The 144179-nt window shown below is 40.3% G+C and overlaps 4 protein-coding genes across 11 annotated transcripts; 2 read left to right on the top strand and 2 right to left on the bottom strand.

Moving 5' to 3' along the window:
• The first annotated feature begins 27397 nt into the window (after positions 1-27397).
• Positions 27398-34058, top strand: BET1 (Bet1 golgi vesicular membrane trafficking protein). Its single transcript, XM_030497620.1, has 4 exons — positions 27398-27597; positions 29386-29501; positions 32129-32185; positions 32782-34058. The coding sequence occupies exons 1-4, from the start codon at positions 27579-27581 to the stop codon at positions 32935-32937; spliced, it is 348 nt and encodes a 115-aa protein (XP_030353480.1). The 5' UTR covers positions 27398-27578; the 3' UTR covers positions 32938-34058.
• A 1794-nt stretch (positions 34059-35852) lies between these two features.
• On the bottom strand, positions 35853-120366 carry LOC115607319 (probable acyl-CoA dehydrogenase 6). The gene is given in 10 exon segments (XM_030484517.1): positions 35853-36683; positions 43001-43114; positions 43116-43146; positions 43307-43471; positions 49398-49571; positions 53909-54076; positions 60007-60113; positions 67088-67217; positions 106830-106947; positions 120280-120366. Coding segments are annotated over 10 exon segments (1185 nt in total). The 3' UTR covers positions 35853-36592.
• Positions 120367-120508: 142 nt separating this feature from the next.
• On the bottom strand, positions 120509-128058 carry LOC115610614 (guanine nucleotide-binding protein G(I)/G(S)/G(O) subunit gamma-11). Of its 6 annotated transcripts, none has more exons than XM_030492417.1 (3): positions 127925-128058; positions 123963-124066; positions 120509-120950 (listed from the first exon to the last, which is right to left on the bottom strand). In XM_030492417.1, the coding sequence occupies exons 2-3, from the start codon at positions 124056-124058 to the stop codon at positions 120825-120827; spliced, it is 222 nt and encodes a 73-aa protein (XP_030348277.1). In that variant the 5' UTR covers positions 124059-124066; positions 127925-128058; the 3' UTR covers positions 120509-120824. The 6 variants fall into 6 exon arrangements, with proteins under 6 accessions (XP_030348277.1, XP_030348295.1, XP_030348286.1 ...); XM_030492435.1 differs by having other exon boundaries at positions 127878-128053; XM_030492426.1 differs by lacking the exon at positions 127925-128058 and adding an exon at positions 124542-124773.
• TFPI2 (tissue factor pathway inhibitor 2) lies at positions 127407-137766 on the top strand. 3 transcript variants are annotated; one of them, XM_030492370.1, is made up of 6 exons: positions 127407-127885; positions 127988-128167; positions 128565-128741; positions 129981-130154; positions 134940-135073; positions 137447-137766. In XM_030492370.1, the coding sequence occupies exons 1-5, from the start codon at positions 127804-127806 to the stop codon at positions 135053-135055; spliced, it is 729 nt and encodes a 242-aa protein (XP_030348230.1). In that variant the 5' UTR covers positions 127407-127803; the 3' UTR covers positions 135056-135073; positions 137447-137766. The 3 variants fall into 3 exon arrangements, with proteins under 3 accessions (XP_030348230.1, XP_030348222.1, XP_030348237.1); XM_030492362.1 differs by having other exon boundaries at positions 127454-127885; positions 128562-128741; XM_030492377.1 differs by lacking the exons at positions 134940-135073; positions 137447-137766 and adding an exon at positions 132489-133555 and having other exon boundaries at positions 127468-127885; positions 128562-128741.
• Positions 137767-144179: the final 6413 nt, after the last annotated feature.

Below are 144179 nucleotides of genomic sequence, written 5' to 3'. Positions count from 1 at the left end.
CCTAAATAGCCCAGAAATTGGTCACTAGGACTGATTCAAGTCACCAAGATCCTTCAGATACAGAATGAGATCTGGACCTCCTACATGCCTATGAATCCCAAGATGCTGGATGTTAGAGCAAGTAGTTTTTCAATCAAGCCTGTTAGAGGCTAGGCAGCGATTTCTGTAAAGGGTAAAAAAATGTAATTTAATGATTACTAAACTCATTTTGAAACATGAAGAGATGCCTAATTAGATTGTAGCTGGCAATTATATTTGTAGGCATTACATAATTAATCACTCGATGTAGCTGTTCTTTCAGATAAATACTCCTAAAAACATTCCTGAGAACATACAGATATAACTGCTCAAGTTCAACATAAACAATATGCACACTACCATGAGGTTTCTCTGGATAGCTACGATTATAGACATTGTAAGTCATTCTTTATTCTGAGGCAGTTCACTCTGCTGGATGTACTACGAAGCACCTGGGAAGATGAAACATTTCAACAGAACCAGGTGTATGGGCCTCTATTACCTTTCTCTGCAGATGTCTGCTGGAAGGAAGCAGTTCCTGCAGTGGGAGCAGCTGTCCCCTACTTGGAGAAGCACATCTTGAAACGCTCTCACAGATCAAAGAAGCCAGCCTCCAACATTTCTTTGTACTAATTAGTTTCCCTCCACATTGTTTTCTTAGAACAATGCAGTGGGAGGAAGAGGCCAGAGCAATTTCATACAGCTAGGGTCCTATTTTACACTTCATTGCATTGCAACACGGCTTGATGTACTGGCACCAAGCCATGGTCAATATTCAAATTAAAGCGGCTTTCTCTGCAAGACAGAAGAATCTCTTTTATGCAGACTCATTTCCTTCAGTTTAACTTGTACAGAAACATTGCAACTCAGGATGGATGTGGAAACATTAATACTCCAGTATAAATTCTGAATAGAAGATCTTGCATACGTGTTTTCTAACGCTGTCTTACTAGAAGTTACGCTGAACCATGGCAAGTGTTCTGGGAACATCAGTACGTGACCAGAAGGCACACTGGGTTCAGAGCTTTCTTAGATAGCCTACAAATACTGCATTTAACAAAGACTTCCAAAAATAACACATCAAGAAAGGTGCTAATATCACTAAGACAAGAGAGAAGCGAGGGGGGAGAGAAAGACTTCTATAAAGGCAAAAACCCAAGGTAAGACTACTGAAGAGTCTCAGGAGAGAATCTACCTGCCTTGTTTGTGTCTAAAGTTAGACCCTTTATTACTTTGTAATGGTTCAAGGTGAGATGCAGTTTTCAAACTAAAGCAGACTTTCCCCTAAGGATGGAAGAGTCCGTTACTCATTACTGTACAACTACATAAGAAGTCAGTTAATTCCACTCTTTGAATGAAGTTTATGGATTTAGCCCATTATGAATGAAGAGGTTTAAAGGTGTGGAAATTAGCCCCTACTGCTCACTATTAAATGCTCCTTTACTGAACAGCAGTCACGACCATACCTGCCCACTCACCACTTTTCTCCTGCTTTGTATGTGTTATTACATATTTGAAGGCTTGTTACTTAACTCTAACATTTGAACCTACATGTGTTGAAAAACATTAGAATGAACATTCTTGAAGCGCTGTTTGGTTTTTTTTCCTCTGAGAAAACTGCAGTACAGATCAACTTTTGATCTGTTTCATGACTAACAGCCTGCATTTTATTGTGTGCAAGAGAGACACTGCATGGACCAGTATTTTGCAGAGCAACTAGGCAGTCCGCATGTAATATAATGCTAGAGCAAGATCTCTTCAAGCAAAATATACACTGAAGTTCTCACTGCCCAGATACATACATAGGCTGGAGAAGGGTATTTAATAAAGCACTAATACAGTGTAGACACAGACCTTGAAGGATAATGCTGTTCTTAGTGGAGACAGTAGGTCCTTAAGGAGAGCCCTGACTCAGTGCTTTGTAGGACGTGCACCTCTGATTCTTCCTTTTCTGTCTTCTCTAGTTCCTAGCAAAACTGGAAATTAGCCTCTTCAAAAAACTGCTACAGAAAATATTGAAAATGGGAACTTCATTATCTAGTTCATGAAATGCTGTTGAAAATGTAATCCTGCAATAGGCAACTTGAATCAAATGGCCAAAAGCTGCACGGGGCACTTAGCACCCAATGATCTGAATTAACCCTCTCCCATGAGCTGACAGATGACAGAAAAAGGCCCTAGGCAGAGAACAAATATGTTCCTATACTAAAAAGCACTTATGCATGCAAAATCCATGATTTGGTAGATAAGAACAAGATATTACCATATATAATTATCACTTGCATGGTGAAGTGCCTATTTGTTTAGGCAGTCATCACATGCATGGAAATAATTTGCTTACATGCAGCTGAAATTCTGTAATTTCTGCTCTTATTTGTGGAGCATTTCAGTTATTTATTTGCTTAAATTTCTGTGAGGATTCTTTAAATAAACATTCATTATTTCACAAGAAGTGGAAGATTAAAATACCAATTTTCTTTTGAATGATGATTTCCCTTAAGACACTGAATTTTCTTTTTTTGGCTTATAATTTCTAACATGCCTTAGTTGGTATGTGTCAGAAAGCATCAAACAAGATCACAAAAATCCACTATCCTGACACCTGCAGTGCATAACTGAAGAGCTGAATGAGCAAGACTTTATTATTAACAGTCAAGAAACAACTTTTCCAGGATGTGACTGAAACACTATATGGGATCTTGGGCTACAGCTGTCTATTTAATGTGTTCCATGGAGTTTACAAATTCGATAGAGCTTCAGTATAAAAAAAAACCCACTTTGGTTAGTCTTGAAAGTTGGCATCTCACCTATTTCACTGTTTCACAATGCAGCTAGGAAGAAAGCAGCTGTTCAAAATCAAGAAAAAGTTGAACCAGTAAAGCAAAGTGGGACTTAGCCACTAGCAGACTGACACTGGCTATCCTTCTAGTTCCTGAAGAGGACAAAGCTCCCACCCACAAGAGAACCCACTGCATTTCTGTAAGGCCCATAGCAAATTCTGCTCTTGGTTTCATGACGATGTGAACTGGTGTGTATTTATGTCAATATCAGCTACAGGAAAAGACTGCTCTTTTTAAATGGCCTCTCCTAGCCTCACTTACCTTGCTAACATCCACATAAAGCAACTGTCAAATTAGAAAGAAACACCATAATGACTTTCATGGGCCGTGAACACATGCGGTTACAGAATTTGGTGAACAAAATGAGCACTGCTTTTGTACACATAAGTCTGCAGTATAAATCCTCTTTATGAGCTATTTCTTTTGCTGCATGACTGCACTGATCTTCCCTATTGCTCATGCCCTTTTCCTCTTTTTATTGATTTACTAGACTTGGAGATTTTTTTAAACGTTTCTTGAAGAATCAAGTTTTGTGACTACCAAGACCTCTTCAAGTCCCATACTTTGCAACTACAGTAAAATGCATTTACATATAGTTAATGTTTACTGGGGAAAAAAAAAAAGTAATTTCACTATAAAATGGTGCTTGGTGACTCAAAATTAATGATTCTGTACACTTTTGCTGGGTCTGGCTTGTCAAGATGCTGAGCACCTTATGCCTTTGGTGCTTTGGTGCTTTGCATTAAAAAAAAAGCAAACCACAAAACCAGCCCAGGTGTTTGTACTCTAAATAGACACCAACAGGTTTGTCAGCCAGCAAAGAATCTCAAGGGTGCTTTAACTTGACATTATTGGATTTTCCTCAATTGGCAATAAAGTTGAAGACTTTCTGGCATCTGAAATAAAGACTTGGGCAATTGTTTTGAAAGCTCATTAAAAGAGACAGCCACAAACAACTGTTTCCCAGAGACACTCAAATTGCTTATCTAGTACAGTATGGAGGAAACTATTAACCTCAGTAGCTTTTTTCCACTGCTGACCACAGTGTGATCAGGAACTCTGCAAATAATCAGTTTTAACTGCCTTTCAAAAATACATTTTGACATTTGAACTACTCCATTGCTTGAATGTCTCTCTCTTTTTACCTCACAGATGTCAGCATCAACCTAGAGTGATCTCTGGAAAAGTGCAGTTCAAATGAAACAGCTGCTGAGAGCTCAATCAACCCAATGCTTCTGGTCGAGGATTACATGTATTACAGAATAGTAAGCACAATGAAAAGTTTTTCCTTCATGTAGGATTTTGAGCAAGGCACCTTCAGAAAGCTAGAAACCCAGATGATGACTTACAGCTATCTATGCTTCAGAATAGAAGGGTAGGAAAAAACAGATTACACCAGAACTCGTACGGATAACCAAGCAAAATGTTATTTGCCCAGGTAGAGGGTTATCTCCACTAGAGGTAATAAATAGTAGGTAAGTATAAACCAATGAAGCTCTGCTCTCACATGAGCCTGTGGGAAGTCTTGAATTTGGTTTTGTAGTTTGTTTTTTGATCTTACATTTGATCTTACATCAACTTACATTCAGAAAAACACACTACCTTTGAAGCCTGAAAAACATGCCTCCTGGCAGCAAACCGTCATTTCCCCATTCTTTTGAGCTGGTACTGTGTCTGAAAGAAGCCCTCCTGCCTGTTGCTGAGCAATTATTCCTGGCCCAGCACAAGTTTTCAGTGTGAGACACTTTTAAGCAGGTTTGTTAAAAGACAATAGATAAAATCAAAAGGAAGATGGCTTAGAGGCATTTGCCTGCCAGGTTCATTGCACAGCCAACTTGAAGGAATGTATTACCATTAAGGAAGCAATAACAGGCTGAGAGATGGCATCACTGCTTCGAAACAGTGCGGAGGAGGAAGCAGTAATGATGGCTTAACAGTCATGAAGCTATGCTGTGAAAGTAATTTCATTTTCAATTGAAAGTAAAGGTAACCTGGACAAATATGGAAAAGGATGGATCTTTAAGAGAGACAAAGATGTGCTTTAGACACTGTATGCCAAATCCAAACATGATTAGACTGGAAATAATGCATGACTAGCAGTGCCAAAAATACACTGAAATGACTCACAGATGTGAGGATTCTCCATTACTTACAGATTGAATACAAATGGGTTCACTTCTAGAAGATGGGCTCTAGTTAAAAAAAGAAAGAAGTCACAGACTTAAGACGTATATATTCCTGAAGCATGTTCCACAAATAACACCAGCCCAGGTCACCAAACCAGTCCCTGGCAGGGGGGCCAAGTTAGAGCTTCACTTCTGAAGAGACATCAGAGCTTACCTTGAAAGGGCCATGCCTACACAGTTCATGCTGCAATTGCGTGTAGCTTCCAAAGCTTCACAGCAAAAAAGCCTTCTTTCTTACCCTTGAAGATAAAGACATTCCTCTTCAGTTTGATCCCAGTGCAAGGAAAACATTTCTTTATACTGAGCAGTTTGTATCTGCATCAATATAGCATTGAAATTGATATCTACATATGTTATTATCTATCTGATACTGGCTGGACTGAATTGTAAGTTACAGATATAGCTGTCTTAATTGTAAAATCTTCATGGTGAGACTTTTCAATTTTTGCCAGAACACTAAATATTATGTAAATCAGTATCTTTTGCAGTTGGAAGTCTGAAATTATAATTTTCAGTTCATGCTTGCTGAGAAGAAATTACAACAGAAGAAACAGCAAAATCTTTTGCATTTACACTTGAGATAAGTACTAACAAAGACTGACTATGGAGATGTAGAAAATTGCTTCCTTTGTATGAGCACAGTAGGTTAGTACATACCATTTTTCAGTCAAATAAAAACATTCCAGTTACCAGCTCTGCGAGGCCACGGTCAGGCCATATTGTCCAATACTGATTCACAAACCAGCTTTGTACCTACAAAAAAATTATAGTGAGGATGCTAAAACACAGTTAATTTTCAGCGAAGTACATAAGTCAGCTGATCTAAATGCATGCTGATTTCAAGTAGCATGATTTGAATGCTAGAATCTGTATACCTCCTCTTGATTTAAAAATAGCATCTCTGTGTTTTGTTATAATCTCTATAGCAAAAAAAGGCACATCATCCCTCACATGTGGAATATGCTCTGAAATCTGAAAAGAAAAATAATCTCAATTTATTCCTAATTTAAAGTATTTTTATAGTGGAAAATGTATCCGTCAAGCTGATGGATACATTTGCAGAAAGTATTTGTTTCCGGTAAGCCAACAAAAACATTGAAGAAAAGGTTTTGAGGCCATCAAACATATCATTTTTGACATTTCCAAACCCACAAATTCAGCTCTTCTCTGTTTCAAACAGTTCTTTGTTTATAAGTCAGACTATAATTACAATTTACTTAGAAACAAGGCAGAAAGGTCAAGCATTGCATAAGATAACAGTTTTTTGATCACAACTCATTTTTTTTCCTGCCTCTCAGTTCTGGAAAGCCTTATGGATCTCTGCCCCCTAAATGAGAAAAGGGATAAAAAAAACACCCCTCTTGAATGACAAATTCTGTTCTGCTTCCTTAAATGTCACTGTGGGAATGATTGCCCTACATTGGGCTGTACTCCAGGCCAGGCTAGATGGAGTTTTCAGCAACCTGGTCTAGTGGAAGGTGTCCCTGCCCATGGCAGGGGGGCTGGAACTAGATGATCTTTAAGGTCCTTTGCAACCCAAACCATTCTGTGATTCTGTGATTCAAAGACAGTTTAAGAACTGTATTCTGCCCAGAGCAGTGGGTCTGCTCCCCCAATCCATTCCCTTCTCCACTCAGGCTCCCAGTCAATACAAGCTTCTATCACAACCACTGGACTTCCCCTAGCCTTAAGCTACCTTTGATTTGGTTCCTTTTGCCTTGTCAAATTAGCCAACATATTAAAATTGCTCTCTATGCCTTTTCTAGCCCACAGTGTAAGCACAGAGTAGGTGTTGAAGGAGAAGATGATAGAGGTCAGTAAAAAACCTGCAGCTTACCAAATCAAAGTATCAGTCTGTCTTGAGTAATGATAGAGGAAATCACTTTCCCCCTGAGTTCTTCCCAGAATAATTCATCAGCTTCTTGCTCTGCTAATGGGTTTAGAGCTGAGCCAGCCATGGTCCCACTGCTAATCTTGAGGATTACTCATAGGTTTTAAGATCAGAAACAGAAGCTTCTCATGTATCATGTATCACTAACTTTTCCTTAACACATAAAGCAATTAACAATCACCTAATTAGGCCCCAAACCACAGTGGATTCATAGCTATTGCTGATCAGAGCAAATGAATCCAGATCTCTTCAAGGGTAATTCATTGCTTACTGAAAACATGCCTGCAGTAACACATGCCTCTGTGCACTTGAAATTTCATGGGTGTATATTTCTAAGCGATTTTATTTTTTATTAATACTTAGTCAAGGATATTAAAGGAGGATTCTCAGATAATTGATAAAAACCCCAACACAACAAACCAAAACAAACCAGAGGAAGACTTTGGGAAAAGCCAGGTAACAGAATATCCTGTGTTAAGCATTATTAGCAAGCTTTCAGTTGAACTGCTCACACTATATTCAGTATTCACCATTACTATTTTTACTAAAAGCTTAAGATATGAAGACACACACAATTAATATCTACCAGTTTAATTAAAAAGACAGCACATGATACTCAAGGAATCCAGGAAAAAATGGGTCTGTATTAAGGGTCCTTTTTCTCCTCTAATCACAGATAAATCAATTTATTTGATAAAAGATGGGACCTAGTGCTTCTGGATTTGATTCTATTTTTCCCTGTGACATTTTAAATGGGCCTGAACAAATAATTTGAACATTATGTGCCTTAGCTTACTGTATCCATAGAACACATACTAGATACTGCCAGTAATAGTCCACCAACGCACTACTTGGACATACACTGTAGACATTAATCATTAAGCCACATCATACAGAGCCACAAACCAACCCTTTGGTTCAAGCTATAACAGAACTTCATGAGCACTAAAAATACGGGTCCAGATTTTGCACAATTTTTGTTTACCATGATCTCTAGAGCCAAACTTGACAACAGCTAGTATTCAGCTGAATTTAGTTCAAACTGCGAGTTATAAATTTTGTCAAGAACTCATTGTCCTATATTGCGTTCTGCTAGGACAGAGGGAAGCAGTACTCTCAGGGGTTGGGGAGGGGAAAAAGGAAAAAAAAAGAGATAAAAAAAAGGCTGTGTACGGCTTTACCCTCATTCCTGAAAACCCCCACCTACAACCAGCTGCATCAGTCCTAGACACTAGGAAATGGTCTGGAGACTAACCACTTAGCTTTGCACATATTCCTGTTGCAAAAGAAATGCAATCATAGCACAGTCACTAGATAATCACAACGTAGCTACCTATGATGCATCACTGTTCAGAGCTGTTGAGGAAGTCAAACAGAAGTCTGGCAACACAGAAAACTTAGTACTTCCAGCATCACGCAAAATTGCTTCTTCTCAGTGCTTCCTCAAGCCTTGCACCTTTCCCCTGCAGAGCTACTGTTCTAAGCAAATGAAGAACCCTGTGGCTCTTTACATCTACTTAATTTACTTGCTGCTAGCTCATAATGACTTGCTAACAGCCCCACCTTGGAAGTGATTAGCACATTGATTAGAAAGTAAATAAGCTCAGTAATCATAATACTCCAAAGGAAAGCTCAGGCTATTTTATACATTCATAAATCATACATACAGTCAAAAATCTCAAACTCCCAAAGCCAGAACGTATTTTGATGTTTTCTCATTTGAACTACATGAAAAAACATTTTTTTCTTTAAAGACAAAAATAAGCTTTTATTCCTACCTGGCATTTCTACAACATTTTTGATCTACTGGAGGATGTTTCTATAATGGTATCATCCATTTAGAGTCAGTCATCTGACAGAAAACAAAAGCACTATCTCAGAAAGGTTTTCCAGTACCTTTTCTTCTCTGTTACTGAAACTTAAAGACATCTGTTCTGAAAATGAAGATTACCTCTATAGTAACCTAAACAGCAGACATATAGCTACTGTAAATAGCCATGAAGAATGATGTTTAGTACTTATTTTCCCCTATTTTTTCTTCACAAATCTCATACTTTCAGAACTTCTCTTACCCAGAGATACAAACATTTATCAGAGTAAAAACCCATCTGAGTCAGACTTGACTTAAAATTTATTATCTGCCAACAAATTTTTGGAGAGTGTTCAAGATTATAATATAGAAAGCTGTCAAATCTGAAATAAATTATTGGTTAGAAGAAAGTGGAAAGAACTGGAAAAAGGGCAGATTCAGCCAAATTAGTGAAACATTACTCTCCTTCAGTGTCTGACAGAAATACGTATTAATTTTGTGAAGTATAGTATTTCTGACTTTGTGAGAAGATATATAGTCCTTGATTCTACTTAGAATTTTTTTGCTTTTTCTCATTAAAACTTTGGAGTAGCATTATGTATACACTTCATAACATCTATTTAAATAAAAAAAAAGAGCTCTCAAGCCCTTAGACATTCAAGACAGGAAGCTCAATTTTTTTATCGCAGTGACTTATTGGTATATAGTCCAAACTGGAATGAGGTCTGTATATGACGGAACTTCTACATCCAGGGGACTTCTTCAGTGTGGCTAAGATTTCACCCTTCTAGCAACTCAGTTATTCATCGCTGAAATCTGCTAGCTCCAGAACGATTGCTCCAGATGTTTTATTCAGCTTATTGAAAGTCAGAATACCAACAATGATGCCTGCAGTCCACGAGCAAAAACTTTGTACTTATTAGCAAGAATTGCTTAGAACAAAATGGGAGGAAGGAACCTTTTTGCAAGCTCATATATTAGCTAAAATTTTCAAACCACTGAAGAAGCAATGATATTTGAGTAAGGAAATCAGAGTTACTGGTAAACATCTACAGAAATCACTCCAAGGCAAAACATGCACAAAGGAGGGAAAAAAACCCAGTAATTGAACTAGATTTGCTATAAAAGGTATGAGTGCCAATATGAGATTAAATATTCCACACAACAATCAGCAGAACTTGCCAGTTCAGAGTACTGGCTGCCAGTCACCAGCATGATTAGGAAAGCCAAGTATGAAACATTAAAAAGAAAAAAAAATTCTTTTGTGGAACAACAGAATCAAGAGACAACCAAACTGAGCTCACTCTGCTGCTTCACCGCAGGAAGGAAGAACCAAATTCACTATTCAGTGTCTGTTCCATCTTTCATGAGCCAGGATTTTGCAGGCCTTAGCATGTATCAGTCATCAAAGCACAGACACACATGCTATCTCGCATACAGCTCCTGCATACAAATCTTACAGACCGTAACTGGACGTGCATTTTCCCTCCATGTTTTTCACGGCCATTGACCAATGGGGAATAAATTATGGTAAGGCACATGAAGTTCAGTTGCATGAAGCTTGAAAAACTATCAGAGTATTGATGCTGGTCATAGCGGTCCTGATTTGTCCAAAGTGGATTTGGACAGAAGGATCCAGAACTGCAAAGCCAGGCCAGTGAAATTTATACTAGACATATTATCCCAGCCACATTTTTCTCTACTTTTATTTGACAACAGTTCTCACTTGCTGGACTTTATTAAAATCAAAACCAAACCCACTTATTTATAAGAAAGAAGCACTACTGCATTGGTCTACAGCCTTTGTGCACAGTCCATGTGGGGCTGTGTATCTGCATGCACCACAAGTCTTATGTATCTGATCTCTAAATTGAAAGATGCTGAGCTGGTCAGCCTTGTCCAAGCAGAAATGCTTCTCGATATGTGTAGGATGACTTAAAGAGTCTTGAGGACTGAGGCACTTATGAATTTAGGTGCATGATTTATGAGACAGCAGCTGTGGAGAGGTTCCTAGGATTGCAGTTTGGGATTTGAACACTAAATGTTGCCTAAAGCCCTTTTTCAGAGATACACATAGGGTTTTTAATTTAAAATGCCCCTAATTAAATTTTAAGTTTTTTATCTTCTACCCACAAAGCAGAGATAGCAGTGTTTCCTGCATAATGCAATGGTTCTGTAAACTACAGGAGAGAGATTTGCAGCCTGGGTCTTCAGCAGAAACAAGTAATAAATGAGTTATGATTCCTGAATCTACTGTACAGACACTGAATGGACATTTAAAAGCCAGACGATGGAAATGAACATAGAAAACCAAGATTTAACTGACTCTAATAACACATCTATTCACATCTCTTATACGTATAACAGTAAGATATTAAATATTAACAGAGAAAATGACATCTTTGGTTTTTGATCAAGTAGCAGTAAAAAACCTTTATTCAGCATAGATGGCAAGATTAAATTTTTCTTTCCTTTGTCTAGACTACTTCTTCCACTAGGTTTCTAATTATTTCTGTCTGTACATTTTCAGCGCTCTCTAATACTTTTATAGTTCCACATCCTTTCAATTGTCCAGTTTGGATTTGTCTCCATTGGCAAATGTATCTTCACTGAGGTGCTCATTTTCATAAACACAATTACTATTGCCTTGTTCTTACGGGATACTGCCCTCAAAGAGATTTTTCTCTCAAATAGTTTTTTGTTCATTCTCTTTTTTTAGTTTTTTGTTAATTCTCTCTCAATCACTTATAGAACTACAGCACAGAATATTAGTAATAGAATCTAATTAATACTTTTGCAACTACCAGTTTGGGGTTTATTCCCCTGTCTTTAAATACAACTGCAAAACTAAATTATATTGGTTAGTTTGTTGTGAGTGACCTGACAATAGCCTCAGAAATTCTTTCAAACTGCTGGACATAAAGCCATGCATATGCTGGCTTGCATACTGCTGAATGTATAGGGCTCAGGTGTGGAAATACAAGTAGCCCTATTATTTTGTGCACAGAAATTGCTCGCAGAGCCTCAGTTACCATAGAGGAAGTCGCCCTCCCACTGCTGATGGTGGATCCACTATTGTTATCTTCTGCCTTCTGTGAGTCATACTGCAGCACTCGGCTATCAATTTCTCACTGTGTGTGATAGTACAAGGGAACACAGCATTGTACTTGTGCAAATTCAAAGACTTGCATACTCACAACTTACTGAGAATGTAGCCCTTCCTGAATGTGATTAGGTGGTCAGTGCTAACACGACCACTCCACCTCATCCCTCAATCTTTGGTCTAGGGTAGTGCATCAGTTCTGCCAGTTTATTTAATAGGAGGCACACAGAAATATCTGATTGTTAGTTTTCATCATGTTTTTTGCTCCAAACACTTCCACTGGCCACACGGATCTTTATAGTTAGCAAGTGGCAATTAAACAATTGCTTATGTGAGGTATTAAAAGACACATCCCTGCCAGGATACTATACACACTGTATAAAAGGTCTAAATCTGTCAACTGAAAGAAATATGTGCTATATAACAAATGAATAGCTAACAGTCTGATTTTCCCTATAAATGTGCCATTATTCAACAATAATCCCAACTGATACAGTTTAATAAAAGCATAAAACAGAGTTAACTATATATGATAGAATTGTATACTAAGGGTTATTTATCTATTCACTTAAAATAAATCCTCTGCCGTAAGATCAGTGTTATGTCCTGATGCAATAAGAAATGGCTGCTAAATAAGTTTTTCATTTGCTGATTTGTCTAACGCAATAGATGTGTGCAAGCTTTTTATTTGTCATCGTATCGACTAATATATATATACTCAGTACAAGCTGCTTGGTATCTCAGATTAAGCTTTTGTAAAAGACAGGGAAAACATCCAGAAGAAACCAGGTGATAAATGGAGTGACTGAAATTAAGCAGTGAATGCTGTCAGCAAACTGTTGTGTGTTTGATAAAGAGGCTGAACTGGAAATATGATTTGAAAACTCATAAAACCCTATAACTGCTCATGAAATCAGCAGATTTCTCCCAGCGACACAAATGAAACACAGTAGGAAGCAAATATTAAACTTAAGGCGTAACTGGACTGTTCCCGTGTTTTGAGAACACAAATCTCAACCCAGACTCTCAGGTAATCCCTCCGTCTAGCGAGTGGTGTAATCATTGCCTATTTCACAGCTCCAAAGTAGTCAAAATTGTCTTGGGGGCTTTCTCAAAAACACTAAGCCTGCTTCAGAATATTTTTAAGAAACAATGAGAGACACGAGGTAAGTGTGGATCCTGCCATATGAGGAAAGGCTGAGAGAACTGGGTTTGTTCAGCCTTGTCAGCCTTGAGGAAGGAAGGCTCAAGGGAGCCCTTATCACCATGTTCCAATATTTAAAGGGTGGCTATGAAGAAGACTGAGATTCTCTTTTCACAAGGACTCACACGGAAAAGATGAGGAGTAATGGGCACAAGTAACTCCTGGGGAGATTTGGTTGGATACTAGAGGAAAATGTTTCATAGTGAGAACAATCAGCTATTGGAATAATCTCCCCAGGGAAGTGGTGGATTCCCCAACACTGGACACTTTTAAGGTTCAGCTGGACAGAGTGCTGGGCCATCTTGTCTAAGTCATGGTTTGCCAAGATAGGTTGGACCAGATGATCCTTGAGGTCTCTTCCAAGCTGGTATTCTATGATTCTGTGATTAACAATCTTCATCCTTGGAGGTACTCAAAAGCCATCTGGACATTGTCCTGAGCAGCCTGCTGGTGGTCTCAGCTTGAGCAGGGTGCTGGACCAGTTGACTTCCACAGGTCTTTTTCCAACCTCAATCATCCTGTGATTCTATGAGTAATTTTATAAGGAACTTAAAGAGTTGAAGCTGAATGGATGCATTTTTCAGCAGCTCTAAAAAATAGTCTATTTTTTGCAGATTCAGAAAGGCAAGCACAAAAGGAATTAAATGGTCATTGCACTGAAGCTATACTAGCTATTTCATTAAGGCCCTAACTTCTATTTAAACTGTAAAGCAAAGTCATCTGATTCCGACTTTCAAGTCTCAACTCACCTAACTCATACTGTTAAGTTGTATTACTGAATGTCCTTTCCACTAATGGTTGTCTAGTTTAGATGGGTATAGCTTCAGTTTCCAATCTGCTATTTGCCACATCTGCTAAAGGCCTACCAATATCTAAAATCTTTTCCCAGAAAGTAAAAGTAGACCACTGTCTGAAACACAGCTGGCACATCCCTTATTACAGTGGACTGATTTCACTGTAGTGGAAATCAGTGGTTGTTTCTGGTCTTTAGCAATGTAGAACAATACAGCCATTGCTATAAAGCATGAAATAGATAAAAATTACTTTTCTGTTATTTCAGTTCTGCTTAAGATCATGGCTGGCATACCAACTGGACTTTTTACCTTTTATGTAATTAACTTTGAGTCTTAGACCACTCAGTAAGGCTTTCTGATTTTATGGTATCAGTAGAAAATAAAATATGACGATCTCATCTTCAGAAATGTAACAAATGGTTTTGTATATTAAAACAAAAATCAGAAATACGTCAGTATAATGTGGAGACTGAAATTATTCAGGCTCTTAGAACTGAAAGTCAATAGTTCACAAATGGCCTGATTTCCAGGGGAAGAAAAATTTATTCTGGGCAGGAAGAGTACGTTTAAACAGAAACTGAGATCTTGTTTGAACAATATCTGATAAAGCTAGATTCCAAAGGATAAAACAAAAAAAAAAAAGGACCATTCTTTCTCCTCTGTTTCTTAAATGCCATCTCCCCGCATAGCTGTACACCACCTACCATGTTAGCGCTTTGCCTCCACTCATTAATCCACTCAGAATAGTACACTCATTTTAAGCAGCACAGCCTCTCACATGGGCTACCTGTGTATGGTACATGGTACCTGAGAGGACATGGGACTTGGTAAGCACCATCAGAAACACTACCTTTAATTATGGAATTATATGGAATACTCTGGATATGGAAAACATCTATCTCAGAAGCTTCTAGTGATTACTATAATTGTGTTATACTCTGTCACACCCAGAAGTATAAATATTATCCACTGTCTTATTGTCAGTCTTCTACTTTAGCTGCTTTGCTGGTCCCTCCTACTGTTTTATCCTTGCTGTTTATTTTTTAAACTGAGAGACAAGGCAACAAGATGAAGATTAAAGAAAATAAAATCCCCACGCTTATCACTGTATATGTGTTCCTATTACAGACTATAAGTAGCAACTCTGCTTCACACAGTTTTTAGAAGTCAAGGTTCACATCACAGAGTGGAACATATCATACTATATCAATCACCTCTACAAGCCTTAATCTACAAACCTACCCACAGTAGATTAACTGGAAAGTCAATTTCTTCTGTGAAGCTGTCAGTCTTTATTTTTCTTTACCGGTAAGTAGTTGTGCTTTAGTTGCACAGATTAGCTTTCAAGTCCCTTCACCTGGAGAATTTTTAATCAATTCTTCATATAGATTTTTGATGCTTAGGGAAATATTAACCTTGCAAATAAATTGTAGTACTTGGTGCAATATCTCAGTTTCTCTGCGAGCTTTCCAGATTGAAGATAAAGAACGCATCAACATGACATATTCGTAACAGTGAACTGGCAATTTTATTAAAATGCAAAGAATAAAGTTAGACAAGACACATACGTGTACAAATAATAACAACTTCTTAAGTGTCACTGGCCTCATGTTTTTTGGGGGATGCCACTGTAATTGCCAACTTCTAAAATACCATAGTTTGCTATTTTCATTTATCTTGAAAGAAACTATAATACATTTCACAAAATGTTATCAGCATTTTTGAATCAATAATTTAAAAGAACTAGGGCAGGGTCGCTGGTTTTTTTACAGAAGAAAAATATGGCTATTAGACTTGGGGAAGGTGTATTTTTTAATCTATCTGATTACACTTGTACAAGCTAACATCTAACACCTGAATCTGTTTCACATCAGACAGCCTTCCTGTCCTCTTTCAGCTATTCATTCTGATTTCAGGATTTAAATTCTGCCTTCTTTAAGGTCAATACTGACACTGCCCTTAATATCTCTTGGGTCGGACACTCCACCAAAGTTGTAGAACTCAGTCAAAATAAAGACTCTCCAAGGAGCAGAAACTGCAGGTTTTGCAGGTTTTACAGAGTTCAACCTACGATATATGAGACATTAATAACCAATGACTAAAGCAAATTCAGAGCAGGAGCTCATGATGAGTCTTTAATATAATGGATAAAATACCAAATATTAGCAAATATTTGGGACTTGTGAAGGAAGGAAAAAGATTAATTTTTTTTTGTCAGGCTGCCAGCTCTCAAATAATTCAAATTGAATGGTTTCAAGGATTCTTACATTTCTTTCCAAGCCTTTTTAAGAGCCAACTACCAGTAAGGAGTGTGAAATATTAATGTCTTAATTTTAAATCTATTTCGATTTGTAGTAGGGTTTTTCTGGGTGGTCAGATTATATTTTAAATTATGCTTCTTTTTACATGAGAGGAAATGCTCTGAAAAAGAGAAAATACTTTTACAAGGGAATGGGGTGAGTGGTAGAGATGTCCTCCACCTATCCTAGTCCTTCTGGAAATGTTAGCTAGGTCTCCTTTTCCCTGTCTGGTGGAACTCAGCTGATTCTCCAAGTGATGCTTTTCCATTCGGGTGGAATCCAATCATGTCTCCCAACACCACTGAATTCATTCCATCATTTCTTATACCTCTCTTCGGGCATACTGTGGTTCAGGTTAATTTGCATAAACCATTTTCATTTTCAGGACACATTTATAAAGTCATTTACATAGCTGACAACTGCATTTCAGTGAAAGATTCATAGCGTGGCTTCTGGTCTCCTGCTAATTGAGGTTAGAAAGGCATTACTGATGTAAAAATAATAATGATATCCTGCAACTCAGTACAAACCTACTACTAATTCAGCTCCGGAAAGAAAACAATCTTGTCATATTCATTAAATGTCATTTAAAATCCTCATTAGTATTCCATGAAAGAAAATCTTAACCACCAGTGTGTTATGGTCTCCCAGTAAGAGTTTCAATTATTTTGCTGATCATTCACAGTATATGTAAACAATTTTATTCTACTTTAAGTTTATATTCTCCAGAGTCTTAGGAAAAATAAGCTCTTACAAGATTGAAGATGAACAGTTGGACTATTTTTTAAATCTTGGCTATCAAAGTTCACATGGGTTATTGCTGAAAACCAGTTTTATACAATACAGTTCATTGAGTAACCTCAAAGTTAAGCTGTAACAACTCCTCTAATTAACCTCTTAGCTAATAGGTAGCAAAAGTGAGCCACAAAAGATCATATTCTCATTTTCAGGTGCCTATGATATCCATACCCTTTATGTCCAGCAAGGATTCAATGTCTTTTGAGAATTCTGCAAGGTAGGGACAGCTGAATATATAAGCTCCCTTAGGACATCTCCTGCACAACATAACCTCCTTGCTTTTCTAATTGTACTGACCATACAAAAGGCTTTAAGTCATTTCTGCCTCCCCATGTATTTTCTTCCAGCCTAAGGAGGTCTCTCTCCCTTTTTTTTCTCCTCATTTCCCCAGTAGAGGACTCTCCCCAGCTATTGGGAAGATATCTGTCTCCCAGTCAGACTGCATTCAGTCCCTTGAATCCACTAGAACACAAGCACTAGCTAATTGCTATTGGATTTGAGAAGGCTTATCCCCTTAAAGATATTAAAATCCTGAAAATACCTAACCATTAAAAAAAACTTCAAACCCTAACAACATGCTGATGGAGGGAAAACTGTCATGAAAGTTCTTAAGCTTTTTAGGCAATAGAAAAATACCAGAGGAGAAAGATTTCATTAGCTTAATTGCTCACTTTAAAGCTGGGAGTTGGCTACATCCCAAGCAGCTCTCAAGGTCCCTCCCTTACCCCTTCATTTCCCCTCTGCTCCTGGTTTCTCTCGAGACCAGCATCAAGGCTGTCTAATTTGGCTAACAGGGCGGGTGGTGGGTGCGCTCACTGCGGTCACCCTTACAATGAATCAGTTAAAGGGTAATAGGTATTGAGTATTTCTTGATAATTCTTCAAATTTATTTTTGCTCCATAAATTGTGATACCTAGAATAGATTCTCATTACCAGAAGTGTAAGTGCATACACAGAACTTGTATTTAGTCTACACTAAATCATGACCTTGAACAGTTTCACATGACAGCTCTTTATATATAACTGTTTGGTGATGTGGGTGAACATGATTCAACAAACTTGTCTGCACATTCTGTACTTTTAAATAAAACTGGAAGATCCAGTGCAGCACCATCAAATCATATAGTTTCATTTACCAAGATGTACATTCTTTCTTACAAAAAGGTTTTCTACTTTATTCTAAAAACTTACATATATTAATATATTTTATATATTGTATTAATATAGTTTTATTAAGTTTGTGCTCCTATTTATTTTTCATTTAAATGGCTTCTTCATTGTTAAAATGTGTTAGAAAATGTAGTACAATAATATAATAGATACTAAGGAGTCATAAGGCTTATAAGGTACTGGGAGAGATGTCATGCCTTAGTATATAACTTACAAGATGGACAATTATCATCTGCCTCTATTGTAATGCAAAAAATGATCATTCCTCTCCCACTGACTCTGAGGGAGGAATCATGTCTTCCTATACAATCTACATGATGAATCAGTTAATTTGATTCTACCCTAATGCAAATAATGGACATTTTTCTTCCATTGACTTTGAATAATACTTTTCTTTCCCAAGACATATTTCAAGGTGTTAGAGCATATTAGTAAAAATGATTAAATAAGCCTCTTAACATCCTTGCCTGTTCTAGAAACAGAGGAACAGAGATGGTAAAGATTTGGCTTCATCCCAAAATTTATTGTGCAAGTTTAGAATCCAATTATCTTTACTCTCTATCCTGCATATCACTTTCTAGCCACACTTTCTGAGCCAGCACCTACACTGCATGCTGCAGGAGATATGAGGAAATACTGCCCTTTCTCCAGGCAGTAGCATGTGAGCCTACACTGAATCTCACCTCTCAAGCACCACCATGCTAGGAGGCAGAAATCTAGAATTAGAGCTAGATCTGCTCTCCTGGCAGGTCACCAAGACTTTTCTCTGGCATTTGGCCCAGGATCTTTTGTGTTTCCTATGATTCATAAAGTTCATGAATCAGATCTGAGAGTGGTAGACCCAGTGTCATGTGCACAAGCATGTTGAACTTGCACACACACGGCACATGAAGGATACATTAGACTTACATCAGATCAACTGCACAGCAGCAGTGGCTCCAGTGCCCCACCAGTCTGAGCTTTGGCACAGGACAAGCTGATCTGTGTGTGCTGAGCAAATGCCAGGCACAAGAGCCAGGTGTCTCAGACCTACCTTGTTTGCTGCTTGGTTTTGCTGTCGTTCCCAGACTGCTTTCTATTATTAATTTCTTAAGAAGTGTAATGTCTGGAAAAAGCCTGAAGCAATATGCAGTCAGTCACTTGTAGTTGGTTGTGATTTGTAATCTCATTTAAAGAAAAATTATCTTTATAAATGAAGATTCATGAATATGCAATTCAGATATGCTGTCTGTGTTTTTCTTTTACATCAGTGGGGTATATGGACACTTAGCATTGCTGTGGTAAACAAACATCTGCATTTTAACTTTATGAGTTTCCAACTAAAGTATAAATAATTACAATGTTCATGTAGCATATGGATTAAACTCAGGAGCATCACTTTGAATAGAGTGTGCTTGTGTATGGTGTCCTCTCCATCCTTCCTGAACCCTTCTGGGCAAAGTTACTCTCTAGAAATCATCAACCTGACCCTTTCCCCGTATTCAGAATCTCAGGAAAAAGATCTGGATAAGAGGGTCCAGCTGAATAACTGGATTTCCTGGATTAAAGGGTTCAAAAATACCAATCCATCTTTACTTAGTTATGTAGAATCAAAGATGGCAATTATTCAGGAAGATAGTGTCATGTGAGCAGCACGGATATAAAATGCTGTTTTCTAGAATTTAATAAGATACATTAACTCGAAACTGCTAGTGTTGCATAGCAGTTTCATTTTATGTGATCTTAATTTGCAGATTTTTTTAAAAATACCTTTTGCAGTTAATGTATTGGCTTATATTGTGGTGGACTTGGCAGTGCTAAGGTAACAGTTGGACTTGATTATCTTAAAGGTCTTTTTCAATCTAAACAATTCTATGATTCTATGAATAAGGCCTTAGAAAAGCATAAAAGGGAAGGAAAAGGTGTTAGATAAGATAGCTGCTTAATTTGTCACAAGTCAGACAGTGGGGTATAGAGTTCCAGCAGGCCAAGGCCAGCATTCAGAAATAAAAGAGCAGTCTGGCAGACTTTGAGCTGTAAGCCAGGACTCAATCCACAACAAAGCACTGGCTGGTGGATCACAAGACATCCATAACAGGATGCAGGCTTGGTGGACTGGAACCAGGTTAAATGGGATACAAACTTTTTTATCCCGTAGGCACTTCTCCATACCTTTGCCTTTAATTCCAACTCATGTATCATGTCCTTTTTGACCATACAAGTGACAATGACTTTTCATGTTATTTTCAAGCAAAGATTACTTCTGTTGGTGAATGGGCTATGAGAGATGAAATCTTTCTTCATGGTATAGCATTAAATATAAACCTAAGTTTGCTTTTATATACATTTACAGAAAACCATGAAAAGAATCTATGACTTTTAATTCTCAAATATAATGACCCTTTCCACATTATAATTACTTTAGTCTTTGATTCCATGCCATAAAAATTGATGAAATCTTGTTACTTCATTAAATGCTATATAAGGCGCTCAGAGTTTCAGTAAGTTAGAAGAGCTCTTTCTTAGAAGTGCATTGATGAATCTTTATGGAGAACAATGTTACACTTTCTTCCCAGTTGCTACACTGCATCTGGCAAATAATATGAATAGATAAATTAAATATATGTGACATAATATAGTGCTATGCAGAAACACAAGTAAACTCTGAATGAGCCACCACAGTACAGGAAGCTGTATCTTCCTGTTTAGCACCATGCTGCATCCAGTGCAGACAATTAGCCGTGCTGCTGCAGTCCATGTAACAGCCTAAGAAAATGATCTTCATAAAAGTGCTTTGAATGGGTAATTTATTTGTAATGGTCTTTCCGGAAATCAAGGGACTTGCAAGAGCTTTTGCGGATTTATGTTCAGGCATTAGCTTCTCTAATTAGTCATCAAACAAATTGTTTTGTGCATGATTTGTTGACCTATGAGAAAACTAAAGAGAATTAAAGTACATGATGTTTTAATTTTTTTCTTTTTTTTTTTTTTTTAAGTAACTCTCAAGTGGCCAAGCACAAAACTAACAAAAAAGTTAGCTCCAGCATCCAGGAATCTTGATGCACATTCTCAGTTGCACCTTGCTGGACAAGGAAACAAGGGTGATGTCTACCCCATTTGTCTTGAAGAATGTGCTGAAGGAAAATGCTCTGCCTAGACACAGGTCTTCAAAATAGCTGTCCCCTCACTGAAATTCAGTGCTTAAAGTTGCTGTTCTTATTGAATTCTCTATTTTGACTGGTGAAAACCTCTCCCACATGTCTGAAAGGTCAAAATAAACAGAACACAAAACATCAAATAACTATTTAATAGCATCTTACGAAGCATTGGAACTGTATGCTCCATTCATCCCATACATTTGTTTTACCAAAATGAAAAATTACTTTGACTTCCACCTTTTATTTTAACTGTATTAGTCCTCCTCTTTAGACATTACAGTTATTAATGCTCAGGCTGCTGCAATGGTTCTGAATTCTTATCACTCATTCAGCTGATATTATTACCCAGTCAAAGCTAACATCAGAAATGGTACCTTAATGTCAGAGAAAAAAATCATGACTGGAATTATTCATAGATTACACATCATACACTACTTGAAAGACAATCAGCAGAGCTGGTTTTTAATAAAAATGTATAGCTTAATCAAGTCAATATAAAATTTTTCATGCTTCAGTAAATTTTCATTCTAGCCCTACATAATGAAATTTAGAAGGGAGACCAGCAGTTGTGTCCATAGCTTTTCTTCTCTATTTTGATGTAATTTAACAGCACTAACAAGAAATCTATAAAAATATATCCGACGTTTCTGGGTGCGTTCCCTGCAGAATCAAACAAGAGGTGGAGCAGATCATGATACTAAGAAGCAACTAAAGGAAAGAATAAGCAGAATCACAGTATTCGGCAATAACAATTAAGTAAATAATAATGATATTTAAATTATATTATCCACGAGCTAATACAAAGCTCAATACTTCCCAAACATACCAAAGTGTGGAGAAAGATGCCTTCACTGTTAACAGTGAACACTGTTAACAAATTTTAAAAAGTGTTGTAAAGATGAAAAAGACACTATACTTTCTTATTAGATACTTTCTGCTGATGCAACCAACCATCTACCAATCTCCTTCCCTCAACTTGCCCTTTGCTGCTAACATGTGTCTGACCAACCAAGCTTCCCAAGGCTTCCCTTAGAATTTACTGACTGGAAAAACTGAAATGATACTGAATCAGAAACATAATGTGTAATGCATTACAGCTACAACTTTCTATAAATATACACTGTAAAATTTGGTTTAAGCATATTTACTGAGTTCTAAAATGTTATGAGTTTACATGATTTTTCAGCATGTAATCGTATACACATGCAAAGCTATAAGAAAGAAATCCTTGTAAGTACAAAGTGTCAATGATGCTTTGAACATACATATGGAAAGACCTTGGATGACTAGGCGTGGATGAGTACAAATGCATATGTTCAGGGAAGCTCCCCTGATTCCCAGCAACGCAGTCCTATCAAAGATAGCAGGAGTTCCCAGAATCTTGTCCAAGCATCTTCTTGGTTGTCTTCTAAATATTTTGGCAGATACTTGGTAAGGGTTTTATTAAAATAAGATCATCATAAAAAATGAACGTAGTTTGAATGCACAATGAGACGAGATGACACTAAACCTTATCCCAGAAAGAAGTTGCCATCTATGATGGAAGTGCATTAAGACCAGAAACAGCCATAGTTCCCTTTGACAGTATTTAATAAAGTTTTGAATCATTGTGATGGGTGAAACTGAGAGGTTTGACAGTACTTGCAGTGATTTACATTTGTTCTCATCACTAAAGAACTTGAAAAATGACTGCACACACTATTCCACTTGTGACTTGCATGATTAATTCTTTGCTTGACAGTCTAGGCAGCATCAAGCAGCAGTGGTGATCAGACCCCTTCAGCCACTTAAACCCTTACGGAAGGTGCGGTTTTACATGGCATCTTCTGTTTTTCATGACAGCACTATTTGGAGAATAGAACCAGGAAGAACAAGCCTGATGACACCCTAAGCCCAGTGTTAGTTTTGTCAGCTTTCAGAATATGGGAGGAAACACCTGAGTAATCTGAGTTTGTTGGAACAGAAGCATTTTGAGAGCTCTTATTTGCTAAATAGCATTAGACTAAACCAGGATAGTAAGTGACAAGGATATTGATGAAAGATGCTGACATTACTCCTTTTTGAAGACACCAAATCCTAATTAAAACTATTCTGTGATCCTGCTCTGCATTTGTGTGGTTGTTGTGTTAGTTTTATTTAGAAATGTCTCATCAGCTGTTACTTGATTGCACAACAGATCAAGATATAACTAGATTTATTTTTTTTTTTAATAATTGAAGCTTACTAGTTAACAAACCAGTGATTGTAATATTTGATATCAACATAATACCATGCAGTATCAGCTTTTCAACTCTTTCATGAGGCTGTGACTGGTTAGGCTGTTTTCACAGCCTACAGTTGTTGAAAGTTAATCATGACAACTGTGAAAACCTGTTTATCAAACATGTAAGAACACTGACATTCTGATTATTTATTTAATAATTCAATGATAACCATGTCATTATTATTATCATGTTAATAAGAATCCTGGGCTTTCAGTTGTGTATTGGAAGTTTGATTATACAGGATCTTTTCAGATAGCTTCCCTGTTTTGTTTTGTTTTCTTTTTTATTGCTTTTGTGATAGAGTCATGGAATAATATACTAATAAAACATATGGAATGTTTGCTACATAAATGTATTCATGAATGAAAATGAAAAATGGTAGCAGTGGTAGAACAGTTGATAAGACTCTGGAACACCCCTTTTATATTTATTTTTTATTAAGAAGAAGTATTGTTCATTAATATTTTTGGGAAAGGAGACTGACAGGCTCATTGCCTAAGCAAGGTGTCTGACAGTGACACACCTGTGTAGGCTACTGTTAGAAGACTATAAGAACACAGTCAAGACAGATAAGCTCGCAGACTGCATGCATCTTTATTTTTTCTTTTCTCCCCATATGTTGCCACCGATAAACAGAACGTTGATGAGTCAGTCATGTTCAAACCACTTGCTGACTACTCATTCATGCTTCCTGGCAGGAAGAACTGTTAAGGAAGAGCTGCAGCCACACCTGCTAACCACACACATCTGGTTCCCAAAGCCGGGAGTCGAGGGCATGGTCTCCATGGGGGACACCTACCAGGGAACGGGCCACAAAGCCAACAGGAGTACAGTTCATCATGGGCACAGAAAAATGGTATTTATTTTGCAGACTCATTCTGTGGAATCATTAATATGAACAGAACTGATCAATGGAAAGATAACATAAACACAGCGAATATTAATGATACCCAGCTAACCTCTATGTCCAGCCTCTGTTGCGAGATGGAATCATGATTTTCATTACTGTAACGTCAGGAGACATATCTAATTAACTTTTTCTACAAGGCACTTTCAGTGTATGAGGAAAACATAAATTCAGTATGATAAAAATGGATTCAAAACATTAATCATGTCAGTATCATTTCCACACTTTGCTATAAGAAACTGTGAAGAATTAAATGTGCTATTTATAAATTGCATATACACTCAATATGCTATTTCAAAACGTAAGTAGATTGTAGAGATAAACACTATGAGTTGTGAACACCTTATGTGAGGCTAACTGGGATTTTATTTTACAGAAAATTTAAGTAAAAACGAAAAATGAGCCCCTTAACAATGAATTACAACTACAGACCTAGTGGGGAGATGTACTTTTTTTACCTAATTATGTATAAATACACATTTATTGAAAAATGTAAGAGTAGTCATGGGGGGTGAAGAAAGGTGACATAGAATATGCAGATACTGTAAAGAAAAATCTTTTCATATAGCAATACCACCAAATATAATCATTTTTTTGGATCATGGAAGAAAAAAATGTAAATAAAACTATACATAGAATCATAGAATCATAGAATCATAGAATCGTAAGGGTTGGAAAGGACCTTAAGATCATCTAGTTCCAACCCCCCTGCCATGGGCAGGGACACCTTGCCCTAAACCATGTGGCTCAAGGCTCTGTCCAACCTGGCCTTGAACACCGCCAGGGATGGAGCATCCACAACCTCCCTGGGCAACCCATTCCAGTGCTTCACCACCCTCACTGTAAAGAACTTGTTCCTTATATCTAATCTAAACTTCCTCTGTTTAAGTTTGAACCCATTACCCCTTGTCCTACCACTACAGTCCCTAAGGAAGAGTCCCTCCCCAGCATCCTTGTAGACCCCCTTCAGATACTGGAAGGCTGCTATGAGGTCACCACGCAGCCTTCTCTTCTCCAGGCTGAACAGCCCCAACTTTCTCAGCCTGTCTCCATATGGGAGGTGCTCCAGCCCTCTTATCATCCTCGTGGCCCTCCTCTGGACTCGCTCCAACAGCTCCAATGAAAGAATCAGACTAGCAGTTTTCCTACTGCCCCCGGAGCCTCAGTTTTACTCTCTGGTTATTTAGTTACTGCACAGACTATCACAATAACCCTCCTTCAAAAATTATGTTTGGTGAGGATATTGCTCGTAATAGAGCCCTAGTTCAAATCTGAAGCATTCATGAAGAAGGTTTTCTGAGAATCTGTTCATTTCCTGTAAATTTTAGAACATCTAAATTTTGTTGGTTTAAGCATGTAGTCCTTTAAGAGACCTCTTTGTCCTGGCAAGGTAAGAAATGGGCCCATCTGTGAACTTCAGATGGTCCTAGCACAAACAGCATCTTTAACCTGGTGATAGTACTTTTCCTTTCTCTGAAACAACTGGTGTATTTCCCTGCACTGATGTAAATCAAGTCTCAAGTCATCAGTGGTGGCAGTTTGCAAACTTCTGTGAGAATTGTTGAGTTCCTGACAAAATCCCTTGGACACTGTGCAGTTTGGGTGACAGTTCTGCAGTTCATTTCTTCTCCGTAGCCTTTTCTCCTGTTTTGTACAAGCAACTGATGCCTCAGTTGAAATTCTGGATAAACTGCAAAAAGATACATGGGGCATCTTACAGAAATTATAGAGGATGTCAGCAGGAGGGCATTGGCATTCTTATTGACAAACAGTTATTTCAGTCTTCCTTCTACAACTTTACCTACCTAGCTGAAGATGCCTGTTATGCTGCAAACTCATTGATGTAGGAGCTTTGGTCTGCATTTATATAGCTCATACTCTGTAAGTGGGTCTTGGTCCAGCACTGGGTGTTTTATTTTCTACCAGAACACGAACACCAACACAATTAATGATATGGCAGCATGTTGTAATTGGAAAAGCTAATGCAGCTTCTTTAGTCCAATCGATGACACACCTGAAATAGCAAACTGAATGGACTCCATGATGTTGTTTGTTTTATGCTGGAGTACTGATAAATCATTCTGGCATTGTCCTGGGAGATAAATTCAATCCACTGGCATACAGAGTGAGTCACGTCTTTAATAAAAGAGAGTAAAACCCATTTCTGATAAAGACTGAAGGAGAAATTATCTTCGCAAATGAAATTTAAATAATTCAGAGAACAGAATGAAATTGCAGGCTTCCAATTCAAGATGCTGTATGTTGCACTGGTATGCCTGTGACTTATAAACAAAAAGTGATGGAAAAAAAAAAAGAGAGAAAAGGTGGTAAAGCGCCACCGAATTTTAATTTCTTGACTGCCTATTACAAGACAACCACTGAGAACCTTCCTTTTTCACACAGTAAAACAGTAACATACTGATGGCCTCCTCAAAAGAAGGCTGGTATTATTTGTGCCTTTCAGGATCAATTCTTACAATCCTAATGCAAGCTGAAGTAGGTAAGGTATTGAGTAAATTCACGACTGCTTGCATTTAATAGAATTTGCTCTTCTGAAGCTGCAGAGAAGTGACTGTGCGGGGAAGAAGCTCCTCTGCAGCACCCGCTCCAGACGGCGGCCAGGCTCCCCACGATGCCACCCTGCCACCTTCTTCTGCCCCAAAATCACTTCCTCACACTCCAATCCCTGAAATGTGCACTTTTACTAAACCACACCATTTTCAGGACTTGTGTAGCACATGGACAGAGCCGAATGGGCTGTTACACTGAGCCCTGAGACATGCCATGCTGGATCAATGCCCTGCGGTGCTATACGAAGGCTCCCACAGACACCGTGCTGGAGCACGGCGCGGGGTAAGCGTGCCCGTCGGGGCTGTTGGGTGGTCCCACCCCCGCCGGGCCGGGCCGGGCCCAGCCTGCCCACAGCGCGCCCTGAGGACTACAGCACCCATCAGCCCCCGCGCGGGTTGCCCTCTACCCAGCGGCCCGCGCGGCGCGGCGCTGTCGTGGCGCTCGCCGGGTGAATGAGCCGGGCGGCCGAGCCGGAGCCGGGCCGCGGCTGCTCCGCCGAGCCTCGCTTCCCTTCGCCGCTGCGGGCGCGGGAGTCGCGCCTGTCCTCGCCTTCCTCCTCCTCCCTCGGCAGCTCGGGCCGCAGCCATGAGGCGCGCAGGGCTGGGTAAGCGCGGCAGCCCTCGGCTGCGGGGCCTGCAGCCGCCCGCCGGGCCGGGCCGGGCCGGGCTGCACCGGACCGCGACCCCTGCCCGGCCTGGCGGGGCAGCGGCTGCCTGGCGCACCCTCGCCTGGTGCCGGAAGGGTAAACGGAGAGGAGGTGGAAAGCTGGCCGGGTGGGCCGGACAGCCCGTGCTCTCGTTGGGCTGCGCCGTGCCGAGGGGAGCCGAGGCCGGCAGGGCCTGACCCCGTTCCCTGGTAGGGTCCTCGGGAGGGGGGGGGGTGTGTGTGTCTGAGTGACAGGGTTTGTGGCGATGGCTGTAGGCTTGCAGCGGAGCTTGGGGTACTTTGGGTGGGAAAAGCAGCCACCCCTGGCTGTGTCTCTTCTTTCTAGCTCAGCTGGATTAATGGAGCAGCCCGGGGGTGTTTAGTTGTGTTCATGAGTGGTTCTAGTGCAGTGTTTGAGCCGTGTTTCCCTGGATGGACAGATTTGTCACTCTTCAGTCAAGTCCCTTCCAAGTTCTGATTTTTGTTGGGTTTTTCATTTTTTTTATTTTAGTACTTATGTATGTTTTCCTGGTGTGTCTGGGGGGAAAACTCTCCAGCTGTTGTCAATTTATTACAAATATAGTTTGGTGTAAATGCAGAAATCTCTGCAGAGTTCCTGCTGAGTGTTTTGAGAAGCACAGGCCTCGTTTTCCAACCAGCAGTCACGCTGATGACTATACAGAAACTTTGAACTCCCATGTAGGTGCTGTGACCTCACTGTAAAGCTTAGGTAGTGTTTATGCCTCAGAAGTTTATGACTGAGTTCTGGTCCTTCTTCCTAGAAAGTGAGCATTTGGGGGGGGGGGGGGTGATAAATGCCATATGGCTAAACCAGATGTGTCTGTAATACCACCCTCGATTTACTTCTACACTTTCGATTTGTGTTGTATAATAGCATTTTCCCAAGATTGCTTTATCTTGTTCGTAAAGCTCGTAATGGTTCTTTTCTATTTTGCCCATCTGTCTTGCTCTTTCTTCTTTGGTTTCAGATCTTAGATTTTTGCCTAGACTGGACATGGCTTTAATTGTCCTGTGTCCAGCTGCTTTCTGTAGGAGATCGTTAGCAATGTTTGGAGGAAGCCAATGTGTGGAGCTGAGGAGCTTTCATTCCCTTCTGTCCCAAGTACTCTGCCAAGTCAGTTGTCTGTGTAACAGTCCTGAAGCCCTGTCACCCAAAAAACAAAGGCAGGAGTGGGAATAGAACTGCAGAGTGGTGATAGAAACGGCAGTGTTCTGCTTAGTGGCCTGGCTTCTGGTCTGAGGTCTTGTTTGTAGAGAAACACATGTAAGGATCAGAGTATGCTCTCTCCTTTAAAAGCATGTGATATTTCTTTTATATGTGTGATCAAGTGGTATTTGTCTTTGTTAGAGAATGATCTCAAATTTCCTATTTTCAGTTAGGTTTTACTGCTCCGTGTAGTGGCTTTAATGCTTCCTTTGCATCTCCATGTAATGCTTAGGTTGATTTCTATAGAAGTCATCTGAAAACACTATCAGGGGAAAAATTTGATAGCATTAAATCACATCCATTCTTTAGTTTTCCTTCTTTGGTTTGCATATTGAAAGATAACTTACACATTTGGAAAAAGGTTGATTCTCTGTGTCAGGAACATGTAGTGTCTCTTCCCAACTGCCAAGGGTGACATTAAGGAAATGCATTTTTAAATGGAAAGAGTGCTTTCCCACATGTGAAGAGCACTCCAGTGGTGTTTTCTGTCTGTAACTACTGACTATTGTGTGTTTATAGGTGATGGAGCACCAGGTGGTAACTATGGCTATACCAATAGTGGATACAGTGTTTATGAAGAAGAAAATGAAAGGTTAACAGAAAGTCTGCGTACAAAAGTCAGTGCCATTAAATCAGTAAGTATTTAATTATAGTGGTATCATCATATCTATTGAATTAAATTCTATGGATCAATGAAGCGGTAGACTTAGTTTAAAAACAGAAATTTAATGATGTGGTGGGTTGACCCTGGCTGGACACCAGGCGCCCACCACAGCCTCCCTATCACTGCCCTCCTCAGCTGGTCAGGGGAGAGAAAATACAATGAAAGGCTTATGGGTTGAGATATGGGCAGGGAGACATCACTCACCAGTTACCATCAGGGGCAAAACAGGCTCGACTTGGGGAAATAAATTTTATTTATTGCCATTTAAATCAGAGTAGGGTAATGGGAAATAAAACCAAACCTTGAAACACCTTTCCCACACCCCTCCCTTCTTCCCAAGCTTCACTTCACTCCTGATTTTCTCTACCTTCTCCCCTTCAGCAGTGCAGAGAGATGGGGAATGGGGGTTGTGATCAGTTCATCATGTGATGTTTCTGCTGCTCCTTCCTCCTCAGAGGAGGACTCTTCACACTCTTACCCCACTCCAGCGTGGGGTCCCTCCCACAGCAGACAGTCCTCCACGAACTGCTCCAACATGACTCCTTCCCATAGGCTGCAGTTCTTCATGAACTGCTCCAGCGTGGGTCCCTTCCACAGGGTGCAGTCCTTCAGGAACAGACTGCTCCAGCGCGGGTCCCTTCCATGGGTGCAGCCCTTCAGGAACAGACTGCTCCAGCGTGGGTCCCTTCCATGGGTGCATCCTTCAGGAACAGACTGCTCCAGTGTGGGTCCCTTCCATGGGTGCAGCCCTTCAGGAACAGACTGCTCCAGTGTGGGTCCCTTCCATGGGTGCATCCTTCAGGAACAGACTGCTCAAGTGTGGGTACCCTGCAGGGTCACAGCTCCTGTCAGCAAAGCTGCTCCAGCGTGGGCTTCTCTCTTCACGGGGCCACAGGTCCTGCCAGGAGCCTGCTCCAGAACAGGCTTCCCATGAGGTCACAGCCTCCTTTGGGCATCCCTCTGCTCCAGTGTGGGGTCCTCCACAGGCTGCAGGTGGAGATCTGCTGCATTGTTAACTTCCAAGGACTGCAGGGGAATCTCTGCGCTGGTGTCTGGAGCATCTCCTCCCCCTCCTTTTTCCCTGACCTGGGTGTCTGCAGAGTTGTTTTTCTCACCTATTCTCACTCCTCCAGCTGCTGTATCACAGCACTTTTTTTTCCTCCTTCTTAAATACATAATCTCAGAGGCACTACCACTGTCACTGATGGGCTCAGCTTTGGCCAGCAGAGTGTTTTGGGGCTGGCTGGCATTGGCTCTACCAGACACAGGGGAAGCTTCTAGCAGCTTCTTACAGAAGCCACCCCTGTAGCCTCCTTGCTACCAAAACCTTGGGTTTAGAATAATAATCTAGAATAAGTTAAGCGGGTAAAAAGAAAATCTGTGACCTTTGTTACAGAATTTCACTTCTTGTCTCCTTCTCTGGATCGTTACGTTTCAAAATCGGTGTATGTCGACAGTGCAGTTGATAGTGCCCCATGGAGTAGCACGTGTGCTCTTTCTGCAATTGCATCTTTTAGCACAACATAATAATGTTGGCATATGGAATAGTCTTCATATCATCTTCCTAGGAGCCCGATGTAGGTCAGTTTCTCTCTTGACTTGATTTTAGGTTGCTGTGAAATGCAGCAGTAAGAAATAATGAGATTTAGTTTGTGTCACAAAAAGCATATGGGTTTTGGCTAAATCAATACATGGGGGCCTGGAGCATGTTTCCCTCCCTTCTAGGAGCTCAGCTGGTTGTTTAAGGCCAGTGTGCTAATAAGCACTGTTATGGAGGAAGAGCTGCTAAGCAGCCTCAGTGTGGGTTCTGTTTCATTTGGGAGCTCCTTTTAAGCCAAGGCTCTCTTTGGTGGCCCCTGCCTTTGTTGTGTTGCAACTTGTCTTGCAGCTCTGTCTGGGCCTGGTCTAACCCTGATTCCAACCCTAACCCAACTTGATTTTCTGGCTTGATCTTGGACCCATCTCCTATCTGTGGATGTGCTGCGTGATCTGTCACCAAGCTGTTGCGGACTCTGGGTATTATCTCTGTACTGACTCTCACTTGTGGTTCACCTCCTTGTCCTGCTGTGCCCTTGCTGTTTCAAGACACAAAGCAGAGAAGGAATAGACAAGTTCACAAAAGAAAATCCCATTTATAGCATAGCAGCAACCTGTCAAGAGAGATGTATTTGCAGCTTACTGGAGCCAACTCTGGCAACACTGAGTCAAAGAGAGCTCAGGGTCCTCAGTGCCATGTGCCAGTAGTTTTGACAGTTGTTCTAGGAAATGGGTAATTGCTACTTGGACTTGACTATATCTTGAATTTTTGAAAGTCCATGCAATAATTCTAAGAAGGAATTCTCTGGAAACGGGGAGGAGGACCATTGAGTACCTTCTCTAAGTCTGTAAACTTTTCTGGTCGGATGACAAATATTTGCTTTCCTGAGGGTTATTGACAGAATACTTTCCCTGTTAGTTTGTTTTTTGAAAATACCAGGTACTGTTTTCACATTTTACCTGGGGAAATACTAGTTGTGTCATGTATTTTAGACTGGTTTCTCCAATCTGTGTGTAAGTGATTACTCATATCTAATACTTTTCAATTTTATTTTTTAATAGCTTTCAATTGAAATTGGAACAGAAGTTAAAAACCAAAATAAAATTTTATCAGAAATGGTAAGTCAATAACTTTAAATATGGGGCAGGATTAAGAAGTCAATAATGTAAAGAATTCCTTCATGTAGTGTGAATGTTGGTATTAAAATGTTGACAATTTATTGTTGATTGTAAAATGTGACTAATAAAGCACAATGTTTCTGTTCCAAAAGGTAATGCATTACTTCCAAGGCACAACCAAGATCTTTGTACTTCAGATATGACTTCGTTTACAATTAGCAAATAGTATTACTAAAAAGGCAATTCTGTTCTTAAATACAATTAAATATAGAAGAGGGAAGCAAGCAATAAGGACTCAGAAATGCCTTTTTTGCTTACACTTTGCTTTAGCTTGGGGAAAAATAGCTCTGGATAAATGGGTGAAAGTTGGGGTTTTTTGTTTGGTTTGTTTTTTTTTTTTGTTTGGTTTGGTTTGGTTGTGTCGTTCCCCCCCCCCCCCCCGAAACTGCCTCTAAAACAATTTTAGCTTTGGCAAATTTGAAAAAATAAAAAACCCCCGGAAAAACTACACTTACTTAGCAAGCTTTAGGGGGAATCTTTTTTTCCAAGTAACATATATTTTGTTGTTTGCTTGTTTGTTTTGGTTAAATGGGCAGGATAATGACTTCGACTCTGCGGGTGGACTTCTGGGCGCGACTATGAGCAGGCTGAGAACACTCTCCAGAGGAAGCCAGACAAAGCTGTTATGCTACATGATGCTCTTTTCATTGTTTGTCTTTTTTGTAATATACTGGATTATTAAACTGAGGTGATGTGGTACATGTTACCTCCAGTTTAAATGGTGTAATTTCAACTATAAAGCAGTCTTAATTAATGAAGACATTGATCTAAAGTGGCATATTCTGTTGATAAAACACAGTGAAATTGTTGGAAGTTGCATTAACAATTAATGCTGTTATATATATTTTTCTTAATGTATTAGAATTTTTCCCATCATCCCCTGTTTTGGGGGGATTATTTGTAAATATGCAGAAACTGCTAGCGTAGTAAGTTGCTTTTTTAGAGGAAAAGAGGTTTTAGAATTGATTTTAAAAATACATAAAACAGCAGTTGTTCGGATATGAAGTAACTGCAGAATTACAAGGTTTTCTCATTCATTCTGCTTTTCATTCTTGGCCATGCTCTAAATTAGAGCTCCAGTTTCAGGCATATAGTAATTTCTAGGTTGCAAAAGCATGAAGAATACTTGGATCTTTCTAAATTGGTTTATCTGTGGATTTTTGAAAGGCTGGCCTGAAGCTAACAAATGTCATTGTGGGAACCCCAAAAATTATTTTTGTGGATAAGTCTGATAGTATATGTGTTCAAGTAGCTTAAACTGTGTGTTTGGGGGAGAAGTTACTTAAAGCTGTTGTTTTGGTTTGGGTTTTTTTTTTATTTCGATGTGACAAATCATGCTTACACATCTGCTCTTAGGCAAATGCCTTAGATCATTGGGATCAACCAATATGGACACAGTACAAATGTTTTCTTTATATTTAAAGTATCTAAACCTTAATGATTCCATTGAATCACTAGAACTTTTACCATTAGTATGTTTACATTTGAATCTGCGATGATCCCTAAATCTACACTGCATGATGTCTGAAACAAAGTCAGATATTTTGAATTTTATATTAAAGTATATTATGATGCACCTGCTGGAGGTGCTGTCATATTAAGGTTTTTTATTTTGAAGACTTAGCTTTGGCTCACCTAATAGTTTCTTAAAGTTGGAGCTATTACTTTGCTGAGTTCTACATTAAAAAAAATGTTTCCTACATATTGAAATTGTATCTACAATTTTCGAAAAACTTTTCTAGAAATACTGTATAATGTGTTGCCGTTAGTAACTAATTATGAACTGGCAAATAAAGTGTCCCGTAGTATTCCAGCTAGTGGTGTTTATATACATTCTTTTCTGCTGTAGAATACCAGTGTAATTTTTTGAAATGGTGCTGCATTTAAGGGGCTATCTTGTGTGCGCTGCACTACTAGAGTGAGAAATGAGGGTGTATGCTACTGTTAAATTTCATATATAATGGAAGCATGACATGTAAGTCAGTAATACGAAACACACAGTATGTAAAAGTAATTCGAACTCAGTATTTCTGGCTGATTTAATCTTTGACTGTTGGAAGGTTTACGGTACTCTACAAGTAACAGAACATTTAAGTCCTAACACCAGGATAACGCATTGTCTTTATATGAGAATTGCTAGGCTTGTTAAACAAGTATGGCATTCCCAAAGCTAGTCAATAGATGTAGTTTGCCATCCACAATTGATGGACTTGTCTAATTTTAATGAGACAGTGGAGTGCAAGGTACCTAACAGGTGAGATGATAATTACTGGCATGTTTGACAACCACACTCCCCTGATTGTTGTCCTCTTCTAGAAATGTATTTCTGGCTCTTAAAGTGGTGTCTGAACAATTTCTGGACATATTTCTTTTTCAGCAATCAATCTGCCATCCTAATAAATGGAAAAAGTTTTTAGCTACCTAATCCACAGTATAAAAATGGGTGGATGCACCTAGTTATACAGCTGATTGATACACTTCTTGTCTTTGTTCTGGAGATATGCCAGGGTGTCTCTTAAGTTCTTACAGAACACGCATTGGTAAAATGTTTCAGCAGTCCTTCAGATGATGTATAAAACCAACAGGATTTCAGTTTTAAATGTCAAACCAGATTAAAAGGTAATACATGCAGAACAGGAACTATGCTGTCTTCCCCTACCGCCTCCCAATTCTTCAGTGGTGCAGAGGAGTGAGGGGAAATGAATGGAGATGATAGATAGAATCTGCTTTTCTGTGTTTCTTCATTTAAGGGGAGTTGTCAATGTTCTGTCTAGATAGGGCTGGAAATGGGAAGAAAGCTTAAGCACAAGGAATACATGAAGCCTGCAAGCAGCTTTCTACATGTTCATTAGAAAACACAAGGGCTTTTTTAAAGTACTGAAACAGAGCTCCATTAGGTTCTTTTAATAGGAGCATTCCGAACTGAAAGTCAAAGCTGACAGGTTTCTGTATGTTTCTGTGTTATTTTACAGAGTGTAGCACATTTCCCTTCAATTCCAGTAAAAGTTAATTTTCAGTTTAAAATCTGAACTGAGATCCTGCAAATTTGCTTAGAATGGTTAAGGTGACCTTATGTAAAGGTGAAACTGCTTTGAGAATATTTCAGGGAAGGGGAATAGCAATGGCTGAGAACCATATGCCACAGCTTTAGAATTTTCCTCAGCATCTGCACTTGTTTTACTGGTCATTTTCTAGTAGAAAAGTACTGTTCTGACAGAAAAATAGTAGTAGCATTAATTGTAGTTTTATAAAGTTGGAGTTAATAGCAGCTACATAAGGACACTGCAGTTGTGATTATTCTTGATTTTAAAATGTTTGTTGTACATAATTTTTACACAATATATATTGCATTTTTCAGTTTAGTGTAACTTAAGGCTCTATCTAGCAACTATACAGCTTATTTCCAGATGGAAGGAAATACCATCTTTTAAGTATAAAACTGTTAACCTTATGTGTCATGGAGATTCCTTAGGAAATGCTTAACACATCCATTTCGTTACAAGCATAATTCCACTGAAGGTTTGGTTTTTTTGCAATAATACAGGCTGTATCTTCTGGCTTAAATGGCTGGTTTAGGAATAGTTTAAGTAATTACACACAATTTTCTTATTAATATGTTTATTTTTAATATTTTTCTTTAATGATTACATGCAAAAGATGATACCTTACTGCTGAAGTTCCGGCCTCCAAAGGCTTCAGATAAAATTAAACGGTTCTTTGTAAAAATTCACCACTACTCCCATCCCCAAACATCCATGACAGTGTAGTACAAGTTGATGGGAACTTGGCCAAGATGACAGAGCTCATTTTGATGATTACTTGCTAGAAGATGAAAAGGCAGGGTACTTGTAATGGAGAGCAAAATCACTGTGCCAGTATGTGAATATGGCAGGGAATAATTTGTGCCTTAATTACTGGTCTTGAAAGCTACACAGAAATTAGGATCAGCTACTAGTGAAATCATAGCTATATACCTATGGAAGTTCTGTTTCTTAATTGGCAACTTAGCTGCTCTAAAATGTAGATATACCTTGATTAAGGACGATGTTTTTTCTGAGTGCTTAGTGTGGATGACTAGGCTCCCCAAAGTAGTAACCCTCTGAAACAATGGAAAAAAAAGTCTTGCAGGAGGCCACATGCCTTCAGGATGCTTCATATCAACTGAAATTTGACATTGGAGAACACATAGAATGATACTCGTCAAAGACCTTGACAAACATTTCAATGACAAAATTAGTTATGCTTTGTACTTATTTTATTGTTGGAACATGTGCTGGCTGTTACCTTCAGTGTGCAGTACAAGCCATGCTCTTGCTGTCTTAATTTTCAAGAAAAAGGAGAGACGTATCACTTGTTTGGAAGTATTTCCATGTATTTGCAAATGATGGAAAGCATTATTTCGTCTGTACCACCTCCTATTGACATAAATCTCAAGTATCTCTAGAAATACAAAGAGTAAATTTAAACATTTGCATGCTATACTGATGGAACAAATGCAGAACTGTACATACCTATTTATTCTTCTATGGATTTATTTTGGAGGTGCTTTTACTATATTGAAAATACTTGTTCACAGAAGTACATACATGATGGGGACAAATGTGTTGTCAGTACTGTAAATATCTTTTTGTGTACAGGGATGTTGCTAATTCAAAATCAAAAGGCCCAAGATATAATTTGGCACATCCAATTTTCATATTCTTTCAAAAATAACTAACTTTGCATAACACTCAGTTTTCATCTTGAAATGAAATGTCTCCTAGTATGCAACTGCCCTTTAAGGCCAGCCAACGAAACTGCAGTTGAACTCCATACAGACTTCTCTGTAGGTCTCACCACTTTGGACTGGCATCTAAAGCATCACAGGCTCTTCCCAAGGTTTTCTGCTGCGCTGCCTGCTTAAATTACCTACACATTACATACTACTAGCAGTTGTATGCAGAACATCTGATCCCCTGCCTCCTCATAGTGGAATGGTCTGCAGTACTGCCCACAACATCCACCCCCCGTTCCTTTGCCAAAGCCGTAGGAGCCTAAGCCTGCAGCTGAATTTTAGGAGGGGAAAGAGCTTTTGGAGGACTAGCAGCAAAAAGTGTTGCAGCACTTCGCTTTGCTTAACTGTATGCTGTAAAGAATGTTAGTCAATCAGTACATGAGCCGTTGGAGAATTGTATGCAGAAGGTACAATTTTCATTCAAGTTTTTTTAACCAACGAGCATCCTCCTGGTCTCTCTACTGGCTATGTGAGATCTGGCATAAGCTGTGTTAGTATTCTATAGTATTATAGTATTATAAGTATTATAGTGTAATATTAGTATCGTGTAGTATTATGGCATAGTATTATATAGTATATAAAGCTGCTCTGCTTTAAAAATGAACGGCTGCTCCAAGCTTATTTACTTTTGATATTTCTAATCGCACTCATTTAGAAGCTGCCATTAGTATCACTGAGTCATCCCTAACAGTATTGCCTAAGTTCCCTGAGCTAGCCAGACTGCAAACTACTGCAAGCTTAAGCAATTGTCTTGTTGGGCCTTGCTGAAGGCAGCTGAGCTGGAGCCATGGTGGGTTACTTGTTCTTTGTGTTGCGGTGCTGTCTGCTTTTTCAAGCTGCAGAAAGCCCCTGCAAATGCTTAGCATCTTGCATCTTCACAGCACTGTAGCAACAGTAAGTAATTAATCCTCAGAACTCCTCTGTGATGCCAATAAAAACCCTCCATTTGCAGCAGGACTCCTGGACACGTGTGGCTTTTTCATAAACAGGCAGTGGTGATGTCTGGCTTTGGTGGTGTGACAGACATGTCAGGTTATCACATACAAATACATGTTTTAAAAGACCAAAACACTTTTCACATATATTTCTGTTTGTGTGGATATTTATATATGTGTGTGCCTACAAAATTGCTGGTGATTGTATTTTTGTCTCTATGGATTAGATAAGGAGTATTTCCTCCAGAATCTACAGGCAGGTGACTAATGTTGTTCTCTCCCCTGGGGAGACAGGACAGAAGGTTTCACCTAGTTTAAGAGGATTGAGATGACAGTGATTTTAATCTAGCAGCTCTTTTCTGGGAAAGAGACTTCCCTTAAGCGTTAAGAAAACAAAACCACAGGACTAACTATCCTGCCAGGAACTCTGTGAGGTAGCTGGGAAGATGACATGGTAACGTAAGCTTGTATATGAGCTACTTATTGTAAGTGTATGGTTTGAGAGTTTATATTGTATCAATAATGCATTATCAATACAGCATATAAATATTTTAATGTATTTCAATATTAGAATTTTATTGCTTTATTTAGGCTAGCCATGGAATGCTTTTGATCTGGCACAGCAACACTTGGCTTTCTGATTTCTCCATCTCCTCGTTGCTGCCTCCATGACAGCAGCACGTCCTGCACTACCTGCAGCCCTGCTGAGGTGAAAACTGATCTGTGGTGGCTTCACCCTGGCCAAGGACAGTGAGGAACCAGCCTGCAATGCACCATACAGTTATGTAAAGGTGACATTTTGACGGACCGAACCTGTAGCTGCTTGTGGAACACTGTTTTCCTTAGAGAGCGGGAGTCTGCCTGAAGAAGGAGATAAATCCTGACTGTTGTGTTCTGCCCCCTAAAACACTCCCTGCAAAGAGTTTCCTCTCCTTCAGGAAATCCCATGCACCTGAAACATCCACTGTAGATTGTAAAACTTACTCTACTCAACCAAATCAAGAGATGTAAATGTTAAAAAGCAATGTATTTTTTGACAGACTAATACAAAAAATGAATAATTTCTTCAATGCTGAGTTAAAAACTGCACAAGGAGAGTGAGGAGCCCTTCCCACCTGCCAAACTCAATCCAGGTTATTTCTCATAAGGCAGCAAAAGGAACAAAAAGGACCCTCTACATCATCAAATCAAGTTTCCCATCTCCATAGGTACCATGTCGTATAACCTCCTTCAGAAATATATCAAGCACTGCTTTAAGGAGAAAGAACAAGCTCCCTTTAATCTTAGACTACCCTAATTTGAAGGCTGTCACATAACAAAATTGATCACAAAACATTTACCCTTTTTTTCTCACAATTATTAAAGTCGTACCACTGGCAAGATTTTTCTCCACAAAATACATTGATGTACCCTCGACTTTAATACTTTGCGACTTCTTCCATCTTCAGACTCAGCTAGATTGCTTATGGCCTGTCCAAATTAAGCAGCCTTAAAGGAGACTTGGATCCCGAGGGAGAAGTGTGAGCACTCCGTGCTGCAGGCCCAGGCTGGCACTGCCTGCCAGGCTGGCACTGCCAGGCTGGCATGAGCTGGCATGGCCCTGCTCGTTTCCACTAAGGGGCATTCTGAAGGCCAAGCTGAGCAGGAGTGGGCATCACCTTGTCTGGCTCTGGAGCGTAGCTCCGCCTTAAAGTCATCACTGTACACTTACCTATTTTGATTTGCCATATTAGGGCTAAATGTCATGTGCTTCATCTCCTAAATTCCCTTTCAAGGTACTCATGAAAGCCAAGCAAAACGGTAGACAGGCATCTGTCCCAAAACCTCTGCAGAAAAAGGTTGAAACTATGGCTCTGTTTTCACAGATGACTGAGAAATCGTTATTAAGTCTTGTCCCAACAGTTAGCTACTGATTTAAAAGCAAATTGGTTTTGTCAGCAGAAACAGATAGGTTTCATTTCACTTGGTACAACCATAAATTGTGATGACAAAGACTGATTAAAAAGAACCCAGTTGTCTAGACTCATTCTAGTATAGACATGCTTCGTAAAGAATGAAATATAAAAAAATGAAACAATGAAACTGAGTATTAAAAAGTCAATATTTCAATTGACTTTTTAAACTGTGAGGAATACAAAAAATAATTTAGAAGTAAATGCATTACTTATTCAAAAGAAGTCCACTTAAAACTATACAGATGTTTGATTTTTAACTACCCTGAATTACAAATAAAATTTCATATTGCGATACCTAGGTGACAGTTGAGGGAAAAAAAGAAATCCATTTTTCTTCTGCAGCTATGAGCATTTGCAATGCTATTTATGCTTGATCTATTTCACATGAGTAGTCAGTATTTTTCACTACTGCTTTCTCGAGTCTTTCACAATGCAGCAAGTAAAGAAATGATTGAATTCTCTCCAACACACCCCACAAGAGTAAAACTTGTAAGAACTGGCAGCAGTTAAGACACAGTGTTTAGTACTTTGAAACAATCTTAATTTCAAAACAAACAAACAAACTTTAAGAAGGCCAGACAATTTCCTCCTGTAACAACTGAAGTGTAGATAATCACTATTAAAATACATAGATCACTACCTGAAATTTTTTAAAATTCATATTATGTCTGGAAGATTGCAGTATACCCACTACAAAAAGTTTTCCCCCTCTGATCTCTCACAACCTGGGGTTTTCATAGATTGTGGGTTTGTTCAATAATTGATTTTTCCCAAGTCGTGTGTCTTTGAGGCATTTCGTACAGGGGAGAGAAAAATAAACAAACGCAACTCCAGTCTGACACTCTCCTTCTCCAGAATCCTATGAGTACGGTAAAGTCTGGAAAGTCAACTCTTACTGTTTTTCATATTGGCTTGTATTTCTCTATTAAACCCTTTGATATTTGGGCACAAAACTTCTTTCAAACTCATTCTCCAGAATCCCAACAAGTAAAAATGAGACATATGTAAAACCAGCCCTGTACAGGGACCTGCGTGGTGAAACAGCTGTCTTTACATCTTCTAGAGAATTACTGCACTTTAGAAAAATCAGTTGTTCTACAAAGTTTAAAAGACAAATTATTAAAATGACAGATGTGACTGAAGTAGTTTGGCAGACAGTTTTGTGCTGGGCCTGTTTATTATCTCCCCAGCAACACTAACAACTAGAATTCAAAGACTTCATGCACTAACCCTGCATTATGCTGTTTGCTCTTTGAGGAATAACAGCCCGACATGTGTCAAAGACTAACATTTCCTTAGAAACCTGGTAAGGATTATGCTACAAAAATCTTTGTACATTATGACTACATGTCGTGCTGTGCAGTTACGCTGCTTGCTACTTGACAAGTACCACATTGACGTGAATGGTTACTCAGAGTGCTGTACAAAAAAGAATGGAAAGTTGCTGCTTTGCTTATCTTTACAGTTTAACAAGATTCTAACTTGAACCTGTAACTGTTTATTTAGGTAATACTCTACTTCTCCCTTCCTGGAGCTTATGGTTACTCAACAATGGACTTTTACTGATTCATATAAAATTTTAGAACACAAATATCACATCACCTTATAAGAGTGTTTGATTTAGAGACAGAAAGATATGTTTCTTTAGCCAACTGACAGAATTTATACCAATTGGAAATACCCTGGATGTCTTCTCAGGAAAAAAGTGACTGGGCTGGTGTACTTAGAAACCACTCTGGAATTCACACAGAAAAGCCCTGCCCAAACTTAGCAATAAAATACCAGGCTAGGAAATCTAAAGACAAACCAAAATGATACAGAAGCACATGCACATTAATGTGTATGCATTACTACACTGACAGTGCTGCAAGAGAAGGATTCATTTTATTCAGAGTGCCTGCTGTAGTAGCTTTTAATATCACGACCATTAGCTGCTAATAAAGAGGCTGTGAAAAAAATAACTAAGAAAAAACATCATATTGACAGGTGGCTTAAAACCACCACCATACAGCAATTTGAACCTTCACCAGAGAATTTCAGGAATTCACAAGTCAAAAAAGGCTGAGGATCTCTCTGCCTTACCACAGTGGCATTCTTGTTCATAAAATGCTATTAAAATAGAAAAAGTAACTCAGCCTGCTAAAAAGAAACCAGCTTTTTACAGGTTTTTTTAAGTGTTCACCTCTCACTTTACACAGATACATTTACCAAAGCTTTCAACTAACTGAACCACTAACCAATTTTACTAACCTTTGATTAGGTTTGGTATATATAAGGGCTGAAATCTGTTAGTGCAAGAAAATGCAAGTTCCTTTTTGGTCCTTCTACAGAATATAAGACACCAGGGCCAGAATTTTCCTAACAGCTGCCAGAAAACTATTTGCTCAGAGAGAATTTTGCTCTAAGTAGATATATGGTAAAATTTGAAGGCACTTTAATCAGCTTGCAGAAGGGCATCTGTACCATTTTAAAGACCTAACAACTGCTGGAAGCAGCTATGACTTTCATATACCCCACACGATATCTGGTCTGACTAATCAGTTGGAGACAGCTATCAGAAAAGACTGATAGTAGGCTGAAGGAGCCTGATGGTGAACTCCAGTTTTACACACATATCTGGGGGAAAAGATAAAGCTGATTTTCATTGGGTTTGGAAGAAAGCTTCTGTTGTGTTTTAGTTCTGTTCTTGTAATCAAAGAGGAAAAATACCATCTGTTTGTAGGCGTCCCTCTTTTTCCCCTTGTCCTATTGTCTAGTAGATACCAGAGGACCATCAGGGAAAATGTGGACTTAACTTCTTTCACCTGACATTCAAGCTAACCTGTGGGTAGTTCAAACTACACAGTTACAATGCAAGGCCAAGATTTGGCAAAGGAATAATCAGCCTATGTCTTGACACTCACACATGATACCCCAAAGTCAATGGGCTGTGGGTGCCCTTGCATCCACCAGGTACGTCAGTGACACACCATTCAGTGGAACACCACCATTCACAGGATCTGGTGCCCTTTTCAAGTGGGTGATTTTTCAGCTGGACATTTCAGAGGCCAAATTTCAGTAAAGCCATTTCCTATTCTCTCCACTCACTCACCTGTATAACCTGCTCACCAGGACCTCACTGGTGAATCCCATTCCTCCCCAAAACTGGAGACAGCTATCAGTCACTTCACGGGCCAGACGACCTGCCTTTACCTTAGCCATGGAAAAATTTTGTCACATCATTGCCTTCCACATAGGGAGCTAGAGAAACAAACATAAATAAGCAAATAAATCAGACTTACTCACATGGTCACTGATCATGGCCTGCCTCTCTGCAACCACCTCCCCATGATCCTTCAGCCTTAACAACGTTCTTTGCATGAAGAGTAGCACATCTGGGAAGGCAGATGCAGGAGCTCAGCAACAGTGTGGTACAGCAGCGAGCGCAGGAGCTCCACTTCGGTTGCCAGCTCAGCCAGGTGGAAGCGCATGGCTTGGTCGTGCAGCACGGGCCAGTCAAACACTTTCCGCTGGCGAATGTAGTCAATAGTTTCTTGTATTATAGTTGCCAGCGGTGTCAGGACTTGAAGAAGCAAAGCAGAGAACAAGACATAATTTTAGCCAAATCTGTTGTTGTTCTTGTTGGAAAAAATAGGGGGTTTTTATGTTGTACAAACAAGATGTTAGGTTTTCTAAGGTAAATTACTCCATACACTCAGTTTGGGGTGCAGTTTCAACTCTGAAAAAAGTCTGATATTTCTTTGTACCTTGAAGACCTCTTGATCACTATTTTACCTGAGTCCCACACTGCCAAAACTTGGAAGAGAGTGAAGAGGGGTGGGGAGGAGGGAAGGAAAGTTATAAAGAGCAGTATGTGATGATGATGAGTATGTAAACTTTAACCTCAATGCCTCATTCACGGCCCAAACAAAAGCTGGTGGCAACTCCTGTTTTCCATGCTACCCTTATCCTGAAGGCCTGCTACTATCCCAGAAGAAAATCTGAAGGCAGACAGTGTGTTCACAGAAGAATGCTGTAGAAATGCAAATTCAAGGAAGCTTTCAGGGAGAAGGAAGAAACCTCTTCAGAGATCAAGGAGCATGAATAGACTACTTACTATGTCTGCATTTTGTGATCAGATCCCAGTATAAATAGAAAGGGAAAATCATTAAGATTCATAGCCAATTTTAGTAGATGCTAAACAGTGCTTCTAATGAAAAGAGAATCAAAATAGAATACTACTAGAAGACAGGTGAGCGAGATGGCAGACACTGCCTTAAAGAGAACTATTTCACTGCTACTTTTTGAGCAAACTTGGAGATACCCTGTTTTAAACAAGAAAAAAGGGAAAAGTTCTTTTCCAAGGCAAATCAGCCTTGAAGTGAAGGGCTAGGCTATCAGGTTCTTGCAGCTTAGCTAGGATAACAGCAGGTACTGAATTTGTGGAGAATTCTGTTTGGCAAATGCGGACCCGTGTCACTATGGCAAGCAGTAGGGAGGGAGTTCACAAACCCATCTGTATGAGAAGGGTCACGTTTTCTTTTTTCAAAAGATGCGTGTCCACACCCTTTCACATTTAGAATCTAAACCTCAAAACTCTGAATCTAAAATGCAAAACACAAGCAAGCCCTGGACTACTACAAAATCCCTTTTCCCACCTGCCAGTTACTCACATGACAAGAGTTCGTTATGGGAGCCTGGTGTGCTTCCATATTCCTTTTTTCATCACTTTCCAGGTCACCTCTATTTAAATTTCATCCCTATACTGCTCTCATATACAGACTCTGCATCCCATCAATTGCCTCCTGCCATGACCATTTACCAGCTTTTCTGCAGAGCGCTATTTTTCATATGCTGTCCCCATACTCTGTAAGGTAATCGGATTTTCTCATGCCTTAAATATTTCCACCTTCTTTCTCAAACAACTAAACTCAATGCTTATTTTTCAAAAGAGCATATACTCTAATGTCCTCATTTCTGTGCTATGCACTATGCTGCCACCCTAATGTTGGTTTTTGGACAAGAAAATAAATTGCTGTTTTCAGGGATCTCTCTTGTACAAAGGAACATCCCTGTTCTTCCAAAGGACCGTTTAACACTGTAACATGTGTAACACTAACAGCTTTTTCATTTGTATGTCTATGGTGTCCAGATTGAGAGATGATAAAGAAAAAGCAAGAAGTGTCCAGGCACCTTTTGTCCCTTGCCCCCAAACTGATACCTGTGAAGCATACAGCCAAGTCTGAGCTGCTGGGAGGGAAACTGAGCAGTACCTGCCAGTGCTAGGAGAGCAGAAGGGAGGTGGGAGGACAAGAGGTTAGTCTTGTGTTTGTCAGAGCAAGGTGGTCCAGCATGGCTCCTATGGTTCTTAGCATCCAGCACCAGGGAAAGAAGAGGTGGGAAACAGCAAAGAGGAGGCAGGAGCAGGACCAGTGGGAAGGAACAGAACAGCACCTATTTAGGTCCTGTGTGTAAAAGGGCTGAAGTTCATGAAGAGGTTTTGGCCCATCCCTGCTCAGGCTGTCACCACGCATCAGGGCTTGGAGTGCGGGCCTGAGAAAACTGCTCTCGCAGTGCTCACCTCTCTGCTTTGCTGCCTCCTTCCTGACCCAGCTGATCCATCCTCCTGCTTCCTTAACTGCCATCACCACCCATCTGCTTATTCCTGGAACTGCCATTTGCACATAGACATAAACAGAGAAATTCTTTCACGGACAGTCCTGGGCTGCATCAAAAGAAGCATGGCCACCAAGTCAAGGGAGGTGATTCCCTCTACTCTGCTCTGGTGAGACTCCACCTGGAGTAGTGTGGTCAGCTCTGGAGCCCATAGTACAAAAAAGACATGGACCTGTTGAAGAGGGTCCAGAGGAGGGCACAAAAATGGTCAGAAGGCTGGAGCACCTCTCCTATGAAAACAGGCTGAGAGGGTTGGGGTTGTTCAGCCTAGAGAAGAGAAGGCTCTGGGGAGACCTTGTTGCTGCCTTTCAATATATAAGGAAGGCTTTTAATAAAAATGGAAAGAGACTTTTCACTAGAGCCAGCAGTGACAGGGCAAGGGGCGTCAGTTTTAAACTGAAAGGGTAGATTTACACTGAACATAAGGAAGAATGTTTTGGGCTTGGAAATAGATGATCTTTAAGGTCCCTTCCAGCCCAAACCATTCTATGAATCCATGATTCTAAGAAATTCTTTATGATGCAGGTAGTGAGGCACTGGCACAGGTTGCCCAGAGCAGCTGTGGCTGCCCCATCCCTGTCAGTGTTCAAGGATGGGATTTTCAGCAACCTGATCTAGTGGAAGGTGTCTCTGCCCATGGCAGGGGAATTGGATGTGGTGATCTTTAAGGATCCCTTCCAATGAAAACCTTTCTGTGTTGCTACGAATACAGCTATTTAAAGCTATAAGCATAACACTAACATGGCAAAGCAGTCATGTAATTACAGAGGAATGCTATTCTGAACAGTGAAACTAACTACCTGATTTTCCGCCCCCCGTATATTTGTTTTCTCTTGTGTCAGACAATGTTCTCCACATGGTCAGATTAACTTGGCCCCATGGATTTCAACTGACAGCACATGCAGGAAATGTTGCTCTAGGGCAGCCTGAGGATCGCATGGTCTACCACACAGCTGAGAATTGTGAAAGCACTTGAAGTTGCCAGATGCAGAATAATGTTTTCCTTGTACCTCCATCCAGCTTACATTTTTTCCACTTGGAACATCTGCTCACTGTAAACACGCTTTGCCTTGTTACATCTCCTTTCAAAAGGAAATTCATATATTTTTCTTCGGTTGTGGCTGGACATTCTCTAGTGAGATATACAGTGAGCTCCAAGCTGAGCAATCTGTCTCTTAAGGACGTGCATTGCCCATGTAAAAGGATCTGTCATCCTGCTTACTGGCCATGACTCAATGATGCTCATAAAACTGAGACTACAGCAGCAGATAGAAGTCATTAGAAAAGTGCCATTCTGCTCTCTCACACACACTGAACTCCCTTCTTTGCCTCCAAGTTAAGCAATTCGCAAAAAAACCTATTTGCTTTCTTGCCATAGCAACATTCTTTTCCTGTGATCAGTGCAACAGGTCCACAAACGGATGATTTTTACCAAGAGTCACAACATGGGAGAGAGACGTAGCAGCTCTTTCGTTGGAGCAAGAAACACAACGACTTTTACCAGAGCCTTTGACAGTGTGTCACTTGGAAGAAAAGACCACACTGTGACCAAATTTTGCAATTCCAGGAAATTAGTTTTCAATTTATATTTTAACTCAGTTTGAATGAAAATTCATTTTAAAAGGGGGCAAAAAAAAAGGGGGGGGTGGAGGTGAAGAAGGAAGGAAACTTCCCCACATGTTTGCCACAAAGAAGGTAATAATAAACAAAGAGAAAGCTGGAACACATGATACATGGTACTAAAAATGCATAAACAAAACCATCAATAAAAAACCCCCAAACACAACAAAGCAGTGCCCAAAAAGGAAAGAAAGAAAGGCAGTCAACTGCTTCTTCCAAGTTTTAGGAAGTAGTGAAAGCAAGGATGCCAGGACTGGTCCCTGAAGCATTTGAAAGCAGAGTGATGATTTTCAATGTCACATGAATAGTCATGAACTGGAAAGAACAGAAATGTCCTTCTGAGGGCCAGAAGTGAGGACTAGGAGTACATATGCAGACCTAATTACAAAGCTACTGAAGACATGTACATAGTTTTGCACATCTGAGCCTTCAGCAAAACAGTTGTTGTTGAACATATGTAAAACCATTTGCAGGACTGGAAGGTAACAGCTAGATGTCGTGGTGTTACAAACTGCATCCATCAAGCACCTTGCTCCCTTCTGTACATTGGTTACTCTTTTTTTCTTGTTTACCACAACTGGTTACCTCTGAAGTTTGCAACTTCTCCCAAACTATGATCCTTGTTCCTGCTTCTAGAACTTTCATGCACTTTAAATCAGACAGTGGATAAAAGCAAAACCAGGGGGCCCAGCAATGTACAACATACTGTCCACTGTGCTAAAGTAGGCAGCTCCCTCTCCCTTGGTGAGCTCCAAGGCTTTTCCTCCCTGATGGCCCCTGACTGGCCATGGTGCGGGGAGCAAAGATGCTCTTCCCAGACTGCTCATCCAGGGCGAGGGTTTGCCTGCTCCCACTGTGTTGTTCTGGGCAAAAAGAATTGAAACCTGGTGTCCCAGTTCCTGGCAGAGCATGGTGACTGTCAGGCAGTTGTGCAAGGCTGGACAGCACCAAGCTGCCAGTGGTTTTAACAGGAGTGATCTAACCTGTCAGGCTTTTTGTCTTGATGCTGTCAGTGCACGTCACTTTTGCCTGGGGCATGACTAATGCCGCGGGCTACTCTGCTGCCTGGGGAGTATCACTGCAACCCAGAGTTTCTGACTGTTTTGTTTAACTTAGATTTCAAACTGAGCATAAAAATGGACAATGCACATCCTTTCAGTCTCTGTATGCCTCAATTAAAACAGGGGCAGCAGCAGGACCATGTCTCCTCCTTGCCTGAGTCTGCAGTAGCACCCCCTACAAGTCTGTTCTTCACTAAAATCGCTCTCACAGTTACCATTTGTCTCAGGCTGAACTAAGAATTTTGGCCCAAACCAAATATTTGTTAAAGCATTTGAACTCTGAAATATTTGGTCTGGGACCAACCCACGACAGGGAGTGATTTTTTTATTTGGTCACTGAATCAGAAAATCACTTCTTAGAATTCCCGATTCCCTAGCCACACACAGACAATAACAGACAGGGTATGCGCAGGAGCATGAATATGGTGAGATTACTTATACAACCCTGAAATTTAAAGAGGACCAATCTTACAGTGAACCACATTATATTTAAGATGAAACAAACACTGTGGGGTGAGGGGGAAGGTTGGGAGGCTGAAATAGGACAATCCAGACTTGCATCTGGTTACCTGGAACATCCAGAATCCATATAACTCAAATACATCGATTCAAGTACAGCGGGAGTTCAGAGTAACAGGAACTCTGTGACAGCATAACTTCAGAGAAAGGAATTTGGTGTTATACCATTGATGCCCAAAGTGCACAGAGGTAAAACAAATCCACAAACCAAAGCTCTCATATCCTGTTAGAGCCAATTCTTTACACAGCCACTATATTAATTTTCTAAAATCCAGGATAAATATCACAGCTTACTGAACTACAAGAAAAGTGACCGTCCTATTTCATGCCAATATTTTGATAGCCTTTGTACTATTTGTAGCAGACATAACATGATGCCATATTTTCTTATCAGCAGAAAAACACCAAGAAAAAAAACAAGGAAAAACCAGCCTCTGTGATGCCTCACAAAATATTTTCTGTTTCAAGTTTTCCTACAGAAAGGGAAGGTTGTCTGTACCCAGGCTGTGACAGATTTCAAAAACAGACTGTAAGAGGCCATTGCAATCTATGAGAAAAGGAAAGTCCTGTTAGTCATGCGAAGGGTGACCCCTGCATCCCTGCCCAGCCCCAGAAGCACAAACAATGACTTACCAGTGGCTACTCCCCACAGCCGCTCTTCTTGGAATTGCAACATCTGATGTGTAAAACCTTTTCCTTCCTCACCGATGAGGTTTTTGCTGGGGACCCTTACCTTTTCAAAAAAGATCTGAGCTGTGTCCAATGACTTCATGCCCAGTTTGTCTATCTTTTCAGCAACATGAATGCCTGAAGAAAGTATTAGAAAGGCCACAGAAAATAGAAGTGTTATATACAAGTACAGCATTTTAAGAAAGCGGAGTTTGCAGATGTGAAGGTATGTGCCAAGACTACAGTGAAATCTGCCTTTAGGAAAAACATAACAGTATTCTGGAATTTAAGAGTAAAACAGCCCACGTCCTGTTTCCAAGAGCTTTTCTATTTTATATAACTAGCAAAGCAGGAACTGCAATTGTAAAGGTCACACTTTTCATTATGTCCACAAATAATAATTCTTTACTAGTAGTAATAATCTTATTTCATGCATGTCTTGAAACAATGCAATATTCATTTGCTTATGTTTGATTTTTAGTGCACTGTAATGAAATGCTGGAATTCAATTTAGCAGTATTTGCAGATTGCCTATGCTGCTGTGAAACAGTAGAGAAATATTTAGTAATGACAAAAACAGGGCCATGTTTTAAGCTGCAACTAGAGAATTTCTCCTCCTGGAAATCCTACTCCTTTCCTCTCTTCCACATTTATCTGTCTCTTTCTAGTCTATCCTGATGCTTTCTGTAGAAGAGAAAGTTTATAATCACACTACACCAATTTGTCCTAATAAAAATTTAGACTCAAATTCCTAACTGCTATAAACATCCAACAATTCCATATCAACTCCAAATTTTGCTAAAACTGTATAAAATACTATTTAGTTCATCTAAGTAGTCATAGATGGGTTCATAATGATCACAATTCGTACCTCCGAGTTTTATCATGGGCATGCATATGAAAAGGGTTTGTCTCCCCATAGGCCTCCCACACAGCTCTGACTGACCGCATGTGCAATGGCCTGTTGGAGATGAACCTGGTTCCTTCAGGTTTGGCCATGTAAGACTTTAGCTACCTAGTCACATTAGGTTTTTTGTAGCCACAAGTTCTTTCTTGCTTTTGTTCGGATGCAAGCATGGCTTTACCACTGTCCCATGAGAGCTTAACAGACATCCACTGGTTTTATTTTTTTCTTTTGGGTGGCAGTTCCCTTGTCTTCAGTTTTCACCTCCTTGTTGCTCTGGGGCTAATGAGAATATTCAGGATGGAAGTCAATAATGTTTCAGAGGTAAACTGAGGCCAACAACCAGGTATGAGGGTTTGTGTAAAACATGCTGATTACATCTGCAACGCCAATATATGTAGAAAAACAGTCCAAATGAGCATATATGTCTTTGCAGAAAATGAAGCATTTTACTACCCACATACATGGTATTCTAACCAGCTCTGTGATGAGAAGGTATTCTGGTAATATTTTCTTCTTTATTCTTTTTTTTTTTTTTCCCAATCCTGTACTATTCTCTAACACAGCTCAGTAAGAGTTGGTCACTGCACAGACTATTATCATCTTTCATGGGTATTAGTGAACATCTCTTTCTGAACTAATATAGACAACTCATCTTCTACTAACACGAGGCCTTCAGTCATGTGAAAATTACTTTGGTTTTGCAGGCAGAAGTTGTTGGCAGTCATTCCCTTCAAATTCACTCTCTCTGGCTGCATTGAATAACACTATGGAAAGTTTCACTCTTCTGCAGAGATTAAATACTAACACTATTTCCAAATGTCATGACTGCTCTCAGAATAAGTCTGCATAGACTTCCACACCTTCCACTCAAGATTTTTCTCCACTGGCCAATCCATAAACGGATTATGTATTAGGAATACTTGCTTTGATATGTGTCCAACACAGGAAAAAAATCAGGACAGCTGTGTAAAAATTTTTTACTCTTGGATTGAAAATTATATAGCAATTTGCACCCACTCATGCCAAAAAAACATTTGTGGTTTGTTTCTGTATTAAAATCGGAGCTAAACAAACACACTGAGCCATTTACAGACCGAGATGATTTCTGGAACACCTTTTCCCATTGGATTACTGCTTGGTTTCTTTGAAAGTCTCAGAGATCATGTCTTTGGTCTACTTCTAGTTGGTTTTATGCAATCACTGCTCTTTGCCCATATGAAGATGTGCTTACTGTCTGCCAAGATAACTCCTGGAGTTTGTCTGTATTAAATAAATAACAAGCAATAACACAGAAATCGCAATCTAGCAAGGCCAAGTGCCTGTCAGTTGGCACGCTAATAGAGCCATTTGTGCTACTTACACCAGTATCACTGAGAGGGATTGCTGTATCTCTCCCTGGGCAGCTCTTTCCAGGCGTCTTTGATTTTTCATTTTCTCCCACTCCTCCAGCTTTCTGACAATTACATTACAAATGGAAACAGGCACATTTTAAATTGCAACCCGAAAAACATGCTCTTTCCCCTGTCCTGGATGTTCTCCTCTTTATTATCTCCATCTTGCAATCTACCCTAGTGCCGTCTGAGGACCCAGAGGACAAACCACTGCACAAAACAGTTGTCAGATTAGAGCTGCAAGCCATTTATCTATATATATATTACTTACAGACATTCTACACCTTGCTAGATTCTCTTTCATCACATGAGAAATTAAGGTCAGGGCCTTTTTTAAGACATCATTATTATGCGGACTATTCACCTAATTTGGATATCTACCGTGAAACCACACTGCCATTCTCCAAATTCCTTTTATAAGAAATGTATTCAGCAGTGTCTGTCAAATCTAGGCCATGATTTTCTTCACCCAGAATAGACACTGTATACACATGAAGCAAATCCTGCTTCATATCTCCAATAAACTACTAGCTGTTGAAGCTAGTAATTCACTTTCAGACCTGGAACTTTTTTTTCTTTTTTTTTTTTTTCTGTCATCACATCGTAGAAGTACAAAGCAATTAAGGTATTTGTGACAAATGTTGGACTGGTCTCCCATGTCCTTCCAGCTGCTAGCAGGGAATGAGTTACCGCTGCGCCACGGATCCCTTCCTTACCGCGCCATACAGGCTGGTGACTGCAGCAGTTAGTCAGACATAACACACTCGTTCTCCACTGCACGCATTCTTGAGCTTTGACACACATACATCTACAGACACTTGGTAGTGCATCATTCAGTGATGTCCTCCAGACACTTCCCGTACAGTCTTGGTCTGCTGCCCTCCAAGGAGCACCAATCTTTGGCAGACAGACATCCTTAGGATGTATCAAAACAGCCAGAGCTTCCTCCTCACATCTGTGTCAAATGGCAGCCTTTTTCGCCCTTTTCCGCTTTATCTTCCTGAAAAACCTCCTTTCTGATATGACCCACCCAAAATCAACCATTTTAATATTTCATTTCAAAAGGTCACCAGTCTTGGTACAGTGACCCTTTTGGAAGCCAGTATCTGTATCACACGGAAAAATGAAAGCTTATATACATTAAGGAGTGCAATTTTTGTTTCTGGGAAGACTTCTACACTTCTGCAGATCAGCTTCAGGTGACTCAGGCAATTTTTCTATTCAAAATCTATTTACTGCAGTAAAGAAGATCTATGTATAGGTTGCATGACCTTAACAACACCCCCCACCCCCAGTCCCCCAAGCTATAATGACTCACATGTCTTTTTGGAATAAGCAAAGTAGCTGAAAACCTCCAAGTCAATTTCTGTATGTTTGATCTGCCTCTAACAGTGGGTTGGCTGCTTTGTTTTTGGAAAACTGATCTCTAAACTCCTTATCCTTTTATTTTCACGTGCTTGAGAATCACTTTCAATGTTTTCTGGGCAAGAGTGATCTTAAAAGTACTTTTCTATTCACTGAAAAAAGAAGCATGTAGTCTGTTCATCAGTCCTCACACAAACCAGGAAAGAGTTTAATGCTGTTTTTGAAAAGTAGTTTAAAAACATTTTACATATAGTTCATGTGCAGAAGTCTATGTAAATAATGTCATTTAGTGTACAGACTGTTTACATCTTCTTTCTGCCTTTTGAGACAGAAAACAAAGATACAAATTTCTGTGGAACTTCTCCAAAACTAAAAGACACTGAATCTTATAACTTTCAAAAAAAAAGTTGGCTTTGTTTTTAATGATTTCTTTGAGGTACAAATTTTGTCCTTGGCATTGATTTGTATATTCATTCTCACAGAAGGTTGTGAAATCTTCCCATGCAAATGTTGTATCTGAAAAACTTTTATAAATGTATTTTTGGCCAAAGAGACTCTCCTTATAAAATTATTTGGGAGTCACAAGCTGAAGTCTGCAAAATACTTCCTTCTCATTTTCTCCTGTCCCCTACTCTTTTTTGGAATTGTACAAATGCATTTCAGAACCAACTTTGTATGACATTGAAGCATCTAACTTAGAAGAGCATTTATGAGTGCAGTCCTTCCCGTCAAACACCTTTCCTTCTTATACTGCGCGTACTTAAAAACACCAATGAAATCAAAGTAGAAGAGAAAGAGTTCTGTGTTATTACCAGGTAGATTCATTGGCAGACATACGAGAGATTTATTTCAATGGGGAGGTCCTTCACTGGTGTTTGCCAGCAGGCACATCCAGTCTGCTTGGCATCCAGACATAGTCCACATCTTACCGCCATTTATGATGTATTCATCACCTTTTCTCACAGCTGTCGTCTTAATGTCTATTTCAAAACATTGGAAATGAAGGGTTATTCTTGTGAAGGAGGGGTAAGCTGGTCCCTGTACAATTGGCAGAGTCACACCTTTTCTCTCAGTCAGACATCTAATATTTGGTTCTCTCTTCATACCCCCCACGTCCTTTAACCCTACCAGGCTGCACAAGACCTGGACAACTGTTGGAAGGCACGTGAGGGAAACAAGACCACTTCTCTCACCCTCCTTTAGGTGGAATCTTCATCCCTGCTGATGAAAGCAAAAAACTTTCCCTAAGTAAATTTGATTGTCAAAAACTTGGGCCAGAAATATTTCAGTCTGAGGTGATGTATTATGCATTTCTGTAACTGTGCATGTTAGTCACTGAGCAGGTCATTAATTTCAGAGTCCTGACTTAAACAAACATATGCTTCACTATCTGTGCATGCATAAAGATATATGCGCATGCATTTCCTGCATATTCTTGGTCAGAATGGCGTAATAAATTCAAAGCTAGTAAACTTTCAAAAAGCCAAGTCTACATGCTAAGAATGTCTTTATATAAAGGAGTTCCAAAGCCTGCTATTTATACCCCCTGGCAAAAAACAATCTTCTTTTCATCCGTGAGTGTTCACATCATGCTGCAAGCATCCCTAGCTGCAATAGACAGCCAGAGTGAATCATTAGTTATTATTTACACACTAGCAGAATTTCCAAAGGGCTTGATTTTTTCCTCTACAATGGAACGCCTTCAACTAAAACCCCAACTGAGGAAGACTCTCCAACAGATATCTAGCTATAAGTAGGTGATGGTATAAGAGAACCCTACCAAACTCCTAGTAGCACCTGTAAATCTAATGAGTTTGTGAAGTCCATAAGAGTCCACCTATTGAGAGAGGCAGTAGACTTGAGGTGTAAGAGTCAAGACACCAAGTGGAGTGGGGAGGCACATTTAGGTGAGCTGGCTATACCTTTATACACAACCACCTCAGTCTGCACATGAACCGTCTTCCCAAAGGCTCTAATTATAAACCAAAGCAAAACCAAGTATCTGATCTTCATTTATGTCAAAACCAGCATGATTTACAAGACAAACCAGGACTGAGGTCAGCATGGCTGAAAAGAAGTCTTGTTAATGAAAGAACTGGGGAAAATTGCATAAAAGATAAGATAAGGGAATATTGGATATAGCTATGGCTAAAAGAATTTACAAGCAGATAATAATGAAAGGGAAAGAAATAGTACTAATGTGGATAAAAACAGTAGGCATATAGCTATTTCAATGAATGCCAAATCTGTCCAAGGGACTTGATACAAAATCTGTATAACAATTGGAGGCCAACAAACTGAAGGAACCAAAAGTACTGATAAAAGCTTATAATACGTGGACACAGACACTGGACAAACATATACATAGAGACTAAATAATAAAAGGACACACAAAGGCTGGGATAAGAAATATGACACTGTACTGATGTAGCATAGAAAAGATGGAAGCATTCACAGTGATTTACATCATACATCTGTCTGTTGTGGAACAGCTACTGAAGAGATTAGATAGAGGTTCCATGGAAGGTCTGCAGAGGAACAACGAGCACTGCGATGTTATCACAAATGTAAACAGTTCTTGCAAGCATGGCGTCACAAGGGACTAACCACCCAAATACAGCTTAAAGAACAAATGCCTTACTAATGGGAACGTTCAAGTACTCCCAGATGTGATGGCTGACAGTTTGCTTCAAACACTTGAAAAATGACTATTTATAATCAACTTATGAAGAGATATTCCTCTTTAATTAGAAGAAAGATCAAGTCAATAAGTGAATTTTATATTTAAAATACAGCAGGCTTTGAAAACCTGCTTAACAATTTACCGAAGTCAAGTGGACTGTGTCTCAGCGATATGGCTCAGAAGACAGTATAATATTTGACTGTAATTATTCTTCCTGATAGAGCATAGCTCTGGGTAAAGGCTACTTCAGTGGGTGCTCCATAACTCATTTTTGGCAGGTCCACATCACTGTTCCTGCAGGGACTATATAACTCAACAACTTACAGAGCACGCTGTGTGGGCCCCTTCCAGGAAAGGCGACCATCAAAATGCTTTTGATACAGCTAGTGCCATATATAAGCAACCAGGGCTGGTCACTTCACCATTCAAGTCACAACATACTTGGATCTTAAGTTTTCTTCCGCACTGTGCTCTTGAGCCCAGCCATGCATCTAAATAGGTTTGACAAAAGACAAGGTTGGCTTCAACTTTTAAGGTCAACATTATGATCAAATATAGGCAACACATATCTTTCTAGTGAAAAAAAAAAAAAAAAAAAAGAAGAACAGATATCTGGGATTTCATCGTCAGCACAGGAAAAAAAAAAACAAAACTTGCATGAAAAAGCTTCAAGTCTAACTGGATGAATAATCACTTTAAAAACAGGAGATGGTGTACACGAAAGGAAAGAGATTAATCATCAAAGTAAGCTACAGTTTGGAGGTCAGAAGGTAAGAACTGCCACAGGTCAAACTAAATTAAGTCTTGCAGATGAAAACCACCAAAATTAAGTAAGATTTAGGTGGCAAAGTGAAATGTTCCAGCCACAGAAATGAATAGAGAATTAGAAAAAACATGAGGCATATAGAGGATGCCTCAAAACTAAAGAAATATTTCACATGAAATTACAAAGGGATTCACAATGTAGCTGACAAAGCAGACATCTACAGGAAAGACTGTACAGAAAGTAAAATTAGTGAAAACAGAGGTTGTTGGTTTTGGCAATCTGCACAGCCTCAGAATAGATTTGGAAAGAAAAGAGAATTCAGTTTACCAGTGGTGTCTTATTTAAAACCAACCTGATTTGTTTGTTATGAAAATGGATTTTCTAGAGAAAGAACAATGGAAAAAAATCCTATTGGACTCAAGCAAACTAAAATTGATGCTAGTAGGTAACTATGAGTTAAAATTTTGAAAAGATAAGAATTAGGACAAAAGTGGAAATGTGGGCAAGGAACTTGACAAAGGGGAAATTGCATCAGGTTGCATTAAAAGAGGAAGTGCTGATTTGCAAGGAGGTTACTATTGGAGATCTTCCTTGGATATCAGCCTTTGGACAAAACCTATTGAATATTTCCATTAATGATCTTTAAAAGAAGAAAAGGAATATGCTAATGAAATTTGTTGGTGACACAAACTAGAGAGACATCTCCAACACAGACAACTGAGGTATCGCCTGGCAAGAAAGGAATGATCTTGAGTTTTCAAATTCAAGATGGAAAATACAAGTAATTAGGCACAAAGTAATAAGAATGATTGCCATATCTTACAATGTTTCAATAGCAAACCAATGATGAAGATGATCTGCATAGTTAATCACAAGATTCACAAGCCAGCAAACTTGTGTAACATTACATGTTAGAGGGTAATATTTCTATCAGGGTTGAAGAAGTATTTGTGCCATTATAGACAGTATATGCAATTTTAGTTTCTAAAGCTTAAAAAAGACTACCTAAACCCAGAAAGACAGAAAGATTGGATTCCATAGAGACAAAAAGGGGCAAGAAGTTTATGCTGAAGAGGTAGACATAAGCAGGGTTATTTAGGGTAGTTGCCTGGAAGACGTAACTTGAAGAAAGAGGAGGTGTCTTCCATGATGTGTTCATACATATTCTCCACAGACTACCAGCAAAACATTATATAAACTGTGGAATAGTAGCGAGATGAGACGAAATCATTAAAACCGACACAAATGTGTATGCTTTGTGATGCCAAGAATCCTGAAGTTAAAAAGAGACATTTTCTATGCTAATTGCTCCATACTGTTCTGCTTCTCAAGTCATCTCTGTGCTAGTTTTCTTGTACATGCTCAATACTATGTACAATATACAACTACATTTGAAAGAAGACAGGTGCTCCTTCAAATTGACTTGAAATTTATATTAGACTAATATATACCTGTCCTTTTTGTTCTGTTGAATTTTTAATAAATTAATTCCAGACACTTTCCACTTCTCATGTAGTGAACACTTCTTTTTCTTCTGTGTTCTCATAAGCTTCAGTAATTTTGGAACTGGCAGAAGAAAATGCTAGAGATACCTTGCTCTGTGTCGTTCTTCAGTTTAAAATACACCGGCTCACATGGCAGCAGTATGTCCCCCGCCTTCACATGTGGACAGCTCTTATGCTTTCCTAATCCTTCAGTTATCTAAGGGAGATAAACCTACCAACAGCAGGAGAAACCAAATGAACAACCAAGTGCAGTTTTGCACAGTTCAGTCTACTTTAAAGCTGGACCACCTAGAGACGATATGTTCTCTTGGCCTGTGCAAACAAGTGCTACTCAGAACATAAACTAGTGCTGCTCATGCCTAAGTTGTCCATTTAATTACTCTTTAGAAGCATTGTAAGCTGGTTTCTGGATTTATACCAGAGATTAGGTGTTCCATGACAGGTGAAAAAGTGTCTTTTCATCCTGCAGTCTGCCTCCCAGCTGCAGTCTGGGTTCAACAGATAATCCTAGTTGATTCCAAATTTCTCTTTAACTGTATCAATCTAAGTGTATCATACCAATTAAACTAGATGATAAACAACATGCAGGTAAAAGAATATTTATGTTACTTATCATCCGTAACACTGCATCAAAAAATTAAAATCATAAAGTTCAATCATTTAATTAAACTAGAGGGGCATTAATTAAAGTAAATGATATTGTATTTCCTAGATTAGAAAAATTCAAATTTCAAATTGTTGTAATGAAAAACAATATTATGAAAATCATGGTTTTTTTCTCATGAACAAAATCAATTAACTAGAAAGGAAAATGGCAATAGATCATGCAGGAAGATTTAGTCCCATTATTTCATTATCCCCATTAACTCTCTTGAATACTACCTGCTACACCCTTGCCCTAACACTGAATAACTGTCTGTTTGTCTTGAGAAAATAGCTTGACTTTGGTCAAAGAGGTGGACATAGGACTCTGCTGATCAAAAACTTCAGTCAACTCGGTGATTTTGTCTGCAAGAAGACCTATCAGTAGTTTGTAAGGGCACAATGTGTTCAACTTAGCCATCCTGTGTCCAACAACAAAACCTCTAAAAGTGGTTTCTCATTGTTCCCTTTTCCTTGAAGTCCATGTTTCACAGTCAGATGAGACATTTTTCACTTTTTTCTACAATATCTCTTAATTTAATTGTTCAAATTATCTACTGCCTCAGGCACTTCAGAATTCTATTTTTGTTTATCAGTGTTTTTAAACACATTCTTCCACTAAACCAAGAAAAATAGTTGCATGCAAAGTAACTAAATCACAAAGATAATAGATTTGACAAGGCAAATTCTTCATTAGCTGTAAACAAAAAAATCACCAGTTCAGAGACATTTTTGCTGCACACAAATGACAGAAGGGAATAAGATGAAGTAAGAATGAGTGAGAGGAACCCATTGTGAAAGCGATGCCATCATTTTCAGAATGGACTAGCTCTGCAATTCACCCACATTTGGTGGAGATATCTGTTTTAAGGAAGTGCAAATTTTAGTACGGTTGAACAGACTACACCCCTATCACGTACGTCTGCAGATTTGCACAGCTGATGGTGGCTGTGCAGCTACAGAAGTTGCTGGAATGCTCCCTGCCAGTGGTAAGCTTGGACAGAACAGGGAGCAGCAGCAGCAGGGCAAACACTAGGATAAACCCAGGGCCAGTATGTCAGCTGCATATTAATCTGTTCCACTCGGCCTATACAGTGTTATAGCTATCAATTCTTTGACAGATATATTTGATTGCTTTTGGATGCATCAGAGGCATGCGTTACTGCTCCTAGAATACTACTTTTTGCTCTCAACATACCAGTCTTTCCCTCCTTTGTATTTCTTACAGACAGTGGCAAATGGAAGGGCCCGGGAAACCAGATTCCTTTCATTAAAATACCAGGTTGTCTAAAATTGGCAATTTGCTAGGTTAACTTGCGACATCTGACTCAGCTCCAGCTTCACTGATTCCCATGCAAACCACAAAATCTTCAGCTATAGTTGGTACGAGGAACTGTTTTTTCAACTCATCAGAACCAAACCTGCAACAACGTAATGAAAAAGATAGGATATTAGAGGCTTTTGAAGGTAAACTTTATTTACAAATTAGTTACAAATTTTGTTCTACCCACACAGTGACCGATTTTCTATGACTAGGTAAAACCCGTCCCAGAGCCAAAGACAGGATAGATACCCTCCAAAGTTGTGATTCAGAGCCTTCACCATAAGTCGAGCCACAATAATTTTAAACAACGTTTTTACAAGTATTCAGGCATTTTACTCCCACAGAAATGTGTGGTCTAGATGCCCTGAATCTCATATTTGACTGTTGTTTTGAGAGCTATCAGATCTAAATAAACATAGTCCCTGGGGTTTCCCCTCAATGCTCTTGCTCCGGTCTGCAGTCAGCCAGGATGGAGGACCTGCCCTCTGCATATCTTCTGACTTTTGCACCAGCTCTTTGCCAGGTTTTAGTGGTGAGTGAAAAGTTATGACATATGATGGCCACCCTCTGCAAATATCTGTATTTACACTATTACTATTACACTATTACTATTACTATTCCACATACGCATTTAAATCACACAGTGAAAACCATCAATGCTTCTTCTCGTCGGTTCTTTTAGTTCCCTGCAAAAATAAAAAGTGAAACAGCAAACTGTTGATGGCATTTTAACACAAAGAATTCACTTGTCCATATTTAAATGCAGTTAGGAGGCACCCTCTTTTTTTCAGTGGTTAGCTGCTTTCATCAATCCAAAATATAGTCTGTCTCATTTCATGTTTTATTTTGTCCTAATGAACATTCACCGATTTGTTCTTGCAGCGTGAGCGGTGAGCTTGTGATCTAGTTCTTGAACCTTTCTTGTGCCAGACTCAGGACATGAGATGTCTCTTCTGTGAGCAGAAACCCATGAAAGCCAAGTGCCTCCTCAGCCTTCTCTTCAGCATGAGGCTTCTCAGGTCAGCATCTCCACTCATCTCCTAGGCTCTTTGGCTGCCTAAACAGGCTGCAGTTACCTGGGCCCTCCTTCTACAACACTACTTCCAAAGGAGCAATGCCATTTTAGCTAAGACTCTGTCCTTTCTCCTCTGCTCCAAGCCTGACACAAAACAGTCAAAGGCCACAGGATGGTCAGAGAACAGACTAGGAGCTGGCAGATACTTTCAGTTTGTGCACACAGGGAGCTCAATTTCTAGTCCTGTCCCTGCTGATAATCACTGCAGCAATCCCAAAAAAATACAAGCAGCAATCTTTGAGTGTTTACTCCTTCCTCCAGCACACTGGAACAAAGTCCTCTCGTCTGCTATGTTTTGGTTTTTTTTCTTTTCCTTGGGACATGATCAAGTATGGCCAGCTGAACACTAATTAGACAAAAAAACTCCAACCAACAACATGAAAAAACAGATTATGAAAGGACCTAGCAGGAATTTTTGGCAATGCTTTCTGATGCTTAAAACTTTGCCAACCTTTAGTTATTTCAGCAGAGGATTTCCACGACAATAACTTTTCTCAGAATATTGTTTTGGTATCTTCCTTTGTTTGGTTTAAGTTCCAGAAAACAATTCAGCTCTTCCCAAAAATGAGGCTACAGAAGATGGTCTTTCGCAATTAAAAAAAGAGTTTGGCAACACTATCTTCAGAAGATCATGGGTCTCTATGCTTTGCAGGAAGGACATGCAGCTCAGCAAGCAGCTAGCTATTGTGTTAGAACCATGTTGTTTCTGTAAAATTCTACCCATCTGTAATGCATCCCAGAAAAATCTCAGGTTTGCATAAGTACCCACTTCTTTCCATTTAAATAGCTTCAGAATTAGAAAACTCTGTTTGCAATGAGATCATGCTCTGGCTCAAGACAGAGCAGACTAGGTCTGCTCTCTGGGCTGGGGCTATGCCCCAGAGCATAGTTTCCCATGTGACTAACTGTGCAGCCTTAGCATTGCTCTAAAATATATTTTCATGCATGTGTGTATGTATGCACACACACCTACAGCCAGTAAACCAGAGCTCCTTTTTGATGCTGAGTAACCAAGAAGTCCCAAGTGTGAGATTCTGACACAGTATGAGTTGCATGGAGGTGGTCCATCCTTTCTTGCTCCACATTTTATAAGTAACGTTGATGGAATGTCATGAATACAAACACAAAAATGACAGTGGTATACAATCATGTCGACGGTGGGTAAAAGGAAAATAAAACCATGGCAAAATACAGATGTAAGAACACTTCCTTGATCCACATAGTTCTGTTTATGTGCTCTGACAATTAGAAATTTGAACTCACCTTTATATATCTCAGATATACATATACAAATCTGGTTTCTGGCAGGTTAGATTGCTATATTGAATGAAAATGTCTATTCCACATCACTATTCTGACTTAACTGGACCAATAATCAACTTGGTAGAACCATAGATCTTACTCACTTTTTTTCTTCTGCTTCTGGGGAATAAAGCTGAGCTGAAGTGAATTAATTAAATTAGTAAGGAAAATTCTGAGTAAAACTGGCAGATTTTCTGTAGTATGACACACTATTAAGTGCAAATTGAAATTCTGACTCTGAACAGCTGCAGGCAGTTCTAACATCATTCTCAGTATCTCACCAACTCAAGCTTTCTTGCACTGGAGCTCACACATTCGAGCAGTATTCACCACCAATGTAAGGGGGGGGGCCACAGAGGGAAATTTTTAGATTATCTATACATTATTCTACAGTATCTCAAAGATGACACAATAATTTACTCATGGACTTCCTAGGAATATAAAGATTTCCTTTAAGCAACGAGAAGGTAACTCTGAGATACACTTCCTTCTCACATACTATCAACAGGTGAATTTCTCCCAATTCTCTTTCCGTTCTGCTCCTAGCTGCTAATGATGCAGTAGCCACATGCCATGCTTTTGCTTCAGTTGTAGTACTGCACAGGAATCCTACCATCTGATGTCCAGGTCCAGCTTAGCAGTACTCCTTGGATCTTCAGGATACAGGAAAAAAGGCAAGGAAAAAAATAAAAACCAAAAGGGAAGAGAATGTCTTTAAAGGCACAGAAAGGGTTAGAAATGCATGGTGAATAGCAGCGAGCACCCTTGGGCAGCATGGAAGCCTCATTAAGTTCAGTAATTTACATAACCTGCATTCAAAAGGATCCACACTGCAGTCAGCTTTCTCTCTTTCATTCCCTATTTCAGTTAAGAAGACATGCAAGCTTAAAAAACCCTCATTTAGAACACTTACTTACTTTCTGTGAAAGACAGCATAAGAAAAGCTCTCTGACTCCCAGTTTTTATCAAGCCTTTAAGCTTCAGTTATTTGAAGATTTTATGAAATTAATTGCTCAGTTCGAGCTATTGCTATGTTCTGAGAAGAATGCAGATGAGAAGCCTGTAGGAGACTACCTGATAGGTATGGCTACCTCATGCAGATGGAACTGCCTGAAGGGTTTTGGCTAAGAATGATTACATCAGTCTTCTATTTATTTAGGATTATGCACTAAAATGCAGGTATTGTAGAAGAAGAGTCATATTAACAATTACCTTCTTCAGATCATGCAGTTTCTAAGAGCTACTAACGTGACTGGTGTCCTGCTGCTACCACACCAGCTCTCAAGGCTGCCCACCAGACAACCTGCCATCGTCACATGGCCAGGCTATCACCAGAAGCTGGAGAAACCTCAACGGTATAGGAACAGAAGGAAGCTGTTTCAAGGAAAGCTGGTTCAGAAGCAGCTGCTTGACTTCGTGTTGCTCTGACCAGGTTAGACCTTCACAGGTATTCAAAACCACAAAGCAGTAAACTGGCTATGGCTGCAACATAACTAGCCATCATGGCAGTGATGCTTAATGATATGTTGAAAGCTGCATCTATAACAGCCTCTGCTCTGGCTTACCTTATGTGCACTACACAAATTAAGTACTAAATGTGAGAATGAGACAGATCAGTATGTCTGTTACTGAAGAAGCAGAAAATCAAGCCTCCTCTTATGCTATGCTAGTGGGAAAGATGCTCCGCTCTGGAATGGCGTCCCATTTTCACCCTTTTCCCAGATGATCAAGTAAGTGATACTCCTTTTCAAACCTGCTGTTCTGATTGTCAGCTGTAGCTTCTCTCCTTTACAGCAAATGGGAAAAGAGACAGTAAAACTAAATTTTTGATATTTACGCTCAGTTATGCTGCTGTTAGGGAGGAGAAAGAATCGGTGATGAGTAAGCTGATGAAATAGAAAAGCACTCTCTGACCACTAAATAATCATCATTATTATTTATTTCCTATAAATACTAGGAGGAAAAAAAAAAAAGCTTACCGCCTACTGCCAAGATAAAGGAGCTTTACGCTGATCTAGTATCGTTATGTGTCACCCTATAGGTTTGTTTAAAGCCCAGGGAAAAGTATTTCATTTACTGTCTTAGCTGAGATCTGCTTTCTCCACTCCACTTGCAAGCATGAAAGCAAGTGAAGTATTATATCTGAATGCATTTGAAAGACCTGAAAAAGAGTTTTGTTCAGAACCAGGTACATCAAAGGTCAGATCACTGCTGACAAAAAATTTTGCATTTAGTTTAGAAAGTGCTATTGCTTCACTTAGAGGAATCGGGGTGGGGGAAGGGGAGAGAAGGGGAAATGGAGCAGTCTGGGCATCTTCAAGTGAAACAAAACTATTTTCTCCTCTATTTGTCTGCACAATAGAAATGCATATAAATAAAAATCTGCAGGGTTTCTTCTAAATATGATCATAAATATAACTTTCTGAAGATTGCAAAAAAATCATAATGAATGGAGTAAAAAGGGGCAGGATCAGTGAACAGGCAAATATACACAGGTAACATTTTCGAAATGTATTATTTATATAAATTAAAACTGTTACTACAATCTACTTCCCATTTTAGTGAATATCTCAAAGACCTTCACAAACTAAGCCTCGGAATAGCTTGTCACTGAAGTGAGAAACACAAGGAAGTTGCAGAAACAGCATCAGGAGGCATCCTGACTCTTGATCTTTTAAGACTTTATTTTTCCAAAGTATGAAAATTTTAAGAGATGTGTGCATATGCATATGTGTATCCATCTGTTCAAACTGCTGTACTGTCTATATATCTAACTGAGGGAACATCTTTAATTTATAGTGGCAGAGCATTTTCATGACATATTACATTTACTGGGTTGGTTTGCAGGTACACCGATACATGCTTGATGAATGCGAATATAGCCCAAAGTTATGAAAGCCAACAATGGGCTCCAGACTTCTTTTTTGAAGTTTTTTTAGGGGATGATGGTTGATTCTCATATTACTGTTTACTTTGTGCATTGCTGATGCATCATGTGTAACAATGTATAGGTTAAGATGCAAAATTTGGATTATCTCTTTGAACTTGTTTAGGATCACCACAGCACACAGGTACCTTTAAAGAAGCCATCCAGGTTGTGAATGCAATTTGAATCCATGACCCAGGACGAGTGGTTAGCCCTCTCACTATATGGCATGAAGTAAAGCTGCAGCCATGCAAAATTTCCTGCAGCAACCACTTTTTCTCTTTTCATTACCAAGTTTCATTTTTACATCTGAAGAGTGGTAAACTGCACTGTATAACTAGTCAGTGGAATTGACATAACAGTGGAGGAAAAGTTCATTAATACAGATGCAAATTCAATTACAGATTTCATCATGTTAAAAACATTTTCATATTTACTTTCCAAGAACATCCCCTTTAGGATTTTACTAGCACAGATGTATGTAGATTCACTGCTTTACTACAGCAGAACAGAGTAACAGACGGCCAAAAAACTGCAATGGAAAAAAAAATCCTGTTGTCTTTTGCCCACAGATTTTTTTAAACTCCTGGGAATAAAAGGCTATCATAGGGACAAGTACTGTTCTCTGAAGTCTTTTAAAATACTACTTTTATTCTCAGTTGAACTATAACTGAGCTACTATTGAAACAGACATACTGAACTCCATGCTTTCAGCAAGTTTTTGGTGTATTACACAAAGGTGAAGAAACTTTAGGAAAGATTTCCTATGGCTGAGACCTCCAAAGACCTCAGAAGGATGAATGGATACCAAGGGAACAGAGCCTACATTCCAGACCATACAGTGAATAAAACCACCAACAAACAACCCAGCCCTAAAATGCTCTTTACAAAACTTTCCCTTGTGTATATCTGTTTTGTGTGGAGAAATTCCTGACTTCATTGTCATGATTTGAATTTAATTCCCACCCCCACCTTCCAGAGTTTTAGGCATTTCTGTATTCCAGGGGCAAACTGCTGGACCAGCCAGTTGCCTCCCTGTAGTTCTGCAAACTGCTGTTTTGATGCAGAATGTCTGTGAAACTACTACATGAAGAAGAAACTGACAACTGCCACTTCTACTGAGGGAGGAAAAAACCCTAACAAAATAGATTCAGAAAGTGCATGAGCCTGAATGAAAGCAAATGACGAAAGGAGAGCACTGACACAAGCAGATGAGAAAAAGCAAAATGAGTAATTGCCTGGAATGGGCATATATAATAAGCATTAGGATTCACACCAATATTGACTATTACTTCTGAACAGACACAGCGAGGAGCACCTTGTAGAGCTGGAAAACAGCAAGTAAATTATAAAATAGAATTAGACGGAACCTAATCATTACAACCAAATACATTCTTAGTATGGCTGCAGTGGGATCTCTGACTTAGAAAGAACACAAACATGAATAGGGGATTCTGGAATTAAAATTGTTTTATTGGTTCTGGCACCAAGGTTCTGTTTTGTAAACATATCATCTACTATTAAATAAAGCCTATGTTGTAATATGTAATATCCTAACGTTAAAAAAAAAAAAAGAAAAGATTATTTTCTCCCCTAAACCAAACAGAGAAGTAGACAGTAGGTTTCTTTCTCACGCATTACTGAAGAGCAACTAGACAGTAAATCCACACAGTAATGGGGTTTTTTTCCTAATTTTATACGAATTGAGTCTTAGGCCAAAACACATAACTACTTGGGTTTTAGGCTGAACCAAACTTCTGAAAATTACCTTGTAAGAGAAGGAGTAGCCATGCCAGCTTGCACTCCAATAACCATAGGAATACCTCCACAATGGATATGTCCCAGCTCTTCTGCCACTGCAATGCTATAGGAGAAGTCCAAGCCCATGCCACCATATTCTGGGGAGAAAAAAACTCAAACATATGACACTTACATTTTAGACTGGCATAAGAAACAAGGAAAAAATAAAATATTGAAAATATTACTACTGCAAGGACTTGCCAACTGCAATTTCATTGCTAAATTTTAAATATTTGACAATTATCAGCTTTCCTTTCAGAAAAGCAATTCCATGCTATTCTTTACAAAACCTGAATTTAAAATTACACCCGATCTAATTACCTGTGCGCACATCAGGTCACCTCTGAATATCTTAAGCAGCATCATTGTTTTTACTGGAAACAGCAGGGAAAAGTGACATGCTGCTGAAAATGACACCAGAAGGCAAAATTATTATTCCTAACATCAAGATCATATGAAGAAATCACCACAAGGTAAGAAGTGCTTTTATTTCGTCATGATAATGCCTGACACCCACTCTAACCCCCAGTGCACTCAAGCAGACCTCATCTTCCTCACACACTGCAGTCTAGTCAACACAGAGCAAGACCATGTGCAGGTCACATCCCTACATTAATTTACTGCCATGGCTCAAAATCCACAATAGACACAAGTACAATAGTGAATACGTGTATTTTGTACCCTGGCACCTGGTCAGTGCACTCATTAAAGCATTTTTCATTAGCAGGAGGCTGACAACCTGGGATGCTGGCTGGGCGCCAGCACAGGCTGTTCCTCCTCCCCACATTCCAATCCGCAAATTCAATTAAAGAGAGTATTATTCTTCATCTCCTTCTCATGCCCAGCACTGTTAAACCCACCACGTAGTGAAACACAGAAAAGGGCTACGTTACTATGATGAATGAGGTAATTTCTATCTGTATTAAATAGTTTATAGTCCAAAGGAAATACAGTGAGAAAGAGAAGGTTACTGCTTGACGTCAGTAGTTGATTGAGAAGCTGTGATTAGATAATGCTTTCCTTCTATTTTGTTTTGGATTTTTCCCCCCCCCTCATTTGGAGACCAACTAAGAAAATTTCAAACAGATACCACCCCCCACCCCTCACACACACAATAAGGGGCAGGCGACCCTCTCCATTTTCACTTGCTGACATCAGACACTATCTGAGCTCAGGCCTCTACTGAACTGCTTTGAAGTTTTCAAAAACCACCATTAATTAAAAATCAAAACACCACAGCGCACATAAATACAGGGCTTTGTATGTTATCATCTGTTTCCTAAGCCCACAGAAACTATCTTTGTTCATCCTTTTTCTGCAGACAGAAAGGAAAACACAAATGGAAAAGGCTAAGTGTGAAGTTCAGTTTTCAAATAACAGTTCTCCTAAGGTCATCCTGAATAGTCTGAACTGAAAAAAAAAAAAAAAAAAAAAGATACTTTTCCAAACTTTTATCTGAAAATAAAGAATGTTTCTTAAAAATATACACAAAATTAAAATTTTTTCTGGGAGCTTAAGCAGTACAGTGAAACAACAGTAACATGGGAATGTATTTAGCATAACATATAATCCAATTCTCTTGCCTTTACAGAGTCCTCATCAATAAATAAATGCTCTGAGGAACAGTAAGGAATGTATGTGCAAGCAAAGGCAAGTCTATTTAAAGATGTGTGGTATGAAAGAGTTTTTGCTAATTTTATATGAATCTATAGCAGAGTTATAACAGATAGACTCAGTTCTGGCGTTACACAAATTGCTTTCCATTTGCTTGTAATTTTGTTTTTAAACAGTCAATCATTTTATTGGCAAGCTACATTTATCAATAATTTTGTCTTTGGTTTTGTCTACTGAGCAGTTATACTTCTGTGTTTCACTTAATTTCATGAATCAAAACCTTTGTTTCTTGATTTACTCAGAGCAACTTCACAGGAGGAATGCTATGCACAAAACTGACCATTTTATGCAAGTGTATGGCTTACATACATTGTTTGCTCATATCATGATTCATTATACATTACCATGTAACAGCCTTGCCTGGATTTCATTTGAGTTTAGGCACTAAGCAGTACATTTTAAGAACAAAATGCTGCAAAAGGCCAGCTCTCAAAGTGATGACACTGAAGGAATTTCCTACAGAAGGGAGGAAACGACCAGAATGAAGCCTCAGGAGCTGAGAACAAGTAGAAGGGGGAAGCCCTGCCAGGCAAAGAGATGATGCATCCTCCAAAGATTTTTATAAGCTGGGGTTAGATATTGCAAGAGACAACCACAGATGCAGGCCAGCAGGAAGGGCAGAAGCAAGTGGTAAAAGCATTAATCAGACAACACATGACCTTTCATCAGTTCTCTTCCAGGAGCCAAGGAGAAAAAGTTTCATGGAGAAGTGTGAGTGCTTTGACATAAGATTATTGGGAACACCTCTTTTGAACCCAAAGAACTTGACTGAGACAAAGATTCATTTGTCAGTGCAGTCTGCACAGCTATATCCCCAAGTAATTTGGGTAACTGATGCCATGGCTAAAGACAGTTGTGTCCTATCTCTTTGGAGAACTGGATCTCTGCACCAAGACATGCTGCCAGCAGTCACACAGAGCAGTAGCAGGGAGTGCTGGCTCTGGACACCGATGCAACTTTCTTTTTTCCCCAGGCTTTCATAGCCCTGCTGCTGGCACTCCAGATAGCTATTCTGGGGCTGGCCCAAGCACATCACACTGCATGCCACTGAGACAAAACCACCACGCCATTCTTATTTCCACCTGCTGCAGTGATGACGGTGAAAGTTTTACTGACTGAATGTTTAATTTTTATTTGGAATAAGACTTCCCCTTCTTCCGATAACTCTCATTTGCAACAAGGGAATAAGCTGGTGGTAGAAGGCTCATGTTTGCCAGTCTCATCAACAAACACCACGTCCTGGGAGTATCTGTACAATGATGTACTGCTAATAGGTCAATTTAATTTTCATTCAGAAAAGCAAACACCATGCTCAATATAATTTTTGGTGAAAAACCCATAATGAAAGGAACCAAATCAATTTCAGATTTGATTGTTTGGGGTTTTTTTAAAGAACTGCAAGCTATATTCAAATATTAATGTGAAAAACATTTCTAGAGTAAATATTTCATTTAACTTTAAAATGAGATGAGTGACCTTTAGAGAATTGTTTGGCTACATATCCATTTTTAATTTGGAAGAAATATTAACATTTCTTATTAAAGAGAATGAAGCAAAGCAAAACTAGGCAGAAAGTCTAATGCACTAATGCTTTTATAATTCAAAACTGGTAGAAAAAGGCAACTCTGCTGTATTCAAATTGTTACTGTTTTGATGACAGTAGCATAATTTGCATCTGTTAAATGGCTTAATTTATATTTCATCCCTTGTTCGATTTCAGGTTCTTTTACAAAGAAATTAAATTATAAAACCAAAAGCAAGAAGACATGAACATGTAAATAAATAAAAGATTTTGCACTGCAGACCATGGGAGGGATCTATGGTAGACTAGGGGAAAAGTGTGAGGAGAAAGGAGCAGCAGAGAGGAGGTACTGTGGACTGACTGCAACCCCTTATCTTCATCTTCCTGAGCTGCCTGGGACAGGGAAGGAGATAGATGACTCAGGAATGAAGGATTGAAGCTGAGCCTAAGTAGGAGGGGAAGAGGATGTGGGGAACATGTTTTAATTTCCAAATGCTTCTCACTACACAAAACTATTTTAATTGGCAGCAAATTGAATTAATTTTCCCCAAGCCAAGTCTGATTTGCCCATGACAGTAACTGGTGAGCAGTCCCCCTGACTTTATGTCGAGAGCTGAGCCTTGCCATCGTATTTTCTCCTGTGTTCTGTTGAGGAGGAGGAGTGAGCAGCTGCATGGGTGTCTGGCTCTTGGCCATGGCGAACCCACCACACCACAATCAGTATATTAACCTATTTTTCTTTTAGATTAGCTCTGTGCTTTTCTACTAATCATCACTAACATAATTTTACGCACACCCCCAAAAAACCTTCCTATTTTATACAGACCAGCTTATTTCTACATGTTAAGTTTGTGATGCTGCCAGTGGAGTGGGAATCCAAGAGAAAACAGCAAGTTTAAGGAAAATATCATTTTTAAAAGATACAGATGTACATTCTACAAAATCTGATAATTTAGAGTATCAGGACATTTATATTTGAATACAGGCAGGCAGCAAACATCATGCGCAAAAATACAGATAAAAGAGCATGACTGTCTGATCTTCCTCTGCAACATGTCAAAATAGAAACACTGAGATGATCAGTTGGGAGAACAAAGGTAAAGAATGTCTATGAAAAAGGACTTCAAAACGCAAAGGAGAAGCTGAGGTCTTTCATACAATCATTTCATTTTTGCAAAGAATGACACATTTCTTGTCACTTGTTCAGCTACAGCTTCCGTGTTCAATTATGAGACAGGCTTGAAGTCTCTAGTCCAAGCTTTGTAAGAGTTCAGAAATTTCTGTATTTGGAATTTGTCTCTGAACCTCATCTAGTAGCTGTCAGTGGGAATGACAATATCTGTGGTGAAAAGTGTCTATAGGTGAGTTGAAGCAAGGTCAAACAGGGTGTCTTCAGGGCGTCTTACAAGTGTGAGTGAGCGTGGAAAAAGGAATGGTGAAAACACCGTACAGCTGCATCAGTAACTCATTCATAGAATCATAGAATGGTCAGGGTCGGAAAGGACTGAAGATCATCTAGTTCCAACCCTCCTGCCAGGGGCAGGGATGCCTCACTCTAGACCATGTTGCCCAAGACTCTGTCCAACATGGCCTTTAACACTGCCAAGGGCGGAGCATTCACCCGTTCTTTGGGCAACCTGTTCCAGTGCCTCACCACCCCCACAGTAAAGAACTTCTTCCTTATATCCAACCTGAACGTACCCTGTTTAAGTTTAACCCATTGCCCCTTATCCTATCACTACAGTCCCTAATGAAGAGTCCCTCTGGGGTATCCTTGTAGGTGCCCTTCAGATACTGGAAGGCTGCTATGAGATCTCCATGCAGCCTTCTCTTCTCCAGGCTGAACAGGCCCAACTTCCTCAGCCTGTCTTCCTGTGGGAGGTGCTCCAGCCCCCAATCATCCTCACGGCCCTCCTCTGGGCTTGCTCCAACAGCTCCATGTCCCTCTTATGTTGAGGACACCAGAACTATACACAGTACTCTAAGTGAGGTTTCATGAGAGCAGAGGGGCAGGATCACCTCCTTTGACCTGCTGGTCACGCTTCTTTTGATGCAGCCCAGGATACGGTTGGCTCTCTGAGCTGTGAGTGCACACTGAAGCCGGCTCATGTTCAGTTTCTTGTCAACCAACACCCCCATGTCCTCCTCTGCAGGGATGCTCTGAATCACTTCTCCACCCAACCTGTATCTGTGCCGTTCTTAAATGCTTTTATAATTTATCTTGTTTGTTTACATGGCTTCCAAAGTTCGCATAAAGTGTATCTACACCAAAGGAAATCACACAGTATTATTTCTAGTATTGGCACCTAAGTCAGTGCGAGAAAAAAACCAAACTTGTGCTCTTGTTTCTAGTGATTAGAAAGACAAATAAAACATGAATCAACTTCCATTTTGAAGATAGGTCTGAGACTCCTACATCTGACCCTAGGATGACACTAGCATGACAGAGCTAATTGCCAGTTTTCATCACAGCCTACAATTTTAAATCAACAGAAGCAAAATTTAAATGTTCAAACCTTACTCACCTGTCATAATATAGCTCAAGAATTTCAACTCCAGAGGACAACAAAGAGCCCGAAAGTTACATAATTGCAAATGTCATCAGGTAGCATTAGGTAGGACAATACAGAAATCCTACCATAATTCCTTTCCTCTTCTTTACATAAAAGGTTTTTAAAGTATTACTAAAGGTGTACTCTCCATGTTGTGCAATTTCCCACAAACCCATTCTGAAAAGTTGAGGCTGATCAAGCTCAGAAAACATCTCCTGCCTTCTTAGTTATTTGCTTCTTTCTGGGTACAGTGGGGGAAAAAAACCCTAACAAAACAAAACAAGAAAACACCCAACTAAAACCGCCCCAAATCTAAACAAATAATCCCTTTGTACCAGATGAAAAGTTTGCTTTAACAGATTACCTTAGTCAGATGGATCAAACTCCCTCAGTTTGACTGCAAGTTTGTCCCAAACTAGGAAAAACTAGTGCTTTATAAATTAGTTTCATTGGTCCTAGAAAGATTGGAACCACATACAGTAATTGATCTCTCACAGATACTCACTAGTTCATCAAAAAAATTCAAGGCAAATAAGGACTAACCAAAGTTTCGCTTGTAGTTTCACTCTTGTAATCCAGTATTCTTTGGAAAAGGAAAAATGTGGATTGGCTGCTCATTCCTTTTCAAACATATATAATTAGCAGCACAAGTAAAATCCCTGAGCAAATTGTGTGTTTCTGCACTACTCATCACTACAGAAGTCATCACGGTTGCTACTTCAGAAATAAAATTTGCTGAAATGAGTAAGGTGATTGGATCTATATAGCATCATTTTAGATAAAGACAGAGGAAAATACAGGAGAAACTTCCCACATAGTGTAAGGGTAAAAAAAACCCTATAAAGCCAACACAAAATACCAAGCGGGGATTCATTAGTTCCTGCCACTGAGAAGATAAATGCACCACAGAGACCTGGCTGCAGATGGGGGCAGCATGTTAAAGAGGGTTCAAAGCTGTATAGGACATGATTTAGAAAGCCAGAGCAGTATATTCTAAATGCCCAATTGACAAGAGCTGCACCTGTTACTCTCTGATTTCCAAAAACCTCCTTTACAAATGTGGAAGTTTTCCTTTATTTTCTAAATGGTTATGCAGTGTCACCAGGTGCCATCTGAGTCAGCAATTACATCTGCATGAATCTTCAAACTCAGAAGGATATCAGATCTCTTCAGAAAAATAACACAACATCCCAAAATTATATACAAACAATGTTACAGGGAAGGAAAAGCTAAGATGCACAGTACAATAGAACAAAATATCCATGTGGCAACACAAGAAACATTAACAGTGTAAAAAAATGCAGTAGCCAAGAAAACAAAAAAAACCCAAGGTCGCACACAGTTCCAAGCGCCAGCTATTGCACCAGCTCCAACTCAGAGAAAAACTTCATGTGATTCCTCAGTTGTCTACCTGCTTTTAAACTGAGATTATTTCCATCCCTCAGCTCTGACCCAACACCAGTTCCACAAAAGCCTAGTTAAGCAATCCTACAATTTTATTTTTTTTTAAGATAAAAAAGTACAGACCTCAATTAGTGTATGTTTGAAAACACCAGGCCACCTAAATGTCACAGCATAAAGAAAACAAGAAAAAAACACCTGAAAAGATGAAGTCAACAAGTGTATGAGCTGTGTATAAGCTGAATATCACACCTCCTGAGCTTCAGCAACAAAGCCATGCTACTTCTCATGGGATTTCTCTTTGGGCAAGCTCATAAACAAACTGTAGATAGCCTAAGTATCAGGAATATCACCTCTGCAACCTCCCCTCTGCTTGAGGTCAACCAGCAACAACTGCCAACCTCCTTCAGTACATTGAGCATATTCATTCCCACAACCTATTGCATGTTCGCCTGCTTCAAGCTTTGCTGGTCAATGCTCAGTTTTATTTCTCTGAGTCAGGCTTATCCAGCAGGGAATACTGCTTCTCTCCAGCTTGAAGGTTGCCACCCTTCTGAAGAACAGGCCAAGACTGCATCAATGTTCATCAACACAGTGAGTGTCCACTGCAGTTCTACTAACAATATCGTGAATCAGCCCTCAGAGGCACTGAAATCTGCCTTCAGGCTCAATGAGGCATCTGTCAGCCCATGTAAAATGTGCTCTTCCTCCCAAGAAAACAATTCCACAGCTGCTCAGCTAGCTTCTTTTAAATGTGTTCATTCATTTGAATAGGTAATAAATCAATTAATCTCACACTTGTACAGGAATGAAGCAGGTACATCATCTTTATGTGCTGCTGGTGCTCCTATTCAGGATTCTTCCTCTCATGTGAACTACCACAAACTACTACAAAAAGTTCACATTACTCGGCATCACAGCAAATTTTACTCCAACAGGATCTGAAGTGTGAATACACAGATAGGTATTATAACAAATCTACAATAATATACAGACATTCATAGGTGAACATGGAAAGAATATGGAAGTAGGCTATCAACAGGTAACAGACAGAGAGAACCCAAAGAACTTTCTCCAGTTTAAACACAACAGAGAGATAAAATGAATTACAGGACCAAATAAAAGAATGTACATTTTCAAGGATTTTTTAAGAGCTAGATGAAAAGGGGTCAAGATCTGAGATCAGAAGAAATTATACTTGCTTTTGTAGCAAACCCTAGGAGCAAATTGCAGACTGATTACTTTCATTTCTTAAAGGCATCAGGATAGAGTTAATACTCAAAAGATCCAGAGCTCATTCTGACTCCTCTGAATTCACATAAATAAATAAACTGAAAAGCAATACTATGTGATTCAGGGATTAAACAGATTTATTACATTTGCTACTTATTAAAATTTCTATGATAAGATTTAATACAAAGCCTGAGTATTTATCAGCTGAAAGCTGTGTTTAACTTTCTTCCCTATCTTTTATTCCAGTCCAAGCTGATAAATAGCTTGTTGGAAAACCAAATTTGTCCAGCATGGAAAACTTTAGCCACTTAGCTGTCACACCCTAAGACATAAATTTTACTAGATCATAAATTCCAAAACTTGCAATCTCCAGATGGAGTTATAAACTGAGAATTGAAATTGCGGGCATGGGGGGAGAAAATGGGGGGAGAAACCAGCATTTGACAAAATGCTGGTTTTGGATAAATTCCATAAAAAAAGGATTTCAGAATGTGTGCAGTGAGTAATTAAATGAACTTTGAACATTCTCTGGAGTTAGCCTGGCTAGCACAGGGATTTTAGTTCAGTAGCACCAAACTCAGAACAGAAGCACACCGCAGGAGGCTTCCACAGGAATTTCTGGTCAGCACAGGCTTACAGGACCAAATGATTTTCCAGTGGCTGACTCCTTAATTCCTTGAGAAGCTGGGCAAGATACTGAAAACAACAGGCCATGTCACCCCAGACTACCTGCCACATTGCAGATCAGCATAGTCTTACCACAGTCACAGTGAACAAATTATTAAAGAGACATCTATCAACTTATGCTGCAGCCAGAATTACACCCTTCTGTCATTAGTAATTTCCTTGTTTATAAATATTAACAGGCAAAATCCTCCTCAGCTGGCAAGGTCTGCATCTGCAGGCTGATGCAGCCATCAGTGTGGGCAGGGCTGGGACCGCCAGTTCCACAGCTCCTCATCCCCAGCAACTCCCAAGCCCTCACCCCATGCGACAGCCTGTTGTGCTGCTGGAGCATCTCCAGATGTTTCAATTGCTGACTACAGCAGAGACCAAAGGAGAGCGTCTTCTGCGTTTTGTGATTGCCTGTGAAACCTGATTGGTTTTGAAACCGCTGTTGAGTTAGCAGAAGCAAAACAATAAAAGAGCATCCCTATTCCTGAGCAATAGAGTGTGATTAGCTGTTAAAGAGAAAACCCAAATTTTCAGTTTTTGAGGAAAGGTCATGAGTTTGATCACAAACTGGAAATATAAGTCAAATGAAAATGCAGAAATTGGAGTATTTTTATAATACAAAATTATATTATTTTGTTAGTTTGGTTTTGTTTTTTTCCAAAAGACAAAGGAAATTTCACAATAAAGGAATCCTTCTGAAATGAAAATGTAAGATTTTTCACAGTGTCAAACTAATGCATTTCCCCTTTTTCTCCAACAAAATAGACATTTCATTAGAACTGATGTGTTCCTATGTTTTGCTCTATTCTTGATCATTTTAATGGAAAAAACATTTCATTGACAATTTTTATTTGGTTTAAGAAGTGTGAACAACACTTTAAGCACTATTCAAGAGCTGAAAATATGTGGTGTAGTTCTCATTTTTGCCTATGATTCTGTGTGCATCCTTGCTATTAAGATTTGTCAGCCAATGTATCATAAAACACATTATCCCTCTCTGTTTGTAGAAGAGCTAACAGAAGAGCAGGATTCTAATCAGAATCTCTGACCTGAAATATGCTACATCACTGTTTTTATTTATATTGAAATTGGAGGATGTGCCTTACATATGGTACTGGCCACAAAGAAATGGATTTTCAGTTTAGAGCAAGGCATACCAGAAAGCAAATGTCCCATTCAAGAGTATTTTCTTCAAAAGAACCTTCGACTCAAAATATTATACTATTTCTGTGACCATTCCATCATCCCTTATGCTATGCTCCAAGGAATTATCATTGAACAGGATTATATGTTTCTTCATATTCGTATCTGTTCTGAAGTCAGTAACAAATCAGCACTCAAAACCATGAATAGCAAGTTATTCCAAGGGTCAATGACAGCACAGAGTGGATAAAATTTTAATACAGTTTACTCCTAAACACTGCCTAATTAACAATTATCTGACTGACACAATGAGGTCTGTAACATACATAGAGAATAACCGAGGGCAAAAGGGAACAATTGCGTGGTTAAAGTTATCTGTAGAAGAGTGAGATGAGTTAAGAAAAAAAACCCCACAAACCCCTCCAGAAAACCCTTTCCACGTTCCCTGACTCCCAATCCTACCTGAATTATAACTAATTACCTTGTGTGTTTGCACCCAGTAATATAATTACCCTTTTACTATACAGTTTAACTGTAATTTTTTACAATACAAATAGAAAATAGTTTTAGTCATAACAAGTTAAAGTCTACGGTAAAAGTGCATTTGCACTACTGACTGGATAAACACTTGCAGCTAAAGTCAGACCTCTTTCAATCGTGAATGCTATCTTTCCTGCTTACAGACCATTCAAGAACCCAATCAGGGACATTCTTGCATTCTGCTACCACTCAGGAGCTCTGAGAATGTCAGACAGAGACTGGCTATGCAGCTCAGTCATTTGCTTTTTTTATAAGTAGCTATACAACAAATTATATCTCAAATTCTTGTTCTTAAAATATCACACTAGATTTACATAGTAATAAATGTATTCTTCAGGAAAAGAATACCTTGAATATGTGGTCACATGAAATTGAATTCCTTTGCAAATTTACTATTCCATATGCTGAGTGATTCTGAAAGGGAAAACATATTAAATCAGCATATATATTGAATGTATTCATACTTACGGGACAGCTCTGAAACTGAGATGTAAATATTCATAATTGAAAATAAAAGCAGCAAAACAAGTTCATGTATATGGAGGAAAAAAAAAAAAATCTTCCCAGAAATAAATTATTCCAGGAGATATTTGGAAAATTATCTTAGAAGATAACAACTTATCTGAGTTGTTATCTTCATGGCTCAATTATCTAGCCAGTAACATATCTTCCCTTAAAATCAAAAGGAAAATGCTATTGAGGCTGGAGTCCTCTCCACCTTCCACCACCTTCATGTTTCCCCCATCTCTCCCACGCATCTACAAGTAAATGGAAGATGGGGAGGATGGAGGAGGGAAAGGTAGCTTTTGATGAAGAAAGCAAGCACTTGCCAGAGCTTTACCATTTTTTAAAAATTGGTCTTGTACCATGAACGTTCCATTGCACCATGCATTAGATCCATCTAATTGCAAACAATTTTAAAAACATGATAGGCTTGGTAAACATCCATCAGATACCAGGAGTTTATTATAGTGTTGTGTATACTGTTTCTAAATGACAAACATCTGCAATCCCAGTCAATTTGTTGGTACATAGGTGTAAGAATCTCCAGAAACAGAACACGCAATTATAAAATCATGTTAATATATTAAGGCTTTTTGGCATGTGTTTTGAGCGTTTTACATTCTGTAAAACATTTTGAATGTTTTACATTCCTTTCTGTCTCATGCAAAGTACTATTTTAGAAACACATCCAGTTTTCACAAAAATATCTGCCTGATTTTCATATGCCCCCATCCATCCAGCTGTAACACAACAGGTTTCCGTGGCCATGAGTGCTGAGTGGCACAGGACTCTAAGGAAGGGAAATGAAAAGGATTTTATCACCATTGGAACCTTTTACCATGGTTAGACAGCTCACTGTGTAGCCACTGTTTTCCCATGGTCTCCTGGACACTGTTTCGGTTCAGAGAGAGAGAGAGATTTTCCGCCACCTCCTTATTACTCTTAAGCCACATCTCTAAAGACCTGGCTGATAAGCTTTCCAGAATTTCAGAGACACTCTAAAGAGGTGCTGAGATGAACTTGTTTGCTTATTTATGAGCAGTGCATAACACGGGAGGTAGCTGGGCATGCAGGATCATCCTGACAAAGCATGCTAGGAACCCACTGCTGGTGGACCTTTGGAGTTCCCCTGCAGCCAAGATGCTGTGGGCTTTCCACATTGCTTAGCAGACATGCAAATGTATGCCCTGGAATGGCTCCGGTGGGGACATGAATCCCACACCAACTTCAGACTGTCTTTATAAACTGCCCAACAGCCAGATCAGTTGTTCAAGTTTGTGAAGCAGCTTTTTCAGTAATGCTAGAATGATCCAAATCCAGAGCTAGACGCAGAAGAAGCAAAGCAATATATAAATGGCCACAGATTTTAATCAGTGACCCATTCTAAAGCTTCTGCAATGCCTCACACAGAATCATAGTAAACATATTAAAACTCACAATCCTCATGATGTTGAGAATACTGCATATCCTTTCAGCTCTGCGTTATTATAATGGTTTCTCTCCTTTTAAGGGCTACAGCTATTTGATAACTCATTATGCTTAATGAAAATCCAGTTTATAGCATCTCTCAACATTAGATAGCCCCAAATTGAGTGATTCTGGCAACTCTAAATTAAGAACGAGCAAAGCAGCAGTGACTGTGCCTCCTTTCTCCCAACTACATCATTACACTGAACCATGAAGAATGAGGAAGCCGACACCAAAGACATCAATTTATGCTCCACTCTCACTCTGTATTTAAAATAGTTTAGGAAAGAACAATAATATTGCTCATTGAATACTGAATGACCTCAAAATTTCAATAATGTTTAAGATCTTGCAGTACTTTAAAGCCATGCAATACTGAAGCAGTGAGAAGTTACATTAACTATTGCTCAAATGTAAAGCTGAAATTCTCTTTCCATTAAAAAAAAAAAAAAAAAAAAAAGGAGGGGTGGTAAGATAAGCTTTTCTATCTGGAAAAGATCACAGCATCTCCTAGGCTACAGCCTCACCACTTCAAGACAGAGGCCATAAAACAAGCAAATCGTGAATTAATGCGTATCTTCTTCCTAAAAAAAAAAAAACCAACACCCAAACAAAACCCAGAACACAAACACAAAACCAGAAGCAAAGGAAAAAAATGGCTCATTTATGTTGCTCATGTTTATGCAAACACGGTGACTGTAATGACACAGCTACACATTTTCTATTTTTTTCTTACAACACCAAGTGTTGGTGAAGCGTCATTTCTTGTTTGAAATCCTTCTCACATTGTGACTGTGGCTAATGCTGTTTTCTAAATTTTAGAGTAGCACTGGTAAAGTATGGACTAAACTGAGTCATTAATTAAATCAAGACACGAAAAATTAACCAAACACAAACTCACCGAAACAGCATGCTAAAACACAGACCTTAGCAATTATGCTTTCAAATCAAACCAAGTCACTATTTTCTGCGTTTTAAGGAGGTTTACACAAAATAATCAGATACATTTCCTATTGCACAGATCCTTTTTATGTGTTAGAAATACTGCCATGAAAAGAAAAAAAAAACCACAAAAGAAACCCCAACCTACTATTATTTCAGGAAAATTCCTGTACTTAAGAGCAATACTGCTGCAGACTGAGGTTACCCTGGCTAATGTTTTACCACTAGAAAATGTCTCCCACTTGCAATGTAATTGCAAGTCACTCTGCAAGATTTGGCTTCCTTCTGATTTTGTGTTGGAGTGGTTAGTGCTGCTGGAGTCCTATTTAATCCAGCCCTGCAAGTTGAAAAGATGTGTGCAGCCTTTTTTTCTGAAAGCTGGTAGAATAGTGTTAATGTCAAGTAACTTCGAGCAAAATAGAAAATGAACTACTAAACTTTACTATATTGGGATAAAGAACTTTAACAAACTGGTTACTCTTCTTTGAAGATGAGTATGGATAAATCAAACAACACATCTTGATATGATTTTTGGTTTTCTTCCAGTTGTTTTCCATCTCTCAGTGTGTCCTTCCATACCAACTTTCCAGAGCTTGGATGGATCTTCAGACAAACCCTGTTCTGTAGTTTGTGTTTCCCATGCTGGCATGGGATGAAACTGCTTCCTAATTTCTCCCTTGTTGAAAGGTCTTCATCAGTGTAAGCTGAGCACTCCCCAGTGCTGTTCCTTATGCTCATGAAGATTCTTTTGCCACATTCAGGAAGCGTTTGGAATATCCTAGTGAGATGAATGGGCATTGCTGATCTGATTGTTTTGGTGATTACAGACACAGAAAAGATGGAAAAAACCAAACCAAATTTATACAGATTTTACAGCTGGATCAGGAGACCTCTCTGTTTAGACTGCCAGCAATGGAAAATGTAGGACAAGAAGGTTATATAAAAGCTAGTCATATTGGAATTTAATTATCCCTAATGTTTCTCTATTGAGTCACTATTTTTCTTTAATCTGACCTTTAGCAAAGTTTCTCAAGTGCAGTCAACAACAGCCACAGTCCTGTGCTCTGCCCATCGCTGAGCAAAAAGCCCTCACCTCCTCACACTGGCTCGCTGCTGTCCTCATTTCTTGATGGTCAGGTTTCACTTTGGAGAGGGTACCTGCTATCAGGTCTTTCCTGCTGAGAAAACGTCATACTAAAGAGAGGGGATGAACGTCCATACCTCTTACCCCTCATTTACCCACTCATCTACCTTCATTTTGTCATCTCCTTGCATAAGCGCAGAAGCATTTTGTATGCCTTTAAAATAAATGGCCAGTGAAGCGATGAAGTCATGGTATTATATCACAGACTTTCTTTTACTACTTCGTAAAAAGACAAAGAATTCTTTCCCCTTAATGATGACAGCAGGATCCATAAAACTGGTAAAAGGCAGGGAAGAGGATGGTGTGGAAGGACAAAGTAACTTAGAAAAAGATGTCCTGCCTGATATTTAACATTGTGTTTTTTATGGTCTCTATGGAAAAGTAAACGCTGCAAGATAACCAAGAGAGATATAATGAGCAAATCTCTTGACACATGAATTACGGGATTTTGCCACAATCTTGAAGAAGTCAAAGGAGGAAAAAAAAAACCCCAAAAAACACAACCTGAAGCTGGGAAAAGTGTAATTAATTAAGGAACACAATAGAGGAGTAATTTCAGGGAAGCGCATGGGGAAGGAAGGCAGACAGAAGGAAAGAGTGATGCTCTCCATCATACAAAACAAAGGAGAAGGAAGCTTAAGAATAAAAGTATTTTATTTTTAAACCTAATTCAATGAAGCAAAGGGTGGAAGGAAATATGAATCCTCACAACCATCTTGGTATGTGCTCTAACTGAAGATTCCTCTTGGTAAAAGCAATCAGTAAGAGAAAGCTGCTCGAGAGGCAGGTGGAGACCCTGGAGAAACAAAATCCAGCTTTACCATGTGGTACAGAATCTCAGAAGCTCTCCTCAAATACTAGTAGGACAAAATGCAAGTTGGAGGCCTCCAGAGCAACCTAGTCCTCAGGTGGAGAGAAGTTGCCAATGTCCACTATCCAGAGCAGCCAAAGAGACACCATGGTGACCTTCTTGTAAGTTAAATCAAGAAATTCAAAAAAGTTAGAAAAGTAAAAAAAACAAAAAACAAAAAACAAAAAACAAAAAACAAAACAAACAAACAAAAAAACCAACAACAAAAAAACAAACAAACAAACAAACAAAAAAAAACCCTAAAAAAAGAAGAAAAGTCTGCAAAGTCTGCTTTTACAATTTTGCAGCCAGGCATCTAGTTGCATGTTTTAATAGATTAACCTTTTTTATTGACATCCCTTAACCTTCTCTGGTATATGAGTGGCCTCTAAGGAAATGGGCAGACACAGGACAAACTTAACCACAGGGTGAGGGCACACAGCCCTATAGAGACTGCCACTCCAAACACATATTTGTGACTTTTACCAGCTGGGACTGTTGTTTTCCTCATCCCATTATGAAGATCAGTTTGAAGATAACAGGTTATCCCTAAGTAAATATGAAACACTGCACCTTCTGCAAGCAGAGGTCAGCAGGGGAATTTTAGACTCCTGGCTCAGTGGTGACTGTCACACCACCTTGCTGCCAGCAGCACTGCTGTTATTTCAGCCCAAGCATAATTTGCCTCCACCTGTTTCCCCATCCCTCAGCCATACAATCACAACTGCCTGAATGCAACAGAAAGAGTTAGGAAATAACTGATACTAAAACTAGTTTACAGTGTACTTCAGTAGTTACTCTATTGCCCTGCACAACAAATTTGGTCCCTACTTTTAATTCTTAGAAGGATACTTTTTTATAAGCATGACCTTTTAATATTTACATTAGCTTTCAAAGCTCATTTGTGACAAGAAAATATGCTTCCACGTAAAAACATCCTTTTTCTAATGCTAACAGCCACGCTACACACTCATTAATAAATGTCACTAACCACAACAGGAAGACTGTCTGAATAATGCAAAATTAAACTAGATGTATATGAAAAATCTCCTGTTCCATATCCAAGCTCTATATAGGAAGTTTCAGATTTGTCTATTTAATACCCTACTTGAGTCTTTTAGATGACGGAATAGCAAAAGATACGAACAAAATCACACCAATTTTGTGGTTTGTTCCACAAAATTTACTTTGAAAGTCTTTCCATGGCATATACTCTCTAACTTCAAAGTGATTTAACAAGCTGTCTAGAGGGAGTAACAAGAAAAACAGGAAAAACATCAGTCTAGTTATCTTTTTCCTAGATTATTTTCCCATTAGTTTAATGATAAATGATTTCACATTTTTCACTACTTTCAATGATGCCAGGTTTCTTTTACATGGAAACAGAGCAAAACTTAAAAAAAGGAAGGAAAAATAAAGAAAAAAAATTCACAAGAGAATTCACTGCTGGGAATTTACATGCGGCTATATATGCAATTAAAGTGTTGAATTGCATATTGAGAACTTATAAGCATGTGTTTGAAATTGTTTAATAACCACTTGTTCTGAAAAAATTTATGACGATGCTGAAGACAAACTGCCTATTGACAATACCAAACTGATTCCCTTTTCAATATTCATGCTGTGGCACCATTCACTGAGAAGATACTTATTCTATCTGCTTATCTATAAAGGTAAATGCTCTTACTGGTGATTACACAAGAAAGACTTGAGGACATGAGAAATAAAGCCATGTAACTCTACAGATATATTAAATGTAAAAGTAGTCTGTGTATAAATTAAAGAATATTCTTTTCTTGAATTCCTACTTATATACTTCATACATAAGTATTAATACTGACCACAGGACCTCCTCTGTTTTTATCTTGACTTACTAAGTTACAAAAACTAATTTAAAATGCCTCATTGCACTGTTATTTCATAGGAAAAACCTTTCAAGCATTCCCCGAGTTTAATGGGGAAAAAGAAAAAAAAAAGTAAAAAATTCATTTAAGTCAGTGTTTTATAAATAAATCAGGAGGGTGGGGAAAACACATAAAAACTTGGACAGCACCATAACACAGAAATTATCATAGGTGGTTGCACGACTGAAGATTCACAGAAGCCAGGACTCCCCAGTCACTGACATTAGGTCAGTCCTCTAGCAACTCCATCACAGTAAAAATTCAGTCTGGATCAGGCACAAACACATTTTTGTGCCAGAGCACACAGCAAGAGGGTACCTGCTCTACACCAACTCCAAAACTGAAAGCTGCTGCCTGATCTGGCCTGAAATCTGCTAGAGATGTACCCCTTCAAATATTTGTTAACGAATTTATATTGGTATGGTACTTTTTTGATACATTTATAGTAGCTTTTGGTCTCCCTGCTGTCACCTTAACTCCATGACCAAAGCAATGATACCAGAGAAGGTAGGTAACACATGAGCCAACAGCCAGAAGCTGAAAATAGCAAAACTGAGTCTTGAAACAAGACACAGATTTTAATCCATGAGTATAACAAATTGCTATAACAATCCTGCCAAGTAGTGTGCTGCCCATTCCTCTATAAAAATTCAAATCTGATGTCTTTTAAAGCATATACAGACATATGCAATATCTTGATGCTTTCCTTTGTTTTGTTGGGCTTTTTCCCCACCTTCAGGGGCATAATTTTTTACAGCAAATATTTGAGCGTACTGACAAGAAGTTTGCTGTCTTCCTTAACTTTTTGCATTCATCTTGAAAATATCCTTCAGAGAGCCATAGGCCATAGGCTGAAACCTACTTATCTAATTTATCCACACATATTGGATTTGATGAGTTGATTACTGCATGGAACTTAATTACCCATATTAAACCTGGAGTCAGATGACATGCTCAAGCAGTCCCCTGCTTGACACTAAATCTGAAACTAAAGAATCCCATGAGTTCCAGAAGAGTGAGTCCCAGCTGCATACCTTCTCCTGCCCATTAAGTACAACTGGTGGGCCTCCAGCAGTAAGGTTTCCAGCTTTTGGTAGTAACTCTCACCATTTTATTTGCTGGTAGTTTTTGAGGCTGTACTTCTCCTTTTCTTTCATTGTCCTAAACAGCTCCTCCTTCCTTGTTTATGCCTGACACATACATTGTAATCACACACCTTTAATCACTCCCCAGCTCAACTACTGAGCTCTTTAATTGCTCCTACAAATCAATCCTTTGAGCTTTCTTTGTTTCTTCCTTGAACTCATTAGCTTGCCAAAAACTTTCAGGCCAAGACACGCCTAGCTAAGAGCTCCCACTCCAAATCCATCCTCAGTGTTAGTAAAATATGCAGATAATTTCAGGTTTGGGCAAAGAGTTGTAGATGAAAACTCCCTGAAACACAGGAAAAGTCAATTGCCTCATTTTTGAGCTCTCTCTAGTAATTACAATGACAACTCTTGCAACATTTGTGGCAAACAGATGCAGAAAGCAGCCTTGTAGCAAAGAAAAGAAAGAAAACATCTTAAAATAAAGAAGGGATCAAATTCTGCTTACATTTACATAAAGGATAACTGCAAGCTTCTGACAGTAGAACACAGTTCAGTGCTGCATACTGAACTTAAGCCTTTTACTAGCAGCAGCAGTCCAGCACCTCAGCAAAGTTATTCCAAGAGTCAAACAACTTTCAAAGAAGTGTCTCTTGCTGATGGAAAGATGGTTTATTACAATACTGCATTAACTACAGATAATCAAATAAAAGACACCTCACTTAAGAACATCCTCAATTGCTACTCGGGATTTGGAGCAGTTGATGTATGTAATACCAATTTTACTGCAAGTAAGAAATCTTACTGTTCCTTTTTTTAAATATGAAGAGTGACACAAACTGCAATCACCCTCCCTACTACAGACTTCAGTCATTCAGCCTCCAGCTCCTCCAAGAAGCATGAAAATAGCTACATTTCATCTCCCATATATTTCAGGAGACAGCTCTGTTTCCTTCATTCCCTCCTGAGATGGGAGGTTGGGAGATGAGTGTGAAAGCAGTCACAGTTTTGATGTCAGTGTGAAGAGCAAGCTTTCACACTGCATTACTGCAATTTACAGCAGCTGAGGGTCTCCGAAATGCAGGGCACCCCTCCAAATAGTAATTTATTTGGAAATATGTGTTGCCACTACACCAGGAGGAGTTGTAGACTCACAGAAAAAGAGTCTTGCTAATATTTTCCTATCACAGTTACTAATGTACTGGTTTTAATCATGCAGAAGTTGGGTTCATGCTGCCATTTGAACAAAATGACAGACAGAAAAGACTAATCCCCATATCACTGCATGACCAGACCCCACAAGGACAGAGCAGTTTCCCAGGCCGCAGGCTCTCTGCTCTACCATCCATGCCTTTTGCTGCCCTGCAGTGTTACAGATACATGGGAGAACAGCTATCCAGGAAAGATCTGCACAGTACGCTGTAGCAATGCTTCTGTGCCTGCAAATCCACTGCTAACAAGTCACGTCTAGCCACTCAGCAAGATGTAAGACCTTGGACTAAAGTCACAGTGAAAAACAAGCTATCAGCATTAAAAAAAAAAAAAAGACAGCATTGTTTTAGAAAATGTAGAAAAACCACCCCAATATTAAATCCAAACCATAAAATTTGACAATCTGAGATTGCTTAAGAAATCTTTACACAAAACTGCAAGAGTTACGAAGCATGCGCAAGTTTCCTCACTTCAATCACGCTGGAAAGTTTTCAAATTTCAGTATGACACATTTCTTGCAAATTTACAGTAATGACCATCTGTCCAGTAGTGAGAAAGAGTTTTTAATGCTTCACTGGAATTGAACTTGCTGATTAACAAATGAGTATCTCCAACTAGCTAAAGAAAAAGCACACTGATGCTCTAAGAAATAAGGCTTCCCCCACAGACCACCCATACCTGTAAACCCAATCAGGAAAGGGCCTTAAAAAATAAAAAAAAATAAAAAATTATATTCCACAAGCAATGCAATTGTTTTGCCCTTTAAAATTCATTGCAAAACAAAAATTGTTTGTTAATACTTCTTTAAAGCCTCAAAAATATATGTACATCTGAATGATGCTCTTAGTCACATGGTTTCATTTCAGGTAGTCCTGCGAAGGGTAGTGAGTTGGACTCAATGATCTTTATGAGACCCTTCCAACATGGGACATTCTATGATACTATGATGTGTCTTCACATGCATACACAAATACACAGGCATATATGCATAAGAAGACACACACATGTGTATTCAAAGAGTATGCAGGTACACACACCCGCAACATATCTTGCCACTATTACTCATGTTGCAGACAACATTACTGAAGACCCCTGCTTAGGGCTTACTGCCACTCACCCCTTCGCTCTCTGCAGATGGCAAGAAGAGGTACAGAGAAGGCTGAGGACATTTCATAGAATCATAGAATAGTTTGGCTTGAAAGGGACCTTCAAAAGCCATTAGTCCAACTACCCTGCGGTGATCGGGGACATCTTCAACTAGATCAGGTTGCCCAGAACCACATCCAGCCTGGCCTCGAACGTTTCCAGGGACTCTGCATCCACCACCTCTCTGGGCGACTTGTTCCAGTATTTTGTCATCTTCATTTTAAAAAATTTCTTCCTCACATCCAGCCTGAATCTTCCCTTTTAGTTTAAGTCTACTCAGCCACACCTGAGCTTCAGTCTTGACCTAGAACCACACCTAGTGCCTTCATAGGCACCTATTTCCTATTATTCTTACATCTGCAGGTCCAAGTAATTAACAGTCAATGTATTAGTCCAATTAGTTTCAAATTAAATCTTAAAAAAACTCAGAGAATTACAGCAACTAAACCATGCTAATTAAATATTGAAGTAATAAGTGGAAATAAGCATCAGCAGAGGTTTTTCTGTGCCCCACTCCCAATGCACAAAGGATTTAAGGGCATTTACTGGAACACATTAATTGATCTGTGAGCTTCTGCTTGACCCCTAATTTTTTTAGCATATTAAGGCTCTGTAAAATATGTATAAATGCATGAATATGTAAAGCACAGCTACTGAAAATGCCTTTATTAAGTTTTCGTTAGAAAACATAAACCAGTGAAATACTTCTAAAATATCAAAAAAAGCTCCACTGATGTGTAACTAATGTAGGAAAAAAAAATACTTTTGACAATAGTAACATACCATCTCAAAGCAATACAAAAATATTACCAGTATGCACAATATATAGTAAAAAAGCACTCCTCCAAAAATAGCACAATAATTCTCACAATAATCTGAATATATGCAATATCACAGTAGCCCACCAGCATAGAGTAAGGAGTATATATTATGAAAAATGAATCATATGGGTAATTTGACAATAAGCAGAGAAACAGTGAGGACAAAAAAAAACATTAGTGAAAGTGGAAGATAGGATGGAATTTTGTTTCCATAAATATTTATAGCATCAGTGATGATCATTACTCTGTCTGGCAACCCAACAAAGGAAAAAGAATTATATTGTGATATCTTTCGCCATCATGTCAAGGGAAATCCTGTCGAAAAAGCAGAGCTCCAGGTGCTCTGCTCCCACTGTCATGTGCTTCTCAGGGCTTTGCATCACCAGCTCCCCGCCCAGGCCTCCCAGCAGCAGACAAGCAAGAGGCAGCACAGGGGGCAAGTGGCTCGAAAAAGGCTGCCATAGCTAGTACAAGGCAGCCAATAAGCCAAGGGAGAAGATGCTTTCAGCTCATACCTCCATGTGGTGGCACTCGTTCTTGTCTCACTCCTCTTACCCATTAATGACTTTCTCAGACACTCAGGAGCTGGTTATCCTTGAGACCTTGAGCTACCCGGCCAAGCTTGGTAACATCCAAAAGTATGGATAGCTTAAAGAAAACTAAGCACTCAATAATGTAAGAGCCTTTTTATATGTATTTACATATAAAACCAATTGAAAACACATCATAGGTTCCTAACAACAGCTTTCGGTGCCTCCTTGCTTCCAAAGACCACCACTGCAGCACAGGTAGCATCATTATTTCACCATGGGTAAACCTCTGCCCAAACTTTAAAAGCTGTTCTGGACAAGACAGGGGTATGGTGACATGTGCCCATTCCCAGAGTCGTCAAATTCACAGGTGACTCAGAGAGCTTCCCTTGACTACACAGAAGTTGCAGGAGATATTTCCTGTCCTTTAATCCAGGGCTTATTAAAGTCAGTGAGGATGCTGCCTTTAAAAATCCCTGCAAGCAGGACTCGTCACCTGACTCTTCTTCCCCTTGCTCTGCGTTGCGCCAGTGTAATCATTCTGGGAGAGAGGAGAGACCTACAGCAGTTAAACATTTAGGGCAGACCAACTGATCTGGTTACAGGCTTCAAGGCAGCTTGAAAGCTTCATTAGAAACCAACAAGGAAAGATGTTCTAAGGATGTAAACAAAGAGGAAGCATATTTATCACATTGATTCCCTTTTCTCATTACAATATCAATCTTTAAAAAACTGAAATTGCAAATACATGCCCAAATCTCATTGATGTTCAATAGGAAAAAAGACAGTAGCATTCAGACCTTATCTTGCACAGCAGCTAAAGACAGGCAGTATTTGCCCCTAAGCAGTTAAAGTGCAGATAAGCGACAGGGATGCTTTATTCCACTAACACACAAGTCTCAGCCAGCCACCTGAGCGTTTAAAGCACTGTTGCAAGAGTAAGACACAAAAGATGACGTATGGTCTTCACAGAGTATCATCTTGAAAACAAGCTTACCTTTAATCCTTTGAGTTTGTTCCCTTGCAGAGTAGGTTGCAACACACATCTCACAAAAAAATAGCAAAGGAGGGTTTTGATTCATATACATGATAAATTCAAAGCCTATGTTAAGCATGGGTATTTTGATCTGGCCCTGCACTTTAAAATGATTCCATTTTTTCCCCTAAATGATGCCCTGATTGGTTGCAGTTTATTACTTAGAAGTAAAATTGCAGCTGACCACACATTAAAAACACATTTGTGGTATTCTTGAGATTCTCCAGGTTCAGCTGCAATAAAAACACCCTGGCCAATTGATTTCACAGCCTGATGTGTGAGCAGCAAGAACATTTTCTAATATGCTTTTAGAACATTCCCTATATTTCTAAAATTAACACTTTCATTTGACTGAACAACATCACAGACAAAAATGAGGAGGAGGAGGTGAAGCTGAGTGGTAAGCACTCTCCACGAAGTTCATCTGCTTAGGTCTTTCAAGCCTGGGACTACAGTAATTCCCTCAAGATTTTCTGAGAGCAAGCACAAACCATCCTGGTCAGGAATCTCCCACATTCATCACATCTACCCACACTACAAAAATTAAGGTCCAGTTTCTGGCTCTGCTCCAGATAACCTTTGCCACCTCTGCATTTCATCTCCCAGCTGTGAAGCCTCCTCCTGGCAGGTGTCTCGGGCCAGCGATGAGCTCCCACCAACCACCCACCATCACAGGCCCTGCTTATAGTGGTGGCCTTCAGACACAAGCAAAAATAATTATGACCATGTGAGAGTTTCTATCCCACTTTCATAACCCTCTAAGTGTAGCTGTCAGGTTGGTTTTGTTTTATTTTTCATTTTAAAACAGGCCGGTATTCCTCTGTCATAAACAGAGATAAAAAGGAATCATGTAACGACTTGTGCAGCTCCAAAGTCTGGGATAATTGCAAAACACGAGCCTTACCTCACCACTCTCTGCTTTACTGAACATTTTGTAACTGTGGTCACTGACAAATTGGTGCCTGCTATCTACACTGTTTTGATTTCTCCTCTTATTTGCTGTATTTATTTTCCTCTTCCTTTTAATACACCAACTAAATGTCAATCTGGTTTTTGCAGACTTTTATGTTTGCACTTGCACATTCATGATGTTAACTATTTAGAATCATAGAATGGTTTGCTTTGGAAGGGACCTATAAAGGTCATCTAGTTCAACCTCCCTGCAATAAGCAGGCACATCTTCGACTAGACCAGGTTACTCAAAGCCCCGTCCAACCTGGCCTTGAACACTGCCAGGGATGAGGCATCCACAACTTCTTTGGACAACCTCTTCCAGAGTATTAGCACCCTGATCGTAAAAAATTTCTACCTTACATCTAGTCTAAATTTACCCTCCTGTAATTTAAACCATCACCCCTTGTCCCATCGCTACAGGCCGTACTAAAGAGTTTGTCACTATCTTTCTTATAAGCCCCCTCTAAATATTGAAAGGCAGCAAAAAGGTCTCCCCTGAGCCTTCTCTTCTCCAGGCTAAACAATCCAAACGCTCTCAGCCTGTCTTCAACGGAGAAGTGCTCCAGTCCTCAGAGCATCTTCCTGGCCTCCCTCTGGACTCACTCCAACAGGTCCATGTCCTTCTCATGCTGCGGACCCCAGAGCTGAATGCAGTACTCCAGGTGGGGTCTCACAAGAGCAGAGTAGAGGGGCAGGATCACCTCCTTCAACCTGCTGGTCACACTTCTTTTGATGTGGCCCAGCATATGGTTGGCTTTCTGGGCTATGAGTGCACATTGTCAGCTTATGTCCAGTTTTTCATACACCAGTACCCCCAAGCTGTATTCTGCAGGGCTGCTCTCATGTTTTACAGCTAGTAGATATTTGGGACTCAGAGAAGAATTTGGGTATTGTTCCATTTCACTGTTTCTCACTGAGCTCTGTTATGACCAAAAACCACTGATTTCAATAAAGCACTTCATTATTATTCAGTAGAACTTATATTTAAATTCCTTTTCCCAAAAAAAACTGTTAATATGCTTTAATAACTACCTTTAAGGATATTCCCTTGCCAGAAATTAACCTGCAGAGCTTTGTGGTTATTTCTGAGTGTTGTCAGATTAAACTTAATATTAAATTAAGAGCTGTTTCACAATGTCAGAAAGAATGTTCTGTATAATAATCTGCCTTCTGATAGTAATTTTGTATAATTAATGCCACCTTTTCATGCAGTCTTTTGTGTTTCTGAAGTTTATTCTGTACTCCCACTTGGAAAATGAGATCATTCAGCATGTGGAGGCATTTACAGAACACAGCTCACTACTACCCCTTGAATCAATAAAATACTGAAAAGAAAATAATTTTAAAATATCAACTAATTTTTTCCATTAAGCAGTATCAGTGTCTTCATTCAAGAGACACCAAAGGGGATAATGGCAGCTTAGAGATCACCACCCTTCACATGTGCTGCTCCATCTCCACATCAGGACACAAAAAGTTTCTGCTGGAGTGTCTCACGAGCTTTCGTTACAGTTGAGCTTGTTACAGCTCTCACTGGAGTGGCAGACAAGGGAGCAGTTTCACCCCCAAAAACTACCAGCCATGTCAACATACCCACTCTCTACCCAGTTTCTCCTCACTAAATCCATCAGTGGAAGATGATCCCCAGCACACCAACGGACAAACACAAACCTACCTAAATCCTGGCAAAACATTTTAAATCCATTCAAGACAGCTGCATCCACAGTACACATCATGAGCCACAGGCAGCTTGGACTTAGGACGGGAGACCTGATGCTGCCTCCTGATTCCACATCATGCAGACACAAGGTACAACATAGCATGTCCCCCCACCTCCACACTCCCCACTTTGCTCCACACTATGCAGAAACCATTCTATGCTACAGATATAGATAACGGTCACTGCGATAGTAAAAATCGCCAACATCAAGAATATCGTATTTTTAGTTTTGGAATCTCAGACTGTTTTAAAGTCACTTGCCCTAAACCTGGGAGCAATTAAAACCTGTTAAAGCTTTAGCAAGACCAGAGTTGGAAGATTTTGTAATTCTCTACACTTGCATGTTTTGTATTTCAGACAGATAACTAAACTGCTTGAACATTATCCTCAGAGAAAGTCTGATTAATTTCATCCCACTTTGTTTTGATTGTCTCCAAACAGAAAACTGGCATTTTCCCTCATTTCCCTAATTTAGTGGGCAGTGCCACAGAAACTGTGCAGTGGCCAGACTCCAATCTATTGCAGACAGGTGCAACTCTGGAGTCATTAGGGGTTACCCCACGCAGTGAGTCTATGGGCTAGGCCAATTCTTCTGCACAAGCATGTTCAGTGGTCACCTCCAAAACTAAGGGTTCCCTCAGTTTTAAAAGTACAAGCCAGCAGAACTCGTAACACCTTTTTTGTACCTTAAAGATCTGCTGGTGACTCAAAGTTGATGGTAAGTAATAGCAGACAAAGTTTTCAGAGACCAAAATATATCTCTCTCTTCTAGGAGAAAGAAGAAGCTGGATTCTCAGATGCAAAAAATACATGCAAAACTGGAATAAAATTAAATTAGCATCTTGAAAACAGTTACAAAGCAAGTCTGCTGGAAGAAGCAGAACATTTCCTGTTGAAATAATTCTTACTTGAAGAATTTTCCTCCTGGTATTTGTTTCCTCTTGTTATTCTCCTCTCTCCACTTCCTCCTCTGGGACAATCGGACGTTATGACATCGAGCTATGACTTGGGCAGAGACAGAGGATGAGATTCCCAACACTGTATTTGAAAGGAGAAAGCATAGGAAATGGCTTTTACTCTTGAGAGAATCTAGTTTATCCAGATGTCTCATTAGCATGGTGACTGGGAGTCCAGGAGAGACCTGTCCAAGGGTAGCAAATGCATGATCATTTCTTTTACAGATTCACCAGCCTACAAGTTTTACAAGCCATCCAGGACATACAGTTTACACAACTTTTCCCATGCAGAGGCATGTAAAGAGAATAATACTATCTACGAAGGGGTCAGAGAAAGTATTGTGGTTGTCTCATATTCCCCACAGTATACAAAGAAGCCAACATCATCTCCTCCTTTGAAATGCAGCACTGTTACAAACATCAGCTGCCATAACTATTTTTTAGCAATGTAGAACCTGACAGGTGCAGAATGTGAATTAGTCTATTACTGCAAGGAAGACAGCATACAGGTGGCATGGAGAAGAAAGCCAAGGGAGGCTTTCAACAGCTAAACACCCACAAATGATTACATTTTACAGTTCCTTTTTGTTCTTCCAAACAACCCCAAGCAGAGTGTCACTGTCCAACCAACACGGCTGTCCTCCCTACATGGTGCCAAAGGACCTGGCTAAAAGCAAAATAAAAAGCAGTCTGAGCGTGATGAATTTTTATTTTTTTTTAATCATGTGCCAAGTATGACACCAGCCTTGTGCACAGGAAGCATCTGGACACACTGAAAAGAATTTCCTGACTCGCTGCAAATGACAAGCTCAGCTAACAGCTTCTTTCCATCAGCTACAGAAAAGCAAATTGCTCCTGTGCTGCTTCCTTTAGAAGAGGTGAAAAGCCTTAGTATTCTACATAAAACGGAGCCCAAAAAGCTAATAAAATGGACTCAGAAACTTTTTGGTTTGGTTTGTTTTCCATAGTAGCAGGATTTAGGCTGAACTGCTCAGCTATGAGAAGAGAGACTTGGAAAGCAAATCCCTATTAGAATGCCCAAAGAGTAAGATATTCTATTTATCTTCCAAAATAAAACTCATAGAAAGGTTATTGAGCAAGAACAAACTAAAGACAGGTAAAGGAATCACAGCATGTTACCAGCTCAAGATAAAAATATTCAATTTAATCTTTAATAAGCTTTCCCCACAAAGCTAAGTCCATCTGTCTAAATTTCTTTTAAATGGCACTGGCTTTGAAGAATAAATCCACTGAAAGCAGATAATAAAAAAAGCCTCAATTTTGTCAGCATTCAGGACATTAAGGTCTTTAGTAATGCTAAGAATGTCTGGCCATAAAAGATTTCCCTTCTCTTACACCCAGAATTTCATTAGTTTATCACAAAATATTTTTTTACTTTCAGTCCTTCCAAAGTAAGTTAAAAAAGAAAAAACAGCAAATAGGAGTTGTTAGAGAAGTAACACAAGGACCGACCTGAATCCTCTGAAGAGAGGAAAAAAGTAAGAAGAAAACAAGAAGAGGCTCAGTGGGAAAACTTGAGTGGACAGAGGTGCCTGAAAACAATTGTTAAGATATAGAAAACATATGGATAGTTAGGACCCGTAAAAAATGTGATCACAACCATTCCCATATATGAAGGAGAGAAGTGCAAAAATTAAAAGCTTCCTCTCTTGGGGGAGGATCCTGAAAAACCTGACTTGTGCTTTGTGGGTTTTTTTATTGTAGATTTTTTGTGTTTGTTGTTTTGGGTAGGTTTTGGTGGTTGTTGTGGTTTTGTTTGGGGTTTTTTTGGGGGGTTGAGGGGTGGAGGGTTTTTTTTTTTGTTTGTTTTTTGTTGTGGATTTTTGGTTGTTTGGGTTTTTTGTATTATTGCTTGAGCTTTTCATTCCTGGCAAGACTGAGCCTGGAGTGAATCTTTTCCTGCTAGAACTAGTTCCCCAGGAGATTATTTTCTTTCCACATGAGCCCTGGCTCTGCCATGCTCCACCTGAACCCCTAGCAGCTCTGGACCAGCTGGCTGCAATCTGATCTCCCCTCTAGTGCTCCATCAGCATGTGGAGAAAGCTCTGACAGGGTGTCCACATGAGCTCAGCTTCAGACAGGACTCACCATATACCTTTCAAGTGGGTAAGAGCACTCAGCCCTTTCTATCATAGCCCCTTCTATCATAGCCCTACAGCTGCAAAGGCCCTCATGGGTCAACAGGCAAAGAGAAATGTTTCAGTCAAAAAACCTGAACCTTCTTCCGAAACTCTTCAGGGCCACGTGCCAGCCTCCCTGACTACACAGTGGTACTCGTGCTGTCCAACCAAAGCACCAGGGCTACACATTGCACCTCAGTGAAGCACTAAACTCCATCCAGAGGAGCACAAACCGCCCTTGAGCAGCATCTGCCATAAGCAAAGTCTGAACTCTGCTTTCAAGCAGGTTGACATGATCAACATCCTCAATCACATCTCAGCCCAGAGGATTACTAAAATCATGAGATACAGTTCAGATTTCTGGCATAAAACTACAACCTCTTGCTGGGACTAAAGCTCTGATCCACCTACTTGTGACTATCCACATACATGCTACTTTACCCATGCCAAACTTGGGGGTTATCAGTGAGCCAGTAGAGGCCACAGAGTATAAGAAGCTGTGAAATGCTATACCTGAGTAGTATTTGATAATCAGAAACACAATTACTCTCTCTGACATAACTGTGGATGATGCAGCATCTGTAAAAGAATGTAACAGCTTCTGGATTCCCATTAGACTTTGCTCCTTGTGTCTTCTGTGGGCTGAGTTTCATAGGTTATACATAATGTAAAAAGAAAAGGGAAAAGATAATTCATTTCAGCAGGCTTATTACTCACTGATCTTCCACTCCAGTGAGAGACTCCAGTTCTTGAATAATAAAGCAAGGGTGAGCATAACAGTCTCATTCATTTCCTCTGACATACAGAAAAGGAAGCAGAAGAAATGCTGACTAAAGTCACCTTCAGAGAGTTTTAACCCATTTAATGACGCCGGGGGGGGGAGGAAATCAAATACCTGCCCCTGTGACAGTCAAGGAAATTTTCCATTAATTCCACCCTTTGTTTCCCCATTCATCTGTACAAGTAAAGCTAATTTGTAAATGCTTGAGTCTTTCGGCAAGTGCGCATTTTCTGTCAACTTCACAGGCTCAAGGAAAGTGCACATACACAGACCACAGTGTTTCAAAGGTCCTGTGCAAAAAAAGTTCCCGTCCTCCTCCAGAACCATGCTGTGTTCCTGGCTCCCACTTCCCAGCACTGAAGACATTTCCCAGAGCAGACAAGACCACAGAGCTGGTTTGTGCTCTCGTGGGAAACAAGAGGTACTGCACTAGAGATGACGGAGAAACCAGCTCTTCCAGGATACCCCAGAAAAGGCAGAAAGGTAACAAACAGGCATGTTCTCCAGCAAATGCCGCTATCCTGCAAGAAATACCCTGGGAAAAACAAATGGCCTCTCCTGTATCTGCTTGGAAAACACAGCAAAACAAACAAAAAGGAGAAGAGGGAAAAAAACAAAAAAAAAAAAACCAACCTGACATGGAAGTTTCATTTCAAAACTGATCTTGTAAAACAGAAATGTGGTATTCAATCTCAGTGTATGTACAATTCTGGTGCTTAGAAGAACACTTCCCTTATCACACTGTCCTTCACAGTTAGCCAAAACTTCAAATACTTGAACAGATACTTTTTAACAATTCTATTCAGTAAAAAAAAAAAACCCTCCCCCTCCCCCCAAAAAAAACCACCACCACAAAAAAAACCCCAACAAACAAAAAAAAAAATAACAACTAAAAACAACAACAACAAAAAAAACCCCAAACTCAAAAAACACCTAAAAATTAAGGGTTTTAAAGGGCTTCTTGAGTGGACAAAAGGAAAATAATTTTTAAAAAGTTTTAATTCAGCCTTCCTTTTCATGGTACTTTTTTGCCCCTGATATGCATTTTTTCTAGTTTTTGTTTTCTTCAAACAGGGTGAAGCTGTATTGCCTGCAGATGATCATGACTTCAAAATGACAGCACAAAACCAAACACACCTGGAATAAAAGTGTTAAGCTAATCTTCACACCATCTTGTGGCTTCTTCCCCGTCTCCTCCTGAAACCCGTTATCCTATGCCCACTCCCCAACCTCTGCCCCAATAAATGTCTGTCGCATCTCCTCTCAATGTCTCCACCAACAAGGTCAGCTGCAAAATCGCTCAGACAGCTAATCCGATTTCATTGACACCACACTGCAGAGGCAAGACTGCCACAAACTTTGCCCAGCACACCTAACCCACCAGTCCTGGTCAGTGCTCCTTTCCCCCTAACAACTGATACTGTTTCACAGAGCCTGGGGGTAGTGATATTTTCCCATCCTTCACTTTCACGTTGCATTGTGCACCCATTCCCCATGGAGATTACACTGACACCTGATCTGGTTTGCCCTGAATGTGAACTGTGTGTTTCCACTTAAGATGATGTTTGCATCATTCTTTGAAAACATGTAGGCGACCAGATAAACAAAATCCATTAAGACTAGTCGTTAAACTTCCAGTACGTTGATGTTAGTCTGCAGAGAGAGCATCTTACCTAAGCAGAGCTTAAAGATAAAAAAAGCCACCACACCAAAAACCCCCAAACAAACCAACCAACCCCTCAGCAGCTTCAAAAAGACAGATTTGCTTATATTCCTTTTTGGTCCTATGAGGTGCACAAAAAAGGAAAATCTGAAAAACTTGAGCACAAATCAAATAATTTCCTTTGTTTTCATTCACAATTCTAAGAAAAACAACTATCAATTCATCATATCTTATCAGTGCCATCTCTATGCTTACAGTTCGCAGGAAACAACATTTGTGGTGGTCTCCTCAGACATTACAGATTACATAAGAAAAAATAAGTGAAGTACAAGTGCCCAATACCAAGTGACAATCAGCTCAAAGCCACAACTACTTCAGTTACTAGAGGACATCATGCAGTCTCTGATGTGCGTATCAGTATTACATGAGGGTAAAAAATGAAATCAAAGTAGACCTAAAAGCAGTATAAACATAAGCCCCATGTCACAATAACTAGACGTGGTTAACTTCCAGGTTTGTTGTGAAACGATGATACCTATTCCACACAACACAGCATGATTAAAAACACTGCAATTTCAGTTCTAAATGAAAACTCCTTATATTGCTATCCTTCCCTGATGTCTTATTACTGTGTAGCAAATGAAGTTATTATATGTTGTATGCATTACTTTACTTGTAAGCAAGTTGCCTGTCACACGCAGATTCACACATACTGAGTCCATGCCTTTGTCCATCCTCCTTTCTGTGATAAATCATAGAATGATCTGTGTTGGAAGGGACCTTAGAGATCATCCAGTTCCAACACTCCGCCATAGGCAGGGACACAATATGTTTTTCACTTGTATGAAAAGGCTGGTATGGGGACCTCTGAACTTCCTTACAGATGTTGGAGTGACTAAGGGCTTATGCAAGACCTCAAGGGATTAGCTTATTAATGATGCTTATGATTTTGCACGAACTGGGTCACTAGGGATTAGAAATGTTAGATCAGAACAGGAGAACCAAACCTAAATACAATTTTTTCCCCTTTCATTTCTTCTTATTCAGCTGCACATGTTAAGGTTTGCACAGCCTAGACACCAGCTTCTTATCTTGCCCAAATGCTGGAGATAGAAACACTTATGAAAAACACAGTTTTACCACAATCTTGCTAATCCTCTCTTGAAGCCAGACTACATTCAAAGTTTGTGAATTGGTTATTGACCAATGGGATCTGCAAGTGTTCACAAGCCAACAGCTCTTCAGAGATTTTTTTTCCACGTCAACCTGAGAAAGACTGTTTCACAGTATTTTTCCCTGTTTCAGCCCCAGAAAATAAATCAACCTTCACTCCCAGCAGTTAATAATGCAAATGTGAGTGGGTAAAAGCAAATCAAGCTTATGTTTCACAAATATAATTTTCCTACATTCACCACATTTGGCGTACTGATGTCTCAAAACATAAAGGGGGCATTTATAACTTTCAGAAAGCTTTCTGATTATGCCATCTAGGTATATGACAGATGTCAAAAATCTAGCATCAAACTTCTGAGACTGGAAAAACAGTTGTGTGTAAATTAGAGAGGCTTATAATACCAACGTTATTTTAGTATAAGCTCATTCCTTGGCCCATGCTTTGTCAAGAGAGTCTTGCCATTCGGTCCATAGAAATAAAGGATTAACTCATCTTTTCTAACATAAACTTCTCAAACAGTAGGTCTTACTTGATCATGTCTCAACCCCTACAACTCTTCTGTTATTCACAATGATAAAATTAAAACCACCACATTTTTAGCAGATTTGCATCTTCAGAAACACCCAAACACAGCAATTTTCTGCAAAACTGAAGGAAATTCAAACCAAAGTTATATACAGAGACCTTCAGAAGCATGGGAACAGGAGGAAAACAAAACCAAGAACACTCCGTAGAAGGATAAAACAAGTCAGTCACAAAATTTAATTGAAGTATTCAGTTCAGTCTAACAGCATTTGGTACACACCTTCTGAAACAAGTTGACCTCCAAATAAATGATCACAATGATACTACTACCACGACTTTTGATTGCTTCTTGTGTTTTATCATGATGTTACGTTAAGCTTTGGGTCCAGTTCAGTGCCGACTAGTCAAATTATTTATCTCCTACAGTTCAGATCTCACTCTGGACCTCTGAGCACTATGCAGGTCCTCCTCTCATGTTTTTATAGAAGAAAACTACTGTTGTTGCAACTTCAGCATTAGGAAGAAGACAAAATTCTAACCAGTGATGAGATTTGTCTGTCCTGAAGCTTGAAAAGTTAGTATATTTAAAAAGTCAGAACTAGTTAGGCACTAGATGGAACCACATTTTGGATTCTGGAAACTGAGGTTCTCGCTCTGACACTCCATTTCAGTGCGACCTTCCAACATCACAGCAGTACCTTTGCTTTTCCACCCTGGCTTTTCCATTTGCTTTTCTGGACTGTGTTCCCCTGAAGACACGTATTTGGTATATGAATCCACACAGTTTTCTTCAATCTTGAAACTTCATTAACAAGCCTCATACAAAGCACTCAAATTGGTGCATTGTTAACCTGAAGTACAAGAGCAAAGGATGGGCTCTCCTACACCACCTGGAGCAGAACCCCATGTATTATGCAGAACAGGGACAGAACAGTGACAGCTGCTTGTACCTGTCTCTTACGTACAAATGGAGACTAGGTGCTCCTAGTCAGCTTCAAGACACCATGTGGATATGCCAGTTTGTGCAAAGCCTGTGATACGCAGAAGCAAATTTGGCATGGCAGGTACGCCGTAAGAGAATTGTGTGTCAAGAGCTCAAGCACCTAACTGCATGTACATAGCTGACCATTGTTCCCAGTTATATACTCCTAACTTCTTCCAGAAAAGACGCACTTTAAATTTCTTTCTCAATGCCATTTTGACATTAGCTGTAACTACCTGTGGTACATGTAACAGATTTCAAAAATTCCTCATCTGCCCCTAAGGTATTGGTATACGCATACCTGAACTGGATGAGTTACTGCTGTGGCCTGCATTACAAGTCCCAAGTGTGAGGATTTGCCTTATCTCAAGTACAAAAGCAGAATCCCAGGAACTAATCCGATCCATCTATCAACAAAACATTTAAAGGAAGATTATCCCTTCCACAAAGACTCACTGTCCTTCAGTAAGTCTGTTCTTTGTTGGGTGTTTCTACAAAATTGCTGTTGATAGCTGAACAAGCTACTCCCAGAGGTACTGCTGCACTTCCTAACCGGCCAAGAAGAATGAAGCACGCATGTTTCCAAGTCGTGTGCAGAGTCGAGAAAAACCAAACAGGAACTCAAGCACCCATTTCCTTGTTTGATCAGAAATAATCTGATGATCTGTGAAATGCAGCAAATAAATTGTCTCCTCCCTACTATTTTCAATTGCATTTCATCCTGAGCTTGCAAGATGCTAAATGAGATTTGAATTGTCAGCATTTCACAAGAGGGAAGGGAAAAAAGTCTCAGCCACACAGAACTTACATGAACATACACAAAAGCCTGTTTTCCTGAGATTTCAATCCAATACACCAAATTAAGAAGGTCAGATTTCTTATACTTACCTGATCCAGGTCTCCAAACCCGTCATCCATTACTAATTCTGTCATCAATTTGATTCAAATGAAGCAGTGGCTTTATTCGGGCTATTGTTTTTCAGAGGCCTATCAAAATGATTTCTTGATTGCAAAACAACTATACCTCATAGCTGGTAAACATTTCAGAGTGCTGATTTACTGGTTCATTGGTATCTAAAAACATGGCACAATGGCTTCTCTCACAAACTTTAGAGCAAAACTATTATTAACTACTATTGCACTACTCTGTGAGAAGGAGATCAAGCAATTAGTTCAGCTGGATCTATTAAACCAAGCATGAGCATTGCAGCTTGTCACTCCTGCCATACAGCAATGGTTTGGGGCAAATGAATTCTCCTCTAACAAATACATCCCTTTTAGCTTCTATCCATAGATACACCTGAAAGTTTTTCAGTTACTCTCCTAAAGGCCATAAACCTGTTTCACCTGAACTACTAAATCCATTTCTAGTGACAGAATTCACTGCTCCTCCCAGGATCTTCTTTTGCTCATTCCATATAATAACAAGGCTTAGGGATAAAGAAAGGAAAAAAGGAAAAAGAAAAAAAAAGGAAAAAGAAAATAAAAAAGAATGAACCCCACACACTCTTTCCAAGTGACTATCCAGTACCAGGCTCTCATCGGGTCTCATATTCCTGCAAGACTGCCAGTGAAAACACTAAAGAAATACCCAAAGTGGGCATCGTTATCACTCATGTCCCATGGTGATGCTATGTGAATATACAGGACAGCAGACGCTATCCTCTTACAAACCTTTCCCTCCCCTTCTCTTTGCTTTCCTTTAGCCTTTACAGGAATATTCCTGTACTTTTGCATCAGCTGATAAAAACAACTTTTAATCATCTGCACAAGCAAGTACATAACAGTACATTTTGAGCCTGTGTCTTTGGCAACATCCTAAAATTCAGCAACAGCCAAGGCTTTGATTCATAAACCATAAGATCACAAATGACAGCATAGATCTTTTCAGCTTTTACTCCAATATCTCATCTAATCTGCACATAAAACACTCCAAAGAATATGTCTTACCCACTTCGCTTAGCAAAACAGACAACGGCCAACTACTAAGACCATTTAAAATATTTTTGCTGCCTACCTTAGTATTTTTGCCCTTAGTTTTGGGACTGTCAATAATACCTCAATAGCTTTATAATTTAAGGAGAAACACACAGCAAACATAAATGAACAATAAGTATATAAAGATGTTGGGGTTTCCCCCCCCTTAAACTAAACACTTCAGGCTGAACTGAGTGATTCTGTAAAACACATTTTGCATAAAGCAAAAAGACTCTTTTTATGCATAAATGATGTTCATTTTTCAGCATATATTTTACTAGTAGGAAGAATTTCCTAATATAATAGAAGAACACATTTCTTTTCCCCCAAGTAAAATACAGCATATGCACTATTTTCAAGTTGTGTAAAGAATACTAGAGCAGAGAAATGGTTCAAAGAGAAGAATCTTTCTTCGGCAGAGGACTGACCAGACAGTATAGTGAGTTAAATCCATTGATCATCTTAAGGATTCTCCAATTATGGGTGCACGGCTGGGCCTAGCCCACAGTGTTTACATGACCCCCTCAACTAACATCCTGCACTACTGTACTACAGCAAATATTCACTACAAGCATAAACAACTGTGAAAGAATATACAGGAAAAACCTCAACAAGTTTGTAGCCCATAACTGCATATGGTGGGAATTGATGGAGCCTTTGCAATACAAATAGTGCTCCAAATCAGCTCTCCACACAGAGAAAATTTCCAATGATAAGGAACACATGTAAGGCACGTTCTTTTAAAAAACTTAACTCCCATTAAGCAGCTCATTGTTCATAAAGGGAATGGTGTTTACACAGGAAAGAGCCCAGTTTCAACAGATCAGAAATTCAACAGATGTTTCCTTCTATCTAAGCAAAACAAGTTTGTGACCCATTTCTCTCCAGCCAGAAAGCTTCAAAATTAACTCTACTGCATGGGGGAGAAACCAAAACAAACTAAAGCTGCACTCGACAGAATGATCTTAGAAAACAAATTCAGAAAAACTTGTATTTTAAAATTGCAGCTGCTACTAAAGTGAATTAATTTGAAAAAAATCAGTCGTCTTTAAAGAGAATGCTTTAGGATCTGGGTTTGAAGGGATACAACATGATAATTATGATTTTGGTTTGTGCTGGAAAGAGAAAGTACGGCAGGTTATTACTCACATGGTTCTGTGTCACAATTGCTCTCTTCAAATCAATCTGATCTTTCTCCTTCAGACCTCCTCCAACACCCCTCCAAAACTCCTGACTGCTCTTGGCTTCCTTAAGTCTCTTAAGACCTCTCTTCCTCTGCACACAGTAGTTAAATAATAGAAGTGACTGAGCAGAGTATAAAAGGTATATCTCAATTTTATTTGTAATTATTACTGCATATGCACACTATACAGCAAGTATAAGCATTTTGTATTAGTTTAGAATATAAAGAATTTCAGGCTTTGCCAAAGTCCAGCTGCTGAGACTGTGCTGTTACACATTCACTATTTCACTTATCATCACAAGAAAGTTTCAGGACTTTCAGGATGTACCTGATGGTATTACACCATTACCAGAGCAATGCTGGATCTGGTGACGTTCTGTTACACACCTGAATGCTGCAAAGGCAGCATCTTCCACAGAGTTTATGCATTTTTTGTAAGCCATGATACCTTGCTCCAGAAGATGAACTGAGATGGACCATTTGTTGCTGAGAATTTTATCCAGGGAGTTGAGCTTTTTTGGCTTTTATAAAATGCAGCTGCAGAGGCCCGGAAACTTAGATTAACAGCTAGATACAAGTACTGAAGCTAAAATATTCTTAATCATAAGTATGACAAGTGTAGTCAGTGCATGCAACTTCTGTGCCCATCCTTGCCTTTGCAAGTCCCTTCTTGACTAGATTTCACCCGTTATTTCTTGTCCTAGCTATTTTGTAAGCATTACACAAAGTTCCCACCTCCACAATGTTTTATGCACAGCATGCTCAGCACTGAGGTTCCTTACCCCAGCCAAGGCCTCTGCATGTCCTGAGAAGAATATACCAAGAAGACAGGGCTGTAATCTGGCAGCAATGCAACACACCATTATTACAACCAACACAAATATTAGCAGTGTGAAGGAGACCCCACTGAGACACTTTCAAATCTGCCTATCAAACAATTATAGCAGAGGTAGAGGTGGCTTTCTTCACCTCCTAGTAATCCTATTTGTCCTTTAAATAGATCTTAAGTATAATCTCGAACTGTCAGCATTTTTGTAAAGAAATACCAGCTCAGACTTAATTGGATTTGTCAGACAATCAAAGCTAAACAGTTCTGTGAGCTCCAACAACTGAACAGCTATGGAAAAAAACCTTCCATGTTGGAACGTATAAGAATACAAATGTTCATTTCAAGAGGAAGAATTTCCTCTGAAAGTAAGTGGTAAAAATACATAATTTGTTCCACAGTTCAAACCCTGTTCCTTAGCAACATAATGATGTCTTGTGGCATAGCTAAGGTTGAGTGAGCTGCTCCATAGAGGTGTTTATCTGCAGTTCATTTCAAATATTGTCACTTTGGACTGCTCTGAAATCACAATTGCTAAAGGTTTGCCTATGCAAACTTGCTTGTATTTTAGACTTTTTAGAATAAAAAAAGGGGGGCGGGGAGGAGAGAGAACCCAGAGAATTCTGTCAGGAACATGTAACGGTAGCATTTGAAAAGAAAATATGTATATTACATTGCATACAAACAAATAAAATAAATAAAAAAAAAAAAACCCACCAAAAAAAACCCCACCAAACAAAACAACAAACCTAGGGAAATATGTATTTTAGCTGAAGAGCAGAAATACCTCCTATTCCTCTGGAATTCTTGACTTTTTTGTGACCAATATACATATTTATATTTATACATATATTCTATATGTATACATGAAGCTTTTTCTGACTTTGCTGTGTGTATCATCAGCTTCTTGTTCTTTACTGCTTCTGTGAGCTAGAATAGTGCATTTTAAAGACAGTCTAGGATATAATGGCCTAAAACCTACACAAACCTCATCCTCTGAATGGCAAGACAGAATACATTACAGTGATGTAGAACTTACAAGATAAGGAAGTATAACAGGCCAGATCTTACAGCACTTTCAATGCCTTCAGACTGGGGGTTCTTTAATGAAGATTGAGATTATTCCGTATGTGCATGGATGCAGAAGAAGAGTCATTATACAGATGGTATGTTGAAAATTGAAGTGACATTCATTTTGCTGACTTCAAAATAAGTCACGCAGGTTTTTAACATTTATGTTTAGAAGGGTATCAATTTGAGCACTCGGCAACATTATTTTCTGCATTTGCGCAGTTGGTAACCAGCACACCTGTGACTGAGGAATATAAGAAAACTTTACACTGAATTTCAGACCATATTTTGATCAGAAGCAAAAGTGATTTGAGATAATGTAAGGAGTCTATCACGGTCAATATCAATACTCAGGAGTTACACACTCTCTTACCTGTTGGCTTATGCACGCCAAGGAATCCAGCCTGTCCCACGGTTTTAAATACTTTATGTGCTGAGAATTGTCCTTCTTCCCACTTGTCCACAAAGAGATCAAGCTCCTTGTCGATGAGCTAGATTTGAAAAATGGATTTTAAAAGTTATTAACACAGACATTCTTACAGGAACAGCTTTGACTATTTTTGTCTAAAAACTTAAATTTAAAAAGAAAAAAAAAAACTTGCAGGGAAAATTTTGAAAGCACATTAATTTTCTTACTTCCCATTGGATGTCCTTATTCTGTCCCCACCTGCTACAACAGATGTAATGAGGTAAATGTAAGTATTTCTTTTAGCAGTTACAGCTACTACAGCAGGAGGTCACCAGGGCTGGTTTAGACCTCTCCAAGACCTATGAAAATGGCAGTTCCCCCTCACTATTTGTTACAGTTTCTACAAAGTGACAGGAAAGGGAGCCTGGATTATACTCAGAGGGACCTTGCCAAAAAATTAATGATGATCTGTTCACAATGACCACACACAGTATGCAAAACAGCCAAGTGGGAGAGAACTCATTTCCCCTCCCACTGCCTGAAACACTCTTAAGGACATCAGCGTTGTTCAGGGTACTTATGCCCAGTCTGCATTTAGACTTCCCTAGGATCTGACAAAATATGTACTGCAAAAATCTGGTCATCTTCCAGATTTTGTAGCATTTTCCTGGGCAACTCTCAACTGGGCTATTGCTGCACACCTGTCAAAGGTCAAAGTCCGAAGCTGCCTGTCTACTGCCCTTGTTCTACTCAGGCACCTGTCTTCCCTTCCAGCTGTTGTGAGCAAGACGCACGTGGAGCACAGCCACTAGGTTCAGTAACATTTTCAGGTTTCAGAGCTCAAAGGTCGGACATGTCAGCCCACAGATTTCCAGATTTCCATGGCCATGGGATGAGAGCAAAATGGGCAAGCTGAGGTTTTGCAGCTGACCTCCGAGCACGGCAGCAACTCCCAAACAGCACTGGCTCCCTATCAAGCAGCCCCATGCCATGGGGTGCACAGGGCGTTTGTGCTTCTGCCACCCTGTTCTTGCTGCCTACCAACCTGGCATAAGACAGACGTTACCTCAAATAGCTCTCAAAAGCCATCAGTTGTATAGTGCCCACCTCTGCCTACCTCCGCAAGCCAAACCAAAAGCTAGCACAGGCTGCTTTTGCCATGCCAAAGTACACCACATGCCTGGGACAGCAGGCACAAGGGGGTCCAAATGTGGAACAAAAAGCCACCATCCTGTCCCTAAAACAAACATTATTGAAACAAATACCAGTTCCCAGTGGAAAGGTAATGCCTTTGCAATCACAGTTTTACTGCTACACTGTTTCAAGAAGGGAGAATTTACTATTTTAGAACTTACTTCTCTTAGTCTTCTCTCCACACTAAGTAAACAAGTTCTGTGGTGCTATTTCTTGAGCTGGAAAGACTCCTCTCCCTCCCAAACTGCTGTGCTCATGAGACCCTGCGGAGCCTTCTTCTGAACTATCTATTTATTGCACATTCTTTGCAGAATTTCAGCCCATATATGGCTGCTTTCTGCTTCCCAGTCAGCCACAGAAATAAGGGTACTTCCCTGTTGGTAACAGAAAAAAAACCCCACTTTTTCACTTCTCTTACCAAATTCTGAGAAATTGATATAGGGAATGTTCAACTCATTCAGTAATTATTTTCTCTCTCTGTCTTATACTGAAAAATGAAGAACTCATGATCAATAGTAACAAAATACTCACCAGGACACTATCTAGGAGAGCCCACATTTAACTTGTATATTGCTATATCCTAGATGCTCAGACTTTAGGACTCTGACCCTCAATGTTGAGTTACAGGTGGTGAAATACTTTTTTAATTGTTTATAATAACATCTGGCAATTCTCATCGCATAACATCCAGGGAAATGCCTGGAAGAGGTTATGAAGTATGTGCAGAAAGTTATTCCAATGTTTTGACGGATCTTGGCAAAAGCATGAAGTGAATGTACTAACAGAGTTTTGCGCTTGTTATGGCTGGTAGTGGGCCAAGTGTTTCACAGCCTACACACAAACCTACCTTTGAAGTTAAACAGAGTCAGAGGAATTACTAAGGCGTGAGAGAAGCTCTTTTACATGATTTCTGCAGATTATAACCTGCTTGCTCCTGTGCCTCTGAGTAAAATTCAAATTTTTTAACAAAGTTTAATTATTACCAGTTGAAGTTTACCATATCGAGTAAAACAAAATCTCCCTTGCATGACAACAACAACAACAAAACAAAACAAAACAAAACAAACAAAAAAAAAAACCAAAACCAAAAAAACCAAAAAACACCACCAACCCAAAGACAACCTCAGTGGACAAACCATGAACAGTGCATACCTCTAAGTTCAAGAAAAAAATTACTTTCACAGTCTGGATACCGATATCCACAGTTTTTTTCTTCGTCAATGGACCATCAATTTCAAACTGCATTTTTGCAACGAAATTAAACAGGTCTTGTCAAAAGTTTTTACACTTTAGACACAAATTGTTTGCAAAAAATCATACATCTTATTTATTTGGGGGAACACCTCCTCTTGTACTACCACATATAAACATAAGCCACATTGCTGGAGAACTGCAGCACTGGTCAGCTGGCTGATGTTGGAGTACTGACTACTGGATATTATCATCCCTTCATATATAAGCAAACTGAAAGAGAGAGAGAGAGGTTTTCAAAGGTTCAAGCAGCAATGACTGAAGGAACACAAGCAATTATACAATGTGGTTAAAACATTGCTAAAGACAGGTTTATTTCAATGCAGGTCAAATAACGCTGTGCACCTAACCATTTGATTTGCTGCTCCCCTTGGATTTGGTGACTTCCTCACATCCATGCCCCTAGAAAAATATTTCATGCCTGAATTACTTTAAATCTTGACTAATTAACTCTGAATTTATGTATTTTTTGAATGCACACAGCTTTTAGAAACTGACACTAAGAGCTGCAGGCACAAATTATGCAGGCACCTTAATCTAAATCATAAGGTATACATGCAGTATTTGGCACACATACAGAAGTGAACTTTTGGCAGTACACGAGCAGCTGGCCTGGTTATTTTTATATGCTTTATCGTGAAAAATGTGGAAATCATGGGTGATGGCATCTATACTTGTATCACTAGGATAGCAACTGTAACAACACCTAAAACTCCTCTCAGTAGAAATATTTTAATGCTGCATACTACAGATGCTATCTGACAAATATTCACAGACACAAATAAAATCTTTTCACCCAATCTAGCTGGCCAAACCTCAGTGCATTTGGGATGTAAAGTTAATTTAGGAGCCATAAATATTCTCTGCTTGCTGATAAAACTAGTAAACAGAATGTCTGTACTGTACACTCTGCCAGTACAGACACTCTGTTATTTTCCTGACAGTAAGGGCACAGTAAGCTTCATGTATGGGACGGGTCGATTTTTTTAGGCTGCTTCATATGAACCATGATGCAAACCTAAAGGACTGAGCTCTGGAGGCAGCCTTGGTTTAGCCTGCAATCCAGCAAGAGCTCGGGCTGCTCTCTGGGGAGCCTCTGAAAGAATGGCTTCAGGGCTGATATCAGCCATGAATTATTTCAAAAAACACTGTGGATATTTGCCCAGTCGGAAACTGATCGAGCCAACAAACTAACTGTGTGTTGAATGACGGTAAGAAAAATAAGTGTGTTTTCATTTATAATAGTCTTGACATCAAGTTTTGTGAAAACAGCACCTGTAGCTTCCTGCCCAGGAACAAGGAAATGCAGTGGCAGGGTTGGGGAGGGGAATAGAGAAATTCAGATTTTTTTTTTTTGTTATAGATTATTTTAATTTCTCTCTAAAACAAAGCAATGAAAATATCTCCCCAAAACATTGCCAGATAGTTGCACATTTTTATTATTTTCCACTGGAAGTCAATACAATATTTAAAAGATAAACATCTGAGGATTTTTCTTAACACGATGATCAATATTTTGTGCTAATATTATACCAGCACCTACCCAGAAACATTAACAATTGTCATTTAATTCTCATCATATTCTAAAATAAACACACTATTTCTACAACAGTAGAAACTAATTGAATTAATTTGGCTACTGAGAGCGTATACAGATGTCTTTTACAGCAATTAGAGACTTCTTTCCATTATTCACCAGCAAGTTTACCTTCTCTCAAGCAATTCGCATCAGAAATTAAAGGCCATACTACTTCTACATGCAGTATCTCTTATACCTACCCTTTATAATACTGTATAGTAGTAGTATATTTCAGCACACAATTAACAAGATGATGAATCTTGAAAAGAAAAAAATAAACTGAATTCTTACAAAGTAATAGAAATTTTGAGTAAAATTTCCTGAGTTACACCTAAACTGAGATTAGACTTACTTAGTAGAAAAGCAACAGAGAATATCTGAGAAAATTGTATTTCATATTAAAAAGATTAAATGGATTTAGTCGTGCCACATAACTGTACCATATTATGTTACAAGAAGGATCTTTTTCCTTTAAATCAAGTTACAGTAATTAAACTTAGCTCTATTAATATAATAAAAAATGACACAATTAATGGTATCTTAAATTAAAAAAACCAAATAAATAAGCGACAGACCACTAATGACAGTTCTTCACTGGTTATATCTAGACATTAGCAATACACTGACTTGAAAGGAAGGAGGTAACAGACCAGAGAGCCCCATCTTTGACACCCACAATAACTACAGAAAATAATTAACAGCCTGCAAAACATTTGTCCTTGCAGGTTTTCTTTTTTTTTTTTTTCTCACAACCACCAGCAGAAACAACTGCTCTGCAAAACAACTCAGCATCCCAGGAACACCAGGGCTGAGGACGAGCCAGTGCTGTAGCAAGATGTAAGGCAAAGCTGAGGTGGTCAAACCCAAGGGCAATCCATGGGTACTACCAAATCTGGCCACCAAAACCCATGCCGTGGCTGCAAGGCAGACAGGACCCCATCAGAGAGCTCCTTGCTGGCTGCCACACCGCAGCCCGTGCGGGTCCTCTCACCTGCTCCTCAGAAGGCCTTACACATCCAAACAGCAGCTGTTAATTTCCCATATATTGGTCTCTGTCTGGGTCCCTCTGAGACTCACACGTCCAGAGGAGGACCACAAGGATGATAAGGGGCTGGAGCACCTCCCGTATGAAGACAGGCTGAGAAAATTGAGGCTGTTAAGCCTGGAGAAGAGAAGCTGCGTGGAGACCTCATAGCAGCCTTCCAGTATCTGAAGGGGGCCTACAAAGATGTTGGAGAGGGACTCTTCATCAGGGTCTGTAGCAATAGGACAAGGGGTAATGGGTTCAAACTGAAACAGGGGAAGTTCAGCTTAGATGTATGGAAGAAGTTCTTTACTGTGAGGGTGGTGAGGCACTGGAACAGGTTGCCCAAAGATGTGGTGAATGCTCCACCTGGCAGTGGTGAATTGCTCCCCCCTGCAATGAATGCTCCAACATTGGCAGTGTTCAAGGTCAGGGTGGACAGAGCCTTGGGCGACATGGTCTAGTGTGAGGTGCCCCTGCCCTCGGCAGGGGGGTTGGATGATCTTAAGGTCCTTTCCAACCCTAAGCATTCTATGATTCTATCCCAAGCACAGCAGAGTGACTTTTCCAATGTATATTCCCTGCTTCTTCTTGCGTCTGGGCTTATAGGCCATGGCCCTCCTCAACTACTCACAACTCCTCCAAAGCCCTAACCAAAATTTGGCGGCCAATCCTTTCCCAGTAATGATCTTCAGAAGGTTAGGGAAAGGGGGCACGGAAGGAGACTGGGATGTGGAAACAGATTCAGGACAGAACCAGGACAAATCCAGGTAAGTGAGAGAAGGCGGTCAGCTCCTTGAAGCTGACACCTACTAGAGAGGCTGCGGAGAGAGTGATGCTGTCCCTCCTGCATTCATGAGGTCCCTCCAGCACTCCGGCACAGCAGCTGCTCCTATGCTTCCAGTCCCCATGACACATGCTAAGAGACCTAGTGGAGCCGGGAGCTTCCCAAGTGCCCAGATCACCCAGCCTGGTGGTGGCAAGCCTGGACCAGCAGCAGTCAGCGCCCCAGCAGAAGAGGCAGTTGTACAGGCTCCAATAATGTCATGTGCAGAACCAGAGGCAGTGTGTAACTTAGAAGACCACAACAGGTTAAAAATAACCCCACAACACAAAGATGATTTAACCACACAGCAGGCAGGAAGCGTTCCCTGCAGTGCTAACCTGGCCTGATCATACACAGTTATTTAGTGCACTTTCTTCTGGTTGTGACTTAGGAATTTACCCTATTTGAATACAGGATTTGGGACTGGGCCTCAATGATGATAGGGAAACCTCTGCACTCTGAGCTGTCATCAGACTGTTGCTGGGAACAAGCTAAGAAAATGTTTTCCACAATGATACAGGGTTGAACTGAAGAAGTTCAACTGAAGTGTAGACATTCATTTCATGATGCTGTGAAAAACACTCAGCAGGAGAGAAGAGAGAGGGGAAAAAAAAAAATCCTAAAGGCAGAATATTCATTTAATTAAAATGAAGTAATTTGGACTTAAGCTTTTTAAGCTTTTTGGTCTCCCCAACTTTTCATGCATTGTGTGTGTCAGATCCTGACCACTTTACACAGAGCCTGCAGGGCAAGATGTGACCCACTCAGTGAAAAAAAACAGCCAACAAACCTGCTGGATGGAAAGGACATCTCAACCCACCAGAAGATATTATTAAAAAGAAATAAGGAAAGCCAAGTCAAATACAACTATATTTTCTCTGTTATTTAATTCCACACCTAAAAACCTAAAACAGATGTTGAAAAGCAAAATAATGGTTCCACCTACCCTATTTAAACACGTTGCTAGTCCCCCTGCCTTGGTGGGATTACACAAAGATAAGGTTAGGACCACCCTGAAGTACCTGGCTAAGCATGGGCTCCACAGCAGGCACTTAATGATCACCACCCTCTTTTTCCGTGGACTACATTGCTGATCTTTTATTTTGCTTGTACATGTACTAAGCACTTGACAGAATAAAGACACATCAACTATGTTGGGTACGTTACCTGTGACCCCTGAACCTTCTCTGTGCTTGTGCGCACTTAGATATAAAGACACACGGATTTCACGTTGTTTAACTTTCCCCTTTTCCCAGTGGGCAGTGTGTAAGCTTGAGACATTAAAAATTAAGGAAAAAAAGTAATTCCAGCTTTGCACTATAAAGCCAGTTCAAAGGGGTAGATAACATGTTGGCTCACATCTGGGTTTCTCCACTGCCATTTGCACATAGCTGTGGCCAGAGCTGAGCCTCTAGAGAAGCTTCTAGTGGATTTAAAAACAATATTCAGTAGGCTCATATGAGAGAAAATCAGAAAAATTTCCTGTGTGCTGCAAAACATATGGCTGAAATGGGAAGACATATTTAAAATTGATTAATTAGAGCACTACAATTTCTTTTTGTACCTTCAATTAAGTCATGCCACAGGCAACAAAGGAATTGTGAAATCTGCTACAGCACTGGATACCAAAGACTGCAGAGGTCAGCAAATACAAGAACAAACTGTTACTAAATTAAATTTTCTCTTTCTTAAAGGGGAAAAAAAAATAGCAGAGGGAAAAGCTCTAGCATAAGAGTTGGCAGCATATTTTATATAATAAAACATACCTGTCCTCATCTATTTTTACAAAATCTGATTTTTCAGGGAAAAGCAGGGAAAAAAAAAAAATAAAATAAAGGCATATACTTTATGAGTGTTCTGCAATTTTGCCTGGTCTGTTCATTTGGAGGTAACTAGACATGATTCTTCTTAAATCATTGTGTTTCTTCGCTTTCACTGCAACACAGGTCCTCACAACATACCTAATACATAAAGTAAAGCTGATAACTGGTTCAAAAATCCAAATACTGCAAGTCACTTTGTCCCATACATCTGGCTACAGTTTTTACTCCAGGAAACAAAAAAACTCAAATTCTGAATCAATCACAATGCTTCTGCCAATGCTTACCAAAAATCTAAAAACCTACAAGATCACCGGGGAATGCAGAAGTATGCACTGTCTCCCCACCCTGTGCAGCTGCTGGCACATCTGGAAGCCTCACTGCTGAACCAGAGGGCACACATCATCACCATGCTAAGAAAATAAAAGGCCTAGTCCAGGACCTGAGAACTGAGCCTAGGTTAACCTTTCCCTGAGGAATGAGACACTTTTCCCCCTTAGATGATTATTAGGAAAAGTGAAAAGGAGAAGAGTAGAAGGAAGATGGAGAATGACAAATTGAAAGTCGAAATTGAAGCTGTTGATAGAGTGGAAATCCATAATGACTAATTTCCTATTCCGCCTTCAAAAATGTAATCACAACATACTGTGCTTATCCCACTGCACACTTGTAACAGCAATGCTTGTGACAACAGGTCTGAGAGGACCTGCTCCTGAGAAACCCTCCAAAATGTGCCTGAAGAGCAGCTCTGCTCCCAAAACACTGCAGCACTTCTCCAACCCAGCCTCTTGCCCAACAGCAGGACTGGGCAATGCTGACAGAGGAGAAAGAAGGCTCCTCATGACAGACAAAATCTTGCTGGTTCTGCAGCAGTGCTAGAGACCACATCTGACCAGGCATGGTCAGGAGTTCCTCAGAGCATACACCATACTCCAGCCTTTCTGTCCCTTAGCTTTCACACAGCACATTCTCCCCAGGTGGCCTGACACACAGCATGGGCAGGAACAGCTTCAGGTGCAACAATTCGGCTTCCCCACTACTCCTTTCTCCTTAGAATCTCTGCATCTCACCATTTCAGACACTTATGGCACTTTCAGGAGCACAGTATGTCACCCATACCATTTTCCCCCCTCTCAAGTTTTCATGGCGTATTTTGAAGGCTGCCATATATAAAACAACAGATTGCAGATATAATGGCATTTCCGGAAATACTTAACATTAGCAGGCCTGTCCTTACTGCTACAGACAAACTAATGCTCTAAGTTTTCAATGAGAAGTTAAAAACTTGTCATTGAAATCTATCTTAGGGTACATACAGATCAGTTGGTGTTACCAAGGGCTAGTGACCGGGGATCTCTGGCTCTTAAAGGACATTGAAAATGTAACAACTGCTGTCTAGATGTACAAGCCTGGCCACGTAACAGGAAATAATTTTAAGCAGCATACCAAGCATCCTGGAAGTCTCCTTGTTTAACCTACCAGTATTCATCTATCAAATTTCATCTGCAAGGACTGCACCTGGATGTAGGCTTTACTCTCCTCCTGAGCCCAGAGAGGAAAAACCAAACAAAAAAAACCCCAAAACCAACTCCCAGAAATTCAAAGTCCAGAGCAAAGCAAGCTGAAACACAGCTGAGCTTTCAGAACACCCTGACGCCTGGCTGTGAGATGTCACATTCATCAGTATGGGTGCACGGGAAGGGGAAGAGATTTAATTGTACATTTCAAGCAAATGTGACATAAAAAAGATTTAAGCAAAGTTACATTTTCTGAACAGTCGTGGCAACACCTATATAAACCCCAGCTGTTTACTAGTCATAAACTGCTTATTAAGACATGACTTTAGTTGACTCTGAGAAGTGTGTAACTGTAATGTCTAATTCAATCGGATGTGACAATGATAAAGCAATATAATACCTAGACCCGAGCCATAGTTCTACTAAAAGATGCTCTTTGAAAAGTCTAACTAGATGCAGTGGAAATGTGTTCTAACATTAATATGGAGTAGGAAAAAAAATCCAATGTTTGGACACAGCAACTGCAATCTCAGATATATGCACTACTCTGAGTAACAAATAAGAGCATTGCTTATATAATTGCCTTTACTGCATTTTTGCTACACGATGAAGTATTTGTACATTAAGTGACATTATTCTGATTGTCAGAAAAAACTTATAGAGCTTGTTTGACTATTGAAGCTCTTTTTTTTTTTTTTTTTCTTGCCTCTTCTACTCTCCTGAACCGATTTAAAAGAAGCTCTTGGTAGAGAACTAGTGAATGTATGCGATAGTTCCGCTTATTGCTGTGGTATATCACAGCTGCCCCTTCCAATAACAACAAAAATCTATTATGAAAATTTTCTCTCGGTTAAATTACCACCAAAAATTCTTGGCAGGGATATTGCGTGTTTATCTATACCAGCAAGAGAACTGGCCCCAAAATGTTTATATTGTATCTCAGTCAGACACAAAGGCTATTGCAAATTCCCCCTAATCTGGAAATACATTTTGCTTCCCTCAGAAGGGCACTCAGTGCAAAATCTGTGAGCCTTATTAACGTCACAATTTTTAACTGCCACCTTCCCACAACTTTTACCTTGGGTGCCTGATAAATAAGGATTTAAAATTACAGATGCAAGTCAGGTGTTTTGTAGATTCAGCTATGTGTCTTTTCTCCCTCCCAATTTAGTGAAGGACCAACTTCTAAGTGATTTATTTATGACACCATCAACCTACTACTTTGCTGTTCAGTGACTTTTTTTTATGATTTGTTATAAATATAATAAATCAACTCAATTCAAGGTGCTCGAGTGGCAATGATGGTCACCCTTCTGTGTTTTGAAGAAGGTCAAGAAGAGCCATATTCTTTTGACAGAGAATTTACAGTAATTTTACTGGAAAGTTACAATGAACGTCAATATTCAGTTCAGATCCTGTGTGCTCTAATATGAAGGGGCTTTAAATCTTGTAAAAATACATATATTAGTAAACAGAAACTCGTGACATACAAGCCAAGAGTGGCAAATGAGGTAGTGTTGTCCTTTGGTGGAATCTCACTGCCGCAGGTGAAATCCCCCTTATCCTACAGAGATGTAATACAGCATAAATAGACCAAGTCACCACTAAGAATAAATTAAATCTCATTTGTATTACATGCAACTCTAGCAAAATATATGTCAATCCTTTTCAAAGCTATTTCCCAAAGCCTCTTACTACTAATGCCAGAGGAAAAGAAAAACAGACAGCATGTATATATTTCATATGTGTATGCATACTGCTATGCATACACAAACAAAGTAGGTTAAATCTTTTTCTTTCAAGCCAGTTATATTGTAATCTAAATACTGCAGCAAGCTGTAGGATAGCAGTGCACTGCAAGCATTGTTCAACAAGTTAAGGAAAAGTTAGTTTTCAATTTCCAAGAGGAAGGGTGGTGACCTATAAAGTTGTAAAGGAAACCACTCACAGGGTTATTTCAATACCCTTGCTAAAAACAGTCCCATGGAATTATAAGAGTCTCTTCCTCATCCTGCTCAGAACAATTGGAAAATTACAGATCATTTAAAATACACTAATTTAATAGATTAAAAAATACAATTGATGGAGACAAATAACAGTTCTCACTCATGGAATTGCCCTGCTCATTTCTCCGATTTCTCTGGTAGCTGCATCTGGATTTAGCTAGTGGAAAGAATGTCTCAAATTATGTAACAGGTACACTTAAAATGTGTTACAGATCCGGAGCGGTCATTCTCTCCTGAAGACTTTTCAGTTTATCCTAAAGTCATTGGGGACAGGCTTAACTTATGCAAAAATTGATTGCTAGAACCTTTGGGGTGAACAACATCAGACTGGATTTGACATAAACTGATGGATTTTTTTTTTTCCTGCTATGTGATCAGATAAAATCTAAAGTAAGTGCTACACAAGCATTTAGTAAAATAAAGGACAATGATAAAACTGGGCTTATATTGCTTACTGTAATATCTTCTACAATTTATTCATCACAGGGATTTGTGCGGTAAACATAGCATCATATTCCTTCTTAGCCCCCAGTACAATTATCTGCACTAAACCCAGCAAGGTAGAGCATACTGTTAGCTACAATTTAACAGGCATAGGGGGAATAAAAACAAGGAGAGAAATATTTGTATTTGTAAAGAAATGCATTGTGACATACAGCACAGCAGCAAGCACAACACCAGCAGATACTAATACAGCCACTTCCCCCCCTCTCCCTTTACATCTGATCCCTCAGTAAACACACAGCTGCAAACACTTGAGGTACAAAACAATGTGTGCCTTAACTTATCTGTGACAAAGCAGGACTTTAAAATCTTCCAGATCTGTATTACTTCCTTCATAAGGTCTGGCCTTGTCCTCTGCATTTCAGAAGGACATTGATTATTCACTAATGCAGCTGTAGTGCCTGGGCAGGTAACAGCATGCCAGGGAACAAGTTTATTGGGCAGATGACTCCACAGATACACAGAGCAAAGGTTTGCTCCAGAGGACATCAGCACAAATTTGGCATTGTGGTATTAGCCACAAAATCCTGCACTATTAATCCAGGTGAGAGAGGAGGATTCATTTCCAACTTGTCCTACTGATTCTTCTTCTGGCAGCTTATTTCTGTTTTGCAGAAGGGCGCAAGAATTTAAACTAATGAAACTGGTTTCTTAGGAAACAGACTGGCCATACATCTTTTTTCCTTAGTGCTCTGGTTTCTTTTTTATAACAGAGATGATGAACCTACAACTGCTAAAGCTCAATGATAAGAGGCCTCCTTTTAGTGATAGAAAACTTGATTAAATAAATGGCCTTTGTGCTGTCTTGTTTCAACGCTGGAATGTGTGAAAGTTAATTCCTGGGGAGGGGGGGAAGGGTAAAATTCACACGACTCAGAAATAGCCATATAGGATACCTGGCAACTCAGCGCATACTGGTTTTAAAAAGCTGCAGCAGAGCCCTGCATCACCAGCTAGAACTTGTAAACTTACCCACCAGTAAATCAGGGCCAAGGCCTTACATTCTGTAACACCTACCTCTGAAGGCACTTCCTGCTTGCTCCAATTGGAACCGGTTCCAGTTGCTGCGATAACACTTTTTACTCCTTGTAGTAGATACTGAACTCCAGCGCTTCTCATCAGTTTATAGTTTAAAGGCAGACACAGCCCCACAGCATGCACCACACCAGCACTTTCTATCTCCCAATCACTTAATTCTCCAACTGATAGGTGTGCTTTAATTATACCACAGTCTTCTACAGGTGACACTGTCTTCACTGCTGGGAACATACAGAGTTCACCACCACCACCTTTACTTGCAGGTTATCACTTGGCATTCAATGTACACCTTACCAAAGTGCCTCCTTTCCTCTTGATTTATGGTTCGGTTTTACAGGAACCTGCCGTTACTCCCCTTCTGGCAAGGGCACAATGACAGATGGCCCCTCTTCTGCCTTTTCTCGTGCTCTGCAGCCACAAACATCCCTTCACCTTGCGGCTGGCAGGGACAGCACACGGTGCCCCCATCCGCGGGACTGGGCCCACCCCTGGCAGCGCCGGTGTCACACGCGGGGAGCACATGGCTTCGTTTGGGACACTGGCAGGGAGAAGTTTTACTTCTTTGAACACAACCAGAGCCGCTCCGGGCGGCTCGCTGGCCTGGCCCCGGTTGCTCTCCAGCTGGGTGCCCCGCCGCCTCCCCCGGCTCCGGTACCTTCCTAAGGACCGCTCGCAAGTCGTGGTGCTGCGGCCTGTCACCGACGCATCCCGCCGCCCAGCGCCCGCCGCCGCCCAGCGCCATGGTCACCGGCACCTGCCCGGTCCCCTCCGCTCCGCGGGGAGAGGGCCGCCGCCTGGCCCGGCGAGCCTTAACGACAGCACTGCACCGCCCCGTCCCGCCCCCAGCTCCTCTGCCCCGCTGCAAGCCACGGCATGCTCTCCGGTTACCGACAGGTTTTCTTTAATGACAGCGAACAGCCATGAAGCGACCGATAAACGGGTGGCGAAAGCGGCGCCGCGAAGCGAAAGGAGCCGGCCAGGCCGGTGTCAGGGGCAGCCGGCTCTGCCGAGCGAGCGACGCGGGGCTCGGCTGCTTTCGGGTGAGAAGGTTCTTTATTTTTGTGAGGAAAAGGATTTAAGAAAAAATTAGAAATCCGCTCCTGTGCTCGTTCAACACGGACCGGCGGCGGTGGGGACACGCTAGTGACTCCCTATGGGTACAAGTGTCTGCACCGATCGCAGGCGCCGGATTGGGTTTCCCTAAGCGATGACACAGCCTCCCTTCTCCTTGAAGGGGTTCTTGTCCTCGGGAACCCCCTTTACCAGCGGATCCTCCCCCGAGCGCTCCTCGATGTAGTTCTTGATCTCTTCAGAGCACTTGGACACCTCGTGACAAAGAACAGAGAAGCAGCGTTACCGTGCACATCCCAATCAAATACACAAGATCTGAGCACAAAGCCAGCACTAAGCATGTGCAGACTCAGCTTCCTTCCACTTTTTTACAGCCCAGTGTTCACAGAACGTGTGAGTACCACTGGGAATGTGTATGCCGCTCAGAACAGTACTTGCTGCATAGTTAAACTGGCTTTTTTTTATTTAAAATAAAACAATAAAAGGGTTTTAAGATGTGGATCACACCCTCCATCAGCATCAGCATGACTTCTGGTCAATGGGTTCAAGATTGAGAACTTTCAATTCAATTTCAAAGTCGATATAACTTCAAGTGTTTTTCCCAAACAAAGCATTCAGCAATGATTTTTCAGTGGTAATACAAGTTCTCACCTTGCGGTTCTATAATAGCTACCATAGGGTCTTGAATGGGAGTAAAGATCTGACTGGTAAAGACAATTTACTTACAGGTTACCTGGGGTTATTTTGACCAACGGTTAATAAAACAGCCTGTTGTGTTACAAGAGAGCATAATATGCATGACACTCTGCTTGACACTCATAGTAGGTTAGCACTGGTGTAGGTAAGCCCACAGAAAACCCGCCTAGGAAGAAGAAATGGGTTTAGTTTTGTTCACTGAGACAGGAGGGAGCGCATGCAGCACATATAGTGACAGTGCCAGTGGAGCCTGAGGGTGCACAAGCAAATCCCACCAGCTCTAGAGGATCCTTGTCCATGCACACCTCTCAGTTTCCCTTCCCTGTCAGCAGGAACTGTCCTTAGGTGCTCAAATACGTGACATGTCTGAGGTCAGGCTCCTGACTCTGTCCCCACCTCCTTCCTTCCCACCCGTAATCCTGCAGAGGCACAGCAGTGCAGAGTCAGCAGCAGGAACCAGCTGCTGGCCAGGCCACCAGATGACTAGTATTTCTAATTTAAGGCCTCCCGCCTTCTTTGTTAATTATATTTTACTCCATAGGTAAAATCATAACAAGAGAACCAATGAATTTACCTGCTGTATTAGAGACCAACAGAGTGTGGCCTGTGCAAAATTAAGCTTTAAGCCACCAGAAAGAACTCAGTGTTAGTTCCCAATTAAGTGATGCATAAAATAAGGTCTAACTACTTCTAGCTGCCTTACAGCAAAGAATTTGGACATACAAATCCTGTTACTCATGCCTCATACTGTCGTAAAGTTGTGCTGCAAGGTGTTTGCAGGACCATGGTTTATTTTACTTCAGTCAGCACTATGAGGGTCTTTTTCACATATAAAAAAAAAATGCCTGCTTAAATACACATTCAGACACTTTAATTAATTTGAAAAATTATTCAAAAGAACATTTTCTCTTAGTGCTGTAAATGTATAGAAAAGGGTCAAGAAAACTTTGGCAAAGTGTTTTTACTTTTGGTAACAACAGAAGTGTGGCTTCCGCATTTCCCTGTCCCTGTAATAGCCATACAGGTACCAGGGGACCGTGACAACCACAACACAGATTACATTCTCACAGTGAGACTTCCTCTATAATGTACTATTAAAATTGAAGATGTTGTCTGCGCTTTACTACAGGTGATTTGAAAATACTCATTTTCCTGAAGTGATCAGGCTTTTGAAAAATAGGCAAGAATTTTAAATTATTATTAAAATCAAAATCTGTACATCCTACAGAGTGTATTTCAGTTGTTCGGGAGCTCTCTGAGAGATGACACAGACATCTACAGTACTTGGTTCTGGAGCCCTCAGTACTGCTGGAGCTTTAGACTGTACTGTAACATCCACAGTCACTGATACCTGACAGCTAAAACTTCATGTGGCTTTCTTATTTTACGGGCTAAACACCTAGACGTGCAATTTCACCAACGTGACTAATGCCACTGATGCCCTCATATAAAGGTATTTTTAGTCCTAACTAGAAGTGTTTGTTCAGATGTAGTTTGCTTATATTGGCATGCAGAATAAAAAAAAAAAAAAAAGAATATTAAAGAAAATTAGTATTAGTTTTATCATGCAGCGAGATCAGTCCTGCATGTCTTTCATCTATAGAAAATGTGCAAAAATACAAAATTTCCAGTGGACACCATTTCACCTGCAGAAAGGAACGATCAGTGTGAATGACTCAAAGTCCAGTGTTTCTATCAGGCGAGGCAGGATGGATGGATGGATGGATGGATGGATGGATGGATGGATGGATGGATGGACGGAGGCCCAGCACCAGCACTCCCTGGATCCTGCCCTCTGCCCTGGAGCCTGCCGTGAGAGGGGAGAGGGCGGCCGCAGCCCCGCAGCTTCTCCCTCAACTCCGCGGGTGCGGTGCGGTCCCGGACGGGACGGGACGGGAGCAGTAAGGGGACAGGGAGCGGTGCCCTAGGAAGGCTTCCCGCCGCACAGCACCCCCTCACCTGGCACTGCCAAGTCTCAACGCGTTTTATAGAGGAGGGGAATTGAGCTTGGCGCGCTCCTCCCTCGCCAGGGAAGGCTGCTTTGTGTTGGCACTGGGCTCCAGGAACTCGCAAGGGAGGAGAAGCCACAGGCGCCAAATGCAACGGGAGCAGCCGCAGCCGGCAGGCCCGTGTCGGCCCCTCGCGCGCCTTGTCCCGGGGACGGCGCGCCCCTTCCCCCCGCTCCACGGCCACCCCCATGAAGGACCAGCGCTCCTGCACGGCACTAGCGGTGAAACGTCGCCAGCGCCGTCCCCGGTCCCGGCCCCAAAGAGGCTGACAGGACCCGCCGGTGCAAAGCGCGGCCGTATCAGGGCTGTCCAGCGAAGCGGCTCCCCAAGCCCCGCTGCCCCTGCCTCCGCCGGGCCCGCCTCGGAGGTACGGGGCATTCCGGCTCTGCGCTTGGGCCGCCGCACCCGGCCCCGCCGCCTGCCCGACGTGCTCCCTTTCCCCCCCTCCGGGCGCCGTATAAGCCCCCGTAGCCCGCCCGGGGAGTAACGGCTTCTCCCCGCTCCGGCCTCGGCGCTGCCGTCCGCCCCGGCGGCCGGACAGCCTTTCTCCGCGGCCACTCACCGGCTGCCTCTCCAGCTTCACTTCTTTCCGGAGCTGCTCCACTTCCATTTTCAGTTTGTCCTTCTCGCTCAGGTCCTCGATGTTGATGGCTGGCATCGTCTACACTGCCAAAGCGCAGAGGGAGGAAGGGGACAGGGTTACCTCTGGGCAGCGAGGGCGCCAGGGCCGGAGCCCCCGGGCGGGCGCGGGGCGGTGGGACGGTGGGACGGTGGGACGGCGGGACGGCGAGGTGGTGGGACGGCCGCCCTGGCCCGCCCCTGGGCTCACTTACACGGTGCCGTCCGGGCTGCCCCGCTGCTCCGCGGCGGCCGCTTCCTCCCCGGCGCGCCTGGCGCCCCTTCCCCGGCCTTTAAACAGCCACACTAATCCCCCCTAACCGGATTAGAGCCCGCCGCCGGCCCCGGCCCCGCTGCCGGGCCGCCGAGGCGTTGACACGGGCCCTGCCTGCACAGGGAGGGTCCGGCCACTCCGGAGCGGCCCTGGGCAGGGCGCTCGGCCCCGCCGCCCGGCCTCCCGAGGGGCAGCCGGCGGCAGGAGCAGGGAGCTGCAGCGGTCCTCCGGTGTCGGCATTTCCCCTACCGCTTCACAACCACCGTGGGGCAAAAGCAGCAAGGTCGGCCCAGTGTTTTGGCCCAGCAGTGAGGTCTTGGTCCCCTGCTACCTCCTTCTGCTCCTCCTGGCCCTCGCGGTGATTCTTGTTTGCCTCCAACACCAGCATTCCTGGGCTCCGTGCTCCTCTGCCCAGCAGCTAAGGCAGCAGCAGGTAGTTTGCATGGGCACATTCCTCCATACTTGTGCATTACAACTACAAATGGACTGGATTAAAAGGTGGAGAGGGGAAGGAACCACTCTCAGGTCAAGTGTCTCGGCAGACGGCCAGCCTGTCAGTAGTAGGCAGCAACTTTTGTTGGTAGCTATGTCTGCAAAACAGAATTGCAGCTGTGCATGAGAGGGCTGTTGTGCCCAGCCTGCAGCAAGTGTCTCTGGAGTCATGGAGTCAACTGGTGTTGAGGATGGAGCACTCCCCATAAGGGGAGTGATGGGTTCAGAAAACACAAAAGGAGCTAGGAAATTCTTCTCCTGTGGCTGCTTGGACTTTCGAGGTCTAGATCCCAAATAGGGCACTATGCTTTTTTGAAACAAGGTGGTCCCCTGTGCATCTTCTGATCCTAACAGCTGCTCTCCTGCAATACCAGTGGAAGCAGAATTCATGACCTTTTAAACTGAACAGAGCTGCAGGCCATTAAAATGGGCCTGTTGAGTCCTTCTGTTATCTGGCACTTCAAAGGTCCTTATAGCCACTCACACCTCCCTATTTCCACCTCTGGCTTTTCCACTTACAGACATTCCTTTCTACTCTTCCCACTCACCAGATGTAAGCAGCTGTCAGCAGCATGCAAGATCTATATCTTTCTTCTCCACTGCTGCTCCTACAGTGCTTTTGGGCTTTGCATTTGTTTTATTTAGGCAGCTAACTAAAATCAGTTCGTCTTCCCCTCCCTCTGGCTATTATCTCTCACTTCTCAGTTGTTGGTATGCAACTTCTACAACCCCATCATCTAGACTGGCAGCTGCATCCCCAAACCCCACCAGCTGCTGGTCCTGGTGCCAGACAAAAGGGGAGGAAGGAGCTGGCAGACCAGGGGCTCCAGGGAGCCAGGCCTGTTGGTGGGAGCAGAAACACTGTGGTGCAGAGAGGCAGAGAGTGCGTGGGGTGGTGGTGACAGGTGTAGGGTGCAGGAGTGAGCTGATGGTGGGCTCTGGCACACAGTTAATGTGGTTCGGGTGGGACGGACAGCTGCAGCTTGGTATTGATGACCCTGAAATGGTGAGCTGTCTGCTGACGTGACTAGCTCCACTGATGGCAGCGAGTAAAGGACTTCATACCACTTGCTGTGCTAGTTCTTCTACTCTAGTTCATCCATTTTTACAGATATTAGCCTAATCTAAGTGAGCTTTGCTGTTCCAGCGAAGAAGCTGCTGAATAAACACTGCACTCTGTTGCAGCACTGATGGAGAGGTGGGTTCAGCTCAAACTTTGATGTGTATGTGCACAGAGGAAATGGGAAATAGGGAAAATGTTATTTGCATGACAGCATTCATTTTGCTGCTGTTGTTTAAAGTGGCATTTCAATGACTTTCACTGCAATTCCAACAAAATCCAATGAAAACTAAAGGATATCACTCTAGTCATATTAAAATCACTTGAGAGTTTCCTAATATTAGAAAGACAGCCTTTTGACTTTTTTTTCTGGAAATATAAAATGTGTCTTGTTTGTGTGTTCTTTCCTACCAGAGGGACATAAGCTTTATACCAGTTGCTGTGCTTAATAAGCTGAACAAACCCCTAAAAATGAGGACACTTGTTGCTAACAGTTGTAGCTATAAGATTCTAAAACATGGCAGATGTGTCCTTTGGTGATGCCTCAAACTGTACCTTTTTTTTTTCACTAAAGCACCCACTTATCCTTTGGCAACTGGGGATTCTAAAAAAAGGAACAGTGCTGAAGAAGGAGGGATAGGTGCCGTTCATAGCTTCTCAGAGGCCACATAGGCAGGGTAGGGATTAAATTTGCTCCTTTTCTTGGCTTTATGAAAAATAAAATTATATCAGAAAACTAGGTTGTAATCCTCCACAGTAGAAGAAAAGCAGAGAAGCCATGGAGAGAAAGTCAGTTCCTGAAATAATCAGATTGGTATGAAGTTCCTCCTCCTTTTAGCCTGTACAGATTGTGGCTTCTTTCCTGCAGGCCACAGATTTCCAGGGCCCTGTATCACAATCCCATCGAGGGCAGTGCCTGCCTGAAGGACTGGGGCCCAGCACGGTTGCTGGAAAGGGAGCGGAGGAGAACAATAGGAGATCAGATTAGTTTATTGTTATCTATAGAGCGCCTAATTTGCAGCCACTCTTATCTCCCTTACTGTAGTAAATCTGGAGTAAACACTAATTAATGTAATGTCTCTAATAGATTAGAGAGGGAAAGTATGCGGTTCTCTGCTTACCCCCTCCTCCCCCAGATCACACCGGATTACCTGGTGGGGTTAAAATCTACGGAATAAAACAAGTCATGATATTTCCTGAAACCCAGCTCTCTTTGAACTGGCCAGAGATTTCAACCATTCAGCCCCTCGGATTTCCCGGGAGCCCAAACCAGCCGACGATGCCTTAGTTTTCTCAAGTTCATTGGCGTTATACACAAAGGTATTAAAGTAGTAACGTGGGTTTGTTGGTGATATCTCTAGCGGCACTGCCTGTACTTGACCCGGCTGAGTCAGGACCTTCCGGAGGGTCCCAAGATTGGGTTTCAGGGTCCCGCCGCCCCTTGCCCGGAGCCTCCGAACAGGGAGCGGCCACCATGGGGGCGACGGCGAGGGGGGAGAGAACTTTCGCTAAGTGGCCCGTCCCGGATTTCCCCGTGATTAACAGGAAATGTTCTTTGAGCATCATCCCGTAATGTGAGGGGCTCGGGGGGGGACGGGAATACACGGACGGGGACGGGACAGCTGTGGACCCCTGCCAGCTCCGCAGCGGAGAACCCTCCGCCCGGCCCCGGCTGCTCCCCCAACCGTGGGACCCCGACGGCGGCGGGGCGGGGGCTGCCCGCGCCCCTCGACGCTTGGGCTCACGCAGGCGCGCAGTTTGCCGCGCCCCGGTGACGGCCGGGTCACCGGGAGCTGCTGCCCCGCTGAATCAGACCTTCCCCTCCCACCACATGCGCAAGGAGGGAGGCGGCACAGGGAAGCCGCCCCGGCGCATATAAAGCGCTGTCGTCGGGCCGGGCAGCACCGTCGCTGCCGGGACCCCGCTGCCACCCACCCACCCGCCAGCCACCGCCGCGACATGGCCGCCGGCTGCCGCCTTCCTCTGCCCGCGCTGCTGCTGCCGCTGGCCTGCGCGGCCCTGGCCCCGCGCACCCTCACAGGTAGGAGCGGGCGCTCGGCGGGACCCCACGGGCGGCTACCGGGGCCGGGGCCTCCTCCGCCGCCGAGGTGGCTTCAGCCCCGTTCACTGGTGTCTCCCGCAGAGAAGCAGCGCCTCTGCCTGCTGCCCCCGGATGACGGGCCCTGCCGCGCCCTGGTGCCGCGCTGGTACTACGACAGGTACACGCAGAGCTGTCAGGAGTTCACCTACGGCGGCTGCCACGGCAACGCCAACAACTTCCTCACTCTTGAAGACTGCGAGAAGAGCTGCTGGACCATCAAGAGTGAGTCCGGGGATCGGCCCCGCCACCCTCCCCGGTCCCGGGGGCTGACCCGTCGGGGCCCAGTTCCTTGGAGTGCCCCCAGGGTGGCGGGGGCTGGAGGTGCCTCTGCGAGCACTGGGGGTGGTGGTGGTGTGTGTACTGCTCGTGGGATGCTTTGCACCCACCTCATCGGTCACTCCTGCCTGTTGCAGCTTCTCCCTGACGCAGAGAAACCTAACTGCTAATTAATGCATTGAATTTCTCCCTGAAGTCTTTTCCCACTTTATTAAAGAATAGGTAGTGGGACAAGCAGGGACTTGCCTGCGGCCAGAGTAATAGTGTAGTCTCCACTACCATGGTGTTCAGTATGGGGAGCACAAAGGGTTTACAGAGGGTGAAATTATATTTCTTGCAGAAGTACCCAAATTATGCCGGATGGAGGCTGATGGAGGACCTTGCAGGAGTCATCTAAGAAGATATGCCTTTAACTTGAGCTCAATGAGGTGTGAGGAGTTCATCTATGGTGGCTGTTATGGAAATGGCAACAACTTCAGAGATTTGCAGTCTTGTGTGGACTACTGTCTGCCAGAGAAAAGTAATGGTTGTTCCAAGTTTTTAATAAAATAGATGGTTTGAAAGCGACCTGAAGATGATATTTTATTTGGTGGTTTCCTCTGGATACCTGTACAATGGTATTTTTGAAGACTTCTGTGAAGCAGATGTTTATATTGCCTGCAGATTTTTGAGTCACTTGTCTCTGCTGTTATTGAGCCGTGTTGGTTTACTGTGACCTTAAATATCCCCACGGCTGCACCCAACTGACCTCTTGACTTCTAGAGAGCTGTACATGTGTAATCTGAAGGGAAATAAGGTCGGAGATCTATGTTGTTGAGGCAGATGTGTGAGATGTTGTGGCAATCACGTTCAGGGAAGCGATATAAAGCCTTTCTAAAATTCAGGTCTGAGAGATGGTGTTGGGTGACTTGGATCTTTGGCACTCAACAGCTCAATTTGTGGTAGAAGTTTTTTCCCTGGCATGACTCTTCACTGTCTTTCCATATGAGCTTTAAAGAAGAAAGGTGGTAATTATGGCAGGTGACTGTAGCTGTATTGTCATAAATAACCAGGTTAATATCCAGTGTGAGATAGGATCTCTGAAGAAGAAAGATCTACCAGAATGTATAAAAACTGTCACTGCCTAAGCTTTATTAGTGTTTGATGAGACAGTTATGTTTGGCTGATGACAGATTGTCATCATCCTCTTAGGTGAATGCTAAATTATTTTTCTCTATTGCACATCCAATAAATTGATAAAAGGTCTGCAGCAAGAAAGGAAACTTTTTCTGAGGCAAAATGAAATATGATTTTTGTGAAGAAAGTGATGGGCTTGTACTTTTTGCTGCAAGTGGGCAGGATTTGCTGGCAAAATCATAGCAAGGATAAAGAAAATAATGCCTTTTTCCTCTACAGAGGTCTTTCCACTAGAATTATTGTTATATATCGTTATATATTGTTAGATACTGTGTGAATATCTCAGCTATTGTATGTATGGCACCACAAATGGGGAAAGCTGATAAATTTCACTTGTGGGATGGTAATCCTATTTTCTGGGTCTGTTCATTGCTTTCTCAATTTCGTAACTCAGAGGAATATGATGTAGGAGGTCTCTGAAGTCACTGGTAACAGTCATGTCAATTCAATGGGAAGAATGTTTAGCCACAAAATTTATTGCAGGGTAAATGTTAAGAAGCCTTGGCATAGAGATTACATTTATGTAATTTATTTTTTTCTCTCTCTCTCTTTTTTTTTTTTTTTATCCCATCTGTTTTTCAAGCTGGTCCCTCGCTATGCTATAGCCCAAAGGATGAAGGACTGTGTTCTTCTTCTGTGCCTCGCTATTACTATGACACCAAGACTAAATCATGTAAGGAGTTCAGATATACCGGCTGTGGTGGAAATGCCAATAACTTCGTTACTGAGATGGATTGCTACAATGTCTGCAGAAAAGGTAAGATTGTTTGTATTTTGTCAGTCACAAGCAGATAAAGCAATTCAAATACCAGTAAGAGGTACTCACAGCATGCTTTTACTCACCTTGGCTTGCTACAAGTGTACGTTTTTTGCATTTTGGACTCCATATTTTCAAATGCAGGAAAAATTGAGATGCAACACTAAATCCTTCTGACAAAAACTGTGTGATGTGGGATGATTACACCATTTTTAAATGAAGTGTAGAGAGGGGCACACAAAGAGACAAATTAATTTACTAGAGCCCACAAGGAATAAACTGTTTAAACTGTTCACTACCAGCATGAACACTAATTAAGGTATCATTTTCTTCTAGATATTTTTAAGTAGGATTAAAGTGAGTTGTGAAATAAATTTACTGTTTTCCTTCGCATTTTCAGCAGTTACCACCTTCCCCTGATTCCCTGCTGCCTGTTCCCATTTCCCATTCCATTACTAAAGATTTCTGCCTCATCAGTTGTGCTGTTTCTGTGTCTGTGGGGGGAAGGATTGGGAATGATAATTGATTTTTCTTAATTGTTTTGTTCAAATTTGGCTGTGCTTGGAAGCCAAAACAGTTGTGCTTTTACCTGCAGTCATATTTTCATACCAGCTATCTGAAGTTTTAGTACTCTAGTTTAATTCATTTGATGTGTAAATCAATGAGAGAAAGAAACGCATGGTTATATGTTCATTCCTAGAGCACGCAGGAAGCAGAGCCAGCACAGCATTTAAACAGTTGATACTAACAGGAAAAAAAAAAAAAAGGCTGTAGCTAGCATGCCTTTGGAAAAGAAAAGAAAAAAAGCCAAAAAGTAGCTCTAAGAGATGCACAGGGTCCAAGTACTTCAGTACTTAAGATGTGTAGTCAGAAGGCTTAAATCAGGATGTGATTCTTTAGTTCTGGGCTGTAAATCCAGGGCTGTGGCAAGGATTGCACGCTGAGCACAGTGCTCAGGAGTAAAAATGTTGTCTGCCAGTTAGTCATGACAGTAATATTTCTGTGGGTGACAAGCCTGAGTGTGTCTCTGCCATTCTAGTATTATAAGAGAGTCTTTAATAGTTAAGTCTATCTGAGGTGCTTGTGATTATCTAATTTGCATATATTACTACCTGGAAAATGGTAGGGCCAGGCTTCAGCCTAAGTGTGCAGAGAGAAGGAGGAGGAAGGAAACTGCCTCTTCAGTGTCTCACTTCTGTGCTCTGCCACTGCCTACACCCAGCCAGATCCACCTGGGGGTTTTTCCTTCCTTCCTCACTCTTTTGTGGAAAACAGAAGGAAATGCTGTCTTTCTCAACTAGAGCACCGTATAGCCAAACATAAAGGATCTCCTACAAGCTTTTTCACCAACTTGTGGATTTCACAATTCAGTAAGGCTTGGTATAACCAAAGCCCATAGTTAAGGGGATAATTGGTGCTAATTAATGTTGTGCTATACATATTCATTTCTATAGCTTGGGAGTGTACCACAGCATTAAGCAAATCTTCCAGGCAACTTAAGCCACTCCCTCTCTTCCACTCCCACAATTCCCTCCCCATTATCTTTCCTGTTCCTTTTGGAGTCTCAAGTTGAAATCAGTTGACCTTCACTGGGCAAATATACAACTGCTGTTTAAATCTATCCATAGCTTTTGGAATTAAAACTTTTCTGATTAATTTCATTTTTAAACAGTTTATTTTGGAAAAGAAAATAAATATGTTGGGGTGACAGTGAAACGATTGGTCACTGGCCACAGGGGCTCTGTCTGCGGGTAGATTGGTAGCATAAAGATAAAGATTTTCAGTCAAATTTGCAAAGTATTTGTATTCTCAACTGCACTCACACATTTCATGTAGCCCTTGTAAACATTATTCTAGAGTTAACCCAAATGTCTTTGAGGCTTCTGTGTGAAACCCAGTTCTGTGCAGAAACCTGAATAATTTTACCTTTTTGTCTCCCACAAGCACTCGTTACATTTTAGATTTAAATTCACTGTTGTTCTGAGAGATGCAGTAACAATCATTTTTCCCACCCCCCCCACCCCCAATAGAGCACTGTGTTTACTTCCATTTTGCTGTCACTGCAAAACAGCTGGAAAATACTTTGGTGCTTGCTGAGGAAAAGAACAGCAAAGTAGGGCTCTAGTGCCAAAGGTTGACACATTGGAAACCTTACAGTGTGTGAGAATAGGGTGTCCAGAACACATTTTACAGTTTCTGATACATTTGTTATTATTGGATCAACTGCTTAAACAGCATAATATAACACCCTCCCACCCCCAAAATAACCAAACAGTAAAGAGTAGTAATAGTTTTGTCATACTGTTTTCCTAACTGCTTCCTTTGCTTTCTTAGCAGGGACTCAGAAACCAGGAATCAACAAGCCAACGAATGTATTCCGCAAAAAAATGATGAGAAAACTGATTAAAAAACCTCAGACATACAACCCAAAGTCTTAAAGCTGATGTACACTTGGACGTTTTAAACACCTTCTTTTGATTCCACTTTCTTCTTTTGTAAGATAGTTTCCACACAGTTTATACACTGACATAGTTCTGTCTTTCAGAACTGCTTTTTATTTCCAAATTATACTTTATAAGGAACTGCATTTAATAGAAGAAGAATGAACCTAAGTTTGGTTCTTCTGCTCTGTTGTCTTTGCAGTAATACTTTGGCAAAGCCAGGTGTTTAGATTTCCATGTTTTTGTGGGGGAATGTTACTACTGCCTTGGGAAAATATTTCAGTTTTTACAAATAAGATTTGAAAAATCAATTGTCCCTTAGTATAACTAAGGAGAGGACAGAGAGAAATCTCTACCATGGATTTTTTTTGGTTTTTTAATATTTTTTTTTTTTTAGCATTCTCTGCTTACTAAAGAAAAGAAACCTTTCAAAAGTGTACTCAGAGATTTATTGCCCTGCCATTTTACATACTTCATCTCTATCATTAAAGTAGGCCGTCCTTTACAGTTACGTTCATAGTCAAGGCTTTCAGAAAAAACACTTGACAAACGCAATGAGTAAGCTACCTGAGTATTAAAATGGAAACATTACCATTACTTTTTCATGACATTTGAAATTTCTGCTAAGTTGCACTCCAGATCCTTGTCTGGCAGAAATCTGCATATTTTTATTGATTTTAGCAGAGCTATGCTGATTATATCTGCTGAGGATCTTGATGTTTGTGTTTATGCAGTGGCTGTTAAAGCAGAAAAGCAGAAGCTTCTGCAAATCTCATGTAATCCCTCTTTTGAGGCACTGTTGTATTTCTTGTGGTAGATTATACTTATGTTGATATTATTGCACCTTCTTTTATGTTTTGTATTTGAGCCATAACTGAATTTCAATTAATTTCACCTACAATGTTTTCTAAATACAAATTCATAAGTAATGTTAATAAAATGTTTTTGGGGAAAAAAGGAGAGCTTGTTCTGTCATTATCCTGAATTAGTTGTATACACCAATACGTGTAATGGAACCTATTATTTACTAATTATGACTCTAGCAGAGTTTAGTTGTCTCTTAAATCATTTCCTTACGCTGAGGTCTTTATGTGAAGAAAGCCAGTAAATTGCATTGATGTCATTCATCGCCAGCAGTTTTTATGGCTCAGCTGGCTCTCCTGAGAGAGCTGCTCTCAAAGGGGTGCTTAGTTAAGCTCATTGTCTGCTGCTGGGTCTCCTGTTTGATGTTACACTATCTGAAGAGCTTTTGTGTGGATAGCGGGCTATTTGCTTGAAATGACATTGGCTTTCAGTTAGAAAATTTCAGGTGTGTGCTTTGTCCCCATTTCAGAGGTGGAACATGATGGGGAAGCTAGTCAGCATTTGTTTTTCTCACTGATTTTTTTTTCTCTCGCCACTGAATTTTCAATTAAAGCAGTTGTCTGTGCTTTCCATAGTCTTTCTACCACTCAATTTCTGGTTCTTGATCTCAAAAAATCTTATATTAATCCAATGTTTAGTGCAGAATCTGACAGTTTTGTTTGTTTGTCCAAAACCTCTTCTCTGGTAACCAGCCTTCTAACAGAAACGGGGCCAATCTAACCTCCCTGTGGGAGACAGGGGCTACCCATGTCCCTTCCCTCAGACTGTGGATTTTGGCCATGCTGCTTAGAGCAGCAGCCCAGAGTGTCCCTCTGAATATTTTTTCATACACAGCACTATCATTTGAGTGACCCCAGCTGCATTTGTTGCAGATTTCTGACCATGACTTAAAAACTCACAAGCCTGTTTCAGAAGTCAAAGTTCAGTTTAAACACTGTTTTTAATTGTGGCTATCTTTTAACAGCACCACTGTGGGGTATAATCTCTGGTAACACATTTGAGAAATGGACTATTACTCCTTACATCTATGAGCCTTTGGCTTTTTAGGAGCATCTTGAGGTGGGATACAAAGTACCTGCAATTTAAAGGGAGCCCAAAATCTGAGAGTACCTCCATCTCACTTTGACTCTTCTGGTCTCAGATTTTTGTGCCTGATCACATGTCACTACATGTCCTGGCTAGTGTGGTACCCAGCTAGTGTCCTGGAAGGGATCCAAGAGTTTGATAATCTGCTCATGCCCTCTTCAGGGCTTCGCAATAGCTGTCTTGATGGACTGGACTCCATCCAGGGTTCCACAGCAGGCACTGTGGCCTTTTGTATTGTGGCTGTTCCACATGCTCTTTTTTTTCTTGAATACAATTCCAAACCCAAGGGTTTACGGCTAGGGTACTCAGTGAAATATAAGAGGCTTGGGGTTTAACCCCTTTTCTACCTGATACCAATCAGAAATTTAACCTAAACCATCTGTAATTCTTGCAGGGTTTTCTACTGAGCAGGCTGCAGAGTATTCTGGAGGACTGGGGGAAAGAAGAGGAAAGGGGAAGGCTGTGGAACGTTCTTTCAGTCCCTTAATGAACCTATTCCACTTTGTATGAATTATATCTTCTTTCTAGGTAAATGCCTTAATCTCTATTTAGCTGCAAAGAATTTCAGCTGCCTCTGTGCTGCTTTTGCTTCATGTTCTCATGTTACTCTAATACCCCTTCAGACTCCTGTGACTTTGACTAATCGAAATAATTATCATCTACAGCATTTTATATGACTCATGACTTACTTCCTTTTTCAGTTTGCTGATGAAACAACACTGGCCCAAGGTTGGGTCAACTGTTAGCATTTTGCCATGTTGAAAATTAATGCAGCCCATACCATCCTGCAAATTAACTTTTATTATAGTAGCCAGTGTCCAGCAGCTGGTATCATGTGTCACAGCGCAAATTTCTACTGCAGAGGAGGGAAGCAGTGATTATAATCAGCTGGGTTCATCTTGTCTTGCATAGGCAAACCTCCACTGAAACTCATGACTAGTGATTTGCATGGGACAGTCATATGTGTCACTGAAAGGTGGTTGCTGAAATAAGCAGATTTGATTTAACTCCATTCATTGCATAGAACATCACAGCTCTTTAACTTTCCATTGTGACCCATAATTCCAGTTCTTTTTGTAGTGATATCTTGTGAAGAACTATATTGAAGGCTATAAAGATGAAAATCTGTGCTGCTTCGTCATCCTTAATCTGTGACAATACTCAAGGAATTGCTTTGTAAAGTGTTTCCAGAGTGGAGGAGTGGTTTCATCTTTTAGTGGAATTTTAAGTGTCAAAAAAAAAAGAAAAAAGTTCCATGTGGAAACACTTTTTTTTTTTTTTTTTGTAATTGATAAGATTAAATGATGACAAGAAAAATGTCACCATATCTCATTTTAACTGTGATTTAACCAAATGGCTTTCTCACTGTTTCATACTTTAGGAGTAAAACAGTGATAAATTTGGTTTGTATACCTGGAGCCAGACTTCTTACTGCCAGAAGTGTCCTGTTTCCTCTATTGCTTCTTGTCAGCTGAGAGGGTGGAAAACTTACAACAGTTATTAAAAAAAAAAAAAAAAAGACACGATGGGCCACATTAATAACAACAATAATAATATCACTGAACTCATGTCTTAGATCAGAGGTGGAAGATCCTGTACCTAAATTTGAAGTCATCTGTACTGCTGAGGGCAGCTGTTGTGGATCCGGGCAGGGTTAAGTCTGTTCTACTAGATAAATGCAGTCCAGCTATGGTTATGTGAATCTGGAAGAACCACATAGCCAATGTGCCAGAATTATTATGCGTTTACATTAGTGTTATTGAAAGCACAATCTGCCTCATTATCTTTCTAGAAAGAAAGACTGTCACTGGTGATAATTAGCTCAGAGATACTTGCTTCTGTTGAAGCAAGCCTAATTTTTCAGTGTATGGTGGTCCTGTACAGAAATGTCTATCATCTGATAAATTACTTAATTGCTGAGGAGAAAGGGTGTTGATTGTAGTATATAAGGCCTAATGAACAGCAGTGGTATTAAAAAAAACCCCTATGTAAACAAGATGAATAAAAGCATGCTGTTTGAAGTGTCAGCAACTGATCACGAGCTGTGATTTCCAAATAAATGCCAGAGGAAGGAGCATTCCCAGCTCATGTCTGAACTATGCATAAAAGATCGAGAGTTCAGGCAAGTTAAAGACTAATTTATGAAATGTAAAACATTGTACCTATTATGTAGGAATAAAACACACTAATGAAGGTTCCCTTTTTACTGACCACAATTTCAGATGAATGTGGGCAAAATGGCTGCTCTTTCAGGCGCATCTGATTAGGTGCCTTATTGCTTTTGTGTGAAGGGTTTTAAATGCAATTTGAACTCAAAGTACATCACATTGTCTCACTTGACAGGGCCAAACTTCAAGCTGGTGAGCATATAGTGATATTAAGCCTTATTTTTTTCTCATGCTAGATCCTCATTAAAGGCCTTAATGTATTCAGTACAGATTGAATTCTTTCATATACCTGGCAGCTGAATTACAATGTTTTTGCTCAGTGAGGTTTCTTGGAGGTAAGGTACTACTTGCTTAGCAAGCAGCAAGAATGCAGTGTCTTTTCTAAGATGGCAATGCATGTTTAAATTTTTTAAAGCATAAAACTCATAGTAACTAATAAATGCGTATGAACACTATTCTCTATGGGGTATTTTTCTCTCTGTGTGTGGGAAGCAAGATAAAGAGGATAGATTATACTAATAAAAGCTATTTAAAAGAGTCAAGAGAGTAAAGGGTGAAAAATATACCTCATTATCAAACCAGAAAAAAGCTTTCCATCATCACACTAGTTTTCAACAAGGAAAATTTTGAGTTTTACTAACGTTAAAAAAAAAAAACTTTGTAAAAATGCCTCCAGTAGAAAGTAGTAAGACTAGCAAGACTTTTCGCCCGCCCCCTTTTTTTTCTCTCTTAGAGTGGGAGGGAAGTCTGATGAGAAAAACAGTGATTACAAACGGTATTTACTGCTCTCATGGATCCTGGCTGCTGCACTGGAGCACAAGGAGCCTGTACATTTCCTGCTGTGCCAGCCAGAGGCACTCTACCATGATTTCAACAAGTCCTGGAGTGAGTCCAAAGGCTCCAATAACCTCCTTGAAGTGCAGAAACATATTCTTGCACAGAGAAGCATCCTCCTGCACAAGCATAAGCACATGTATCTGATTTACCTGAGCTCTTTGTCAATGTTCGTCAGTGCGTGCAAGCAAATAAATAAACCAAGGCTAAGCAAAAAAATCCCGACCTTTATTTCAGTGCTCACACGGTTGCTGGATGTATGATGTGAATGATTGTGTGCTCTGGTAGGGCAATAGGTTCCTTTCAGGTGGGAAAGGAAACTAACTCATTTCTTTGCTCCAGTATGTCTTCAAATGGGATTAGGACCAAAACTGCTATGAGGCTTGTTATATAAAAATGCTGGAAAATTCTGTTCTAATATTAAAGGCATTTCCTTGATAAGGTTTTCTCAAAACTAAATTTTTCAAGAATCTTTTTTTAAAATCTAAAGCAATATTCAGATAATTATGTCACTGTTATGAAAGTGACACTTAGAATAGGTGTCTACTGTTGTATAACATATCAGAAGGAATAGAATTATTCTATGATTCTATGATAATTAGAGGTTGGTTTATGTCGAAGGAGGCATTTTTAAATCTCCTTAGTTTGGCTTAAAATCATCAGATAACTTGGATATTCTTCCTTCTGATATATTATACATTAGTAGATACCTGTTTTAAGTGTCACTTTTGTACTGGCAATTAATCTGCATTCCTAAACTGATCTCATAATAACAATTTTACATCCTTCTAGTGTGAATTAACCTAAGCAGTACTAAAACAAAACTGTGCAGTATGAATCACAATAATTTGTAATTCTCATAAAACTATTTAAAGCTACAAACACTTGAAAAAAAGTGTCACTGAAGTAGAACTCATTCTGGTTTTCAATTTTGTATTTTCTTTTTCCAAACTGAGACTGAAAAAAGATTACAAGCTGTACTCTGCAGTTATGCTAATGGAAAGCTGATCTTGATCTCCAGACATACAATAAAGAAGCTCTTTCCAAACCTATTGCAATGGAGCTGACAGAGAATCATCCAACTCTTTATTGCCTCATTTTTGAACAGACGCCTGTAGTTTATATTTCTATCCTCAACAGGCAGAATTATGCCTTTGAATGTGATAGTGAGCACTCAGTAGCATTTTGGATGGAGTTTTCTTCTTTAAAACGCTGATTTTATTTTTTTCTCGGTTTATCACTTTCTCATTTCAGCCCAAAAGGTGCTAGGGAGGAGTGAGCATGCTGAATCTCAGCTGCAGAGGGTGAGGCTCCAGATCTCAGAGCCACAAAACACCCTTGAACTATTCATTGCTGAAACTCTTGGCTCCATGAAGAAACCATTGAGAAATATTCAGATGGCTCTGTGGAGAGAAAATAAGTAGGACATATCTTGAGCACTTGAGGAAGGCAAATCAGAATAAAATAAAATAAAATAAAATAAAAGAAATAAAATAAATCACAGCTCTTGCAGACTCCCTCCTCTTCACAAGAGACACTTTTGCAAGTTGCGCAGTGGTGCTCATTCCCCGGCTGGGAATCCTAGGCTGGAAGGAGGAGGAGAGAGCCTTCTCTGACTCACAGCACTTCCTCCTGCTTTGCCCTCGTGAATATCCTCTGCCTGCACCATGTTCACACAACAGCCAGGAATTGCTGGACCTGACCGTGTTCTTGTACTTATTAACCAGATGATCTCCAAGCTCCTAGCTCCTTAAAGCCTAAATTTTCCAATGAGTATGAGTGACTGTCTTAAAGTGAAGGGTAATCTAATGCCGGAAATGCAAATAAGTTTTCTGAGGATGCATCCAACTGAGTCCATCCTTCTGGGCACTTGGGGCACTTCCAATTGCCATTACCTGGGGAAATCCCTATTCCCAGTCTCCATGCTGGGAGCTTTGCTCAGATTCAGGGAGGATGTCTGTCCCATTGCTGTGCAGATCTATGGGTGGCTCACTGCTAGGGACACAGGCTGAGAGGTACAGAGCAAGAGGAGCAGGGCATGGGGAGGGACACTATGCTGGGTGCATCACTGCGTGGGAATGGGGAGGTGGCTATGGGGAGAGGGAGAGCAGGAGTAAGCAGGCAGCTCCCACCATGCGACCTGGCCTGGGTGCACGGAGGCTGTTGACAGATCCCCCTTTCCCTGCCCCTTCCAACAAAACCATCCCACTGCCTTTTCTGTACAGTGTGCTCTGTACGGCGCTGAAAGCAGCGTATTTTATTCTAAGGAACAATATTGATTTATATCCTTTGAGTACTGCATGCTAAACTTCTTGGCCACATACTCAGATTATAGCACTATCACATATCAGCTAATATACAAAAAGCAAAAGAAATAAAAAATTCAGCTATCTCGCCTTGCAGGTGAGAGCATACACTATAAACAGAGCTTTGAAATGCATCATTGTACTCAGCAACTGCCTAAAAATAATGTTTTTCTCCTTCAGACATCCAAAAACATAAAATAATGACTATTTTGTTTTCCAGCTGATGCAGTAAATCTCAGCAGCACTGGAGGGAATGCTCCATAAACCACACCAAAGCATGACTTCAATATTTTTGCGACTGCTGAACGACTGTGACAGCTCTTTCTCTATTTTATTGCATTCAAACTAAGCAGATATGAAAAGAAATTGCAATACATAACTAAATACATACCTAACAATGGTATGGATTACTGGTAGTATTCATTCACTGTTGTCAAACCTATTCCTATTCTCTTTCAGACGCTGGTACAGTCATGTTTAGAAATATGATTAGGACAATCTTTCTGTGTGATTTTATTTCTTCTAAGTTTCCATTTAACAGTCAGTCAATGTTCAAGAAAAATGCTTATTTTCCAAACCAACAGATATCACCAAGCACCAAGGATTCTGCCTTGTCTCAGAGAGACCTTATTTGGTATATTTGGTCTGTACTATGTCCCCTTTACTAGCAATGCAGACTTTGCAATCTGAACTTTGGCCTCTGAATTTCCTCAGTTTTAGTAACAAAGAACAACCAAAAGAAGATTGTTGGGGAAGAAACTGCATGCCCTGTATCTGTACAGAGTGTATAGCTGAAAGATCAAGAAGAAAGGATCAGAAAACAGACCACATTTTTGAAGGTGTTTAATTTATGGGATTTTAATAAGCGTCTAGCTGCCTCTCTTATTGATAGAGTGGGAATTTCACAGGCACTTTCGAGAAGTGTCTAGGCCACCTTATCTCTGTCCTTGGACATTTATCTCCATCTTTATTTATTAAGGTAATTATCATCTTTGAAAATCTGGCTCCACCTCTCACTTTCAAAATGGTTGAAGACCAAATGGTTCATGGTTCATATAAACTGTCCTGCTGAGAATCACACAATTTGGCATTGCCCAATATTGAGACTCTTTCCCTTGTGTGCCAGGTGCTAGGATCCCACCATGCTCAGCAGGTTAGGTCACGAAGAAAAGGATGTGCAGAATTTGGCTCACTAGCTGGGCAGCTACCTAGAATGGGAAAGCTGAAAAACAGGAAAACAAGTGAAAAGTGCCTGACTTACTGAACTGGTCAGAAATGGGTGTCTTCTATGCAGAATCAAGGGCCAGATCCCAGCCTCTGCTACCTTCTGCCTTTGAATCAATAAATTGGGGTCAGTGCATTTTGTAAAATTTGGGGTTGCCCAAAACTTAATTATTTGGAGAAAGACAAAAAAAAAAAAAAAAAAAAGTAGAATTTCTGTAAATGCTGTAGTATGATGCAGAAGATATCAAGATGTGAACCACCCCTGGTTTCAGTTTTGCAAACCAGAAACCTGTCTGGCATCTTGTGCAATCAAAACCACACCCTTTTCCATTCAGCTTTGATTTATTAACTAGAAAGTTCTCATATCATTCCCTCTTTCCATGGTTGCTGGTACTATCTACAGTTTCAGGTAATATAAAAGAAAGCTTGCTGTGCCAAAGATGGCACTGATTATAATTTTCATTTTTTAACATGGTTATCGTTTTCACATTTCTATTTTCTGTGTTTTCCAGTTCTGAAATGAAGCATACATGGAAAAAAAAAATAAACCTTCATATTAAACTGGTCTCAGAACATTAAGAAAAAACATCTACCGCACCCTGTGATTAATTCATTAATCCATATTTCAAAACAAGTAATCTGATTAGCTTGCAAACAAGAACATGACGCACACGGGGGCTCTTCAAATAGTGTTGAGATACTGAATAGTTCAGATTCCTGAGATACACAGCCTTTCACTTGCCACTTTCAGTTCCCGTAAGACCCAAGATCAGAACATTTTTGCTCTCAAAGGTTACTTGATGCACAATATGGAATGAGCTCATAGTCCAAGGCTGGCATGCAACAAACAGATCTCTTTGAAGAAAGTTGAAATTTGAAGTGCCTCTAACTAGCAACCCTAAACACAGTTGACTAAAAAAGATGCAGATATTAAAAGATCCGAGTGCTGTCATTTGGCATCTTCATGAGCTCTAAAACTCAATTAAAAGTTCAACAGCTCGTGCCAAATGTATGTATTTATATAAATGAAAGAGAAGGAGAACTTAGGGAAGCAGGCTGCCTGCTGAAGAATGTAAGGAGAGGTAAGTTGGCCAGCTCAGTTAAGGGAGTTGCACTGCATCAAGAGGCCACAAAGCAGTGTAAACTAAAGGTGATGACAGTTTTGCAGAGGAGGGAACTGAAACTGAATTTCATGTATACCTATCATCCAATTGAAAAGCAATCCAGAAAAAGTGCCCATAAAACCACTACCATTCTACTCATAATAATACAATTAGGTTTAAATATTTCAGGAAAACTAACCAGGATAAACAGGCTGGTTTTATTATCTTATTTTAGTAATTTTTGTCCTGAGGCGGTGGTTTTATATTTTTCCTTGTTTATGTCTGACTCTGCTGTCATGTCACAAAATCTCAGAAATGAGACTGAGGTGAGCGTGTAGTTACTGTCAAGGTCTGTCGTGGAACCCACATTCTCAGTCCTTTCAGCTAATGGAAATGCTGCTGCACTGAATTCATCCATCAGGGATTTTGACTTTTTGCTAACATTTTTGGCAGAGACTGTGATATGAATGGAAATTATTTCTCTTCTTTTTTTTTTTTCCCCAAGGTTCAACCCAAAAGAGAATTTAGATGCTAGCTATGTTATTCATTACCTTGTTTATTTTGGAAATCTGTAAAAAACACAATGAGTTTCTGAGAATTAAATTCTCCCATTGGCTTCTGAAAAAAAGAGGAAAGATAGAAATGCAACAGTGAAGACAAGGAAGACAAATGATCTACCACATTTACCCATGTCTGACAAGATGTCTTCTGTCACATGTAATACTTGGCTTGTGGCTGGATGGGTGGAGAGTAGCCTGGGAAAATACATATACACCTTAAGTATTGTGTAATGGTTCTTGTGTTGGTTCCCTGGACATGAGCTGAATCAGAAAGCTCTTATGGAGTGGCCTTACAGCAAATTGTGGGAAAGGCCAGAGATTTGGGTTCATGTGGATCCAGTCATGCTAATAAAACAGCAGGGATGCTCAGGAGTGCATTGATGATTGAGAATGACCAACATAAGAGTAAATCACGAACTGACAAATTTGTCCTATAGAAGCAGCCCAGTAAGGAACTTCTTGAACTTCCAAGAACTTGGCCTAGAAGCAATGGGAACACTCAGTATGTGTGAAATGCAGGCCTGCTAAGCAGCGGTGCTTGTCAAAAAATGAAATTCCTGTTTTCTGGGTAATTCTGGAACTCCAAGTATTTTCTGCTGCTGCTGAGCTGGTACGAAAATAAAAGTAGAAATATCAGGCTTTTATTGAAAGATGAGTTTTGTAAGATTGAATTACATTTCAAATGTATTATTTTTACTAAAAGAAGTACAAGAGTAATCAAGTCCAAAAAGTATTGAGTGTAAGGAAGCAAAATATTTTGTTCTTTTCTCTCCTGTGAAGTGTGGGGAGAAGTATGTTCTCACTAAACAGTCAGTCTCACTCAGACTCGTATTTCTCAACAAAAAGTTTGTTCCTTTTCAATGCTCCCAGAGCCTAGTCATAGATTTAATGTATATACTGTTCAGATATACTTTTCATATCAATGAGAATTATTGGAAGCCTGGCAGATGAAAAATTGGAATGATCATTTGGCTGAGGAGTTCACAAAGAAATACAGCCAAAAAACCAGTATTACATCATTTGAATATCTACAAGACCTAGGAGTCCTTTCAGGGTGCTTATATGTTCACCATTAGTGCAGTTATTAGGCATGTTTGACCTATGATAAGTGCCCTTTGTCTGAGGCATTGGGGCTGAAGGCGAGTGGATAAGTGAACATAAGAAAAGAGTTTCAGCCCCTGCAGGCGCACAGATTCCTACAGAGCCATATCATCTGTTTCTGCGATGTGCCCCCAGGGCTTTCAGCCTGGAGACAGCAGTTACCAGCCCAGTCTCAGCTTTGCATGAAAGCACCAATGCTGCTGTTGTCCTGAAGTGACTCTGAAAACGTAATGAGCTGTTTTTTCTTGACATTGTTCATGAGCTAAGAAATCTTATCAACAGGAAAACTGGAGACAATTCTGCACCCAGCACACGGCTAGGCCTCAGGGCACAGTCTC

Source organism: Strigops habroptila, chromosome 1 (genome assembly GCF_004027225.2).
Source record: "Strigops habroptila isolate Jane chromosome 1, bStrHab1.2.pri, whole genome shotgun sequence".
NCBI classification, from domain to species: Eukaryota; Metazoa; Chordata; class Aves; order Psittaciformes; family Psittacidae; genus Strigops; species Strigops habroptila.
Note: the sequence above shows the minus strand (reverse complement) of the source record. Positions and strands in the feature narration are given on the sequence as shown.

Excerpts from the sequence above, each read along its gene's own strand:
- LOC115610614 (XM_030492417.1), bottom strand. The coding sequence starts at position 124,058 with ATGCCAGCCATCAACATCGAGGACCTGAGCGAGAAGGACAAACTGAAA. Across the intron at positions 120,951-123,962 it reads TGAAGCTGGAGAGGCAGCCG|GTGTCCAAGTGCTCTGAAGA; the intron begins GTGAGTGGCCGC and ends CTTTGTCACGAG.
- TFPI2 (XM_030492362.1), top strand. The coding sequence starts at position 127,804 with ATGGCCGCCGGCTGCCGCCTTCCTCTGCCCGCGCTGCTGCTGCCGCTG. Across the intron at positions 127,886-127,987 it reads GGCCCCGCGCACCCTCACAG|AGAAGCAGCGCCTCTGCCTG; the intron begins GTAGGAGCGGGC and ends TGTCTCCCGCAG. Across the intron at positions 128,168-128,561 it reads GAGCTGCTGGACCATCAAGA|AAGTACCCAAATTATGCCGG; the intron begins GTGAGTCCGGGG and ends TATTTCTTGCAG.
- BET1 (XM_030497620.1), top strand. Across the intron at positions 29,502-32,128 it reads AAGTCAGTGCCATTAAATCA|CTTTCAATTGAAATTGGAAC; the intron begins GTAAGTATTTAA and ends ATTTTTTAATAG. Across the intron at positions 32,186-32,781 it reads ATAAAATTTTATCAGAAATG|GATAATGACTTCGACTCTGC; the intron begins GTAAGTCAATAA and ends TTAAATGGGCAG.